This window comes from Carcharodon carcharias, chromosome 4 (genome assembly GCF_017639515.1).
Source record: "Carcharodon carcharias isolate sCarCar2 chromosome 4, sCarCar2.pri, whole genome shotgun sequence".
Lineage (NCBI taxonomy): Eukaryota > Metazoa > Chordata > Chondrichthyes > Lamniformes > Lamnidae > Carcharodon > Carcharodon carcharias.
Window position 1 is genome coordinate 18,803,961 of NC_054470.1, and position 144,179 is coordinate 18,948,139.

At 42.7% G+C, this 144,179-nt stretch overlaps 2 protein-coding genes across 5 annotated transcripts; both read left to right on the forward strand.

The window, feature by feature from the left end:
- Positions 1 to 3,710: 3,710 nt before the first annotated feature.
- On the forward strand, positions 3,711 to 4,034 carry LOC121276716 (histone H2B type 1-P-like). The gene has a single exon (XM_041185264.1). The coding sequence runs from the start codon at positions 3,711 to 3,713 to the stop codon at positions 4,032 to 4,034; it is 324 nt and encodes a 107-aa protein (XP_041041198.1).
- Positions 4,035 to 31,269: 27,235 nt separating this feature from the next.
- LOC121277134 (GRAM domain-containing protein 2B) lies at positions 31,270 to 91,054 on the forward strand. 4 transcript variants are annotated; one of them, XM_041186185.1, is made up of 14 exons: positions 31,276 to 31,682; positions 53,644 to 53,772; positions 68,018 to 68,099; positions 69,272 to 69,341; positions 69,905 to 70,008; positions 70,530 to 70,625; positions 70,769 to 70,840; positions 75,172 to 75,252; positions 80,169 to 80,274; positions 83,047 to 83,166; positions 83,580 to 83,670; positions 84,601 to 84,711; positions 87,334 to 87,427; positions 90,129 to 91,054. In XM_041186185.1, exons 1-14 carry the CDS (start codon positions 31,591 to 31,593, stop codon positions 90,168 to 90,170), a joined length of 1,290 nt encoding a protein of 429 aa, XP_041042119.1. In that variant the 5' UTR covers positions 31,276 to 31,590; the 3' UTR covers positions 90,171 to 91,054. The 4 variants fall into 4 exon arrangements, with proteins under 4 accessions (XP_041042120.1, XP_041042122.1, XP_041042119.1 ...); XM_041186187.1 differs by lacking the exon at positions 31,276 to 31,682 and adding an exon at positions 50,556 to 50,779; XM_041186186.1 differs by lacking the exon at positions 70,769 to 70,840 and having other exon boundaries at positions 31,270 to 31,682.
- The last annotated feature ends 53,125 nt before the right edge of the window (positions 91,055 to 144,179 follow it).

The window sequence follows — 144,179 nt, forward strand, 5'->3', positions numbered from 1 at the left end:
TTAGCAAACTTTGAGCTGTCAGCAGGTTGTCTCACTTCTCCAGGCAAAAAGCCAGCTGATTGTCTCCTTTTCCTGGATGGTGCATTGTTCCAGGTGACTCTGCCAGCTCTGAGAAGTTGCAAGAGGATGAGTTCCCTGTGGAAACTTTCGATCCATGCTAGGGAACTCGAAGAGCAGGCTGAGGGGTCATTGGGAACCATATGGCACATACCCTTCTCCCTCAGGGACAAACCTACCAACCTATCCCTGGGAAAGAAACAACTGATAGAGTACAAGTCCATCAGGAGGCATTGCAATTTCATTTTTCATTATACACACACAATGTGTACAGATATTGTACAAACAGGGTTACACATCCAACAATTTGGGAACCACCGCTCTAATTGTTCTGCTACTGTGAGCCATATGCCATATCTAGATTGCTAAACCACTTCTATTAGAATATGTTTAGGCAACTGGTACTCTAAATTTATCATGCATAGATTTGAGGCAAAAATTCAGAGCACTGGTAATGTGAAGAAGTAAATGCTTCATACGTTTTTGGACATGCAATCTTGACATCATTTAAAGGAATTAAACTGCGATTTTTGTGGTTTTCTTTGGCTTTTAGTCAATGTGGGAACAAATCAATCACTGCTCTAATGCAAAATGCTGGCATAGTATCCCATCAAAAATATTATTTTACACTAATATTTAATGGATTATAAATATATTATGTGCACTTTTGCAAATGTGCCTAATTATCTTTTTATAAGCACAGCACATGATTTTAGAGTGATCAATAAACCATGTCTGGCTCTCCTGAATGCAAATTAAATATACAGGGCAGTATTTAATCATGAGCCGGTTTATACTCCCTGATGTAAATAACCTGGCTTTTGCAAGGATGCTTATGAGCATGCTTAATATTTAATAAGGAGGACTGAGCAGTCAGCAACTTGTCAAAAAATAGGAATATTAAAGACTATGCAAGATTAATCCTCTGGACCAATGAGAGCAGATAATCAACGTCATTAACAATCGCCTGTTTCTGAAGAAAATAAATTTGCTTATGTTTATCTTTCTGAAGAATATTAACTTGACTATGTGCACTCCTCTGTCTTTTGACAATTTCAGATCAATTTTATCAATTACAATTCTGCCAAATAGAATTCTTTGCACAGGTTAGATTTTAACGTATTATTCATGGTATCCCACCAAAATCAACGGATTAACAAAAAATATTGAATTATGAAATGCCCCAATGGGTCATTGGGTAGATGTGTTGCCCAGAATGTTAATGAACCATGTCTACCAGAAGGGCCTAGTTTAAGTTCTGATCCATGCAGAGTTACCCTGGCTGGGATCTTGTTGGTTCTCACCATCTGGTCGGAGCATTACAATACATTGTTCATTCCCTGAGTAAAGGAGGAAAATGGAGCTAGTCTTTCCTTAACATAGGTTCATTCAAAAAAATCCCAGAGAACACAAAGACAAACAAAGGCACAGGCACGGGCTCCCTTTCCCTTCCTCCAACACAAGTGGAAACCAGTTTGTATATATACTTAAGACCAATACCGCCAAAAAAAACATTCCCCAATTAGTAACAGCTGTTCTCACTCACAACTAGAGCATGCAATTCATTGTGACAGAATTGCAATATTAACATGGAGAACCTGCGAGGCACCCTCGTCAATTCCATGAAGTGGCCGAACAGAATCAAGTGCCCTTCAGGCACTTAAGTGGCAGCTTTGGGCCGCCCTGCAATTGAGGTCCCCATGGCTGAGGTCCTGCCTGCCGAGAACGGACGGCCAATCAGAGGCCAGCAGCTGGTAATTGCTTCCAGGGCCAGTGGGAGTGGTGGCTGCTGGCAACACCAGAGGGGATCACAGGGTGGAGGAGGTCACGGGAGGTGTGGAGTGGGGTAAGAGGCAAGGGCAGAGAGGTGACTTTCAGTGGCCATCCCCCTGCTTGATGCCACATCTGTCGATCGGGCACAGAGTGCCTGATAACAAGGTACCCTCCACAAAGGCCGCTGGCAAACTTGATAGGATTTGTTAGGCAGCCTTCAAAGGCCATGGAAAAGCTATGCAACCCCCATTTAATCCCTTAGCCACCCCTGAATTGTGCGATAATGGATGTCAATTAGCTCACTAATAAACATAAAAAGTTTGTGTTTATGGACATGGTTAAAGATGGATCAGATTTGGCCATTAATAAAAATAGAACATGTTGAAAATACTCAGTGAGTTTGGCAGCATCTGTGGAGAAAGAAACAGAGTCAATGTTTCAGGTCAATCACTTTTCATCAGAACTGGAAAAGATTAGAAAAAGTAACAGGTTTTAAGCCTATTTATGTATTTACATAAAACTTGTCACATCTCTAACTTTATCCAGTTCTGATGAAAGGTCTCCGACCTGAGACATTAATCCTGTTTTTCTCTCTCCACAGATACTGCCAGGACTGCTGAGTATTTCCAGCATTTTCTGTTCTTCTGGCAAATTTCCAGCATTTGCAGTATTTTATTTTTTTATCAGGTTTGGCCAGGACACCTGCTTCAGATGAACAAGCTGCTGAAATTCTCTGCTTGTAGTCACATGTTGAGAAAAGCCACTTGGGTAATTTACCGGAAGATTATTGACATACATAAAACTCTAACCTATCTAGGGTCACTAGGGGTGAAAATCTTCAGACCCAACATCTCAGCGCAAGGACCAAAGTCAAGGAGTGATTTGCTGATTCAAATAAAAACATCAGGCATCTGCACGATTATGGGTGCATTTTAGGCTGGAATTGAGACAGGAGGCACAATGTCAAGTTCCACAATGAGCTCTACCTCACCTCAAACAGTCTTGACCCCTCCATTGCCTCTGATTTGTCATTCTGCTCATCCGACCTGCAGTTCTGGATGAACAGAAAATTTCTCCAACTAAATACCAGAAAAACTGAAGCCATTGTCTTCTATCCCTACTTTAAAAAAAACTAGCTACCGACTTCACTCCCCCTACCTTGGAACAGTCTGAGGCAGACCAAGACTATTTGCAACATTGGTGTACTTTTGTCCCCAGATGAATCTCTGACCACATATCTGCTCCAAAGTCGCCTATTTCCACTTCCTGTCTCCACATCTGCCTTAGCTCTTCTGCTGCTGAAATGCCCATCTACGCCTTTGTTGCCTCTCGATTCCAATGATCTCTTAGGTTCTACCTTCTACAAACTTGAGCTCATCTAAAACACTGCTGCCACTGGTGCCTAACTTGCCTAAAGGCTCATTCATCCATCGCCCCTGGGTTCGCTGACCTACACTGGCTGCCCTTCTAGCAACACCTCAGTTTTAAAAATTCTCATGTTTTCTAATCCCTCCATGATCTCACTCCTCTTTACCTCTAATCCCCAAAGCTACAACTCTCTGAGATCTCTACACTTTGCTAATTTTGGTATCGTACACATCCCCAATTGTAATCGCTCCAACATAGGTGGCCATGCCTTCTGCTGCCAAGGTCGTAAGCTCTGGAATTTCCTCCCAAAACCTCTCCTGCCTTTACCTTTCTCCTCTTTACCTCGTTCTTCTCATTTAAAACAGTCCTTAAAATCTACCTCCATAGCCAAGCTTTTGATTACCTGTCTTATTTGCTAATTGTATAGTAAGTGTATTTAATTGACTTCAAGTGGTGGACATTAACTGGGATTCACTTGTGCCCCTGACTTGAGTTGGTCCAAGTCAAGTGGAATGCCTGAGGCGGTGGCTGCAGTGAAGTGTGGTGCGGTCCGTGAGGTGTCGAAGCAGTCGCTGACTAAAGTCACCAAGAAGCCGCCCAAGAAGCGAAGGAAATCTCGCAAGCAGAACTATTCCACTTACGTGTACAGGGTGCTGACCCAGGTCCATCCTTCCACCAAGATCTCGTCCAAGGCCATGAGTGTTATGAACTCCTTTGTTGTTGACGTTTTCGAGTGCATCGCCTCCAAGACCTCACACCTCATTCACTACAAAAAGCACCTCACCATCTCAGCCAGAGAGATCCAGAGCACAGTCCGCCTCATTCTGCCAGAGTAACTGGACAAATACACCATCTCCGAAGGCACCAAAGCAGTCACCAAATACACCAACTCCATTTGGGTCGATCATTCGAAAGATTATAAATAGGAACAGATCTTTTGTTAATTTATTAATTTGTACCCCTTTGTTATTGGTTTTATTTAAAAAGAACGCATAAATAGGAACAGACTGAATTTGCAGTTGTTGGGTTAGGAAGTGCATATTGGTAATTGAAAGCTTTTTAAAAGTGTGTGAAGTTTAGTTTCAGTTCTATCCTTCACAGCCTGACTTTCGGCATGATGTCCCTTTATGTGGTTCTGTGTCAAGTTATGCTTGATATTGCTCCTGTGAAGTGCCTTGAAACATTTTACTACATTAAAGATGCAAAGATAATCAAAAAGGTCAATCCTGTTGTAATGCTGCGCAGTCCTTCTGCCAACCCTAAAGGAAACAAAAGGCAAGACTGCTTTGTGGCCAAAACATATTGCACAAAATCTTTGAGATTCCAGGCAGGTGCCACTTCCACTAGCTGGCACTTTTCACCCAGCATACCAACCTGCCAGAAGATCCCAGGTCAAGGTCAAGGAATCTAATGGCTTGGCAGTCACCTGAAACATAACCCCCTCCGATACGGTTGGCCTTGCCCTTTCTTACCTTTGAACTCTCTTCCTGCACCACAGCTTAGCGAGGTATCTGCGCAGCTCCAATTCTGGCCTCTAGCAGGCTTCTAATTTGAAACCCTCCACCACTGGTGGCCGAGCTTTCAATTGCTGAGGTCCAAAGCTATGGAATTTTCCCCACCCCCCCCACCCACCACACTTCCTTCTTCTTTTAAGACCCTCCTTAAAATCCACCTCTTTGACAAAGCTTTTGGTCATTTGATCTAATATCTCTTTATGTGGCTCAGTGTCATATTTTGTTTTTTAATGCTCCTGTGAAGCACCTTGGAACATCTGATTATGTTAAATGTGCTATATAAATATAAGTCATTATTGTTGCCCTGTTTGGAATAGACAGAGGTTCAACCCCAATCAAGGCCCCAAGGAAAGTGGCAGTAAATGTCAGAGCTTGGTGTCTCCAACTCCAGGGCTATTTCCAAGGCTGGAAGTCAAGGTGAGCCTCACGGACAAAGTGAGCTCAGAGAGGGCATGAGGGGAAGTAGAAACAAAGTTAGCGAAAGATACAAGATCAGGGATAGAGCACAGAGGGAAGGAGCACAGACAACTAACCAGACGATCTAAATCTTAGTGACAAAGATGTTCACGACTGACTTACTCTGTTGTTGGAAGTGAGGATGGGGGGAGGCATTGAAGGAGACGGTTGGTAGTGGAAAAATGAAATCGTATTATTTTTGTTCTCCAATATAATCCTAGAATAGGGGTGATGAGAGTGAGGCCTGATGGAGGTAGATGTAGTCCAGCCAGATCCAGTGATAGATGGTTAAATCACCAGGTTGAGTAAATCAACATTTGATGCATCATAGCCAATGGAAGGATAAAGCTTTGGCAGTTGGCAGTGCGATTGTAAGTGAGTTAGAGGAATGTTTCTTGAGGGACAGATGAGGAAGAAAGAAATGTTGGAGGCAGGAAGTGAGCAGGAAATAAGGTGCCATGACTGAGTGTCAGGAAGGGGAAAAGACAGCCGAAAAGAATCTGAGAGGGAGTCGAGGGAAGCAAGGGAAGACAAAAGTAATGGGCCTCGGGTGAATGGGTTCAGAGAAATGTACATGTAAATGAAGGCCACAAATTCAGATTAAAAGAGAATTGTTGAACTGTATATCTATTGATTTTTAAATTTTGTTTGCTCAAAGAATGTTTTATTACTAGTACATAACCCAGATACAGACCAAGTCTTCCTTTATAAAGACACCGTAATTTCTGAGGTAGCCTACCGTAGCTCTGGTGGAAAATTAATGGAAAGCTTGGCGAATTGGTAAAAATAGAAATTTTACCATACAGAGTTTAATGTCATTCTTAGCTTTGACAAAGTGTTGTTCCTGTATAATACTAGCCAGGATTTGTAAGTTTTGATAATGAAATGTCCATTGAAACATAGAGCTTCTGCTTTGTGCTAACATCCACATCCTCATCTGCCACAGTGAAAGACTGATTTTCGAGATCTGAGTTTCCTTCCACAGTGGCAAAAAATCCTGCCCCCTCCTCTATTTTAAATGCTCCACCTTCCCAGGTTCTGCTGGGCAAGGAAAGTTGAAAATTTCCCCCTCTATGCATGCATCATTCACAGGTCAGCCACCCCTTTATTTCTGTTCTGTGATTGGTCTATCTATGATGAATTGCTGTAACTGTTGTGTTCCAAAAGCTTTTTTTTAAAAATGTAACTTAACTTCCACTGCAAAAACACACTCTGTGCTGCTCCTCTTCATGATTCTGTGATCGTTCCCTTTTGCATTCAGGACCCAGGTGCAATACCTTTAATTGTGAGTTTTGGGCAGACGTTTGTGTGAAAGCAGATAGTTTCCCAGATGCCCCCATGCTATATTAGCTATCTGGCAGCAGACCAGAGGTGGGTCAAATTCAGATAGAGAGGATTCTTTGCACGTGTCCCACACAATGCCCCATCCATGAGTCAATACCTGATCATTCAGCAAACGGTCAGAATCTTGATTTGGACAAATTTTTATGATCTCTGCTGGCCTTTGAAGGAAGTCTTTTTTAAGGATTAGTGTAGATACCAGAAACCAATCAGTCAAGGCAGAAAGATTGCAAGTGACAAATAACTTTAGCACTTTCAGCAGGGCAGAAAGCAGAGACAAATCTATATTCCCATGATCATTAAATATCCACAACAAGAAGCCTTTTATCATAGTGTTCTGCATGTTTTAACTACTGTGAAATAAAGCAGCTTATCAACCAAACCAGAGGATATCTCGCTCAAACACCAACAATCTGCATTATAAAGCACCTTTAATGTAGGAGACTATCTAAAACACTTGGTCAAAGCATAATCAGACAAAATAAAAACAAAAAATGCTGGGAAAACTCAGCAGGTCTGGCAGCATCTGTGGAGATAAAAACAGAGATAATGTTTTGAGTCTGTATGACTCTTCTTCAGAGCAGTTTCTCTCTCCACAGATGTTGCCAGACCTGCTGAGTTTTTCCAGCATTTTTTGTTTTTATTTCAGATTTCCAGCATCCGAGGTATTTTGCTTTGATCATAATCAGACAACCACTGACACTGAGTCAAAGGGAAAGAAATGAGAATAGTGCATGACCTTATTTGATGCCATATGACCTGCTCCTGTTCCTAATTCCCTAATGCTTTTCTATTAAGAGGAGTAACTAAAAGCTTCGTCAAGCAAGTAGGTATTTAGGAGGGTCTTAAAGGAGAAGAAGTGGAGAGGAATAGAGGTTTGGGGAAGTAATCAGAGCTCTGGGTTTTGATGCTAAGAGTGTGACCACCAATGGGGCAGGGAAGGAGTGGATATTGCACAAGAGTCAAACGAACAGAGTCTTCTCAGAGGATCTGGAGCAGTTTACAAAAATGGGGAGAGGAGAGGCCATAAAGTGACATGAACCCAAGGATGACAATTTTTAATTTGAGCAATTGGTAGACTGGGAGCCAGCCTGGGTCAGCAGACACAACAGTGATGGGTGAATGAGACTTGGTGCTTGCTAGTGTATGGGCAGCAGGGTTTTGGATGAGGTCAAGTTTCTGTACACATGTTTATGACATGGAGATCCAGACCAGATCACTAGGGAGTTTTATAGTTACACTCCCAAGTCCCACTATTGTACTACCGGATAGATACAGAGCAGTGGGGGTGAACTTCCGTAAGAAGGCAGGCAACCAGACGAACTAAAAGGAGCATCTGGCCCCATTGAATTCAGGTAGCCACATGTGGCAGATCTCAACTTGTAGCAATATAGATTGAAGCTCCCTCCAGTAATACGTGACCCAGTGGCACATATCTAGTTTTTCATAATGGATTATTTCAGTCTCAGTATTGTTGGTTTTATTAAGCAACAGTACAAGCAGCAAGATCACAAGCCTGATAAATTTTTCACAAACACAGAAAAGGAACAACATACAAGCCTTATGCAAAGTACAAGGTACAAAGTTTAGGCCTGCACAGCAAAGACAAATGTGGGGTTAATGAGACCCGGCAATGCAAATCCAGAGCAGGTTAGTCTGCTTTTCATCGGAACTGAAAAAAACAATGAGCATTTTAGTAGGGTTAGAGAAAAACAGAGATAAAAGGGAGCGAGAATAGGAGGAGGAGGTGGAGGAGAGAGTCAATAGCTAGACCAATCGCATAACGGAAGTAAATGGGTTGATGACCTCTGAATGATGCATGCAAAGAGGGGGGATTTTTTAACTTTCCCTGCCCAGCAAAACCCGGGAGGGTGGAGCATTTAAAATAGAGTAGAGAGGCAGGATTTTTGCCACTGAGGCAGGAAGCTGAGGCCAGGAAATCACCCGATTCGGCAGTCCAGTCTCGTTTAAAAGGGCCTCTGCCCACCATATATTTGCTCCAGGGAGGGCCGGGTGGAATGGAGTCGGGCCTGCCATTTCCACAGGCTGTTCTGAGACAGCCACAGAGGCAGGAAAGTGCCGAGGCAGGCTGGTTAGAAGGCCCACCTCATTTAAATGCGAACTCAGCCTCTCGCTGAGGAAGTGGTTTTAGAGCTTTTGAAACTCAGTCAAACATTTTTGTGACCTCAGCTGTAATAACAACCTTTGGGAAATGTCAACAATGAAGTCTATTAAAACTGCAGGAACAGATAGCTAATGGTTTTTTTCTAAGCTACACCAGCTGGCCTGTCAATCGCTGCACGCCAGGAGCAGGTCTTTTTCACTCGAACTAAAAGCTGCAGCCTATTTTTCTTTTCATTTTTAAAGGGCTGCGGATTTAAATAATTTCAGATCATGATATTTAAACAGACCTTTCACCCTTCAAAATTGTTCACACCTCCTCCATAAATTCGTGATTCCCACACTGCAGGTTAATACTCTGGGAACAGCGAAAATGGGGTCTGTTTGAACTCAGCGCTAATTTCAAATGCCCTATTGAGTTTTGGTTTACCGACTGTATGATTCATGCCCCACCCCCTTCCGCATGTCGGCAAAAATAGGATCTGCCGGAAATGAGAACAGGACTTCCACACCTGGGTCCTGGCCACCATTTTTCCTCAAAAATCCAGCCTGAGGACTTTCCCACTGGCTCTCTACCCCAATCTGTCCAAGTGTACTTTTAAACTGGAGGCAGTAAGAACACCAGTCAAAGCCATGGGGAGGGGGAAAACTAAAATATTAACCTGAAGTCTGAGTGGAGCATCAGTGGTGTCTTCCTCACCAGGCCAAACCTGTCAGAAGCTCTGGATCGAGAGCTAGAGGAGGGCCAGAAAGTTAAGTTACTTTAAAATATCTTTAACCTTCCTTGTGGGCCAGGTGGAGCACTCACTGTCAGGCAATGGATTTATTTGGAAGCCAACAGCTCCAAGTGAATGAAGTCCTGCAGTTAAAAATCAGTCATACCTCACTTTGTTCCCAGCTTTTAGGTATACCACCTGCTTCAGGTCCCTGTTAAAATCAACCCATAAAAATGTTTGAGGACAGAATATATTATATTTTATAGGAGGGGATCACATAAACAAGAAATTAGTGGGTGAAATTTAAACAGAAAATGGAAACAAGCCAGGGCTCAGATCCCATAAGCACCAAGAGTTCTAGTGAGAAAATAGGATTTAAACTTTCATGTAAAATGACAAAGGAATAAAGAAAATGGTTTTCTATATTGCAAACGAGTGATATTTTGAAGAGGAATTTGATCTTTTTTGCTTGATGCCCAGCAGTTTACCGTGATACTACTTGAAGCAATTTTAAATCACATCCTAAGGCTTATCTTTGTAATTGTTAAAACCCATGTGGGAAGGAATGTTAATTGAAATGGTGCACAGTAGCTGGTGTATGGATTTTTCTTATTTTTAAAAATAGATTTCCATCACAGGTTTCTAGAGTTACTGGAGGTTGGTCCTGTAATGATAATTAGTTGTAAACATGCACTTAGGGCTAAAAATCAGCTTACCCTGTTTTTTGGGCACTGGGGTTGTGATCATGAACTGCCTGTGCTAGTTCCTGGGGACATGGCCAGCATGTAAATTTGATGCTGGAGTTGCAGCTAGTTCTGGCGTACAAGCCTTCAGCACTACAGCCAAGATGTTGTGGTGTCGGGGGGTGGGCACATGTCCTTTGCTGTATCCAGTACTCCCAGCCCTTCCTTGGTATCAAGTGGAGTGAATCGAATTGGCTGAAGACAGAATCTGAGGACGAGACTGAAATGGATCGTCCACCCTGCACTTCTGGCTGAAGATTGCTGTAAAAGTTTTCACCTTGCTTTTGCACTCAAGTCCAGGGGTCCACGATCATTGAAGAGGGGGATGTTCATGGAACCTCCTCCTCTCATTAAAAATGTCCATCACTATTCACAACTGGATGTGACAGGACTGTAAAGCTTTGATCAGATCAATTTGTTGTGGAATCACTTAACTCTGTCTATAGTTTGTTGCTTCTCATGTTCAGTGTGCATTTAGCCCTGTATTATGGCATTACCAGGTTGCCAGCTCAATTTTAGATATGAAAGCAAAATACTGCAGATACTGGAAATCTGAAATAAAAACATAAAATGCTGGAAAAACTCAGGTCTGGCAGCATCTGTGGAGAGAGAAACAGAATTAACGTTTTGAGTCCGTATGACTCTTTTACCCATCAGCTGCAATGGATAATTCTCACGCTGTATTGTCCTAAACGCACCGCATTAATTATGCATTCCCAGGAAACACGCCATTTCAACTGCGGGCTTGCTCTCATTCGCCCGCCACACCATCAGCTCACCACTTCATCACACCAGGTGCCACATTTAAAATGCAGCTGCGAGCACACCTCTCAGTGCTCCCAGCCCAGGACTGCTGCACTGAAGACAGGATGGCCCTGAAAGGGAAAAAGACTGCAGTCCCCCGGTTTAGTGATGCATCACTCGAGCACCTTTTAGATGCCGCGGAAGCCCGCCATGATGTACTCTACCCTCGCTCTGGCTGTAGGAGGGGCAGTGGCATCTCCGAACCAGCATGGGAGGCAGTGGCAGCGGTGGTCAACATCAATGGCCTGGAAAAGAGGACAACCACCCAGTGCCACTACAGGATGAATGGTTTCATCTGTTCCACCAGGGTAACTCACTCTTCTCATCACTCGCAACTCACAAACCCATCACACATCCACAGGGATCTCACACCTCATGGGACAACACCACTAACTCCCACAAATGCCCCTGACATCTCCATCAGGCTCATATCCTTTGGAGCTCATGTCCTCATCCAGTCCATGGCTCTGCTCACCGCACAGACATTCCATGCAGTGTCATGTGTCCTGCTCACACTCTCTGCATCTGTTTCCATGCAGGAGAAGCCTGCTCACATAAGCAGGGAGAGGTCCCAGACCAGGGGTGAAGTAGCCCACGTTAGGTCACACGCTCACTTTGAGGAGTATGCCATTGCGCTAACCGGTGGGGAGGTGGGCGGTGCCTGTGGTGACAGTGAGGTCAGCAGCGAACACCCTTGTGAGGATCCTACACCACATCATCCTTCTCTCAACGCAACTGTTGAGTTCTCTCTCTCTCCTGCTTTTGACTCTGCTGCCATGCACTAATTATCCCTAATTAAAACAGAAAATTCTGGAAAAGCTCACCAGGTCTGACTGCATCTGTGGAGGGAGAAGCAGAGTTAATCTTTCGAGTCCATATGACTCTTCTTCAGAGCTGATTATCTCTACTTTGGTTCACAGGGAGCTCTGTCATGTGGCCACCACCCTCAGCCAGCCAGTCCCTCAGCTCCATCTACGTCCTCACCTCCAGCCAAGAGGACACCTCCTCCATTGAAGAGCTGGAAATAAACAATCTGGAAGACCCGTCACAGCGCTTACCCACACCCTCCATCAATGTCGAGACGCACCTCAGTGGGACCTAAATATAGAGCAGGCTTGGGATCACAATCTGGTGGTCACTGCACGGACATGTGTCCGCAGCAGCAGAAGGCAGGGTCAGCCGAGCTCCTGGCGCCCAGATAACTGCTGGGGAAGAGGCATCTGGGAGGTCCAAGTCAGATGACGAATCTCTGGATCTGGCCTTCCAACCTATCGTGGAGAGTGAGCAAACGGTGGGGGAACACCACACAGAGTTGTTGGAAGCCCTCTACAGAGCGGCACGCGAGTCGGAGGAGTGCCTCGCCTGCTCTCTGATGAAGCGGTACCCACATGTGCGCGTATGGAAGTCTCCATTGGAAGGATGGCGGACGCCATGGGCACCCTCGTCCAGCAGATTGCAGAGGTGCATGCAGACCTGCACTCCATCGCGGGAGCCATGGGTGAGTTCCTGCATTGGTAACGCGAGAGGGAAACAGAGAACCTCAACATCCCTCGAGGTGCTCCTTCCCTTCAAGGAGTCAGGCCAGAGCCCCTGTGCACCCGAAGCGAGGAGGACCAGCAGCTGGACACCCCTGGGACATCCACTCAGGAATCTCAGAGGCTGGCCTCTCCCTCTGAGTCCCCTTTGCCTGTGAGCCCCTCAACCTCGTCCTCTGTCACCGCAGAGGGAGCAGTTGGCCAATGAGTGATTCTGGAGGAAGTGTGTGTGTGCAAGCGTTCTCTCACGCATATGGATCTTTCCCATATCACACTCACCTCAATGTCCTGAGGATTTTCAATGCTGCCTGCTGGGGTTCACTTTTAGTTGACCATCTGAGCTGACCTGTATCTCTGCCCACCCACTGATCACACTTCCATGCAGCACCAGATCTCACCCATCATGACTCTCGTTTCACTTTCGATTTAGCATGGCGTTGATTTAGTCCTTCATTCATTCCCATGTCCTTTCCCCTCCTCGAGTCACCCATTTTCTAAACCCCACCACTGTTGACCCCCTCCACACCACCCCCCGGCATCACCATCCACCCCCTCCCCATGACCTACCAGCCACAACCCTTTTCCTTTGGCAATGTCCTGGTGAACGTGTACGTTCCCTTCCTTCTTAAAAATCCTACTCCCATCCACAATAACCTCCCCAACCTCCTCCTTCCCATCCTGAGGGTCCTTGTCTGCCTCCAAGTCCCCACCAACCACCCTCACCGTCCCTTCTACCACTACTGTCAAACCCTCACCCTCCCACCTGACCTCACTCTGCACTCGGTCATTCTCACCAATACCTCATACCACACCCATGCTCAGTTCGGTCCCCAAGAGGCCTTGCCTTGCATGTTCACCTGGACTTCCCCCCATTCTGGACCCCTTCCTCCCTTGGAATCCCTTCCCCACCACGGACTCCCCCCATCTTAGCCCTCTGCCCCACCCCCTCGCTTACCCCTTCCCCCTTCCCAACTCCTATAGACACCCATACTTCTTCCTCCATCCTTACTGCCTCCCCTCTCCACACTCCTTCCTCTCCCCGGACTCACTCCCCTCTCCACATTCCTTCCCCCTCTCCGAGCACATTCCCTTACACCTTCTACCCCCCTTACACCTACCTCCCCAGTTGCCATCTTCTCCCCCGTGATCACCACCCCCCATTTTCATTTCTCCCCAAATACTCACCCCCCTGTCTCTTTTGTTCCATCCCGACTCTTCTGTTCCACCCCCCCCCAAACCTCACACCCGACACCTTCATTCCCTCCTTCCCAACCTCACCCCACCCCGACACCTCTTTCTCTCCCAGTCAATCCCAGGCCTTTCTCTCCCGCCCCCCCACTGGACCTTCTTCTCCACCCCCTTGGCCATCATCTGTTGTGAGCAGACCCTCAATGGTGACTTTCCACCTTCTGTGGGCCGCTTCACAGTAGAGCCATGTCCATGAGAATCCACCCAGCATGCCATGGACGTTCCTCCAGTGTGCCGTTGTGTTGGGCTTCAGCATCTTCAGCTCCTCAGATGTCTGCGATGTGAGCAAGGCCCAGGTGGTAAGTCCCAACTTCTGCATGTCACAGTTGTCAAGATGTGTTCTGCACCGGTGTGCAATCACACCGACTTGGGCATTTGATCCAGCTGAGGGGGGATGATTGAGGCGGGCTGGCCTTTAAATGATATGTGGATGTATTACAATGAGGTTCCTGATGTCCAATGGCGGGAAACGCAGCCCGCCATTAACGGGCTGAGCGGACAATTGCAAACTGGTTTTACAATGTCGTTAAACCAATTTCTGGCTTTCTTGCCATATTGACCTCTCACACTGCCGAGCACGCCCGATGCCAGTGGGCACGGGAAATTCCATCCATTAACTCTGTTTCTCTCTCCACAGATACTGCCAGACCTGCTGAGTTTTTCCATCATTTTCTGTTTTAGGTGTACCTGACATTTTTGTGTTTGCATGCTCCTCACATGCTCTTTCACACTGCTCTGGGGTGGTCTCCCAATTTGATGGTAATGGTAGAGTGAGGGGTATGCTGGGCTGTGAGGTTACAGATTGTGATTAAATAAAATTCCACTGCTAAGAGTGGCTTACAGCACCCCATGGATGCCTGGTTTTGTACTGTTAGGTATTTTCTGAATCTATCTTAATTAGCATGGCTTTAGTCCAAACAATATGAAGGAGGTGTGAATTTTTATGAGTACTGTGCAATGGTCTCTCCTACAAACACTGTCATGGCCAGATGCACCTGCAACAGGGAGGCTAGTGAGAGCATTGTTAAGTAGTTTTTTCCACCATGTTGGTTCATTCGCCACCTGCTGCAAGCCTGGTCTGTCAGCAATGTCCTTCAGGATTTGGCCAAGTCAGTGCTACTGAGCCAATCTTGGTATTGGATATTGAAGCCCCCCCATTCAGAGTACATTCTGCGTCCTTGGTACCCTCAGTGCTTATTCTAAGCTGTGTTCAACATGGAGGAGCACTGATTCATTAGCTGAGTGAGGGTGGTAGGTGGTAATGAATAGGAGTTTTCCTTGCATATGTTTGGCCTAATGCCATAAGGCTTCATGGGGTCCATTGACAATGTTGAGAATTCATAGGCCACTCCCTCTCAACTATATGCAACTGTGCTGCTACTTCTGTGAGTCTGTCCTGCCACTGGGGTAGTGTGTACCCAGGGATGGAGATGGATCAGTCAGGGATATTGGTTGAAAGATTTGAAAGTGAGTATGAAGATGTTGCTTGATTAGTCTGTGTGACAACTCTCTTAATTTTGGCAAAAATCCCCAGATATTAGTGAGGAAATCTTTGAAGGTTTGACTGGGCTGGCTGTCGTGTTCAGCAAGTAGGTAATCCAGTAGTTTCATGCTTACCATTACTGATATTACCTCTTCATTCCAGATTTATTTAATTAACAAAATTTAAATTTTGCAGCTGCTGTGGAGGATTTGAACTCATGCCTCTGGATCATTAGTGCATTAGTAGTCCCGTAAGATAACTATTTTGCTACTGTACTCAAACTTTTGTCCCCTATGTCATGTACAGCTCCTGGATGTTGTGCACAATTCAAAGTACACACTAGAAAAATGGAAAAGCAATGCTGGTAATTTATTTTAAAAATAGAATGCTACAAAAGTGAAACAAAGGTTTGATAGTTTGGGTTGCAAGGTCAGTCATCAGAGATTACTCATGCACAAGATCTTTCATCTGTCCATATACCCTTCAGTTGTGTTGGTTACGTTTAAAGTTAATTTAAGAGTATGGTGGAAAATATAGGGAACAATTCTCATGAAGAGCTTAGGGGCAAATCAGCAACTTAACCTAGGCTCATTGACTGGTTATAGCACATGGATCCAGCTCATTGTTCCAAAAATATGGACACCCCTGCTTCATGGACAGAGGAGTCTTAGCATTGACCATAGCAGCATTCCATTCAATATCTTACCCCGCACCACCCCACATACCACCCTGCTCGCAATCCCTTGCAAACTGGCTGTTTTTCTGACTATGCTCTGATTCCTTGGATGTCATTTATTTACTGTCAATTTTAGATAAATCTCCCCCAAAAAATCCAAAAGGCTTGTTCAGCAAGATCTAAAGCCACGCTGGACATGCTTAATAAGGTTATTTTCACGCAGCTATTTTTTTTCACTTTGTTTTGATTATTGATTTGATCAGTTTTCCAATCACTATATTCAGATTAAATGGATCCATAGTTGCCAAGCATTAACCATATCACTCTTTGTGAACATAGAATCTACACTTTACTATTTCTAGTCTGTTGGATCTGTAAATTGGGCCATGTAGAACCCATTTTCAGGTGCTGCACAGCCTCCTATATTCCAAAAATGGCAGGTAGGAAGCTCGAAGACTGTTTAGGATGAAAAAGATGGCATAACATTAATATCAATGGATTAATAATAGACGCTCAGTCTAATGCTTTGGGGACATGGGTTCAAATCCCACTACAGCAACTGGTCAAATTTAAATTCAATGAATAGATCATTATTAAAAAAAAACTCTGAAATTGAAAGCTAGTCTCAGCAATGGTGACTGTTAAACTATTGTCGTAAAAACCCATCTGGTTCATTAATGGCCTTTAAGTAAGGAAATCTACCATCCTTACCTGGTCTGGCCTAGGTGTGACTCCAGACTTATGGCAATGTGGTTGACTCTTAACTGCCCTCTGAAATGGCCTAAAAGCCACTCAGTTCAAGGGCAATTAAGGATGGACAGCAAATGGTGGTCTTGTCAGCAATACCCACATCCCATGAAAGATTAATAAAATATAGTTAGAAACAGAAGTGCATTGTCCATTATATTAGGCAAGGACAAACAAAATATGTCCTTTACCCATGGCTGAAGAAAACATTAGGCCCTTTCATAGTGCTTGTTTGAGGTTCCTGCCACACAACAATGGTTCTCAAAGTGCGGGCCTTGCACCAGCAGTGGTCCATGTGGGTCCTCCAAGTTGTCTGTGGGCTGGTCTAACTGATGCGCATTGCCACAGCATAGCCTAGCCCAGCCCATGTGAGAGTATAGGCCAGAACCCTCAGCCTCATCACTGACATGACATCACGCAACCAGACCGATCACCACAGGCACAGCATGAGTGTCATTAGCACAAACAACATCAATGTTGTTTTATATGCAAGATTTATGTGACTGTTGATTTTGATTGATTACCAAAGATGTAAGTGTTAGTTTCTCAGAAGAAGATTATTGTGATGATTTTACAACATATTAGAATGTTTCAAATAAACGTATTCCCTTGTAGCGTTAATATTTAGAATATGAAAATGTCTAACTTGTTTCTGGCGTTAATTAATAGTTTACTTATGCCATTTAATTTTTTACAAATGCATGTAAATTTATTACATTTAGTAGTAAAAAAAACATCAAAATATTTATAGTTCCATAAGTGCGTTCATTGTAACCAATAGAATATTGTAACATCATCCAAGGAGGAAAGATTTACTGGGCAGATTGTTGAAGACGCAAAGCACACTTATGGAACCGCCACAAGCAATTCAGGAGGTATTTCCCAGAACCAGAGACAGGATTTGAGCAGTTCAGAAATCCATTCGCAAACATGGGCCACGTCCAAGAGCTCAATGTCAAGTTTTCACCAAAATACATGAATAATCTTGTGGAGCTCGCATCAGACAGATTACTTAAGCTGGTATTCAGCAAGGAAAGTTTGATGGGCATTTAGTTCCACATACTATCCGAACACCCTGGACCTGCCAATGCAGCTCTGATGTACTTGCTTCCATTCCTAACAACAACAACAACTGCAAGATTGGATTTTCAACATCAATGGGGATGTAAACAAAGAAGAAGAGCTGGATGAATGTTGAGCCTGACATGAGACTGAAGCTTTCCAGCTTGGAACCAGACATTATTTCATTGGTATTTCAAAAGCAGAGACTTTTCCCCCTTAATTCTGATGAGTCTTTTTGTAGTAGCAAACAAAAGTGGGTGGGGTAGGACTGGTAGGTCTGTGGTCCATGGGGTATTTTACCCAGTGCCAGATTTAGGCTGAAACTAATTAAGTATAGTCAGAAAAACAGCCAGTTTGCAAGGGGTTGCGAGCAGGGTGGTATGTGGGGTGGTGCGGGGTGGCCATTAGGTGTAAGATTAAAAATCTACATAGTACTCCAAGTGCATTCTCATGAAAGCCATGTATTGTACCAAGACTTCCTTACTCGTGTACCCAATGCTATACCATAAAGGCCAGCATACCATTTGTACTGCAAGTTAATTTCTGTATTTCACGTATAAGGAAATCCTCCAGAACATCAACACTTAATAGTTTCTTGAGAAAGAGACAGTAGTTTTGTGGATAACAGCAGGGGTAACTGAACTAAACCTCTCATTTTTTCTGGCTTTGATGTTTTTCAATGGATTTTCATTAAATTTTGAGATGAATTATTGTTATAGCCACACAAATTTATGAACTCAATATGACTAGTAACTATAGCCATATATTGCATATTTTTGTCATGTTAAAATGAAAAGTCCATATTTAGAGAGTAATTTTCCCACATCATCTTTATTTAACGGTTTAATATGATAAAACTAGATATTGAGTCAGGTTTTTTCTTATTTAGAGGCCCCTAACCCAGGCTCATTCACTGGTTATAGCACATGGATCCAGCTCATTGTTCCACCATGAAGCAGGGGTGTCCATATTTTTGGGTCCACTCAATGCCTGTGCAATAAAGTATCTAGACACTCAAGTCCAACATTACATACTAGCGTACCCTGCACCAGAAAGAAAAAAGTTGAAGCATACCCAGACCATCAGAACCAAAGCAAACTTAATGTTATTGTCACAGTGAAAGCATAATGACATAACCATTACTGGTGTTGATGTCCACACCAGCAGCCCTATAAACCAAACATAAATGAACAGAAAATCACCCATTAGCTGTCCCACTTGTTCTCATGGTGTCTTTAACTTACATTTCCAAGTGCTACATCTTGATGCCTCCCCCTTTGCTGGAGCAAGCTTGCTGACTCTGTCATCTTGTTGGCCTTGATGACCTTGGCGGCCGTCCCCTGGCCAGTGGAGCCTGTGCTGGCCCCGCCTGGGAGGGAGTGGCCAGTGCCATGGCTGGCATCTCCCCAGTCGTCGCAGCCTCATCAGAAGCCACAGTTACTGCCGGAGGGTCGGAGGAACTGCTGCCATCATCCACAGTGCCCTGAGAGGAACCCGCAGAGATGACAGGCAGCTTGTGTGCCAGCATAAGGTCACTCTGGACCTCCCTGCTCACCACAGACGAATGGGCACCTAGCTGGGATACTGGGTGTCCCATCCATCTCCCACTCTGGCATTGATCACCTGAGGTCAGTGCCTGTGTGTTTGCAGGTCCGAGCGCAACCCCAGGACCCCCTCATTCTGTCCCTGGAGTTGCCTCTCCATGAGAGTTGCCACTCTCTCGATGGAGGAGGCAGTGCACTCGGTCATGTGGGTCAACACAGTCCTGATGCTCCACATGGACATTCCACAACGGAGACCCTGGCATGCTGACCCTCATGAATCTCCACCAGATCCTCCTGCACATCTCGCTGGGCATCCAGCATCTTCCGCCTAATGGACGACACCAGAGACTCATCATCTGCCTTCGAATGAGCATCGTCCATCCCCAGCAGTCCTCTGATTGCCGGCGCCTTGGGCACTCTCTGCCTCCGCCTGCACCTCAATCGAGTGCGAAGCGCCCTCACCAATGTAGACCGACCATTCTAGCTGCCGATCTAATGTCCACCTGGTGCTGGGATCTGTGTTGGTGCCTGGTTTGGAGAGTGGGTCTGACGCAGATCCAAATGAAACCCAGTAGTCCTGCAGCATCGGGGGTGGCCCTTGGGGTCCAGGGAACGAGTGTGTGCTGGAGAATCTGAAAGGGAGAACAAGGAAATGTCATTAGTTAAAGTCATCACACAGTCACTGTGCATGCCTGACACTCTGGTGAGACAATGGAGATCCACATCACAGTGCCATTGTTTTTCAATGATCAATGGGGACTGCAGGTTTGAGGCTTCCACCAATGAAGAGACTACACAAGAATGGTTGCACATCTGAAACTTTCACCCCTATGCACTGAGCTCTTACCTTCGTCTGCCACCCCTGCCTCTCCACATCCAATTGCACATACAGCGTGCCAACTCTCCAGCTCAAGGGCGCCCTGCTCCAACCTGGTGATAAGCAGCAGGCTGGGAGGGCCTCCACCTGTCTGTTACCTCTTCATTTGGTTATGGGCTTGTCTTCTCCTGAAAGGACAAGAGGAGCATTGATTAGTCTGCTCTCTACCTGCAGGCCACTGCATCCTGGCCGACCCCAGCTGAGGGACACCTCGCAGGACACAGTTGGCACTCAGACTCTAGTACCCCCGAGGTCCACAGGGGGTTGGCCAAATCTTAACACTTCTGCACACTGATCCATGCCAACATGGTACTCACCCTTCCTGGGCACAGCAGGTCACTGAACCCAGCACTGCACCCATGTACGCCACACCACATCATGACTGCCAACCAGCACTGCCACCTCCTCCCATGCCCTCTTTGTGAGGTACGGTGGCCTCCTCCTCCCATCTCTGGGAGAAGGGTGTCCCTCCTGGCAGCCACCTCCTCTAGGAGGGCAGCGAGAAAGAGAGAGACAGAGATAAAGAGAGACAGAGAGAGAGACACACACCCGCAGACTGACAGGGAGAGAAAAATAGAGACAGAGGCACAGAGACACACAGAGAGAAACACAGACAGAGAGAGAAAAGAGAGAGAGAGAGAGACAGAGACAGAGACAGAGAGAGAGAGAGACAGACAGAGAGAGAGAGAAAGAGAGAGACAGAGAGAGAGGAAAAGAGAGAGAGAGAGAGACAGACACAGAGAGAGAGAGAGACAGACAGAGCCTGTAACTTCAGGGGTGACTAGTTGATCTTCTTGTGCTGTCACTCACAGACACTAGTGTACTAGCACTGCTCTGTAGCTAGCTTTTTAACCCATTGATTCCTGTGTACTCTTGAAAGGGAAAAAAGCATGTCTTGTGCCCAGAGTCTGTTTTCTATGATCTCCGACCATTTTATACATTCTGAGATATGAATCAACAGGAGATGGATTTTAGATGCCTGCTGGGACATGGTAATCAGTCTTTTATTTCTGCAACCACAGGAGATTAAAGTTCAGTCTTTTGGATCTTTCCTATCTTCCTTTTTAAGTGTCTCTGCTTGAAGAATTCCATGACACTGTTTCAGATACAACATTCCATGTTCTCTCAGGACAGGTCTGTCAGTTCAATCCACATCGGAATTTTCCAGAAAGTGGTGTCTTTACATTATCAGCCATCTTTTGCTCCATGTCTTTGCTTATCTTTCTTTAAAACCACACAAGTCTTTCTTAAAAAGTTCAATATGCCTATAAGTAATTTGTGGTGCTCATCGACTTTTATGACAAGTGGAATGGCATAAGTTCATTCCTCCAGGAAGTCTTGCTTTGCTTCATTCTGGTCTCAGGGTCAAATGTAACGCTGGATTCAGGCTGCCTTCACACTACTACTGCATTGTTAAGCAAAGCCTCCCCAAAAAACAAATAGATCGAACAGTCCGCAATCAGAAAGCAGTCATAAACTACAATGATAAGCTTAGAGATTTTTCCTATGGTTTAAAAATGAAAATAGTTTGGTTGCATGGTTAACAGTTTGTAAATAGCTTTGACTGGGATCTTTAAATTAGTCTGTTAATTAAAGTAAATTAATGTCATGAGATTAGGATTGCATCTTCAACAAAGGCTGGAGTTTTCCGGCCCTGTTGGCATTGGACATTATGGCAGGTGGCGGGGGAGGGGCAATTTGGCGAGAAGGCCAAAATCGGTTTAACGCCGGCATGAAAGCACAATGGGATCATCCAATTATGTCCGCCGTGGCAAAATGCCAATCCTGCTAGAGGCCGGCATGAACCCACCTTGCAGCCCACTAATGGGGTGCAAAGTAAGGCCCGACCAGAGCGTCTCTGCTCTGGTGGAGAGCGTGGGTAAGCATTATGACATAATGTCTTCCAGGCTGCTTATTTCCAGCTCTTCAATGGAGCTGGTATCCTCTTCGTTGCAAGTGAGGACCTGGATGGAGCTGAGGGACTGGCTGGCTGAGCTCCTTGTGAACCAAAGTAGAGATAAATAGTGTATGGCAGCAGAGTCAAAAGCAGGAGAGAGAGCACTCTCAGTTGTATTGAGAGGGGTGATGTGGGTGTCCACCGCTGACCCCATTGTCACAGCAGGCACAGTCCACGTCCTCAGCAGTGCAATGGCATGCTCCTCAACATGAGTGAGGGGCCTAATGTGGGCCACTTCACTCCTAGTCTGGGATCTCTCCCTGCTGTTGTGAGTCAGCTTCTCCTGCATGAAAACAGATGGAGAGAGTGTGAGTAGGAAGCATGACACTGCATGGAATGTCTGTGGGGAGTGGAGCCATGGAAAAGATGAGGACATGAGCTCCAGAGGGTATGAGCTTGATGGAGATGTGAGGGTGTGTGTGAGAGGTCGTGGTGTTGTCTATCGAGGTGTGAGGTCCCTGTGGATGTGATCGGTTTGAGAGTGTGTGAGTTGAGGGTGATGAGCTGGTTGACTTACCCTGGTGGAACGGATGACAGCATTCATCCTCTTCCTGCACTAGATGGCTAACCTCCTCTGTGCTCCAGGAGGGCTGACGGCCACTGCCACCATCTCCAGATTGAATTGGCGACCCTGATGGACCTCCTGTGACCAGACCACAGGTAAAGGACATGGTGGCCGCCTTCCACTGCATCCAGCAAGTGCCCCAAAGAGGCATCACTAAATTTGGGGACTGCCGTCTTCTTTGATTTTGGTGCCATCTTTCATCTGGAGCAGTCCTGGTCTGTAGACATGAGTAGGCATGCATTCTGGTGTGTTTTAAGTACAGAACCCTGAGTGAGGAAGTGCTGTGGTCACGGCAGAGCGGGCAATTCACAGCCCGCCAGCGATACGGCGTGTTTCCCATGAGTGCATTATTAATGGAGGCAGGATGTGCCGGGAATGTGACAATGTAGTGCAAAAACCTGCCATTGCGGCCGGTGGGTAAAAAGGACATTTTTCCCCCCGCCACCACACTGTGCAAATCGGGGATGATTCCACCCAAATTCTCAGGCACAGCCACATGAACATACGGGTGTTTCAAGTATAACTTCATCTCCATAGTACCTAATATCTAACTAGCGATAGCATTACAGCCCTCGGTTATAACCCTCTTGGTGATCCGAACTAGATATTTAGCATCTTTTACACGCACATCTTCACTGGAATGAAAGAGCATATCAAACAAAAGCTTGGGCCTGGATTTTCACGGAGTCGTGGAGACTTCACAGACCATCCAAAATGCTGGGCAAGACCCAAATCCGGAAGTCCTGTCCTCATTCCCAACAGGTCCCATTTTCACTGGTAGGGGAAATGGGTGGGACTTGACCTACACATGGGGGAAACCTAAACTCAGCAGGACGAGTTCAAACAGGCCCCATTTTCACTGTAGCAAGAGTCTTAACACTGCAGTGTGGGAGTAATGAATTTTTAGAGCAGATATAAACATTCTTGAAGGGTGAAGAAGGTCTGTAGAACTGTCAAGTGGTGAAGTTATTTAAAACCATTGCCAATTATCACATGAACCCATTTGGTTCACAAATGTCCTTTAGGGAAGGAAATCTGCCATCCTTACCTGGTCTGGCCTACATGTGACTCCAGACCCACAGCAATGTGGTTGACTCTTAAAATCCCTCCGAAATGACCTTGCAAGTCTCTCAGTTCAAGGGCAATTAGGGATAAGCAATAAATGCTGGCCTAGCCAACGATGCGCACATCCATGAACATATACAAAAAAAAAATTAAATCCCCCAAAATTCATCCCCTATAAAAATCAATTTAAAAAATGCACCTCTGCAGTGAGATCTAAAGCAAGGAGAAAGGACAGGAGTGGAGGGGGTTGCAAGGGAAAGGTTAGAGACGAGACTGTGGATATCTACACTTACTCCATGCAGAATAACTTGCTAACTGAAAAAACACAATTTTGCATCGTGAATTTCAGAGACACATGCTGCAAAAAAATAATTTGGTCTACTGAGGGCACAAATTTCAGGGCCTCCAAAGCCAAAACCAAGAGCACGAAGGGTCAAATATATATTGCTCCTCAGCCCACTCCCTATTTCGACAGAAATAAGCTTTTGTTTCATTTTATCATGTTGAGGATAACATTTGCAATTTTTCTGCTCGCAGTGTTGATACTCCCCAACAGGGATCAGAGATAGTGTGAAGCAGAAATAAATGTTAAAATCTAACATTGGTGGGAAAATAAAACCAGGTTAGCGGAGAACAGGTAATCCTGCTGACAGCTCAGGAGTATACTCCATCCTTACCCCAACCTTTGGCAACCTTGCTGAATAAGAATAAATCTTCTTTACTTTAAGATGTTTTCTTTTTTAAAAGCTATTTCAAAATAAACACAAAGTTCAATTTTTGCTGCCAAAGAACATTAACATTTTATAACATAATCGTTGTGATATAATGCTGTCACAAAACATTACATTTAGATATGCAGTACATAACAGGTTTGTCGAATAAGCACAGCTTTAATCCCAATACTATTAATAAATTAGTAGGGTCCTCAGCTCAACCATCTTCAGCTGCTTCGTCAATGACCTTCCTTCCATCGTAAGGTCAGAAGTGGGGAGGTCAGAAGTGGGGATGTTCGCTGATGATTGCACAATGTTCAGCAACATGTGCGACTCTTCAGGCACTGAAGCAGTCCTTGTCAAATGCAGCAAGACCTGGACAAAATCCAGGCTTGGGCTGACAAGTGGCATTTGCACCAGACAAGTGATAGGCAATGATCATCTCCAACAAGAGAGAATCTAACTGTTGCCCATTGACATCCCATGGCATTACCGTCACTGAATCCCACACTAACAACATCCCAGGGGTTGTCATTGACCAGAAACTGAACTGGACTAGCCATATAAATACTATAGCTACAAGAGCAGGTCAGAGGCTAGGAATCCTGTGGCAAGTAACTCACCTCCTGACTCCCCAAAGCCAGTCCACCATCTACAAGGTACAAGCCAGGAGTCTGATAGAATACTCTCCACTTGCCTGGATGAGTGCAGCTCCAACAACATTCAAGATGCTTGACACTGTCCAGGACAAAGCAACCCACTTGACATCCACAAACATTCACTCCCTCCACCACCGACACACAGTAGCGGCAGTGTGTACCAACTACACGATGAAATGCAGGAACTCCCCAAGGTCCTTCGACAGCACCTTCCAAACCCATAACCACTACCATCTAAAAGCACAAGGGCAACAGACATGTGAGAACACCACCACCTGGAAGTTCCCCTCCAAGTCACTCACCATCCTGAGTTGAAAAATTACTGCTGTTCCTTCACTCTCATTGGGTCAAAATCCTGGAACTCCCTCCCTAACAACACTGTGGGTGTACCTACACCACATCGACTGCAGTGGCTCAAGAAAGCCACTCACCACCACCTTCTCCTGGGCAAATAGGGTTGGGCAATAAATGCTGGCCAAGCCAGGGATGCCGACATCCCAAGAATGAATTTTTTAATATTCTATAGCTTTATACTGAGTGCTATAAACTGACGGTAGAAGTTTTTTTGACTTCATACTAGATATTTCCTTCTATTCCACGTAATATCATGAATTGCAGCCAATGTAAACTTCAAAATATTCACTTTGCCATATATAGCAGCACAAAATGGATTGTAGCAAAATGTGACAGAAGTAGGAATTTATCCTCCAGTTTTAAACAGTTTGGGATAATTCAGTAATTCAAATGGAATCAGCAAGATTTGGCTTTGGAAAATGTTTGCAAAGTTTTCTTCATTTTGTAGAAAACATAGCATGTCAAGGACCAATCCGTATAGTTGCTTGCAATATATTAACCTTCATCATTGTGTTACGACTGGTCCTTGGGCTTGGTCCCCTCCAATTCTGTTATGTTCCTGGATGAGTAGGAATGAGTTGACTCTCCTTCTTTATTGAACCCCCTCATTTGGTCACAAGGTTAAATCAAATAGGATCCTTTCCCTCGTGGATACCTTTTCCCAGATCCAATATATTTTTTATGTTTTAGAAGGAGCCAATTTGACCAGACTTGAGTCAAAGAGCGAGCGAGTATTCACTAGTTACTAAACCCCCCCCCACCCCCGAAAGGAAATGATAAAAATGCAACACATGTACACACAGATCAGAAATGAGAAGTTGAGTCCAAAAATAGAAGTTTAAAAAAATGCAAATCTATCAGTCTTTGGCTTGTCTATGAGGATTAGATGGCAAAAAGTTGTGGCTGTTAAGTTAGGTAATTCCAGTAGAGCTGGCTTTGGCAGTTGAGCAGTTAGTTTGAAGAAACTTGGTTCTACAAGTTATCTGAAGGAGTTGTTCTGTTTCCTTTTTGACTGTGGCTTTGCTGACTTGCCTCCAGCAAAAGCGGGAGCGAGCGCGCGAGAGAGCGTGGACAGAGAGACTTTTTCCTGCAAGGTGCAGGGATGCCTGATTGCTGTTCTTTTGCTGTAATGTTCACAGCACACACTAGCACACCAGAACTAGGACACACAGATCAGGTTTACAACTGGCTTTTTAACCCCTTTCCTTGTGCACTCCTGGAAGGGAAAAAAACAAACATATCTTTCACCCAGAATCTGTTTCCTTTCAACTCAGGTCATGTCCACTTTCTGAGACATAACTCAGCAGGAGATGGCTTCATGAGATGTGGTGATCAGCCTCCATTAATTTCCTGTGGTTGCAGAGACAGAGTTCCATCTTTTACACTACATCTCTTCCTTTCAAGTGTCTCTGTCTGAAGTGGGCCTTGACATTTTTTTAAGATGTGACATCCCAGGGCTTCTTGGGACTAGTCAGTCAAGTGTAATCCAAAAAGGAATTTTCCAGAAAGTGGTCACTTTACAGTCTTAGCCAGCTTTTGCTTGTATCTCCTTCTTAAAAAAACATGTCTTCCTTAAAAAGTTCAATATGCCTGTAAGTAATTTGGGCTGTGATCTGCTAACATGACAATTGTTCAATTGCTTTACATTGAATTGGTGCCCCAAAAGTCCTGTCAATTAAATTCATCAGACCGTAACCTCAACTTGAGGAAGGAAAAAAAGGCTTCAAATATTTCCTGCATTCCTCCACAAATGCCAGTGTTTGCAGCTTTTTCTATTTTTATTATGTTAATCAGTGATGTTAGTTATTTTTATGGAGGCATAATCTAGTCACCATTTTAAATGGAATGCATTCTCATAACCAAGACAACTTTTTGCTTTGATGCTTAATGTACCATCCGCAAAAAAAAATTGGTCGAACTTCAAAAGGGACTATCGCCTTATAATCCAATACATATGAAGCACTAATTACAGGGACGCTTTGTTCAAGCTAATTTGAACAAAAACAAATTAAGTTAAGGTAACAAAATCAAGTCATGGCATTGACTGGCTGTGGAAGACATCCAATTAACTGGCACACGCATATTAGTGCTCTGAAAAATCCAGGAACAAACTGCACAATAAGTTGGTTAAAAATTAAACTTTTCCACAAATATCATCTTAATTCACTCATACCAGTTACTCCCTTAAGCAGTTTAAGCATCTTATTGTTAGAGTTGTATCATATCTTTTTTTCATCCATTCATTCATGGGGTGTGATCGTCACTGGCTAGGCCAGCATTTATTGTCCGTCCCTAATTGCCCTTGAGAAGGTGGCAGTGAGCTGCCTTCTTGAACCACTGAAATCCATCTGATGTAGGTACACCCACAGTGCTGATAGGGAAGGAGTTCCAGGATTTTGACCCAGCGACAGTGAAGGAACGGCGATATGTTTCCAAGTCAGGATGGTGAGTGACTTGGTGGGGAACTTCCAGGCGGTGGTGGACTTCAGGCTTTGGGAAGCCAGGAGGTGGAGTTACTCACTGCATAAATCCTAGGCTCTGGCCTGCTCTCATAGCCTGAGTGTTTACATGGCTAGTCCAGTTCAGTTTCTGGTTAATGGTATTCTCCAGGATGTTGATAGTGGGGGATTCCTATCTGCTGTATACAATAGCATAACAGAGGGGTGTAACATTAGTATCCCCTTGTGATCCAAACTTGATATTCATGTTTTTCACATAAATGCTTCTTTGAACGTAGACTTGTGTGAACCCCAAAATGGCCCAAAAGGCAACTGTCAGCCTCACTATCAGCATCTGTTGAGAATCTGATTAATTTGTTGGCCCCTCTGAAAAGGGCACCCATATGTTGTAGCCTGGAGAAAGCCACATGTGTCCCTCGTGGAGCCCTGAAATGAGCCACTGATGTAGAGGCTGAACCCCTGGCATGGGGTTCCCTCCAAATTTATGGGGCTACAGGTCTTGTAGGATCATGCACAGGTCAGTAACCATCTCCTGGAAAAGCCTTAGCTGTCTTTGACATTGCCTTGACATCTGGAGGTAGTTGATATGAATTCTGAACATGCATTGAAGCACCAATGCTCTTTGGCACTGAAGACAGCCCCGGTTTGGCTCTTCCTAACCTCCTTCCCCATCGTTAGTGCCAGGAGATGGCCTTGTAGCCTATGTTGTTGCTCGACTAATGCTCAAATCTGGCAAATTCTCTCTTCCGCTGCCCAAGGTTGCAAAAAGATATGTTGCAAATGCACAAACTGAACTGTGTGAAGAATGCAAGCAAAGATAAGAGCATCTCTGCTGACATGGCTTTCATTCTTAGAGCAGCTGCAGTTGACTAATGACAATGCATGACCCTCCCATGGGTCCCACTTAGAACTCCTCCTATCCCACAGTGACCTTCTCTCACAACAAGCTGATCTCCTGCGAGGTTAAAGTTTCCTAACAACACCCGAGCTCCAGCTAGGTAGCAGCTTCTCGGCAAACATGTCAATGGACACTAGCACTGTAACCCTACAGCTGGAGCCCATCCACCTCCACCCTCCCTCGGTCACCCTTAAGCTTCCTCCCATCTCCCTCAACCCTCCCAACATCACCCTGTTCCTTCCCTCAAACTTCCTGGAGCATCCAACCATCACCCTTGACCCAGAGCCATTGACCCTCAACCTTCCATTTCTTGCCCCTATCCTCACCCTCAACCTTCCTATCGTCATCCTGAGGCCTCTCTCTATCATCCTTCACTTGCCTTTGCTTTCCCCTCGATACTCCCTCAGGGGCCATTGACCTGTTCTGCTTCAAACTCTTCTCTGGCTGTTGATGTATGGAGCAGTTGCCTCCCTTGGACAGACAGGGCAAGACCACTGCAACAAAGGACCCTGCCCTATATGCTGGAGTCTGGATCGCTCCAGACACCACCTCCCCATCGACCCCAAATGTGCTGTGCTGCTACTTGAGAACCTGAACACCAGCCCCACCCTCTTACCAGCATAACCGCTACATCATTGGAGGACTCAAGCACCACACTCTCTACCACCCCCATTGTCCTGCTACTGGGGCCATCCACCTTCTTCTGGTTCTACCCCTCTGCTGTTGAGTTAGACAAAGACAAAACCTCAGCTCAGACCCAAAGATTGAACAACCTAGTGCACACCATCTTTATGCTATTAGGAAACAGAAGGTGCAAGTTTCCCATGAATCATTGACTTAATCTTGAAGATAGAACTTAATTTGGTGTGTTTCCCAATTAATGAATATTCATGATATGCAAATGATTTTAAATAGGTGCCCACCACCAGGAAGTATGTTGACCATTTGCCATTGATATGCTGCCCACTTTATCTCAAACTCAAGCAGGCAGACATTGGGAAATTTCAGCTCTCACCTATTTAAACCATCCCCCTCCACCCCACCCGTCACTTTTCCTGCTCTTACAGGCTCTGTTAAATACCATCCAATGCATCTTTACATGTACTAATTAAGATCATTCTGCACTTTCCCACATCAACAGATGGTCTATCTTGACAAACAAAATAATTTATGATTGCTGTGTCGCCTTCCAATCCTTTTGAAGTCTTTTCTGCCCTTAAATTCCCTCGGAGCACTTCATTTCAAAAACATAACTACCAGTGTCGGTTTTATCTCTTGCTGTTGACAGCCATAAAAGGGTCTGCCAGATCACATGTCTAGCACCCACAACCCTTCAAACACAATGTGAAATTTAAAAAAAATATATATGAAAATAAAAACAAAAAACTGGGGATGCTGGAAATCCAAAACAAAAACAGAAGGGTCATGAGGACTCGAAACTTCAACTTTGTTCTTCTCCGCCGATGCTGCCAGACCTGCTGAGTTTTTCCAGGTATTTCTGTTTTTGTTTTGGATTTTTTTTTACTGATTATAGAGAGAAGCTAACAATATGATTATTCACAGTCCATGGGGAAATAACACCTTAGCCACCTAACAATCTCAAGAATCTCTTTTTCAAAAAAAAACTTAGATCAATGCTGGCAAAGCCTCTAGTGGACCAGAGTCCACTTGTCAACTAATCAGCACGCTCTTCTCACACAGTATATGTTGTTTCCCGTGACGTTGGTATTTTCTAGCGAATTGTCCTGATGGGTGCAAGACGAAAAGCTTTGACAAAAAAAAAGTCTCTCCTTTCAGCAATGCTTAAATTTCAGTATATGTTATGGTGAGGAAATCATCCCCTACTGTTTTGTAGGTACTTTTCCAAATTGTCAGGGAAAAGCCAAAGGCAGGAAAATAAAGTCGCATTTACCTTTAACTGCTTGTGCACAAACTAATTGTTTCCACATTCGGGACATAGAATCCATTGCGGTACAGGACAAACTTCATAACACTGAATCCTCAGGCGGCATTAAAGAACTTCTTCAAGTTGCATTAGAAGGCATTAGGTTGTAACTTGACCCCTTCAGTCCTCGACTTTATTGCACTAGGCTTTATTAAAACTAGGCTGCAGAAACTAAAATTGTTTACAGCTACTCGAAATAGAAACCCTCGAATAACACCAGCGAGGCTCTCCAACCGAAAAGCGCGGGGGTGTCAAAAACTCCCCTACACTCTCATCGAACCTCAATAAAGAGCGGAGATCGCCGCTCAGTTTGACTTGGTGTTTGATTGCTCCTCCAGTAATTCCCCCCCACCCCACCCACCAGTGTTACCTGATATTGTGCAATCAACTGATTCATTTCTCAAAATGTATGGGCACCTGGTGAAGTAATGTCCGGTCTAAATAATTCACAGTATGTGTTACATCATTGATAGCTGCAAGAAACTCGAGAGATGCTTGTTTACAAATCCTGCGCGTCTGCAGAACTAACAGGGAGTTTGTTTTATAATTGGATGAAGTAGTAGACTGGGGGGCGGAACGTATTTAATACTGCACAATTGGAGGTGTTCCCTCTGGACGGTGGGCGGATTGTTTAGGAAAGTCTAAAAGTTCCACCCATACTTTGAAAAAGTTTGTAGCAATTGCCCATTCGGGTAGGTTCCTTCTCGTTAGGTTGCTAGCTGTTTATTTCGGCTTTGGTCAGGAAAGGCTGTCCCCAGTTATATAGCTGGGGCCCAGTCGTTTCAGTTAAGCCTGCTCACGTCTGCCTGGAACAAATAACGTCCCTTCCCCCTTCTTACCGAAGTCTAAAAGGAGCTTTGTACACTGTCAAAGACCGCTTGTGAGAAGTAAATACCAAGAAAGCGTCCCAATGACTGAGCAAAGCCAGAATTGTGCTCCTGGGGAAGAACTGAAGTCTACGAGATTTCCAAGTAAAAAAGACTCTAAAAACGTTTCATTTAAGTAAGTACAAGCTCTTCCCTGTCAAGCGTTAAATTGCACTTACTGAAGGCTGTATTGTTTCTAGAGAAGGTTTGATTTTTGAAATTTGATAATCTGCTTTGGTGTGCTATTTGTGTTTGTGTACAAACCCGCTGATATTGTCAACTTTGGTTTCAAGTTTATTTTTGACTTAATAGGCCTTGGATATTTTTTAAATGAAAAGGGATTTATGTTTACAGATAATATGTGTCTTATAAAACGCCACATTGTTTCACATTTTTCCCTAAGAAATGCTACTTTTGAATAAGGGGTTGGTTGGTTGATTGATTGCAAGTTGCTTGCACCCATTGCTCAATGCATTTCAGTGTGATCACTTTATAAATATACACAATACCAATTTCCAAGTTGAACTGCCCCCAGTATGGCTTCCAGGAAAGGGAGGGATTTAGAAACTATATATTTTAAATTTTATATAAAAACCAAATGAAGGAAATTATAAACAGATGACCATTGTTGAAATTTTATTTAGGTTAAGTTCCACAGGTTTGTTTACCTAGTTTATTTAACTGCATTATAAAACTGCTATAATCTTTATTTGGTGAAAACGGTCTAAACAAGTAATATTGTTAGATGCAAGTATTTCTTGATAAACTTCAGTGTTTTTAGAAGACCAAGCATTTGCTTTTCAGAAAAAGGAAGAAACTTGGTCTTCAATCCAACAATACAGAAGGTGGGATTTTTTATGTCCCTTGAAAATTTACATCGGTACCATAATTACAACATTAAAGGTGAAGTTATACTGTCACCTTTTAAGAGTGTTATTTTCAGGACAATGGAAAATAGTTCCACAATCGACTGCTGATCTGACTGATTACCATTGAGGCCTCCCCTGGGGAGGCTATAGTGCAGCACTTGAGTTTGATACCCCATGGAGTATAAGTACATGTAAGATCTGTACGGCAGCTTTTCTAACCCTGTGAAATCCTGAAGCACTTTACAATCATTGTAACGAAGGAAACAGAGCTGCCCCCAATTTGTACACAGCAATGTGATAACCAGAAAATGTATTTTATCATTGAATAGGGCAGCAGAAAAGGTTCAGCCCGAAGAGCTTGTGGCAGTTCCTTTCTGTTAGTCTCACTCCCCTTTTTAGTTGTTGATTGAGGGATAAATATTGGCCAGAATAAATAGGGAGAATTTTCCTTGCTCCTCTTCAAAATAGTACCTTGAGATCTTTTACATCACCTGAGAGGGCAGGCAAGGCCTTGGTTTAAAATCTATTGAAAGACGCTGCAGCACATGACTGACGAATTCTGTACTATTAGCCTATATTTCTGTGCTTGAGTCTCTGGAGTGGAACCTGAACCTACAAACTTCTGACCCTGAAGTTCCAGTACTCCCAAATTTAGGAGTACCCTCAGGCAAGGTTTGCTAGAGAGATGCAATGTCCACACTTGGATTATGCTACATATACTGCAGCCTGCTCTTCAGATAAACATATTCACGTCCTCTTCTAGCTACTCGTCTCTACAGAATTCCTTGACTGTGGCTCAATGCTTCTTCACATCACTGCTGCCCATTCCATTGTTTTGATGCAGCACCTTGAATCGGCTTGCCCTGGTTCTGTTCACTCCTACAACCTGTGCCAGTACTAGGCTTGCATTTCTGCTAGCCATGTACCCTCAGGGCTTTCAGCCCTGTTTTCTCACTCAGCCTAGCACTCTATCACAATGCTGAAGGCATGATGCCTGCTTCCTCCTTCAGTGCTCCTACGTTCAAGTCAATTATGACCTAAGATAAAAGCAAAACACTGCAGATGCTGGAAATCTGAAACAAAAATACCTGGAAAAACTCAGCAGGTCTGACAGCATCTGTGGAGAGGAATACAATTGACGTTTTGAGTCCTTATGACTCTTCATCAGAACTAAGGAAATGGAGAAATGAGGTGAAATGTAAGCTGGTAGAGGGGGGGTGGGACAGGTAGAGCTGGATAGGGGGCCAGTGACAGGTGGAAAAGGACAAAGTCCCCATTAGCACATTCCTTAGATAATAATATCACCACCATCAACACTCCTTTGTCCTTTTGTCTATGACATCTCTTCTTTGCATCCACCTATCACTGGCCCCATATCCAGCTGTACCTATCCCACCCCCTGCCCCCCACCAGATTATATTTCACCTAATTTCTCCATTTCCTTAGTTCTGATGAAGAGTCATAAGGACTGGAAACGTCAACTGTGCTCCTCTCCGCAGATGCTGTCAGACCTGCTGAGATTTTCCAGGTATTTTTGTTTTTGTTTGTCATGACCTAGTTGCTCCATTGCTCCCTCACAGCCTCTTTCCAGGTTGCTCCTACATCCAACACTCACTTAATCCTTCCAGACTCTGCTCCACCCTCTTTCTCACATACTGAGTGATTACTGTGGTTCCTTTCACTATAATGCTCATTCTCACCCCGCTTCCATTCCCAACCAGCCCACAGTACATCATTATTATAGATTTCCTGTGTTGCAGCTCCTTTCCAATGACTTATTGCTAACCTGATATATGCTGCCTTTGATCTTTTTGAGCCTCTGGAAGAAAAGCAGTGTAAATATTTTTATATATATTTTGAGTGCACACTGGCACTGCCAGTTATATAAATGTATGTATTTGATTAACTCACACTATCTCAGAATATCCCAAAGCACTTTACGGGCAATGAAATATCTTTTGAAGTGTTGTCGTCTAGGAGATGTGGGGTTTTGGGTGTTTTTTATGAAGTACTCTGTTCATTTGACTTCTGTTTCCTTTTTACAATTTATGAATTGTTTTGAGAAAGTGAACACATTTGCCTGAGCTCTCAGTATCTAAAATGGGAGTACAGCAGGGACAGAGAGCTGTGATTTCAGAACTATATTTGCAAAAAAAAAGGACTAACCGTGATGTAGACCAACTGCTCACTAGTTACAAATCTCAAGTTACAAGTTTCTGGTGCCGCTGTAAAAATGTAGTCAAAGAATATTGTGGGTTTGATCAAAATACATATCGATATGAGACAGGCGAAGTAGTTGAGAACTGATGGGCTGTAATCCCAGAACAGCTTGAGACCAGTATACATAATCATTTAATGCAAACAAAATCAATTGCATCATAATCCAAATAGTGCACTCACTTCTGTTAAATACACACTGTGCAACATTTTTCATTAATGTATTATTTGATTTTCTTCTTTCCCCAGCCCAGTAATAGAACACTGAAATCTTTACATTACTTGCTGTATAAATTATATACTTGGGATTGTATTTTCCAAATGTTGAAACAAAAAAGTACTTGTGTGCAGTTTTACATACACTTGCTCTAACAAATCTCATGACATCTTCTAAATTAGGATCATAAGTTTGAGGGTTTTTTTTTTTGTTAAACTAGAGCATGTTTAACTTGATATTCCTGTTTGGTGATGGGGCCTTTGCATAATAGGGCATGCAAGAATAACAACAACTACTTGGATTGGTGTGACCTACCCATATGGATTTTGTACCGTCGATTTGATTTGCTATGGATTCAGCTGGCCTGTTGGCTCTCTTCAATCTGAAAAATTAGTGATACAAATTCCTTAAAGTTGAAAGGCAGGCCGTGTGCTAGCTGCAGTCACTTATGCAGTGCAGAAGAGAAAATGTGAGACCAACTCTTGCATATGTAGTATGGAACCTCTTGTGTATGGTGGCAGGATGCAGAGAAGCTTCAACCGTGATTTCCATATAGACATTTGTTCTTGTTGCAAAATGCAAAATAAAATGTATCCAAAATTTCTAATGTGAAACTGCATACTTTAATGAGCTTTTTTTTAACCTCCCTACATGCTGTTGGCATAGCAAAACAATCATTTGAAAAATACACCATTTTATGTTTAAAAAAAGTTTAATACACTGCAGTTCTAATAAGTTCTATAATAGATTTGAATACAAATCCTTTGGTAGATAAGCCTTTTTGGTATAGGACTGAAAAAAACAGGAATGAGTGAAAGTTGCTGGTTGTAGTGTTAAATGGTGGGGTTGATGGTGTGGGGAGGGGGGTTCATTGAAATGGCATCTGAGTCACAGACAGCAGCTCAGTTAACTTCCAGTGTATTTGTGTTGACACTTCCTATTAACATCTAGGAGCATTGCTTAGAAAATATGATTCTCGAAATTGAGTAAAGCTGCTGTGCCTCCAGTCTTCAGCAGCACCCTGCTGTATCTCTAAACTTGGGAAGTAATTCTTCAGTCAGGAACAGTAACTAGTGCTAGGATCCTGGGTATGGAACCAGAGCAAAGGGACAGCCTTTGATATCATAGGGATTGGGGCTAGACCATTTGAAATGGAAAGGAGGGAGGAAAAGGAACATTGAAAGTTGGACCATTTGGTGGGGAAGGTTGGCAGAGTAGGTAATATGCATGGATTCGAAGATTCACTTTTGGGACGGAGAGACTGTACTGTTAAAAATAATGTCACTTCGTCTTTTGAATTGTATGGTTAGGTTGGAGCAATGTTTGATCTAATTTGTCCATGATATTCTCAAATCATGGAAATATTAAAGGTTCAGCACCATACGCCTGAAAGCTTTCGATTCTGGATTTTATTAGTTAAAAACCAGGTCGGTGCCTACATATAATTAGGTAGGACAACAAATCTTAACTTTCAGTTCAGAAGTGCCACGTAGTTCAATAAATGAATCTCACCAGGTTTGTATTCTAGTATTTGGTTTGGACAGTGTATCCTTTTAATAGCAAATGTGCAATTCAGGATTATGTAAATAAGTCAAAATCTGAAGTATATTTGAAATTGTAAATTATTGGATAGTTCTGGATCAAATAGATTAATAAAACCAATGCATAGGTCTGTCCATTTACCCAAAATGTTTTTTCATGTGTCAATCAACTGTTTATTCATCCTATTACATTTTTCCCTTCTCAATGCCTGAAGAGTCATACAAACTTTGTTTACTATGTTCATCTTATCTTACTGTCAACTCTTCAGAAAACTTCATTACATTAGTCAAAGATGATTTACCTTTCACAATTGTGATTGTCTTCAACAAATGTTAAAAATAAAAATCCTTTAATTCAGACATCTTTGTGACAATTCCACTTCTTGGTTAGAGATGGCGGCTCAATTGGCATCTCTGAACTTGCATTCTAAGCACAGAAAAATTTAGGAATATTTGTTCTTTGCACGACCAATTTGTACAGCTGTTGGTCTCGAGCCAGAGTGAAATAGTGAAAACCAATATGAAGTAGAGGCTCGTTTAAACTCAAAAATAGATATTGACCCTTCAGTGCCAGAGCCGTTCACTGTCTTTTGTATTTGGATGAGATAAAAGTTTCTGTCAACTGGCTGCTGGTTGTTAATATGGTGGAAGTAGTTCAGAGGCTTATGGGTTCAAGTAACAGGTCAAACAATGGACATGTATTCTTTCCAAAAAAAGGCTGACATCTGATGGCTTTGGAATAAGAAGGCAGACAGTTCAGTGCATTTAAGAGTCCAACTGGGAGATTGATTTACTGTTTCTAAAATTTTTGGTCAGACATCAACAAATATTCCTAAATTTTTCTTCTGTGCTTCGAATGCATGTTCAGCAGTGTCATACTATAAACAATTGAACTGCCATCTCTAACCGTGGACCTGAATTTTCACACATGTCAGAATTAAAGGATTTTAATTTTTGGCATTTGTTGAAGACATCACAACTGTGTAAGTAACTCACCCCCCTTGACTCCCCAAAGCCTGTCCACCATCGACAAGGCACAAGTCAGGACTGTGATGGAATACTCCCTACTTGCAGCTCCCACAACATTCAAGCTTGACACCATCCAGGGCAAAGCAACCTGCTTGATTGCCACCACATCCACAAACATTCACTCCCTCCACTACCGATGTACAGTAGCAGCAGTGTACACCATCTACAAGATGCACTGCAGGAATTCACCAAGGCTCCTACGAAAGCACCTTCCAAACCCACGACCACTACCATCTAGAAGGACAAGGGTAGCAGATAGATGGGAACACCACCACCTGGAAGTTCCCCTTCAAGCCATTCACCACCCTGACTTGGAAACATATTGCAATTCCTTCACTGTCACTGGGTTAAAATCCTGGAACTCCCTCCCTAACAGCACTGTGGGTGTAGCTACACCACATGGACTGCAGCGGTTCAGGAAGGCAGCTCACCACCACCTTCTTCTCAAGGGCAACCAGGGATGGGCAATAAATGCCGGTCCAACCAGCGAAGCCCACATCCTGAGAATGAAGGAAATGGTAAATCACCTTTGACTAATTAATGAAGTTTTCTGAAGAGTTGACTGGTAAGATAAGGTGAATATAGTAAACAAAGTTTTTTGTATGACTCCTCTGACATTGGTAAAAGTAGTAGAATGATGCATGGAAAATACTTTGGGTAAATGGATGTTATCTGTGGTGAAGGTTTGGAAGTGACGTACTCCAGGTGTCAGTGCTGAGTCCACATTAATTCTCCATATACCTGAAAAGGGTTAAGAATTCAGGAAGACATACAGCTGGCAGATCTAATATAATGTGGAGAAGTGTGAGGTAATACATTTGGGAGAAAAAAAAAAGAGTATACCCGCAATATAAAGATGCTAACAGTTCTAGATGAAAGGCATCTACATGTTAGAACCATAGAAAAGTTACAGCACACAGGCCATTCAGCCCATTGTGCCTGCACTTTCTGCAAAAACTAGCTACCCATTCTAACCCCACCTTCCAGCACCCGGTCTGTAGCCTTGCAGGTTACAGCAAATCAGGTGTACATCCAAGTACCTTTTTAAATGAGTTGAGGGTTCCTGCCTCAAACACCAATCCGGGCAGTGAACTCCAGACACCTTACTGGGTGAAACAGGTTTCTACAAGTCACCTTAAATGTGGGCCTCCTGGTAATTGACTTCTCTAGTAGGGGAAACAAGTCTTTTTCCTGTCCATTCTATCTAGGTCCTTCATAGTTTTGTACACCTCAATCAAGTCACCTCTGTTCTAAGGAAAACAACCCTAGCCTACCCAATCTTTCCTTTATAGCTGCAATTTTCCAGCCTTGGCAACATTTTTGTAAATTCTCTATACTCTCCCCAGAGCAATTATGTCCTTGCTGTAATGTGGTGACCAGAATACAAAACTCCAGCTGTGACCTAACCAGCGTTTTATGCAGTTTTAGCATTACATCCCTGCTTTTGTATTCCATATCTCATGCAATAAAGGAAAGCATTCCAAGCGTCGTCTTTCCCACCTTTTATTTACCTGTCCTGCCACCTTCAGGGACCTGTGGACATGCACTCCAAGGTGTCGCACTTCCTCTACCCTTCCCAATATCCTTCTGTTTATTGAGTATTCCCTTGCTTTGTTTGGCCCCCTCCCCCCCACGCCCCCCAAAATGCATACATCACACTTCTCTGGATTGAATTCCATTTGCCACTTTTCTGCCCTCTCAACCAAACCATTTATATTCTGCAGTCCACAGCTATCCCCTTCACTATCAACTACACAGCTGTTTTGGGGAAATTTGTAGAGGAGACAAAATCAATCTGGCCTCCTACATTTAAGTCCAAATCATTAATATGTACCACAAATGGATTGGGATGCAACACTCAGCCCACTGGAAACAGCTTTTCATTTGCTAAAACATCTGTCTATCATTACCCTTTGTTTCCTGACACTCAGCCAATTTTGGATCCAATTCATCACATTTCCCCTGTCTCCCATGGGCTTTTATTTTTCTGACCAGTCTGTCATGTGGGACCTTGTCAAATGCCTTACTAAAATCCATGTAGACTACATCCATTGCGCTATCCTCATCAATCCTCCTCCATTGCTAATTCTAAAAATTCAATTAAGTTAGTAAGACACTACTTTCCCATAACAAATCCAAGCTGAATATCCCTGATTAATCCATGCCTTTCTAAATGATGTTTTATCCTGGCTCTCAGAATTTATTCTAATAATTTGTCCATCACCAAAGTCAGACTGACTGGCCTATAATTATTTGGCCTATCCCTTGCACTTTTTTAAGATAATGGTACAGCATTTGCAGGCCTCTAATCCTCTGGTATCTTAGCTATACCTAGTGAGGATTGGAAAATGATCCACTGCTTCCTCCCTGGTTTCCTTTTAACAGCCTGGTATACAATTCATCTGGCCTTGGTGATTTATCCACTTTCAAGGATGTCAGTCTCTCCAGTACTTCCCCTCTCGTTATGCTTGTACCTAATATTTCACACTCCTGCTCATTAACTAGAATGTCTGCATCATCCCTCTCCTTTGCGAAGACAGAGACAAATTATTCATCAAGAACCTTGCCCACATCTCCTGCATCAATGCATAAATTACCTTGTACATCCCTGATAGGGGCCCTACCCTTTCCTTAGTTATCCTGTAGCTCTTAATGTACTGATAAAACATCTTTGGGTTTTCCTTGATTTTACCTGACAATATTTTTTCATATTCTCTCTTTGCTTTCCTGATTTCATTTGTTACTTCACCCCCATGTTTTCTATACTCCTCTTGGCTTTCTAACATTTTTTTAGTGATTGTCATATACATAATTCAGCAAAAGGAAGTACAAGTAGTCAATCCCTCAAAGGACAACAGCAAATTGTTGAGCGTCCTTCAGCAGCGCCTCCCTAAACTCTCTGCCTCCATCACCTAGAAAGACAAGGGAATCTAGTGCATGTAAACAGTCTCCCAAGCCACACACCATCCTAACTTGGACATGTGTTACTTTTGCTTCACTGTGTCTGGGTTCAAAATAAGTCTCTACCTAACAGAATTGTTAGAGTTCCTTCACCACATAGACTGGAACAGTCCAAATAAATGGTCCACCAACATCTTGAAACCGACTGGCAATAAATGATAGCTCTTCCAATGACCACATTATCACATCATCATCATCATCAGACAATTAATAGCTGTGGTTTTATAATTTGAAGGCATAGATAAAGAACTAATAAATTTGTATAAAATATTGGTTAGCTCATAGTTTCAGTACTATGTACAGGTTTAAGTATCCTATTACTAAAAAGCTATTTAAAGCCACGGTGAACATGCAGCATATATTTAACAGGCCAATGGCAGGAATAGTAAACTGTAGCTATGAGAAAGAGAGAACTACAACTCTTCTCTTAGAGAAGAGAAGGCTTAGAGAAGATTTGAAGTTTTTCAATTTCTGAAGGATTTTTGATAAGGGAAAAACTATTTCCTAGGGCTGGGAATCCATGACGAGGAGTCATTAATTTAAAATTATCGCTGACAAATAGCCGGATCATGAGACACATTTTTATGCAGCGTGTTTTTGGAACTCAAACAATTTACTACAAGGATTGGCTGAGATCGTTACGTTTTATTTTAAAAGGATGTTGAGTAAATATTTGAAGCAGAGGAAGATATAGGACATTAGGGAGAAAGTGAGGTAGTGAAGTTAGTTTTTTGTAAAAAGGGTAATACAGTAGGCTGGCTCCCTGCTGTAAATTTCATTCACGGGAAAATCAGTATTAATGTTGAGTTCACCTTGTGATAAACTAGAAGATAAAGTTAAAGATGGGTAGCCAGCCTCTCTGTTTCCGATTAATGGCTAGGCTTCATAACTTAAAAATAAACGTTGATCGTAGAAAAACGTTCAGCCTTTTCTAATCCAGTGAGGGATCCTATATATGGTTAGTTCCATATATCATCATAACTTAATATCTGAGTAGAGCTCACTACTATTAATAATGTAATGACTGTTCCCTCCTGCCTATCTTCTGCCAGCTCTCCTTCCTAAAGGACAATAACTCTTGCCAGAGTTCAGCTCAGTGGGTGTCTGTCAGTGCATATTACTTGGCAAGGTTTTTGACTTCGGAGGATAACATAGCTGAGCTTCAACCTGCCCTTGTCTGATGTCTACATCAAGGAAGGAAACCTGGCTGTGTTTTGCAGGCTACCCCTTCCCTAGGGTGGGATGATTGTGCCTTAACTGGTTCCTGGCTCCAGTTTTGAATATTGGCACAGGCTGGGATTGTACCTGCATCTTTCTACACTGCATTTCCCCACTATGATATTAAAATAACTTTTGAAAAAAATAATGCAGTCAATAAAAATTACTGTCGGCTGTACATGCATTTTTTTTTTCCTCCTTGTTAGGTTTCAATATGGCCACTCACACTGTCTTTTCTTACAAATGTTTTGCAATAATACGGCCAAAGTCCAAATGAAGCAAATCAATGTTTACATGGACATGGAGTTTGGAAATAAATATTGGGCTTTTAAAAGTCGAGTCCTAAAGTCACATTCACCCAACCCACAAATGATAAAAGCAGTCACAAGAACAGATCAGGAGAAAGTACTTAACCTGCCAGAAATCAGACTGAGGCGCTGCTATTATGTTAGATGTGTACCCTGCCAAAAACATGACCTGACCTAACAAGAATTTCATACACAACTGTTTTCAAAAGAAAAACTGCCTAAAATATAAATAAGCTGAATCTCGAACACTGAAATGCCTAGTTTCAAGCAATAATTTTATCCCTTCAGTTAAGAGGGAAATCTGGATCAAGATATTTCGCCAAATCCCAAGCCCCACTTGATTATAACCCTAGAGCAGCAATTATTCATTGCATTTGTGATAGCCTTTTAGTCACTGGTTCCCAATACTGTTAACTAACATGTAAGCCTATGTCTCATAGAATTGTAGCTTTATGGCACTCTGAACTTTTAACCTTGCCGTACTACAGGAAGCCAGTTTGGGGCTGGAACTCTCTGAAAGCAACGGGGGCTAGATGGACACAGCTATATTGGTTATGCTGTGTGACTAGAGGAAACTGAGGCTGCACTTATTAACCATGGGATGTCCAAAAGCACTTTACAACAAATTAAGTACTTTAGAATCAATGTTGTGATGTAGGAAATGTGGCAGCAAAATTGCACACAGCAAGCTCCCACAAACAGGAATGTGGTAATGACCAAATAATCTGTTTTTTAATGTTGATTTGAAGGATAAATATTGACCAGGGCACCAGGGGGAACTCGCCTTTGCACTTCAAAATTGGGCCATGGGATTTTTTATGTCCAACCCCTGAGAGGGCAGATGGAGGCCCATGTTGATGAGGCTCAAGGATATGGATCAATTTCCCCTCTCAACTCCTTAAATGCTGGAACTGCCCAACTGTGATCACCTTTCCTGAAACTTTGTGTTCGGCCCCCTCCAAACAGGTTTCCACTGCTGTTCCTCAGTACTGAAACTGCACTATATGGGGTGTCATTTGTGACTTTGAAGTGATTATGACAAAGGTAAACTATTCAGCCTCATCCTTTTTAACCTGATCTGATAGTGGGCCACACCATCCTCCTCCAAAGCCCCTCTACCTTTTGTCCAGCTGGGTAGGACTGCACTTGCCTGTCATCTTCAGCTATGGCTAGATAGATAACTGAGAATAACTTGCAATGGTTGTCTTTTCTTGCACCATTATCTCTGGTGCCCATCCCCCACCAAAAGACCTATCCTTGGCCTGCTATTTTTTCACTGACATGCTGCTCCTCAGTGACACCATATGGAAACACTGCGTCAGTTTCTGTTTGACAGCCAGCTGTAACTCGCTACCACTTCTCTTGGCCCCCTCTCCCAGATCGCTAAATTTTCTAATGCTTGTCTGACATCCAACATTGGATGCATGGAAATTCCTTCTAACTGAATATTGGGAAACCGGAAGCCATTGCCCTGAATTTTGCGGTCAGTGGCAAAACGACATTTGCTGTTGACCTCCAAAGAAAGCTGTCCCCAATATCTAGTAGTGTCTATGACATGGACTTCCCCTTTCCTGAGTGCAGCTTAAATCTGGTGCCAAGTCAGTGGCAGTGATGTAAGCAATCGATCACATTGAAACATTCACACATCAAACCAAAAAGTTAAAAGTGCTTAAAAGCCTTCAGTTTTTATTTAAATTTGCAGATAGTGAAATAATTGATTCTGATTATATTAAGAAAGCCGCTAAATTAAAGAAACTTAATGTGGAATTTTATGATTATGAAGAAATTTGACATTTCACAAATTAGCTTCTCATTGCAAATGAGGTTGCTTAGCTACAATTAAGAAATTAGTTTGCAGTCGGATGAGTTACTTGAGTTTTTAAACGACGTGCAACTTTTTCAAAGGTTTTTACAGAGAGGGTGACAGGTACAAGGTGCAACTATTGGTCACTTCAATTGATTTCCCATTGTATTCTCAACAGTGAACCCTCTGGAGAAGCGAAGAATCACGACATCTGAATTTGTTATTCTAGAAGATGCTGAGAGTTTTAATGGAGTAATGACAGTGAATGCTGACAGTTTTGGTGCCATCACTATCATAAAATCTTGGCCATTGGCTTTGGCCCCTGCCACAAATTCCTTTCCCTAGCCATCAAATCCATCCTGTTCCTCAGTAACTGTCTTAAGTTGAATCAGATCATTGACATATTTCGCCCTAAGGTGAGCTCCTGGCCACACCTATTTTCACCTCCATAACATCACCTAAATCTGCCACTGCCTCTGATCTTCCACCTATTCATCCCTTTGTTATCTCTGGATTTGACTATTCCAATGCTCTCCAGGCTGCCGTCCAATCTTTCACCCTTTGTAAATTTGCCATCTAATACTCTGCTGGCCACATCCTAACTTATACCAAATCCTGCTCATCCATCACATCTTTCTCAGTGACCTACATTGGCACCTGGTTAAGTTATGCCTCAATTTTAAAATTCTTAACTTTATTTTGAAATCCCTTCCAAGGCCTCGCCCCTCCTTATCTCTGCAGTCTCTCCAGCCCTACAACCCCCTGAGATATCTGCACTCATCCAGTTCTGGCCTCTTCGCATCTCTTGATGTTAATCACTCCACCATTAGTGGCTGTGCCTTCAGCTGTTGAGGCCCTAAGCTCTGAAACTCTCTCTAATTCCCTTTTGTCCCTTACTCCTTAAGACACTCCTTTTAAAATCTATCTCTGACCAAGTTCATCTGCCCTAATAACACGTTATGTGGCTTAGCCTCGATTTTGTTTGGTAATGTTCCTGAGAAGTGTCTTGGGACATTTCATTTATTGTATAGAAATTCAAAGTTTAAACAAAATTATCGGGGTGAAGTATCAGATATTAATCTAAAGTGAAGAAAACAGTGGGGATTGAGTATCAGTGGACTCTAATGTCCCTGGTCGAGTTCCTTTCTAGAACTTTAGCATATTCAGTGTTTTCCTTTTGCCTTAAAGTTGCTGAGGGAGAAAACTGCATTCAACTAAATCCAGCATGATGGCATTACAAATTACAAGGGTGCCACTAGGTGTGATCTGTTAAAACGGAATTTAAGTAAATATGTTACAAGCTAATCCATTACCTGCACCACAAGGTTATCTTTGTATTTCCTTATTAAAAATATATTTTTAAAAATACTTTTTATCTTTAATTTATGAAGTAGCCTTCTTTAATATTGCTTTTTACAATGCACTAGTATTCTTTTGTGTATCAACTGGGGAGGCGATGATGTAGTGGTATTGTCGCTGGGCTACTAATCCAGAGACCTAGGATAATGCTCTGGGGATTTGGGTTCAAATCCTGCCATGGCAGATGGTGGAATTTGAATTCAATAAAAAGCTGGAATTAAAAGTCTAATGATGACCATGGAACCATTGTCAATTGTTGTAAAAATCCATCTGGTTCACTAATGTCCTTTAGGGAAGGAAATCTGTCGTTGCCTGTCCTAGGTGTGACATCGCGCCCATAGCAATGTGGTTGATTCTTAAAAACCTATATTTGATAAGGAAATACAAAGATAACCTTTCAAAATGGCCTAGTACTCAGTTGTAACAAAAAGGAATAAAACCACTAGGCATTGATCTAGGCAGCAGAATTGACAGTGGCAAACTGTCGACCCTTACTAACATCTGGGCTACTGCCGAAATTGGGAGAGCTGTTTCACAGACTAGTCGAGCAACAGCCTGACAGTCATTCTCACGGAGTCATACCTTACAGAAAACGTACCACCATCACCTTCCCTGGGTATGTCCTGTCCCACAGGCAGAAGTGGCGGCACAGTGATATACAATCAGGCGGGAGTTGCCCTCAGAGTCCTCCACATCAACTCCGGGCCACATGAAGTCTCGTGACATCAGGTGAAATATGGAAACCTCCTACTGATTACCACATACTGCCCACCTTCAGCTGATGATCAGTGCTCCCCCATGCTGAGCACCACTTGTAAGAAGCACTGAGGATGGCAAAGGCTCAGAATGTACTCTGGGTGAGGGAATTCAATGTCCATCACCAAGAGTGGCTCGGTAGCACTACTACTGACCGAACTGGCTGAGCCCTAAATGACATAGCTGCTAGTCTGGGTCAGTGGTAAGTGATTAGGGAACCAACAAGAGGGCAAAACATACTTGACCTCATCCTCACCAACCTGCCAGCCACAGATGCATCTGTCCATGACAGTATCGGTAGGAGTGACCATCGTACAGTCCTTGTAGAGACGAAGTCCCGCCTCCATATTGAGGATACCCTCCATCGTGTTGTGTGGCATTACCACCGTGCTAAATGGGATAGGTTTTGAACAGATCTAGCAACTCCAGACTGGGCACCCATGAAGCGCTGTGGGCCATCAGCAGCAGAAATGTACCTGAACATAATCTGTAGCCTCTTGGCCTGGCATATCCCCCACTCTACCGTTACAATCAAGCCAGGGGATCAACCCTGATTCAATGAAGAGTGCAGGAGGGCATTCCAGGAGCAACCTGGCATACCTAAAAATGAGGTGTCAACCTGGTGAAGCTATAACAGAGGACTACTTGTGTGTCAGACAGCATAATTAGCAAGTGATAGACAGGGCTAAGTGACCCCACAACCAACAGATCTGATCTAAGCTCTGCAGTGCTGCCATATCCAGTCATGAATGGTGGTGGACAATTAAACAATTCACTGGAGAAGGAGGCTCCTCAATGATGGAGTCCAGCACATCTGTGGAAAACCTACAACCTTCAGCCAGAAGTGCCAACTGGATGATCTGTCTCGGTCTCCTCCGGATGCCAGTCTTCAGCCAATTCGATTCACTCCATGTGATATCAAGAAATGGTTGAAGGCTCTGGATACTGCAAAGGCTGTAAGCCCTGACAACATTCCAGCAATAGCTCTGAAGATTTGTGCTCCAGGACTTGCCGTGCCTCTAGTCAAGCTGTTCCAGTACAGCTACAACACTGGCATCTACCCAGCTAAGTGGAAAATTGCCCAGGTGTGCCCTGTACACAAAAAGCAGAACAAATCCATCCTGACCAATTACCACTCCATCAGTCTATTCTCCATCATCAGCAGTAAAGTAATGGAAAGGGTCATCAGCAGTACTATCAAGCGGCACTTGCTTAGCAATAACCTGCTCAGTGATGCCCAGTTTGAATCCGCCAGGGCCACTCAGCTCCTGACATCATTGCAGACTTGGTTCAAAAATGGACAAAAGAGCTGAATTCCCAAGATGAGAGTGACTGCCCTTGACATCAAGGCAGCATTTGACTGAGAGTGGCATCAAGGAGCCCTTGCAAAACTGGTGTCAATAGGAATCGGGCAAAACTCTCCACTGGTTGGAGTCTTCCTATCGCAAAGGAAGATGGTTGTGGTTGTTGGATGTCAGTCATCTCAGCTCCAGGACATCACTGCAAGAGTTCCTCAGGGTAGTGTCCTCGGCCCAACCATCTTCAGTTGCTTCATCAATGATCTTCCTTCCATCATAAGGCCAGAAGTGGGTATGTTCGCTGATGATTGTGCTGTTAACCAATTGCGACAACTCAAATACGGAAGCAGTCCATGTCCAAATGCAGCAAGACCTGGACAACATCCAGGCTTGGGCTGACAAGTGGCAAGTAACATTTGTGCCACAAGTGTCAGGCAATGACCATCTCCAACAAGAGAGAATCCAACCATCACCCCTTGATGTTCAATGAATTACCATCACTGAATCCCCCACTATCAACATCCTGGGGGTTACTATTGACCAGAAACTGAACTGGACTAGCCATATAAATACTGTGGCTACAAGAGCAGGTCAGAGGCTGGGAATCCTGAGTTGTAACTCACCTCGTGACTCCCCAGAGCCTGTCCACCATCTAAAAGGCACAAGTTGGGTGTGATGAAATACTCCCCACTTGCCTAGATGAGTGCAGCTCCCACAACACTCAAGAAGCTTGACACCATCCAGGACAAAGCAGCCTGCTTGATTGGCATCCCATCCACAAATATTTACTCACCCCCTCCACCACCAACGCACAGTAGCAGTAGTGTGTACCATCTGCAAGATGCACTGCAGGAATTCACCAAGGCTCCTTCAACAGCTCCTTCCAAACCCCCCACCGCTACCAGCTAGAAGGACAAGGGCAGCAGATAGCTGGGAACACCACCACCTGGATGTTCCCCTCCAAGTCACCCACCGTCCTGACTTGGAAATATATTGCTATTCCTTCACTATCGCTGGGTCAAAATCCTGGAACTCCCTCCCTAACAGCACTGTGGGTGTACCTATACCACATGGACTGCAGCAGTTCAAGAAAGCAGCTCACCACCACCTTCTCAAGGGCAACTGGGGATGAGTAATGCTGGCCCAGCCAGCAAAGCCCACATCCTGTCGATGAATTAAAAAAAAACACTCCTTATGCACTGAAACTGAGAACTGTTTTTCTAGATGATTGAGTGGGCCTGATAGTGCACTATTATTGAGTCATTTTCTCCCATATTGGAAGAAATGTCGAAAATGGGTCAATTTGTGTCAAATTTAAGTTGGTGAAATGGCCAAATCTGCTGCTTAAAAACCAACCCAAAAAATACTTTGCCAGAAGAAAAATATATGCCCTTGTCAATGGGTTTTGCTGCTGTCTGTAAGGACAAGTTGATCTGTGCTGGCCAAGACTTGTTGAAGAAGTTGTTCAGATGACCCTCAATATTTCATGATGTTCATCAAACCAACCTATTACCATGTATAATGAGAACACTCTCACTATAATCCAAATTTTAAAATGCCAGAGGAAAACTATTTTGCTGGTGGAAAGTTCTTTTTCATGAGATTAAAGTGCAATGTCTCAGTAGCCAGGCAGTATATTACCTTTTTAATTGTCGTTTGTTTGCTGCCTTTCTCCCTCCTTGTAACTTAGTAACCTAATAGAAATGTCTGGCAGCATCGGCGGAGAAGAAAAGAGTTGACGTTTCGAGTCCTCATGACCCTTCGACAGAACTTGAGTTCGAGTCCAAGAAAGAGTTGAAATATATTTCAACTCTTTCTTGGACTCGAACTCAAGTTCTGTCGAAGGGTCATGAGGACTCGAAACGTCAACTCTTTTCTTCTCCGCCGATGCTGCCAGACCTGCTGAGTTTTTCCAGGTAATTCTGTTTTTGTTTTGGATTTCCAGCATCCGCAGTTTTTTTGTTTTTAACCTAATAGAAATGTTGGATCCTGACCTTTTTCAGGTGTTCATGAGTGTTTGCCTCATCAAGAAGAAAATCATAAAAAACTGTTACTTTTTTATATGAAAAGCATGGTATTTTGGAGATAGCAAAAAAACTTTCTTTAGGCAATTTATTTTTCTCTATTTTGTGCCTAAGAAAAAAGACTTGCACTTATATAGGACCTTTCATGACTGCATAGCATCTGAAAGCACTTTTCAGCAAATGGAGTACTCCTGAAATGTAGTCACTGTCATAGGAAACGCGGCAACACGAAGGGTCATGAGGACTCGAAACGTCAACTCTTTTCTTCTCCGCCGATGCTGCCAGACCTGCTGAGTTTTTCCAGGTAATTCTGTTTTTGTTTTGGATTTCCAGCATCCGCAGTTTTTTTGTTTTTAACAATTTGCACCCATCAGGCTTTCTCAAACAGCAAACTGATAATGACTCGATAATCTGTTTTTTATGTTATTGATTGAGGGATAAATATTGGTCAGGCCAGGGGATAGCACTGCTGCTGTTCACCTTTTTGAAGTGCAGTCACTGTTTTACATAAGTAAATGTACACAGCAAGGGTCCCCAAACAGCTGATAAATTACAAAACAAAAGCAGAATTACCTGGAAAAACTCAGCAGGTCTGGCAGCATCGGGGGAGAAGAAAAGAGTTGACGTTTTGAGTCCTCATGACCTTTCAACAGAACTAGGTGATCAATTATCCCATTGCTAATTTTGTGGCATTGGGTGAAGAATACAGTAATGGGTTAGCTTGAGAAATCCTGGGAAGACTTGAGAATTAGTTTTGAATTTGAGCCCTGAATTTAGATGTGTATAAGCAGGAACTGTAAACTAACCCAAAAATAGAAAGAGCTGGAAAAACTCAGCAGGTCTGACAGCATCTGCGGAGAGGGACACAGTTGACATTTCGAGTCCGCTTGACTCTTCATCTGTAAACTGACCGATCGTTTTGCAGAGACGTTTGGTGAAAATCTTCCTGTAAAAACCCACCAACTTGCCCAGTTAAATAGCCTGATGATTTGACAACTGATGCATGTCAGCTTTGTAGAAGATGCTTTAAACATTTCCTTGCCTGGCTGAATTACAAGGGGAGTGAGGGGAAAATGGAACAAAGAATAATAAAGAAATGATGTAGAATGGATCCGATTGTCGTCCTCCTTCCCATCCATGAGGCAGAGTATATAGACTGAACTGTGTAGAGTGGTGAAGGGAATTCTAACTTCGATCAGTTCAATGGTGTGGATTTTGTGCCTCTGCCATTTAAAAATGTTTTATAAACATCTGACATTGCGGTCAGGCTCCCGGCTTCGGAGTGGCCTGGAAACTACAACTAGTTGCTGTTCGCAGGAGTTGTACAATGCCAGCTGGTTTCGCGGCAGCGCTCGGCTGGGAGGGTAATTTTTCTTTTTTTCTCTCACTCTCTCTGGGGGGGCGAAGCGTTTGACCATATTTGAATTCTAGCCGAGTGACTGCATCCATCGGAGCGTAGTACACGGTTCCCGTGACCTTTCCGAGGCCAGGAAATGTCAGATGGTATCAGGTTACAAGCTGGACGTGATGCAACAGTGCCTAGCATGTAGCAGGAAGTAAGACGCATTTTAAACTTCGTACAGACTGCTTCTGAAGTCCCTGGATCGGAGAAACTTCAATGGTCGTGGGCAGGTGGGATATATTTATTTATTTTTGTTGTTGTAACATTTTGGTTACGGTGAGAGTGTCCGGTGGAAGTTTGGTACAAGTCTGGATTGCTGGAGTTTGTAGGCCTGCACGCAGCGAGCTGACTCGGCAGCAACATCTCCAAATATATATCGCTGGGCCCTTCAGAACTGGCGCATTTCGAGTAATACAACCTTATAACCATGTTATAGAGACAGACGATCGATGCCCGTACTTTTTTTTTTAAAAAAACCCAATCTTTGTGCTTTTAAAATAATCCTTTGGTATTACCATGCTTAAAGTGGTGTGCAATGCTTGGTAACTTGGTTCGCTTCATGGAGCCCTCACTATTAGTGCTGTACCGACGCCAAGATCTCCTGTCATCTCTGCCCTTTACTCAAAACGCGCTATCAACACTTTGTTGAACTGTTTCTAGAAGAGTGGGGTTGTAATTTTGGAGAAGTCATGTCAGGTTTCATGTTGGCTCGAGTTCTGACCTGTCAACACCAGTATTAGTATTTTTCCTCTGGACGCTTGATTTTTTTTTTTTTGGAGCAATTTCTGGAAAGCAGAATTGCCATTTGCCAATGCATTTTGCAGTGGGGTGGGTGTAAGAGTGCTACTGGAATGGAAATTCATATATGGGCAATTGATGCGTTGATTATCATGCGCATTTAATTTTTAACGCCCTTTTTATCTTCATTTGTCAGCTGGTTACTATGCTAGTCAGGACATGTGCCTGTGGAAAGAGGAGAAAATGAGCAGGAACAAGAAAGTTGCATGACAGCAGGAGCAACTATAGGAGTATTTCAATTCCCAGTGACTTGATTGTTGTGATGAAACAGATTGAAGCCAACAGTCAAATTTTAACAAGTTGTGATGTCCTTTTCTAAATTGAACCCAGTTGAGTGTTTTTAGATAATGGCAAATACAATTAGGTTAATTTTCTGTGCTGGCATGATTTCCATTTACATAGTACTACAGAAATCAAATTGACCCGTATTCTATTGTTGCAATGCAAAAGGGTCCATTCATCAAATCATTTTTCACAAAACATCGATTGCATTTTAAAAATCATTGTAGTTTACTTTGGATTTATTACAGATCCAGAGGGCCATGGAGTAAAAAATGTTATGTTGTCTGAAATCTTTGTGCTACCACTTTGCTACTTAATGGTAGAAATGTACAACTTTGTATTTATTTAAGTTGTAATCCTGAATGAAGTTGAGGATTTTCTGTTCTCTCTCCTCACTTCGGGTAGTAAGCTTATTGCAGGTAATTTTCCTTTTCAGACATTTTAAAGTCAATGTAGCTTGCTGTAAAAGGTTGCCATATGCAGCCACCTATTCCTGCTAAATGTAAATGTAATTTTTAATCCTTTCTCCCTTTGCCAACACAGTTCTGTTACAAAATATAGGCTGGTGCTCACAAGCATGATTAAAATCAATGCAACTTCAAGAAAAATCAATAGTCAATTTCATTTTGTACTGGTAAGATGCTTAATAGCATGAGTAAAAGGAGTTTTTCTGGAAATGATTGAGTAAAACCACATTATAGCATTACTTGGAGTACATTTAATCTATTGACTACTGGAAATTAGAAAGCAACTTGTGTGTAGATGACCATATCTGGCTAGTCAATTTAAAATTTGGAATATTATATTTTCAGAAATATAAACTCACGAGCTACAAAAAATTATTTCAAAACAAAGTTCTATTACATCAGTTTTCCCTCTTGCAGTTTGCGCCTCCCACCACCACCACCCTCTGGCCACTGAATTGTGATGTGATTTCAGAACAACAGTTGCCTTCAAATACCTCATTGAAGCTTCCAGTTTTGATAGCGCGAGCACTGCTGTTATTTGAGTGCAGAGGACATGACTGTCAAACCTGATATTCACGGAAGTTCACTTCAGGATCACTGGTTAACAATCAGAAAATCTGTCCTCCTTTTAACTCCATGCTCCAGAGTACTGAGGCCAATTTGTATCCAAACCTGCAAATGTGGCCTCAGCACAAGTTATGAATCAGTCACATGATCTCTTGTCACTATGGCTAAGTGGTGTAGTTTACCCACTAGCTGTCAATGTTTTGCCAAAAATATCACCTAGATCAGTGAACTCTTTGCAAACTTTTATTCTCTACTTTTATATCTGAAAACTGCTACAGTTTGAGTATTCTTGATTTTCCAAACTTGATGAGCATTAAGTCAGGTTGGTAGTGAAAGAAGGGGGTGGAACTTTGGATATTCTGAGGCTCCTTTAGGACTCCCAAAACTGTTTGTTCTGCTTATAAATGCATGTGATTACTCTAAAGGTGGGTGAACTGGGCTGTCGATCTGTGCTGAGTAAGCTGACTTCAGCCAAAAAAAGGGTGGGGTGTCACACATGGCCTCACCTCAACACATCTGGGTTATGGAAAGGAAAGTAGGCAGGGATTCTATTCCTGATCATTATCGAGCAGCCACTTCTGGAAAGTGTACCTGTCTGAATGTTAGATGAGGACATTTGGGGTGTAGTTGGTTGTGCAAGACCCCACATATCAAAGCTTTTACCATTGGCTTGAGTCTCAAAATGTAAAAACAACTTTAGCCTGCCTCAAAGATGACAGAGCCAGATTTATTTCATAAATGTCAGCAACTGGCGCCCAGATGCCAGGCTCCTGGATTGAAATTAAAATCAAATTATTTATAAAGCAACTTTATTGTGGCTCATCTTGAACATCGACCATGCACTGTTTAGGAAATTAATGGATGGCACTATAGCAGGATAGTTTTAAACTGTAAACTTTTAGCTTAGTGAAACTTAGTAGAAAATAAATATTCTATATATTAATAACCGATCTATAATCTGACTATGGATTTGTATACAGTTCAGAGCCGGAAAATGCAGGGCTGGAAGAAAAGACAAAGAAAACTGGGAAACTGCTTAATCAACAGTTACAATCTCTGAATCTGGATGCAGAAATCTTTGAAACCAAAAAGAGAAATTATTTAACCAGGTAAGAGATCTGTTTATTGCAATATTCGCTGAAACAACCAAACTTTCAGAATACAGACTTTATTCAATATTTTAATTTTCTGTATTGGTGCTAGCTTAGGGAATGTTAGACCAGTAGAATGACAATTTTCTTTTATGTAAAAAAAACTTGTACCCTATTGAAACTTTAATCCCCCCCCCCTCCACCCCCAGCAAAAAAAAATCTTAATTTTATTGGGGAAGATTCTTACACTGTTATACTGTCAATTAGTAATTGGAACTGAATGTGTACTTTGCATAAGTCTTACTCAAACTGCCACTATAAAGCTTGAAAAGTAGTTAAAACATTTGATTTCTAATATGGTTGTATGCAAATTTCCGTGAATCAACTTGAAGATTGTCAGCTATAAATAGCATCTAGATTTGCCATTGCCTCAACATAACTTTGCTGTTCATTAATACAAGTTATAACATTTAAATGAAGAGCAGGCCATGTGACTGATCTCATTTAAATAAGTCCCAACCCCACAGTGCAAGTGATGAAACCTGCTGAATTATTAAAATGTAAGTGCTGCACATAAAATTTAAAATAAGCAAATTGTAGACCTAATTTTAAAAACACTGACATTTAAGGATTATGGTAATCGTTATGATTTTGCGTGCTTCATTTGGAAACTTTCATGTAAATTTCCAGGTGTAAGCATTATTTTGTAGTTTAACTTTTCCTTTTCTCAAATTAAATTAACAGAAGTGAAACTTGTCATAAGCTGTACCGCTTGACTAAGCCTTGTTAGAAGATGATGCTCTCCTTTTCCGGAGGTTACAGCAGTTGCATTAGTTCCTTTGTTATCATGCACCTTGCTACCTATAGTTTGCTATAGGTTATGTAACTGAAAAACGTTTGAGACCCAGCTAAGTGAAGTGGGCAGCTGTAATATCTACCCATGCAAATTCATCTGTCAGCCTAAATTTTTTTTAAAAAAAAAGGACTGGTATAATGACTTCTTGATTCTCCACATAAACCTGGCTTCAATGATGACTCAGCAAGCCAGAATATCTATTTATGTATGATAAAGTCCAAGATAATTTAAAAGGGCTACAGGCTTACTGAAAAGTAATTTGCTAAATCAAAAGTTTCTCTAATTACTTGCCGGATTTTGCTGCAATTTATATATTTGTTTATTTCAATGAAAGAAGTTTGGTGAACTGTTTTTCAGGAGAACTAACCATTTTAGTGTTGAAGGTAATGGTTATCAAAGCGAAATCAGAACTTATGTAACTTACTCAAGTGTTTTCCTCTTTTTTTCTTCATTGAAGCTTGAATATAAAATCAAGGTCCATGCACCCTCTCTGATTTATTTTTTCCGAGTACTCCTTTTGCCAGGTTAGCCCTGGATGTTCTGGCTGTTGTGATTACCCATTTCACCATGTGCTCATTGGTTCAGTAACAAAGGTGACGTTAACCTTGTTGACTATGAAAGTGATGGAATTGGTTGAGTGCCTATACTCAAAAATCGAGCTCTAGGTCATTTAATCCTTCTCTGAAGCATATGAGAAAATGGGCTTTTCACTAAGCACCTATAAAACTAAGGTGCTCTTCTAACTAGCTCCCACAGCACACCTTTTTGCCCCCATCAATTAAGATCAATGTTGAGATCTTGGAAAACATGGACCATTTTCCATATCTTGGGAGACTCCTCTTTATGAAGGCAGACATAGATGATAATTCATCATCATCCCCAATGTGCCAACTCAGCAGACTAAAGAGAGTATTTAAGGACCAGGATCTTAAACCCGAGACTAAGGTCATGGTTTACCGGGCAGCAGCGATCTCCATGCTCATATATACTTTGAGATACTGCTGTAGGTTGTACAAGTCTCCAAAGTACTGGAGATAACATCAGTGGTGTCTTCACAGATCCTCCAAATCCAGTGGCAAGAAAGGCAGTCAAACAGTAGTGTCCTCTCCCGAACGAACTTTCCCAGCAACAAGGCACTAATCACTCAAAACCGTCTCTGCTGAGTGGGACGTGTTGTTCCTACCTTGACAATAAACTCCTAAAGCAATTGCTCTACTTGGAACTCCGTTGCAGCAGGAGACTCCCAGAAGGACAGTGGAAACATTTCATCAAAGCATCCCTGAAGAGGTTAAACATCCATGCTACTTCATGGGAGTCCCTGGCTTGTGACTGACCAAAATGGAGAAGGCTCACCGGGCAGGCACCAAACACATCAAGAAACTTCATTGGGAATGTGGAGAGGCGAAGTTGAGGGAGTGCGGAAGCCTCCAAACAACCTGTCTGCAGATCAAGCATTAATCTGATTTTATCAGCCATCTCAGAACCCATCAAATCAGAGTGGAAGCAAGTCATCCTCCATTCCAACAGACTGCCTAAGTGGGGAAAGGAATTGGTGGAGCTATTTTTGTTCATATCTTTCTCGGCAGGAGTGAAGAGGACAAACTTTGAAGACCAGCTCTGAAAATTGCTATTAGCTGGAGGAAACATGCCTCTGACAAGTTTTCCATAGATTTTTATACCTCAAGTGCAGTTGTTCAGGAACAGTTGAAGCAAAGTGATTTTTTAAAATCTGAAGCATTTTTTGCCTTCCATTTTAAAACAAGATCTGCATCTCCAAAGCAAGGTCACTTTTTACTTTAGCTTCCTATCCTAGATTAACGTACAATATTAACCATAAAAAAACATCTGTACAATTGTCAAACCAAGAATGTGCTGCCATTACACTCCTCTCAGGACTCAGAATTTGTTTGTGATTGTCCACTGTACAAATCTCTATTTTAACTTTTCCCTTCCCTCCTTTTTCCTCCACCCTAGAAAAGAATGCTGGAAGATTTGTTCATGTGTATTATGCTGAGGGAAGCAAAGGGTTGTCTGCAACTTTACATAAGATTACAAATTCATCAAATAACTGGTTTTGGTAAAGGATCAAGAGTTAGCTTTCAGTTTCTGAGGTGAACTCTGTGATGAAGTACCAGTAAATTACTTTTATAGCCTGTAGTTTTTAGGTAACCTTGTTTTCCGATTTCTTGCCTTATTTACTGTTTTCCTTCTTGAGTCCAGTTTCCTGGCAAGCCATTCCAGTTCTTGATCACCCTGTACACACACAATTCCCGACCTCTGTCTTGGATTCCAGACTGTGAAAGACAAATCTGTGTTGTCACCTTTTTACTCTTACATATATCTTTTTATTTATTCATTGATGGGACGTGTGTGTAACTGGCAAGACCAGTATTTCTATTCCCACCTCGAGTTACCCCGGACACCATCTTGAAAAGCTGGAGTCTGTTTGATGAATGTAATCCTACAGTGCCATTAAATAAGGAATTCTAGAATTTTGATCCAGCAACACATTTCCATGTGGCTTGGTCAGGAACATAGAGCTGATATTCAATGCACCTGCTGCCCATTCACTTGCTGCCTTTGTACTTTTAGATGGTCAAGGTCGCAGTTGAAGTCTTGACAAGCTGCAAAAGTGCATCTTGTATATGCTATACACGGCTGCCACTGTGTGCCATTGGTGGAGGGCGTGGATGTTTAAAGTAAGGGAAGGGGTACCCATCAAGTGGGTTGCTTTGTCCTGGATCAGGTTCAGCTGGTTGAGCATTGTTGGAGCTGCAATCATTCAGGCAAGTTTAGAGTATCCCAATACACTCCTGACTTGTGCCTTATATATGCTGGAAAGGCTTTGGGACTGTGTTTCCCAAACTATTTTCTAGTGTGACCCCATTTTAGCACTTAATATGATCCGAAATGCCAACTAAAAGAAAACATCAATAAAGCAGCATGGTAACATTCAGTATATAATAGAAGCTCACGTATTAAAGATTAAAATATAATACATCATTAAGTATAATACATCATTAAGTATATTTCGTGAAAGTTATTTTTTGCACTCGTCAGTCCATTATTTCATCTGAACCGCTCATAGATGCTGGCAACGAAGTGGCAGAAACTATTGATCACCTTTGCATTCCGCATAACTGATATGTGGCAACATCACACACGAGGTCCCCTAAAGGCCATTTTGACATCATTGACATTCAGGCCTGTCAAACAAACTTTTGATTTTTCTACTGAGGATTTCAAATGGCACAAAATATTATTCATAGTCCCAGAGGCCGGAGGTTTTACTGTAGACCTGCAAAACACACTGCAGCTTGAAAATAAAATGGATTTACGCCTGAATGTGCAGCCAGGCTTTGAGGAAAGTTGAGTGTTTCTGAACAGGCATAGAACGTAATGTGACAGTTACTGGTCATTTGAAGGTTCAGCCGAGCTCTCAATTCCCCAGTGACAGAAGACTCGGTGAAGCCACTCTTATGTGCACACACGTGCGCGCACGCACACACACACACACACACACACACACACACACACACACACACACACACACGCGCGCGCGCGTACCTTTACTAGGTAATGCAGTCACATTGTAACATTACATTCTGTGTCTGTGTTGAATTTTTTTAGAATTTCCTTCTTTGGAACTGATGGCATAAACATCAAAGACTGTTTATATCATTAAACTTGGAATCTGTAAATAAGATGTTTTAATTTATTATAAATAAACCCCCCCACACTCCCATTTCCAAAATGAAAAATTTCATTACTTGACAGAAGATAACTTATTGGGGATGAGGCTCACATCTGCAGCCCCTTTGCTTGAGTTTTTTTTAAATCAGTTAGCACTCTCCTCTATTCCTTGGTTTTGTCCTGCCAATTCCAGGTTCCTTTTCCTTCAACACCTCTGCTTAAAGTGTGTGCTGACAAACATGTCAGAATACTGACTTCCAAAGGTCCAACTATGCAACAAAGGGGATTAAACACGAGTAAATTCTGCAGTCCCAAGCTAACCATCAGATAACAAATAGTTTAATTCATACATACTTCACATTTTAGGTAATTTTACTCTCTTTTTCAGGACAAAGCACCTCCTTGCACAATCATCCAAACTCTAATGAGACATATTGGCACCCCTTAGCACAGCAGCACCCTAATCACATTAAAGATACATACCACTTTATAGAGGCAATTAACTCATTAACTGTGCCCACCCTGGCACCAGCCCCTCTTCCCCGCCTCCAAGACCATGCCATGTGGACATTGTCTGTACACAAATATAGAAATAAACATTCGGAGGTATGCTGCTGTCCAAAATATCTTTAATGGGTCTGTGTTTTGAGAGATTCTAGGTCCAAGTTTTGGTAGGTCAAGGTTTTGAAGGCTGGGCCCAGGTTTCGGGTTGTCAGATATTGTGGATCTAGGACTGGGTCCAGGATTTGAACGCCTGAGCCCCAGTTCCCACCGATCCAGGTCAGTGTCTGGGTTTTGGCTGATTCCAAGTTGTGTGGGTTTGTCTGGATTTGGGCTTTGCTATGTCTGGGCACAGAGATCTGGATTTGAGGAAGTCCAGCATTTGGGGTCTGGGGTTTTGGACGTTCAGGATTTGGTGGTTTTGGAGGTTCAGGGTTCTTGGGGTTCTGTGTTTCGGTGGCTCAGGTCCATGTTCTGGGCACTCCATGCTCACGTTTGGTGGCATCCAGGCCTGGGTTTTCTGTACAGGTTTGGGGGTTTCCAGGTATTGAGCAGTCCAGGCCTGGGCTGTGGGCAGTGTGGGTTCATGATTTTTGTGGGCTCAGAATCTAGATATTGTGGGGTTTGGGTCCAGGTTTTAGCATGGTCTGCATGTGTTTTAGAGATGAGTTTTGATTTGTCCTGAATTTGGAGTATAGGAGATTGATGATTTATGGCCACTTTAAGAGCTCCTTCCTGCTGCTGATAAAATAGGTGTGTGTCCCCCGCCTGCCCCCAGCCCTGGACTATTGCAGTTTTGCAGTACTGGCAGTGGCCACTGCTCCTGTTGGAGCTGCTGGGACTGCTGGTAGCTCTTAAGGATGGGGTATCCTACCTCAGGGCAGAAGCCACTCAAATAGCATTGCAGCTTCCAGGGTCAGCGGAGGTGGGCTCTCTCCACTGCAGGTGGGCAGGGCCACCAACTCTACATTAAATCATAGCCTATTTGTGCATTTTCCTTTACGCCCATCTAATATTAGATGGGTGACTAGTTTGGCTTGGCAGTCCGCAGCAAGCCTCACCTTTTTTCATTGGCCCTTTTTTTTTGCTGAATTTAACTTTCCTGCATTCCCAACTATATTAATCTAGTAGATGCTGCACACAAGCACATTTCTTGTCATCCACACCCTTTCTGAACACCCTGAAATTATAACAGTATGAAGACCCCAAACCTCTACTGCCGAGGAGGAGGAGAGAAGCTGGCACATGGGAACGCCATCTATAGGATCCTCTCTGAGTCACGCATTGTTCAGACTTGGCAGGTATATTGTTCCTTGATGGTAGTTGAGTCAAAATCCTTGTACACCCTACCTGACAGCACGAGAATACCTTCGCATGAACCCACACTGCCCACAGCCCAGGCCTGGACTGCTCAATACCTGGAAACCCCCAAACCTGTATTCAGAGTACAGAAAACCCAGGCCTGGATGCCACCAAACGTGAGCATGGAGTGCCCAGAACATGGACCTGAGCCACCGAAACACAGAACCCCAAGAACCCTGAACCTCTAAAACCACCAAATCCTGAACGTCCAAAACCCTGGACCCCAAATGCTGGACTTCCTCAAATCCAGATCTCTGTGCCCAGGCGTAGCAAAGCCCAAATCCAGACAAACCCACACAACTTGGAATCAGCCAAAACCCAGACACTGACCTGGATCGGTGGGAACTGGGGCTCAGGCGTTCAAATCCTGGACCCAGTCCTAGATCCACAATATCTGACAACCCGAAACCTTGACCCACCAAAACTTGGACCTAGAATCTCTCAAAACACAGACCCATCAAGAGAGCAGCTCATGATCACCTTCAGCCATTAATTGCCTTTGTTCAGAGGGTGATAAATGCTGGCCTTGTGAGCAATGCCCACATCTCATGAATGATTTTTTTAAACGCTCGAAGGTCGTGAAACCTGTCAATGTTGGGCATATCCTGAGTACAAACTGGTCAACTGTGGATCTGCCATTTAGCAGAGATATTGCTTCATGCTGTAAGTGGTGTTCGCAAGCTGTGCCTGACACATTACCGCTCTTCCTTATCTGTTGCTCTTGATGCAGTTGATTTGCATCACGTTAATTTCTTCAATTTTCATTTAATCACCAAACTGCATCTCCTGGAACTAGTAGCAAGAGTAACATAAGCCAATCTTGTACAAGAAAAGATTTGGCTCCAGTGTAGGTGTCGCTGTTTCAGTTTGTTATGCTTTCCCTGAGGTGGGAAGTTTGTGATCTCATGCTGGAAAATTGGTAGGCCTGTTTAAACTGGCTATGCAATGCATCCAATAGGTATGAGATTGTTATAGAATACAGAATCGTGACATGTGTTTTCCTCTATACAAATTGTTTTACTTTGTTATTTTTATAACCGCTTACTGCCATGGACTGGTTATCAAAACTTGCATGAATAAATTAAAAGCAAAATACTGCAGATGCTGGGGATCTGAAATAAATTAAGTGCCAGAAGAACTCAGATGGTCTGGCAACATCTGTGGAGAGAGAAACAGTTAATGTTTTGAGCTGAATGTGACTCCTGTTTGGAATAATGGCTAATGCCTAGTGAATAATTGCTAGTTAGGTGAGATTCTAGAGGATGCCTATGCAAACATACTCCTCCAAGAAGCCAGTGGTTTCAAAAGGTGAATGGTTTCATGGTCATGAATCAGATTTTTAATTCCATATTTTTAAGGTGAAATTTGAATTCAATCTGCCATGGTGCTACTTAAACCCAGGTCCCCTGAGCATTACCCTGGGTCTCTGGAATACTAGCCCAGTAACAAAATCACTACGCCCACCACCCTCCCTCAATTTATTGGGTCTTTGTCTTATTGGCAGGATGTGACGAATGGAGTCCTACAGGGGCCTGTGCTAGGGCCTCAACTTTTTACAATCTTCATCAATGACTTAGATGAGAGGAACGATGGCATGGTAGCTAAATTTGCAGATGACACATAGGTAGCAAAGTATGTTGTGAAGAGGACATGAGGTTGCAGATGGATGTAGATAGGTTGAGTGAGTGGGAAAAAATTGGCAGAATATAATATGGGAAAATATGAAATTGTCCACTTTGGCAGGAAGAAGAAGCAGAATATTACTAAGTGTTCTAGTGCATGTGTAACAAAAAGATTAGTATGCAGGTAATCAGGAAGACTGAATTGAACGTATAAGTAAGGATGTTATGCTTCAGTTATACAGGGCATTGATGAGATCACATCTCGAATACTGTGTGCAGTTTTGGTGGTCTTATTTAAGGAAGGATATAAATGTGTTGGAGGCAATTCAGAGGAGGTTAACTAGATTTGATACCTGGACTGAGCTGGTTGATTTTATGAGGAAAGGTTAGACAGACTGGAGTGAGGGGTAACTCTAATGAAGTAAGAGATCCTGAATGGCCTTGATAAGGTAGACATGGAAAGGATGTTTCTTCTCGTGGGTAAGTCCAGAGCTAGGGGACAGAGATGAGGATAAGTTTTTCTTTTCTCTGAGGGTTGTGCAACTTTGGAACTCTCCTCAGAAGGCAGTGGAAGCAGGGCCATTGAATATTTTTAAGGCAGAGGTAGGTAGATTCTTGTTAGTCAAGGTAATTGAAGGCTATATGGGAATGTGGAATTCGAAACACAAGCAGATCAGCCATGATCTTGTTGAATGGCAGAGCGGGCTTGAGCCCTATTTCTGCTCCTACTTCATATGTTCATATTTATGGTACCAATCTGGCCACTAGGTGAATAATCCCTAAATCTTTTCAAATCACTTGCATACAGACTTGGATACTGTGACACAGATGATCTGGACACAAATCATCAAGTCAGTTCAAAGGGGTGACTGTAATATTATTAACTCTTCCTCTCGCCCACAGTGACATGGAGCTTAAAAGTTTAGCTCCGTTACTTGATAATTTTTCCTGAACTATCCTTTTAGGAAACCAGTGGCCAAGATCATGAGATGCTTATGTATGGGGAAGGCCATTTGTTCCCTCTTAATTCACCCTCCAGAACAACACTGTGTTACACCCACCCAACACTTGCTGCATCTGGTTGTCGTCTAAATGATTCCAGATTTTCTACATGTAAGTCCGTTCCAAGCGTTGGTCACTTTCTACATGAATGACTTATTGGCATTGGCCCTAAAATTACATTTTACTAGATTGAAAATATTCTCTGACCCTATTCCCACAGATTAATGTAAAGTAGTACTCCATATTAACCTCTGTACCATTTGTTGGCTTGTAACTTCTGAGCTCTGGGGTGTCGTAATTGGAGGGAAGGACCCCTCCCCCTACCCCCCACAAAACCACGCACACACATGTACGTAAGAATTACACAGCAATTGCCTGGAAAGTTCAAACTTCCGTTGGGCAATTGTCCTGCAATGGGAGCCATCTGAAAGTATGACATAAATACGGAAGTTATGGGCCATTACATTATATACCCCACAGATACCTCATATCCAGGCCTTTTTTTTAAAAAAAAAAAAATGTCTCTCCATTCAGATCTGACCTTTTTGTAGTAGGAATCAACTATAGCTCTTCTCTGCTTCTACTGGGTCACTCTCTTCCCTATTTTTACATGAGCAGAACAGGAAACCATATTCAGAAACAAAAACAAAAACTGCTGGAAAAACTCAGGTCTGACAGCATCTGTGGAGAGAAAGAGTTAATGTTTCAAGTCCGTATGACCTTTCCTCAAAACTAAAAAGACGTATAAGTGTGGTGAAATGTATACTGTTTAAGGGGGCGGGGTGGGGGGTGGATAGGTGAAGCTGGATGGAAGCCAGCGATAGATGGAGGCAAATTTTTGTTTTTGTTTCAGAAAAAAATTTCACCACATTTTTACTTCTCTTTAGTTCTGAAGAAGAGTCATACGGACTCAACGTTGACTCTGTCTCTGTCTCTCTCTCTCTCGCTCCACAGATGCTGTCAGACCTGCTGAGTTTTTCCAGCAGTTTTTATTTTAGTTTCAGTTTTCCAGCATCCACAGTATTTTGCTTAAACCATATTCAAATGTAGTCTGACCAGGCCACTGTGTATTTTGATCATGATTTCCTCAAACTTTTATTCTACTGTTTTGGCTATTTCATTCAGCATTCTATTAAGTTTACCTGCTGCTCTTTGAGCCTATTAATACTCCTAAAGTGATCTCAAACTTGCTTCCACAGCTCTCCTGTCTCTAACCTATCCCTGACCTTCTGTTTTGTTCCACCTGCCCCTCCCTCTCCCCCTTTTTTTACAACCGCACAAAACCATCACATTTCCACCTCCCTCCAGTTCCGAAGAAGAGTTATTTATAATGGACTCGAAACGTTAACTCAGGCAGCATTTGTGGGAAGAGAAACAGACCTCTGAAATTTTTCAGCATTTTCTGTTTTTATTTGTGGCTTTGTTATGGCTCTGTTATAATGCTTTCTCCCCTGTGTCCATTGATTCCAATGCCAGTGATGTTTCTCTTGCTATTGTATTGAAGAAATGTTTTTCTGTTAGAATTTGTGCAGCCATGCTTTTTTATAAAATATAGATCCTTCTCTGGTAACTTTGTTAACTTGTTCCATGTGCTCTTCTATTCATCTTACTGAGGCCCTTCATCCTTTCTCTGGGCAGGATTTGTAGAAGTAATCTTTCTTTAATCTGTTACATCTATTTCAGATCACAGTTCCTTAGTCTGTTGATCTTGGTTAGTGCTCGTCTTACATATCCAACATTATTCTTCTCTTGTGTTCTATTGAAATGGTGTTAAGCATTTCACTGCAATCCCTTCTGTTGTTTTTTTTTCTCATCTTTTTGATCTTGGCTGTTTTAGGTACCTTGTCCTTGGCCTTGATTTTTAATTGGGTCCGAGTTAACAATTAAACTTGATTGACCCCAGAGGTGTTGTCTTCCATTTCCTGTATGTTGTTTGGATATTTTACAAATGCATTGTCAAGTTCTACACTGCCTCCCATTCATTACATTTAGCAACTCTGACTCCAGGTCACTTATTCGTGCTTTGTGTTGGATTGATTGAAGTCACCTTGAAGTTGTTGAGGACAGTTTCCTAACAAAGATTTGAGTAGTCTGTGGTACACTTCTATTTTTGATTCAAAATTATTCCTTTAATTTGAGATTTCTGTTCTTTTGATAAATTCCCCCTCAGAATCAGTTTAATTTTCTCCCTGGTTGCCTTTGACAAATAAGGCTAAAACAGTGTTTTTTCTGTTCCTTTTTTTTCTCCCTGTCCTCTTTGAGCGGTGTACCTAAATATTATTTGATATTCCCACCACGTCTTAGTCTCTACTGCCAGAGCAGACTCCTATTCTGTCATGTCAGTTGTGATGCAAAGCCAGTGACCCGAAATGTTAACTTCCCATAAATGCCAGACCTGCTTGAATATTTCCAACAATTTCTATTTTCATATGATTTTGCATATAATGCAGATTTGCTTTATTGTGTGCCCCACAATGACAGCTTACTCATGGGTTCCTGCACATGAATGTCTTAGTTTTGTGTCCAGACCCACCACCTGGCTACAAACTTCCCAAAAATCTATGCTACATGAGATCTGGTTATCTCCTTGCAGTTTCCCACCCACCCCCATCTGTCTTATCTGCTTTAAATAATTTTCAATTACTGCATCAATGCTCCTTGCATGTTTTTGGTTTTGTTTGATTTGGGTGCAGCCGTAAGTCTCCTATGCCAGTCTTTTTTTATTATTCTGATTGCTTGTCATTTAAATTTTCTGTCTCCCACTCATTCTTATCCCTGTCCTTGGCCTCCTACACTGGTTTAACAAAGTTTCAGACATAGTAGTATCTCTTCCAATTGGGCACTTTACATCCTTCCAGAGTCTCTTGAGTTCATCAATTTTAGATCATAACAACAAATCCCTTTTTTAAATTCATTTATGGGATGTGGGCTAGGCCAACATTTATTGCCCATCCCTAATTGCCGTTGAAGATGGTGGTGAGTTGCCTTTTGGAACTTCTGCAGCCCATGTGGTATAGGGACACCCACAGTGCTGTTAGGGAGGGACTTCCAGGATTTTGACCCAGTGACAATGAAGGAACTGTGATATATTGCCAAGTCAAGATGGTGAGAGGCTTGGAGGGGGACTTCCAGATGGTGGTGTTCCCATCTATCTGCTGCCCTTGTCCTTCTAGATAACAGTGGTCATGGGTTTGGAAGGTGCTATCTAAGGAAGCTTGGTGAGTTTCTGCAGTGCTTCTTGTGGGTGGTACACACTGTTGCCACTGTCCTTTGGTGGTGGAGGGAGTGATTGGTACCCCCGCCACAAACAATCAAGCAGACTGCTTTGCTCTGGATGGTGTCAAGCTTCAAGTGTTGCTGGAGCTGCACTCATCCAGGAAAGTGGAGAGTATTCCACCACCTTCCTGACTTGTGCCTTGTGGACAGGCTTTGGGGATTCAGGAGGTGAGTTACTCACTGCTGGATTCCTAGCCTCTGGCCTGCTCTTGTAGCCACAGTATTTATGTGGCTAACCCAGTTCAGTTTCTGGTCAATGGTAACCCCAGGATTTTGATAGTGGGGTATTCAGCGATGGTAATGTCATTGAATGTCAAGGGGCGATGGTTAGATTCTCTCTTGTTGGAGATGGTCAGTGCCTGGCACTTGTGTGGAGTGAATGTTACTTGCCACTTGTCAGCCCAAGCCTGGATATTGTCCAGGCCGTGCTGCATTTGGACATGGACTTCTTCAGCATCTAAGGAGTCATGAATGGTGCTGAGCATTGTGTAATCATCATCAGTGAACTTCTGACCTTATGATGGAAGGAAAGTCATTGATGAAGCAGCTGAAGATGGTTGGGCCGAGGACACTACCCTGAGGAACTCCTGTAGTGATGTCCTGGAGCTGAGATGACTGACCTCCAACAACCACAACCATCTTCCTTTGCGCTAAGTATGACTCCAATCAGCGGAGAGTTCTCCCCCCACCCCCCCCCCCCGATTTCCATTAACTCCAGTTTTTCTAGGGCTCCTTGATATCGCACTTGGTCAAATACTACCTTGATGTCAAGAGCAGTCAGCTGCTGGTAATAATTCCTTAAAGAAGACAAAGAAAAGTACAGCACAGGAACAGGCCCTTCAGCCTTCCGAGCCTGCGCCGATCATATTGCCCGTCAACTAAAACATTTTGCACTTCCGGGGTCCGTATCCCTCCATTCCCATCCTATTCATGTATTTGTCAAGCTGCCTCTTAAACACCACTATCGTACCTGCTTCCACCACCACCTCTGGCAGCGAATTCCAGACACTCACTACCCTCTGCATAAAAAAACTTGCCCCGCACATCTCCTCCTATAGTTTTCTTCTCTCACCTTAAATCTATGTCCCCTAGTAATAGACTCTTCCACCCTGGGAAAAAGCTTCTGACCAACCTAGAAGCATCTTTTTTGTTTTTTGTCATTGTCTCATTACCACCACTCTTTTGCTATGAACCATTACCCTTTTTTTGTTACTTAATCTTTCCTGACTTCCATCCTCAGATTTTCCCTTCTCTTTCCCTGCCCCTGTACTTGCTTAAAACTGTTATATCTCTTAACTCTCTTCCCATTTTGATGAAAGGCCATTGACCCAAAACATTAACTTTTTTTTTTCTCTCCACTGATGCTTTTGACCTATGGAGTATTTCCAGCATTTTCTGTCCTTATTTTAGATTTCCAGCATCCACAATATTTTTTCTTTTTATTCTCATAGTACTTCCAATTATTGTCAAGGTAGGATTGTTGCTTTGACAAGTTGTCAACCATTTACTGCATCGTTAATTTTATTAGTGAATTCCCCTCATTTTCTTGGAAGTATGCTAGAGAACTCCAGTGCCATTTTATATCTTTTGCATTTTGAGATGATCCTCATTTATGTGCCTTTTTAAGGCTGATGGTTTTCCCCCACACCACTCAGCGTCCCAGCAATATCCCTTCTAGCTTTTCCTTGCTGTGTATAACTAGTTCTGTTTCAAAGAATTTGGATAATGGAAAAGTATATTTATTCTCAAGAGACACCTCTTTGTTATGACATGAGCTGGAAGAGTTGCATGCTCTCCAGTGAAGATTGCTAACCTGTTGCATCATAGTTTGCATTCATGACTAAGCAAATATACTATAAAATTGGAAGGCAGCTGTATGTTTGTAATCTTACCAAAAGTTTCTGTAGCCTACTAATCAACTTGGATATAATTTGAACTTTTTGTTTTTCAGATCAAAGACTTATGATACAGTATATCCACCCAGTCCTACAGATTATGAAACAAAGCTTGAAAGAAAAAAGTCCACATTCAATGTGAGTATTTTAATGTGCTCTCTTTTTGTCTTGTCTTCCCTTTTGCTCTCCAGATCATGCAACTGGGTGACTATATGGCTAACCTACTTATGACCTCTGCCACTTCTGCTCCTGAGCTTGAATACCAGAAGGTCTATGCAAAAGATCAGACAACAATTTTTACATGAAAACAGCTACTGCTAAGAACTCGTACTGAGGAACTGATATTGCATCTTATCACATCTTATCAACTTCCTGTTTTTTTTGTTTCCAACTGTACCTTCTGGTATTTTCATTATTTGCTAACTTCAGTAAGAGGTCAGTAAACAAATTGACTTGAGTATTAATAGCAAAAACACACTTGCACATGGTATAAATAGTCGCTGAGTTCAAAATTTCCCCAAATTTAGTGTTTACATAGAACATTCTTTTTAAATATATGCATTGAAGCAAACATTTGACCCTGGAATTTTTTTTTTAAAAACTCTTTAAAATTTTGTAAGCAACAGTTCTACGTGGTAACACTTCTGGCCTGAAACATAAAGTCAGCTTAATCGGTGCACATCTGTGACATAAATACCTTGATGTTTAACCTCCGGTTTTAATTAATTGTATAATCAAATGCCCTTTAGGAGTTAGTTTTCAGGTAATTTAAAGGCCATTTTTTTTCCTCAATGGGCCCAAAAATAAAAATGAAACCTGGTAGGGAAACAAAAATGGCAGTTTCTTTTAAAGAAGGTTACCCTGATCTGAATGCTTTCAGCAGCTCTTGTGAACTGAAAATTTTGAGGGGAAAAAAAACCCTGGAATTTGCAGCATACTTTCCAATTGGACATTTCCAATATTCCAGCTCGCATTTGTGGATAGTTTTTGAGAAAGTTGGATGGGGGTGGTGGAATAAAAACAAAAAACACACTGTCTGTGGTATAATGTAAGGCAGGCAGAGATTAAATGCCAAAATGATGCAAGACTAAATGGAGTGGTAATGGTAACTAAATCATTACTGAAAATGGTGAAAGCCAAAGAATGGTTATTAGCCATCCTTTTGATTACAGAATAGAATGAAAACTGTGAAGCATTGGAAATTAGTATAACCAAATAGCTTAACTGATTCTCTTTTACTTTCACGCATTCCTCTTTAATTTCTAGAGGCAGAAAGATATGCAAGTAACTATTTACTTCTTTTTTTTTAGCCTTCGAAGACTAATGCAACCTACCACAAGCTCTTTAAGCATGTTGAAAAGGATGAATTATTAAAACAAAGTAAGTGGTCATCTCACTTGTGTTTTGTGATTGGCCAGCCCCAATGTTATATATGTCTAAGTGACAGTGAGAACACACACGCACACTGCAGGACATCTCCTGATACCTTGTCATAAGTGACTATTGTGAATCTAAATAGTAAGCTTTGGTTGAATAGGCTGCTAATGTGGGATTACAGATGAATGTATTCCTGCCTTTCGTTGCTGGCAGAGCTGCACTTTTTCAGCTGGAGTCATTGGATAAATCAAGAGTGTAAACCTTGGGCTTCCTTTCTTTCTACCTCTCACTCCAAGCCCAGTGGCATGAAACCCATATTGGCGTTCTTGCTACTCCAATTCAGACCAGCTAACTCAACACAAACCAGGAACAGGGCAAAACTCCTGTTTAAGCTCACCAACACAAAGCCTTCTCAATTGGGCATCGGTGCTTTAGAGGTGCTTGCACTTTTTAACAAAAAAAAGTCATAACAAGCTGTATCGCATTTTTGATGACTTAAGAATGAGACAGCAAAAGCAATTGTTTTCTTGTTGAAAATACCAGCACTAATTTTATTTTATTTATAGGTTTTACATGTGCGTTACAAAAAGACATACTGTACCAAGGGAAATTGTTTGTGTCTGAAAACTGGATTTGCTTTAATTCCAAAGTTTTTGGAAGAGATATTAAGGTATGTGTTTTTGCTGTTTGTATAGGGGAAAAAGGAAGTCTTTGCTAAACCTGGTCATCATGGCAATGTTTAATTGGAAATGTCATGTAAACCTTTATTTTGAGTAAGGAACCTGGTGGCCTGTTTCTGCATCAATAAAAGTGAAGCCCAGGTTTCTAAAACTGCTGAAACTGTGGCATTGTCTCATTTTAAGCTTTATGTTCTAGTAAGTAGTTAATAATTTGTTTGGAACAATACATTTAGCTCCTTAACTTTGGGCTTTCTCATAGCCATCTATCTGCCTTGCCAACAATATTGACTTAATCCTGAATTTTAAGCTGCCTTGTTCCCAGTGTGGAATCTTGCTAGATAGGTGCACAGGCAGGTAGGACCTCGCAAAACTTACTTTGTGTTTTACAGCATTGAGATTTTAAAATGTAATTCAGCATAACTTGCTGTAACTTTGAAGTACTAAAACCTGGCATCAAATGAATTAGTTGTAAGATTAGTAACTGTTTTTTGCATTGCTTTTTACACTTTAGATTGCAATACCTGCCTTTTCTGTAACTCAGATTAAGAAACAGAAAACTGCCTTGCTGGTGCCAAATGCTCTATGCATATCAACAGAACTTGAGAAGGTGAGTATCCAACTATGCAACAAATCCAGTCATTTGACGGGAATTGTTTTACAAGCTTTAACATATTTAATTCAGAGCAAGTGTGATCCACTTAAAGTAGCTGAAGTTGAAGTTTAATAATGTTCTTTTCAACTTTGTTGCAGTTTATGTTTGTTTCATTGCTGTCCAGGGATGCAACCTATAAGCTTCTGAAATCTGTTTGTATACATCTGGAGGTGAGTCCAAGTAAATGAAGATTAATGATCAGATTATCTTTGTTTTTAAAGAGGGTATCAGAAAAATATCTCAAGATTTTAGCCGATTCATTTAGATGGTGCCATGGTGCTGTTCAGCCATTAACTTGGCCATTCTTGTGGTAGGTAGAGGAGAAATATTGCTACCTACCCATTAACCACCTTCCTGATTCTATCAGAAATCCTAATATTTGGACAACTTGCAAGTCCTGGACAGGCACATGTGCATTTCCAGCAAGAGTGGAGCAAAGGAATTTTACTGCAGTTTCTTGCCAGTGTTTGGGGGCCCACAAGGCTTACTTAATGGTTCTAAATGTATGAAAACTCTCTCCTCCACCTTCCAATTTTGGATTGATTTGCATTGTGAATCTGGCCTGTAAGTTTGAATTGCCTCTGGGACTTGCATCCAGACTACCTGATTTTCAAGGGCTTGCTGAGGGAAATAGATTGCATGACTTGCACCCCTTATATGCTTTGAATTATATTACACCTGCCAGTTGGAAGATTGGCATATTATAGGCCCATCCTGAAAATGATGGAATTTCCAGCAAGGATGGAAAGGTTCTGCTGAACTCAGCATCCGCCTCCTACTGCTTTCCCTGACTAGCAGAAATTCAGCAACACAAATTTTGAATGATGGCAGAGACTGAAAATTGAAATAGTGAGCAACATGAAGCAGCCAAAGTAGCAATGAAAGCATAGGTATCAGCTCACTGGAGGACGAGGCCACACACACATTTTTCTGCAAAGGACTCGAGCCATTCAATGGGGCAACCTGCAGAAGAACATTGGGAATGAAAACGAGATGCCTGGTACGTTGAGAAGCCTGCCAGAAAGTCTGTGATCAGTGTCAAGGAGCATAGGGCAGCCCAATTTGGCACTGGGCTTTGCACAGAGCTGGGAACACTCCAACATGGAAGTGGTGGTCAACTCCAACAGTGTACTTCTGGGTCCAACCATGATGCTGCAGCTTGCATTGCAATGCAAACAGATTTCACCAAAAGTCTCAGCTGCAGTGGAAGCTCAGACTGAAATCATACAAGGTCAGCTTGGTACCACGCGATCTTAGACTGGTACCATCATGACTGTGGATTAACGTTCAAAGGCCTTAGTGTCTCACAGTCCAGCAATCTAACCTGCAACAGATTACTGGTTTGTTTGTTTGGGAGCCGCAGTGGCTTCCTGGAGAGCGATCCTGCTGTCCTCTCTGGGATGACAGCATTCATCCTCCTACCACTGACGGACATTGGCAGACTATCAGCCAGCTTAGGCTGAGATGGTGCAGTCCACACAGGTCTTCCTGGTCCATCAGAACTGCTCAAGGCCATCCTTCTAGGCCATCTGGAATCTCCTCCACTCAATCATGCTGCAGCCAGTGGGGTGCATAAGTGCACTAAGAGAGTAAAAGGCACACAGAAGACAGGCACTAAGGGAATGCACAAGGGTGATTATATGAATTTGTGTGCAATATTGATTTTCATTTATAAATTTGGAATATTTATTGTGATTTTTATTTTTGCATTTTGACCAGACCATCTTGATGGCCCAAAGAGGGAAAGTAAGATATAGGGCAACATTTTTGGCTCAGCGGGAGCGCACCCAACCCGCTTAAGCATAAAATGACACATGTTAACGTCAGGTGAACATCCCAATGTCAAAGTGCAGTCACATGATATTTCGTTCGGCGGGCCCACGCCAGAGTCAGCAGCACGCCCACCAACAATTAACAGGCCTGTTAACACCCATTAAAAAGATAACTGAACACAATTTTTTGCTGCCTGTCCAACCTTACGGGCGGCGGGCAGACGAAAAGGCCAAGTGGCCTTTGCACTTTTTAGGAAACCTCGTCTACGAGTGGGATGAGGTTTCCTAAAACAAATAACTTCCAAATTTTTATTTTATATTACCATGCCCCTGCTCGTGTGACAGTCACATGAGGGGGCATGTTTCATTACAGCTTCCATTTCTTTAATTTTTTAACTCTCTTAATCTCCTTGAGGCAGCTCTGTGCCTCAGAAATATTCTGAAGCGAGCACTTGCACGCATGTGCGAAGTTTGTGCTTGCCCTCCCCCCCCCCCCCCCCCCCCCCACCTGCCCACGCAGACAGTGCCGAGCGCTGGCGCTCGTGTTTCACACTGGGTGGACCTTAATTGGCTTACCAGCGTGGAATTAGCTTCCAGCCTTGTTCATGGCTTCCTCACCACCCTCACCGAGCCTGCCCAACAAGGGCTAAATTCTGCCCATAATGTCTGTTGGTGAATGGAGTTGCAGTTACTGGTATCACACTGAGTTCTTCACAGACAACTTAGCCAGAAAGGGGTTGTATAGGTTGCCTTATTTCCTGTTGCTCTTCCTTATCCTCCTCCCACTCCTGAGTTGAGCTAGTAGTAAGGGCTATTCCCTCATGATACTCAGGTTGAGCAGCATGCAGCAGACCACAACATATCTTGACATCCATTCTGCTAAGAAGTGTAGGGCAGTTCCATAGCATCCCAGCTGTTGGAAGCATTATTTCAGTATGCTAATGATCTGCCTTACTACATTTTAATATGGCAGTTTGGCTTTCATTATATGCACGTTTGGTTGCACACCATAATCATCAACCATGCAATCAGCGGACAGCCACTGGGGGTCTTCTGCACACTGATATGTCACAATCTGCCTGCTCTGCATACTTCCAGCAGTCATTCACTTTGTGCATTTCAACATCCTCACCAATATGGTGTCTGGTCTGCCTCACCCCAAAAGTATGCATTGGGCCTTGGATGCAATTTTGGCCCCCTTACAGCACCAATACCATCATAACAATGGCTGCTGCTGATCCGAACTTTGTATTGGCAGTCTAAACCAGGAAGTATTAATCATGTAACACCATGCATAGTGTTACAATTTCCATAAGACTAATAACTTTTTTTAAAAAAAAATTTGAATTCCCACTGACCTGGATTGACAAGATTTCAAGTTTTACAACTTTTGCTGTAACAAACAAATTAAAAACAGAATGACTAAACACTATTTAAGGATGCAACTTATACTCTGAACTACAGAAAAGCACCTCCATTTAACTTTTAAAATGACTGTAAATCCCCCCCACAGTTATACTTTATCTCTGAAATGGACTGTGCATTCTCCAGGGACTAGTTCACAGCCATTATCCGCTTCCAGTGGCTTGTTTCCTTCTTCCTTTTCCAGCTGGATAACTTCTAATCCCCAAACTCACTTTTTCATGGTGAGGGTTACTCTGGAGGTTCCTCCTTCTGGCTAAAGATAGGCGAATCTTCCAACCTCGTTTAAATCTTCACTTCAACCCGGCCTCTTCAATGCGAGCGCAAGCTCCCACCTGCGTTTTGTATGGTGAACAATAGAGACTCTTGATCACTCAAATCGTTAAAAATTTGATACACGTGAATGTACCAAAGGGTCAGCTGTGGTAGGACTCTCGCCTCTAAACCACAAGGTCCCAGTTTCCAATCCCACTCCAAGGCTTGAATGCATAAAAACCATGGCTGGCACTCCACTACAGTACTTGGGGAGCACTGCACTGTCGAAGGTGCTGTCTTTTGGATGAGACATTAAACCAAGGCCCCAGCAGCCTGTTCAGGTTAATGTAAAAGATCCCATGGCACTCTTTCAAAGAAGAACAGGAGAGTTATCCCAGATATCCTGTACAATATCTACCCCTCAATCAATATCAGAAAAACAGATTATCTGATCATCATCTCATTGTTAACCGCATTCATCATAATTTTAAAAATGCTGGCACAACATGGATGTTCATCTGTGATACTGGCACAACCACACAACCAAAGCAGAACTTCTTTTGGTGTGCTCAGTAGGTAGCTACAGCATCTTTGTGCCATTTATGTTTTTTAATGCCAAGTCTTTTGCTAATGTACTGACAAGACAAAAGTTTCCAGAGGGCTGCAACTTCCAGATTTCTACTGCATTTATTTGCAGTAGTGCAGAGGCCAGAAGTTGCAGTCCAATTGACTCTATAAACTGTGAACACTGACGGGAATAACAATGAGGCTACCACATACTTCAGGCTATTTTACCGATTTCTAATAAATCACATTTTGTTCTTTGCTAAGATGTTTATATATCGATTTCATTAGATTTGCACCATGAAGGGCATGGGTTCTTGCTATTTTGGCACCTTTTGCAGAGCAAGCAAACATGCATTATTGTGTTCTTATATCTTGCTTAAGGAGAGCAGTTTCACCTGTTCACAACTAATTTTATGATAGTTTTAACAAAATTCTATATAGAATCCAATATTCTAACCATAAGTGTTGTATATCTTTTTTCATAGGATAGATGTGATGATATCACTCCAAACCCATCCTCTCTCGAAAATAGTTTCAGAGCTGAGCGTCCAACATCTTTGCCCCTGGTAAGCGGAAATTAATACCCCTTGAACTGATCTTTTGTTTACATTTTGTAATTGCAGCATCATGACATGAATTTATTATGAAGTTTAACCGTACTGATATAGGGGACTGGTTACTATATTTGAATATCAGTGACAAATGGGAGACTTATTTAATTTTCTAATTCAGTGTATATACTTTATTAAGTTGTTTCAAAAAAACATAAGGGATATGTAGGGTAGCCACCAATTAAGGGAATTTTCCAGGGAAGGCTCATAAAAATCACTTCAAACCGTAAAATTTAAACGTGAAGCTTGCCTGCAGTTCATTGTTACACATTAAGGTTATTTCCATGTGACTTCCTGTGATAACTTTTCAAAATGTTTCAGCATGGATGAAGAATACCCGGAGCATTTTTGAAAAACAAACATGTCTCGCTAGTGATGCAAAGTGTACGCAGGGAAATCTATAACACCTGGAAAGAAATAAACACCAGGTTTATATGGTGCCTTACTGTGTCACTTTTTTTTGGTGGGCAATAGCTGCACACCTTTTATGTAAAAGATCACCATTAGTGAAAGAAAAACTCAACCACAAATAATTTAATTTTTTTGTAATAAGTGAAACTCTCATGCATGTGAATTTTTTCCTGGAACATTCCTTACAAAGAAACCCTTTGATTAGAAACACAAATACAGAGCATTTCTCCCTCTCTCTCTCTCTCTCTTTCACTGTGTTTGGACTGTATCAGGATCAAAGATGTTTTCCTGCAGCCATTTGTTAATTTTTTTTAAAAAAGCTTTTTACAGGTGTCGCCCTCATTGCATCTGTCAAATTTAAGTGCATAAACAAAGTTAACCTAAACAAAGTTGAAATAAACTTTTTTTCCGGATTGTGGTTAGTGGTTACAACTGCCCTCTGAGCAAGAGGGGCAAAATACTCCAGATTCCCAACATCTGAAATAAGAGCAACACTATTCTGGTGAAAGGAAAAAAAACTCCATATGAAGTTATAGAAAAATCTGGAACTGATGTTCATTCATAAGAGACAATTGATGGCTGCTGTTAATATGACAAGTATAACCTGGATAGATAGTAATAAATAAATTGGGATAATTTGTAGATAGAAGTTGAGCAGGAATTTTTCCTGTCCACCGTATCATGTGGTCTACTCCTGACAATTAGTTTTTGTGCTGAAAAAATAATGACTTATAATTTAAGTAAGATGGCAAACAGTTCTTTTTTTATAAAAGCAAATGATCAGAATTTTACTGAAGAACAGGTAGTGTAGTTGCTTGTGTGGTTACTCTAAATTCTCCCCTTGGGTAGCACTTTGCTCAAGGATGTGCAGGACCCCAAATGTCTATGGTCCCCAAATGTCAATGGTAAACTTATTGGCAGTTACCAAGTGAAAGCCAAGCACTTAACAGGAATGGGATGAATAGATGGAAGAGAAGGAACATGGGGTCCACAGTTGCTTTAGTACCCTTTCACTTTGTAAGCATGAAAACTCAGATTTAGTGTGACTGTCAATTGATGCGTGGAAGCCAATACACATGGCACCTTTTCCTAGAGAATAAGAAATAGAGAGAGAACTGCAATGAGTTAACATGACACAAATGGGGAGAACCCTAGACTTGTATAGATCACCAAGTCTGTTGAGGATCACAATGAAAGTGTGCTGAAAATCCCAGATTGTACTGAACTATTATATATGCTACATGCTATGTATGATTTTTTTAAATCATTAGGTACAAAACTAGTTCCTACTGCTGCTATTTTTTATTATAAGCTAGCCTTTAGAAAATAAAACACACACAATCAGCAGTGGATGACAGTTTCATCAACTTGCCTACCCAGGCAATAAATATTTGCCAAAAAGCTGAATGCTAACAGGAAAATTAGTTTACCTTTATGTAGAAACTTATATAATTTTGCTACCCACAGGAGAATGTTCCCTATACTAATTGTCGAAGTTGAGTTATTATATCTTTATGAGGCTGTATTAGAGGCTGTATTAAAGCTGTAGTTAAAATGGAGATTAGTGGTTTTTCAAATTGCAGTAAATGGCATACACTATGAAAGTTTTTAAGGTTTGACCGGATAGGTCTGTTGAATAAATTCTAGCTAACTACGTACATACTGTAGGTTCAAGTCCTTAGCTGGTAACCTTGAATTGATATAACATATGTTTTAATTTTAGTAGATCACAAACAATGTTAAAACCTGGCTGTGTTCTCAATTAACAAGAAAATACTCAGAACATGACTTTGCTAGTCTATAAGGAGGTCAGCAATATTCCACCCCCCTGAGTGTGCCAGTAAACTATTCCAAATGAAGATTGGCTGGAAGTGGATTTCTGCATATCCCTTTCTGCCAGACATTATGTTTATTTTTATAACTATGTAATAGAGCTGGCCTATTCCTAAGCACTTTTTGTGAAAATTATATTTTAAACTACTTCACCCCTACCCCACCACCCTTTCCATAAACCCTACCAATTATTTTTCTTTCAGCTGTGCACAACCAGTAATTCCACTAAGGAGAAACTTAATAGTATAGTGGATCGCGTCTCTACTCTGAGGAGACGGCAAAGCTGTCGGATTAGTTTTACGTTTCTCGAGCAAAAAGCCTGCACAAATGCACTTGGCTGCCTCCAATGCTGCTAACTGCTCTGCCACATTCTCTTTCTTTCTGCCTTCTGTTATGACCACAGCAGATCTTAATTGCTGCACAAACCAAATCTCAGAGCAAAACTTGGCCTTTTACCTTTCACCTTTTGTTCTGTATTCTGAAAATGAGAAGGCGACATACCGATCTCAACAGTAAGAGGTCCAGTAACACTTCTGGGATTTTAAAAATTAAGAGTAGAAGTTTTAGCACGACTAAAAGAAAACTTGAGCACACAAGATTACAGTTGTGCAATTAAGGTTAGTCTTACAAAACATTCCCCAAAAAAGACTCGCTCTACTTGGTCAGATCCACAAGTAATCATCTTCCAGGCAACATTCCTTTTATAGGTGTTTCATTCTGCTGTGAAAATCCAAACTCCAGAATAAAACGGCTTTTAACAACCCATGACTTTTCTGGCTTGACTGGATGGTTGATCCAAACTGCATCTCCTCTCAGACACAGCCCCAGCTGCTACATCTCACTGCTCCAGCTCAACAACCCAACAGTTCCAGCTGCTATAACAACCCTACATACTCTGCAGTAACTCTAAGACCTGTTTTTTTCCCCCTTTCATCTCAGGTTCCATTGTTCTTGCACCTCTTTGAAACAGATATAAGATGTTTCATGTTTCCATCTCACCTTTGCTTTCGGGTCAATAAAATATGATCTCCCCACTTCTATTCACCTATGGAACTCCTGCAAGATTACAAAACTGTTTCTTTTCACCTCTGACTCCCTTTTGATATTCTAACAAACTCTCAATGTATCCAAAAATGCAAATGTTAGATCTAACCTATTCACTTGTACCTCAAACCTAACCCCTCTATCCTTTTCGTGTTTTTAAACCCCCCCCCAGACAGCCTGTCTCCTCCTAATCTCTGCCTATCTTAACTAAATCAGACACACACAACCTTTTCACAGAATACACAATATTCCCCAAAAATGTTTTTAAAAAACCATTTCTTGCACTTGTACACTCACCATATTTATATTTTTCTCTGGGAACTAGTTTGAGCCTAAAGTGGAAAGAAGGGTTATGTTCTTAAAATTATAAATTAATAATCAAGATCCAGTTCCTGGGATGAAGTCCATGGCAGATACAGGGCCAGAAATTGGCACAAAAGGCAATCTCTATAGTCCAAATGATTTCCAGAGCCTGCCTAGCAAATACATCTCTCAATCGCAAACTTTACAGTGCAGAAGGAGGCTATTTGGCCCATCGAGTCTGCACTGGCTCGCTGAAAGAGCAATCTACCTAATCCCACTCCCCTGCCTTATTCCTGTAACTTTGAACATTCTTTCTTTTCAGCTAGCAATCCAATTCCCTTTTGAATACCTCGATCGAACCTGCCTCCACCACCCTTTTCAGGAAGTTTGTTTAAAAACCTTTCCTCGCATCACTTCTACTCCTTTTGACCATTATTTTGAATCTGTGCCCTCGAGTTCTTGATGTACTCTTGAGAATGAACAGTTTCTCCCCAATTACCCTGTCCGTACCCCTCGGGATCTTGAGTACCTCTACCAAGTCTCCTTTTCAACTGCCTTTTCTCCAAGGAAAGCAGACTCAACCTCTCCAATCTATCCTCAGAGCTACAGAATCATTCTTGTGAATCTCAACCCCTGCTCCCTTACATAGTGAGTTGTTGAATATCATGAGATCCTGTGTCATTGGTTATATACATGTTTTGGGTCCGAGTGCCTATTGACAAGTTTGAGTTGGAGGCAGGGCAGTATTTGCAGCAGTACCATAGCAAAGAGTCTATTTTGCAGCAAACACTGGCTATTTTAAAAAAAAGCCTCTAGGAACTCAAGGCAATGGAACTCGAACTTAAACTACAACAACTTCAACCAACAAAAAACAGATTGGTTTCTCCAGCAAATTACAATGAGTGGAGGTTAGTTATATACAAATTGTGTGTAAAATCAGTCCCAGTCACTTACAGCAGTGGGATCTTGAGATGTGATCAACAAGAGGACTTGCCTAACCATCTCCATTTTGACTGGGAATAGTAGTGTCACTATTTGCAGTTGATTTCCAACCAGATATTCTCACCCTAAGTGGGTAGTAAATTATGAGAAGCTAGTCACTAGTTTGAACATGAAAATGATATTGTTAATCTAAGTGTTATTTCCCTGTGTTGCACTTGCTGACTCCTTTTGAGACTACTTAGGACTTTTAATTATATAAGGACTGACTTCTATTGATATGTATGTACAATCAGCAAGCAAACTAATAAAATTAATAAAATGTCCCTTTTTATAAAAAGGAGTTCAATATCGAAGGTTTGTCTGATCTTGCAGTATGTAGAAGGCGGGAATTGGAGCAATCTAGTAGCTCTGGGTCTCAAACTCCAGAGTCTGAAAATTCTCAAGGTTGGTCTGTTTTGTTATTTCATAGGATAAAGGTATAATTTTGATAATTTAGTGGTCAATTCATATTGTTAAATAAATTAGTGGTTAATTTTAACAAGGATAGTCACTCACCTTGAGTCTGCCGAGCTTTCTAGAATTCAGAAGGTGATCTTTTTAAACTGTGTAAGATTTTGTTAAATAACTAAGCAAGGTGGATCTGGTTAGCTAAAATGTATGGTAGAATCTCAAGTTATCCAGGCACACAGTGAACTTGTGTTGGTAAATGGTGAACTTTTAAACATGTATTGAAAAGATGATGAACCACAACACTGTACCTGGTGAACACCTAGAATGATCTTAAAGCACTTGCAGTTTACTTTTTAAAAACTTACAAGGAGCTGGAAATCATTAACATGATTTTATAATAGAAACTAGGAGCAGGAGTAGGCCATTCGGCCCTTCGAGCTTGCTCCACCATTCATTATGATCATGGTTGATCATCCAACTCAATAGCCTGCTCCCACTTTCTCCCCATACCTTTTGATCCCTTTTGCCTCGAGCTATATCTAACTCCTTGAAAACATACAATGTTTTGGCCTCAGCTATTTTCTGTGGTAACGAATTCCACAGCCTCACCACACTCTGGGTGAAGAGATTTCTCCTAATCTCTGTCCTAAATGGTCTACCCCATATCCTTAAGACTGTGACCCCTGGTACTGGACTCCCCCACCATCGGGAACATCGTTCCTGCATCTACCATGTCTAGTCCTGTTAGAATTTTATAGGTTTCTGAGATGAGATCCCAACCACCCCCATTCTTCTGCACTCCAGCGAATGTAATCCTAATTGACTCAAATCTCCTCATATGTCAGTCCTGCCATCCCAGGAGTAAGTCGGGCAAACCTTCGCTGCGCTCCCTCTATAGCAAGTACATCCTTCCTCAGATAAGGAAACCAAAACTGCACACAATACTCCAGGTGTGGTCTCACCAAGGCCCTGTATAATTGCAGCAAGACATTCCTGTTCCTGTACTCAAATCCTCTTGCTATGAAGGCCAACTTACCATTTGCCTTTACCGCCTGCTGCACCTGCATGCTTACTTTCAGCGACTGGTGTACGAGGACACCCAGGTCTCATTGCACATTCCCCTCTCTCAATTTATAGCCATTCAGATAATAATCTGCCTTCCTGTTTTTGCTACCAAAATGGATAACCTCACATTTATCCACATTTATACTGCATCTGCCATGCATTTGCCCACTCTCTCAGCTTGTCCAAATCACCCTGAAGCATCTCTGCATCCTCCTCACAGCTCACCCTCCCACCTAGCTTTGTGTCATCTGCAAATTTGGAGATATTACATTTAATTCCCTGATCTAAACCATTAATATATACTGTGAATAACTGGGGTCCCAGCACCGATCCTTGCGGTACCCCACTGGCCACTGCCTGCCCTTCAGAAAAAGACACATTTATTCCTGCTCTTTATTTCCTGCCTGCCAACCAGTTTTCTATCCATCTCAATACACTACCCCCCAATCCCATGAGCTTTAATTTTACATGCCAATCTCTTATGTGGACTTTGTCGAAAGCCTTCTGAAAGTCTAAATAAATCACATCCACTGGCTCCCCCTCATTAACTCTACTACTTACATCCTCGAAAAATTCCAGTAGATTTGTCAAGCATGATTTCCCTTTCATAAATCCATGCTGACTCTGTCCGATTCTGCCACTGTTTTCTGCGTGCTTAGCTATTAAATCTTTTATAATGGGCTCTAGAATTTTCCCCACTACCAACATCAGGCTGACTGATCTATAGTTCCCTGTTTTCTCTCTGCCTCCCTTTTTTTAAATAGTGGGGTTACATAAGCTACCCTCCAATATGTAGAAACTGTTCCAGAGTCTAGATTCTCGGAAGATGACCACCAATGCATCCACTATTTTTAGGGCCACTTCCTTAAGTACTCTGAGATGTAGACTATTAGGCCCAGGGATTTATCGGCCTTCAATCTCATCAATTTCCCCGGCACCGTTTCCCTACTAATTATTTCAGTTCCTCCCTCTCACTAAACCCTGTGTTCACCAATATTTCTGGTATGTTATTAGTGTCCTCATTTGTGAAGACAGAACCAAAGTATGTATTTAGTTGGTAAGCCATTTCTTTGTTCCCCATTATAAATTCCCTTGTTTCTGACTGTAAGGGGCCTACATTTGTCTTCACCAATTTTTTTCTCTTAATGTACCTATAAAAACTTTTACAGTCAGTTTTTATGTTCTCTGCAAGCTTACTCTTGTATTCTATTTTCCCTTTCTTAATCAATCCCTTGGTCCTCTGCTGAATTCTAAACTGAAATTCTCAGGTCTATTGTTTTTTCTGGCCAATTTGTATGCCTCTTCCTTGCATCAAATACTATCTCTAATTTCCCTTGTAAGCCATGGTTTGGCCACCTTTCCTGTTTTACTTTTGCACCAGTTTCTATATATATCTGTTGCAATTTAGAATTAGTAACTGAGTTGCTCTATACTCATCAGGTACTTGGAGCTGGAAGATGTATAATACTTACTGAGCAAGTGAAGTTGCAAGACGTTGAATAATTTGGCTGGCAAGATTTTGAATGAAAGATCTGAATATGTTAACCTAATGTTTCATTGCAACACTATCAACGCTGTAAAAAATGTCACTCTAAACTGTAGTGTGGAGCTTCTGGATTACAGTGACATTGTACTTGCTTAGAGCACAGGCGTTTCTTTGCAACATGTTCATATACAAATAATTAACTTGGTCATTGACAGAGTTTACCAGTTCAACCCAAACACTTTTGAAAATTGTAAAGAATGATGAAATTCCGGTGCTTGCTGATGTTCACGTAAAAGAAATGCCTGAAGTGAAGAGAAGAAGCTGTCATGACAAGAGTAAGTACTGGTGTCTGGTAGATGTATGCAAATTGTTGGCCAGAAATAACTTAAAAGCACCTGCAATAATTGGAAGTTCCTGAATACAGTTCAGTTTTGTTTTCTTCACCTAATAATTGAGGTTTTTCACGTCAATTAAGAGCAAGGCCTAACAGGAGAATATTTGAGATTTTGCCATTGTTCCTTTCTTGTCCTAATAGCCATCCTGTGGTTCAAAGAAACCACTAGCTGCCTCAACATTGTGAACAGCAGCTGGCTTTTTAGTTACTATAGGTTTGAACGTTGATTACAAGTATTTTTACAGAAGGAAAATGGTCAACTCTTGGTTTTTCTCATTTCTGCTTGCATAGATATGCAATTGGTTTGGTATATCTTTGAGAATAATTATTGTTCTGGTCCTTTTATACTTACAGGACATTCCTTTGTACACTTCTTACACAGAGTAAAATCTAATGGTGTCCAGTATCTTTCTGTAAATAACTTACTGGTGCTCTACCTGATTATGTGAGTATTGTTTTGCATTACTTAATGACTGTAGAATTTTAGAGCTACTCGTTAATAGATAAATTTGATATAGTTTGTATGTTGTCAACAGACCTCTTAAATTTACTAGTTAATTTAGAGCTGGATGTCATATTTGATTAGGATTCTTTGCCTCTGGGACCTGAGTTTGAATCCAACCTGGACTGATATATTTTTGTACTTTGCTGCCTGTAAGGGTCCTGTTGTATCTGGCCATTCTCAATCTAGACCCCAGAAGGCTTCAGGCCACAACACCAAGCTACCCACAAAGTAAAAATCCCACTCTGATAGGCCAGGAAGATGGCTAATACGAGTAGTGCTAAATTCACGCTCGTGCAGTAGCAGATATATTTCTGAAATTGAGGTTAAAGTTCATTGAGGTAGTATAGTAGGAGTTTGGTCTGGGCTATATTCAGACCTTGGAGTACTTGCTCTTAATGGTGAGAATAGGTGTGGGAGGTTATTGGGAAGTATTTATTTTCCCTGGACGTTCTTCCTCATTTTCTTCCCATTTGGGTGAAGTAGGTGTTTACAAAGAATGGCTTTGATGGCTAACTTGACAATTATGTCTTTAAGTTTAAATTGCACTTGGATTTTCTAAATTTTATGGGTGTTTTTATGCCAAAGGAAGGACAATTCTGTCAATAACAGAAGTAACCTTTCAACCAAGAGTGGTGAAGTCAAGTGGTTAGCAGAGTTAATATTATTTAAGAACAAAATCTCAAATCTTTTTAGTTACATAAAATGCATTGGACATCATATATAACTGCTGTTGAGAACTAATTTATGCAAATGTAAAACTACATTTATTAGCTGCTGCACATTGGAAAATGTAGCTGGCTACAATTGTGTGGGAATCTGCCTCGTACCAAGAAACAGAAAATGCTTGCTAAAGAACCATTTGTTTTACAGAGTCATTGTGCTCATTCTGTCATCCTTCTACATGGGCTTAAAAATAATTGCTTTGGAGCAGCGCCTGGCCTCCCTGGGAGCATTGCCAGAATACCATGCACATTACAAAGAGTGAGTATTCACTTTCAGTTGGCTAAGCAGTATATTTGCTCTGCGTTTGTAACTGAGCTATTAAATGGTTAAGCTGCAGTGACTGTAAGCTTGGTTGATAATGACTGATGAACTGTTTTAACCTCTTCACTGCCTAGATTTTAATTGGAAGCCTCACTGTTTAATGTTGGGAATATTGCTCGTGGTTATTTCCAGCACCTTGTTTTCCGAATAGCTGAAAGTGACCTGATCCGAAATGTGTGCGTCAAGAAATCATGTAACAATTGGAGACTCTTTCAGTTGGACTCAATTTTGAAATGGTTTATGCTTAAAAACTTAATGAACACTATGCTGATATTGCAGCTACAGAAAGCATGCTCCCACCAAAACTACTATATCTCAGACTGTTGCAATCAGCTTTCAAAGCTAAAATGTGATGCTGCTTGGTGTTAAATATGGCACCTGGTATTGAGCTAGACAAATCAGGAAGATCTGCCCTGAGTTAGCCAATCTCTGGCAAGGCTACTGTGCAACCATGTAACTGTATTCCTGGGTTATGGAGCAGTGGGGGAAAAGCAGCCAAAGTTCCAGCTTGTGACTACTTGCCAGGGATCAGTGTGTGTGCACACGTACTTATGGTTGGGCTTGAGTAATTTTCCTTTCTCTTCCTTGCAAATGCAGTTGAATGTAGCTTCATATGGAGTGGCCTGTTTGGCAAGGTGCTGGTGTGAGGACTGCTGGTGTGTGGAATCCTACATCAACATGAGTTTCCATCTTGCTTGGGAAGGAAAGCTAAACTGGTGCAGTTGACCTGAATGCTGTAAAACCATTTTAAGCAAATGCCTAGCAAAGGTGATCTGAGCCCATACCAGCAGCACAGATGAAAATTTGCCTATCCCAGCCAAAGCTTACTTGCCCATCATGACCACGTGTACGTTTGTCCAATGCTTTCAAATCTGTAAATAGCCTCACATCTCCCAAAGGCACTCCTTCTCCAGCTATCTGCCCTCCATTCCTGATTCCAGCCTGTAATGCACCCCTAACTTCCCATCCTCCCAGGCGACAGTGGTTTCATTTGCCTAGGGCCCAGTCTCTGAAATTCCCTTTTTTTAAAAAACCCATTTCCAGAACCCAGTGCTCTTTTTAAGACCAGCCTTTAAAACTCATTTCCTTAACTAACCTTTTCTGGTCACTCCCGTTAATTCTTCCTTTTTGGCTTGCCTGTTTTCTTTGCACCTCTGAACCATTGAGATGTTTTCCTGCGTACAAATGTGTAATGGTGGGAGCTACTGATAAGTATAGTATAGGGGATTGTAGGAACAACCTAAAAGGACACAAAGTGGGGGTGTCAGTTAATGTACAAGAACATTGTGGAAAGGTGCCACCTGATGGCCTGAAAGAGAACTAAGAGTCAGTTCTGTTTTCTCCTCCCATGCTTCCTTGCTTTTTCTTTACACTTTCTCCCACCGAGATTCCACACGATTAGCAGACCCTGCTCCCCCACAATTCTGCCAAATCCAAACAGATCCTTCATGACCACCCTCCATTCCACTCTGGCATCCAGGATCTCCATCAGTGTTCATAAACTGTGACGCTACATTTGCAATGCTCCTGGACCATCTTCCTCTGCAATACTCACCCACCCAACACCAACAAGTGTTTCCAAACATGGGAATGCCCTCATGATGCTGCTAGACCCTGTGACTCTATTTCAGTACTGCTGGATCCCAGATTGTCTTAATGCTACAAATTGGAGTCGTTTACCCACCTTGCCTAATCTGCCTGTAGTTAATTTTGAGTATTTGCCTTACCCCACGATCCTCAACACTACCTGGCATAACATACCCGTTTTAACATCTGACCTTTGTGAAGAATACCACGAGTTCTGTCTGAGTTTTCTTAAATCTTTAACTATCTTTGCTATTGCTTAATTCCAGCCCACAAACAGCCAATTGTATGGAAGGACCATGACCATTTTTGTTGAATGTACAGCGTTTATATTTAAAAGACTGATTAGAAAACTTACTGAGTTATGCCAATTTTTTTGTTTATGCGTTAACTTGAAATGGCTATGTATATCTTCATTGACTTATCCTGGGAAAAGGCATCTTCCAATTCTCAATGCTCCGTACGCTAGTAATTGCCAGTTGTTTTCCCATGTTGGACATGACAGGCTCTGAATAGCTAGCTCACATACGATAATAGGTTTGTAGGCTGAAGCAGTAGTGTGTATTAGCTTTTAAATGACTGTTTCATGAAATTGTATTTTTAACTGTTCTGTGCTAAGTTTGATTGATCTAAAGCTCTTGCCACTACTTAAAATACAAGCCCTGCCCTGATTTGTAATACAAGAAAATTATCTCAGCTGGTAGGAAAGCTTTCCCTGAACCTTGTTGATATAAAATTTTGTACAGAGGTTAAATTTCTTCATGAGCAATGATTTCTATTTTGGGAAGCATGTGATTCCATTATGTTGACTGCATTTTGTATCCTTGCTGAACCACAGCCATTGGTTTATTGATGGCTGTAGTGCTGCATGAAAGGAGTGAATTTAAACTCTGCTAGGTGTCCTATTCAACCTTTTGGTCTTCTGTTCTAATTGCTTTATTAATTCAACAGTAAATTTCTTCTGCTTTTGTACAGTTCTTTTGCTCAGCGTGACATGGGACTACAGTTCCACGTTAATACAGATGTGATCTATGATGAATTGTCAGAAAATCTTGCAAAGCTGGAAAAGGTGAGCTAGAATTTATTCAAATACCTATATATTGAAACCATACAGCAGCAAAGTATGCATTGTGACATGCTTTAAACTCTGATGGGTTATATGCAGGCTTAGTGTGCATGAGATGCAGATAGATGGAGGAAATTGGTTAGGTTTCCAACTTCTGGTAAATGGACATTAGACACAATAGAAAATAGAATTAGACTTTACAGCAAATGCACTGCTGACATCAGCTAAATGAAATACTTAATTCTAGATGGCTACTATAAAATGCCTACATGCTGCCAGTGCCAGTATGCCACAAGTCTTTGCCTTTTGGAGAGGAGGACAAGAAGAACTTCCTGTGGAAGTAAGATGAGAAACACACAAACATCAATAAAATGTAAATACAAGTTGTTTGACTAATCATCTAAAAACTAGGTTTTTTTTCCCTTCTGAAGAACCTTTGAGGAGTTGGCTTTGGCTGTTTGCTTAGATTAGATCAACCTTTACATTGAATATCTCTGACCAACAGGGAATATTTATTGAGTGTGAGTTTTACAATTAAGAAATCAGTGTGAGCCAATGCTCATGGAGTGTGTTATCTCTGGAAAATCGTGCTGAGAGAAGACAGCAAGAGAAAACTGGGAAATATAGGCCAGTTAACCTGGCATCAGTTAGAAGGGAAATGCTGGAGTCTATTATGAAGGACATGCTTTAATTTCAGATCATGTGTGGAAGGATCAAGACCATTTTCATGGCATATGCAGAGTTTGAATTTAAAAAGAAAGATTTGGAAACCTACTGATGCATTATGGCAAATTTTTATTTGTAGGTTAACTTGAGATGGCCAAGTTTACATATTTTAGTTGGTTTATCCTGGGAAAAGGCACTTATGATTAGGCAGAGTCAGTAGTAGATTATAAAAAGGAATAATGTTTGAAAAAATCTGTTTTTTGAGATGCAACCAGCAGGTTAGATGGAACTAGTCGTTATAGTATACTTATATTTTCAAAAGGCATTCAATAACAAGCTACACAGTTCCATAGGGTCAGTGCTCATGGGATCGGGGGTAATACATTAGCTTGGATTGAGAATTAGTTAGTGGGCAGAAAGCAGAATAAGAACAACAGGTCATTTTTGATTGGCAGATTAAACTATTGGGATATCACAAGTATCTGTTCTTGGGCCTCAGCTTTTTACAATCTATATCAATGGCATAGATGAAGGGACCAAATTTAATGTATCCAAGATTGCTGATCATACAAAGTTAGGTGGAAAAGTAAGCTGTGCAGAAGAAGCAATGAGGCTGTAAATGGATGGAAACATGTTAAGTAAGTGAGCAAGCATTTGATGGATCAAAAAGCTAACCTGCTGCTACAGCCAGTAAATAGTATGTTAACCTTTTATTGAAGAGGTTGGGTTACAAGAGTAAGGAAGTCTTGCTGCAATTATAGAATGCCTTGGGGAAATCACACCTGGAGCACTGTATACAGCTTTTGTCTCCCTATTTAAGGAAAATGTACTTGCCTTAGAAGGGGTTCAACCAAGGTTCACTAGATTGATTACTGGAATGAGAGGGTTATCATATGAGGTGAGATCGAGTTATCTAGGTCTAAATTTCACTAGAGGAGAATGAGGGACAATTGCATTGAAAGATATAGAGGACTAGAGTAGATGCTATGAGACAATTTTACCTGGCTGAGGAGTCTAAAACCTAGGGGCCGTTGTCTCAGAATAAAGGGTAAGACATTTAGAACCTGAAATGAGAAATTTTGAGTGCTCTACCAGAGATGGCTATAGATGCATAGATCTTGAATATATTTAAGATTGGGATCAACTGATTTTTTGGCTACTAAAGGAATCCAGAGATATGTAGATTTGAGTGGGAAAGTGGAGTAGATATAGAAATCAGTTATGATCATCTTTTAAAAACAGAGCAGGCTCAAGGGGTCAATCGGACTACTTTGCTGTTATCTCTTACGTTGTTCGGGAGTGCTAGAATTCTGAATCTCCTCTTTCTTTCTGGAATGCTTTTCTTGCTTTGCTTCTGGACCAACTTGGAGATCTCTTCTCATGTCATCTCCTTCATGAAACTAATTGGGTTGATGCCAGTGAGAAACATTGTTTAGCAACAGTGTAGCACCTTTAACACAACAGACTTTGGACCTTCGAGAGAGAGTAGACATAGGAATGATAAACTCTTGTGGGGTTTGGTGAAGAGAGTAGGGCCATGTTGACTGAAGACTGCTACAAGATATGGAGCAGGGGAAGACAGATTGTATAGGGTGCCAGAGGCTGCAGATTTAAAGCGGCACAACGCTTGGAACGGTTGAAGAGGTAGAATGGGTTTTGGGTTTGGAGAGGAATTGGTAGAATAGGAAGATTATTTAAAATTAAAAATGCTTTTTTTGTGGGTCCAGTTGTAAACTGCAGATAACATCTGTCGCCCATTACATTGTCAGGGAATCAAAGCATGAGACTATTGGGACTTATGTTAGTGAACATATTGTGCCTCCCTAAATTATTCAAAACTAAAGGAAAAGTTTTATTCATGGTATTAAGTGAAAACTGACTAAATGGATAATTACTTTTGTCTTCTGAGTTCAGTTTATATCCTACTGAGATTTGCTGTTGGTAGAGATCATTGTAAAAAAACAATTACTCACTTCTCAAATGTGCCACCATTTCCCTCTCTACATGCATTTCTCTAATTTTGTGCCTTGACTTTCAGATACAGAAGAATCTGCAAAAGCTTCTAGAAGGAACTGAATGAGGGGCTCTACTTTTGATCGTCAGTACATTGTGTGCTTGCCAAGGTCATACATCTTTGGAATGTGATTTGAACTCTGCAGGACAGAGTCTGGGATTGTTTAAGCTTCAATCTTGCATTTATCAGAATTCTGCGTGGCCTTCTTTCTAAAGAAATATGCAAGTAATCTTCAAGTATCTGCAATAAAGCATTCCATTGATAAGCAAATCCTTTATCTAAAAATTAATTTTTACACTTTTGGAAAATAGTAAGGAGATTTGTAGTGCATCACCTGTGGTATGTATAAGAAATCTACTTTCTAGGAATAGTTTAGTCATTGGTTCTAAAAGCACTCCATAATCTAAAAATTGTTAGAATATTTTGTGTAAAGCATATGTTGAGCATGTGTATTATCCACTTGCCCAATAGTCTAATATGATAAAATTATTTGAGCTTAGTACAGTGTTTTCAAGGGACATGGGATAGGTTTTCATCTTTTGGTGTCTTGGCACGGCTTATAAGCAGAATTGGGAAGAGGTGATCATGGAATGGTGTGCACCAGATTTTCCTGCCATTAAATTAACTGGTAATAAAATTAGACAGACAGTTACAGCCATGCAACTCCAATCCCCCTTCCCACCCTCCCACTAAATTTCCATCTTCAAATTGTGGTCAGGCAATGCTTATCCAGGGGCTAAAGATGAAAATCTACCCCACTGTGTTTGACCAGCAGGGGATTGCAACTATGACTTTAGAAGTACGATAAATATGTTCTTGTACTGAGTGAATTTACAACTATTTGCAATCTGATACTATTTATATGAAATGTAATTGTATTCTTTTAAAACCATTTCTATGAAATGATTTCTCAGTTGAAATTTTGTAAATAAAATTCTAGCACATTAAAAGAATTTATTCTTTTCTAGAGGTAAATTGCATGCTGCAGAAATTGTTTCACGTGGGTCATATTTAAACCATTACTGATTCTGTTTTGACACATATAGATGCTGCACTAAAAAAAAGTGCTGCATATATTAAATCAGATGACTTTTACATATAACCCTTTTGTGGGATATGAAACCATAAACACTTTTTAGGTTCATTTCTTTTAGTGTGACATCTTAATTTGTATATTAATTCCAGCTTTTTCATGATGTAGAAATTAGTATGAGAAGTCAGAATATCAGAATGTTTGAAATCTTCTGTTGGACTTCTGTTGTTTCAAAAAGAAACACCTCCAGCAATTTCTTCAGTGCTCATCATCTACAGATAGACATTCCTGAGTGATTTCCAAGGTATTGGATGTTGTGCAGGTGGGAGGACAAGAAAAGAGGAAAATTAAGAGAGTGTCATAGCAGAGTTGATAAATGAAGTTGGGTTGGGGGGGAATCGCTAAGGTGAAGATTCTGAGGAAAGAGGTGCAAAAGCAGCATAGCTGAAAAATTGTTGACAATAGAGCAGAAATGGAGAGTGAGGAATAGGTTGGACATGCAAATGGAGGAGATCATGGAGGTAAAGACTAAGGAAGGAAATTTGAGAGGTCAAGAGCTGGGATGGATTTCACTGTTTATGGGAACAGTTGAAGGATCTCTCCTAGTTCCATCTCTGCCTCTGTTTCCCAATGCCAACAAAGAACTGATTTAACTGTTCTTTGATCTTGATTGGGATCTTGCATGCAAATTAATTGCTCTGTTGGTGTATATTTATTTGGAAATATTTGACCATGAAGAGCTTTGCAATGTGGTGGGATAATATATTTTTTCTATATCTGCAAACCTGTTCTCCTGGGCAGCAAATTTACTTTCCAGTCATAATTGTTGCTTGAGCCTTGCGAGCAAATGTAACACTCACCAGGCCCAAGCTGTTTTCATCTGGGAAGGCAGCATAATTTTTTTTCAAATATGTTCCAGTCTAGCCACCTTAAAATTAATTGTACCAGGGTTTAAACCATGAAATATTTTTGTCCCTTTTTCTTTATTGATGTATCCAAAAGATACTTGGAAAGGGTGGTTGAGGGGGAAGTCTAGATTTTAAAGGAGTATGGTAAATAAAACAGGCATGGCAGTTTAATCATAGCTTTGCACAGAAATTACTATCTCTCTAAAAGGTGAAATAAAGATTTCCAAGCAATGAGAATTAGTTGTCCTTTTGCTTGAAATCTCTCTAATACGTACTGCCCCCTATCGGAACTCCAGTTAAATCTGACAATTTCTCCCCAAGGTAGATAGCTCCATTGTTCTTGCTCTAACAAGAAATTATAATCCATGTCTAAATTGCATCCATCAAACTCAGCTTTAAATCATTCATTGTCTTTATTGTTTGCTTCTAATTTGTTGCAATGTTGGAACAACTTGGTTATTTAGGTTTGGATTTTTGCTACTGAGGCAGGTAGCTCAAGTCAAAATTTCCCAACTCAGCAGACCTGTATCAGTTTAAAGGGCCTCATTGACCTAATTTTCATTCCCGGAGATAGGGACAGGATGGAGTCAAGCCTACCAACCCCAGAAGCAGATTCTGGGTGGCCACGGGGGAGGGCAAGCGCTGAGGCAGGCTGGTTAGAACCAAGGGCTACCTTGGTTCTCTGATATTCCGTCCCAGTTGTTTTAGATGCTGATAGACCATCTATCCCTCACCCCTCATAGCTCCCTCACGGCCCCTCATAACTCCATGCCACTTCCATAGCCACTCATCCAGTATGCACTATGGACAGAACTCGAGAGCCATGTGGAGAGGGGAAAAAATTTCTAACAATCTAAAACAGTTCTCACTCATTCATGCACAGTTGACGGTGGGGGGAGTACTCCTGTTCAAGACACCAATTCAAAGCTTTTAAATCTCCTCAAATGGTTAATCTCTTATTAAAACAAACAGACCTCTTAAGACCCCACACCAAAGACAGAATCCTTTAATAGCCTCTTTAAACAGTCAATAAAACTATGAACTCTGAACACCCTGGTAAGATAATAAGATAATTGTAGCTTTTGAAACGTAGCTAAGCATTAATAATGGCTCTCGGGGAAAAGTCAGCAAAGAATTATATTGAAACTGTACCAGCAGACTTTTTTTCTAATCTACACTAAATGGCCTGTCACTCCAAAGCAGTCCAGCAGAGGGTTTTTCTTTTAACTCTCTGACCATTTCAGCCTGTTTTTTTCCCCCCTCTTCAAAGACTAAGGTATTTTCAAAAACACTTCAGATCATGATACTTAAACAGACTTTATTTGTCCTACTTCATGCTTTTGTGACTCCCACACTGTGGGTTAAGGCCTTTGTAACAGCTAAAATGATGTTTAATCAGCACCAAGTTCAAATGGCCCTGCTGAGTTTGGGTTTCCCACATTTGTGATTTGTGCCCCGTCCCTTTCTCCCTGCCAGCAAAAAAATACATACGGATATACAAATTAGGAGGAGAAGTAGGCCATTTGGCCCCTCAAGCCTGCTGCACCATTCAATAAGATGATGGCTGATTTGATTGTGGCCTCAACTCCACATTCCTCGCCTACCTTTGACTCCCTTGTTAGTCAAGAATCTATCTACCTCTGTCTTAAAAATATTTAATGACCCTGACTCCACTGCTCTCTGGGGAAGAGTTCCAAAGATTCACAACCCTCAGAGAATTTCTCCTCATCTGTCCTAAATGGGAGATCCTTGATTTTTAAACTCTTTTAACCTAGTTCTAGCCTCTCGTGAGGGGAAAAATCCATTCAGCATCCACCTTGTCAAGTCCCCTCAGAATCTTTTATGCTTCAATAAGATCATCTCCATCTTCTAAACTCCAATGGATACAGGCCCAGCTTGTTTGACCTTTCATTGTAAGATAACCCCTTCATCCAGGAATCATTTGACTGAACCTTCTCTGAACTGCTAATGCAATTATATCCTTTAAGAAGGCCAAAACTGCATACAGTACTCCAGATGTGATCTCACCAATGTGCTGTACAACTGTAGCAAAGCCTCCCTACATTTGTACTCTTTCCTTTGCAATAAATGCCAACATTCCATTTGCCTTCCTAATCACTTGCTGTACCTGCATATCAACTTTGATTCAAGACCACGACACCTAGATCTCCCTGCCGTACAGTTCTCCAGTCTCACTCTGTTCAGGTAATATACTTCCTGCCAACGTGGACAACCTCACATTTTCCACATTATATACTCTACCTGTCAAATTTTTGGCCCTCACTTAACCTATCTAAATCCCTCTGTAGATTTTTTGTCTTCTTGACAACTTATCTACCTAACTATCTCTATGACATCAGCAAATTTAGCTACCGTAACTTCAGCCCTTTCATCGAAGTCACCAGTATAAATTGTATATTGTTGAGGGCCCAGCACTGATCCCTGTGCCATTCCACTAGTTACAGCCAGCCTGGAGATTATCCATTTATCCCTACTCTTTACTTACTGTTTGTTAACCGATCCCCTGTCTACAAATGGGAAGTCCGATTTCAATATTGGCTGGAGTGAATGATTGAAATCACTTGTTGAAGTTTTTGTTTTTTAAAATTACAACTTCTGTTTGTGTACTGACTAGAGTAACCTTGACAGCATCTCATTAGTGAGCAGTTCATGCTTGTTATTGACTCCCTTTCTGCCAGGCAGCAGTGCAGTTCACTATTAGGATTACATTTGTATTCAGGAGCAGGTGTTTAATTGAAGGATGCGTGATTAGGAAATAGTGCACTTTAATTACTATTAACAGAAATCCAACAATGAGAAAATGGAAGGACAGAATCGGCTGTTGGCATACGTTTCTGTGGAAGAAGCATTTGGCTGTACTACAAGTCATCAGACACCTGTTTAAATACCATCTGTTAAAATAACTCCTTTTCACGGCATACTTGTTGACAAAAAGATGATTATTGAATGTCAGTTTCAAAATATAATCTTTTTTTTTAAAGTTTGGTGTCGTTCCTGCTCATTTTTAAATGCTTGTCAAGGCTGCTTGTTGGAATTAACAATCAAATTTACAGTGCCTGTTTAGAATAATCCTATTTTGCATTAACTTACTTCAGGCCCCTTTTTGACAGGTCGCATGTGGGTAAAATTAATTTGGCACTTGGTCCAAGTTGTAGATTCTAATTCATAGAAACATAGAAATTTACTGTACAGGAAAACCATTTAGCCCATAATGGTGCCAACCAAAGGTTATGTCAAGTGCATATCCCAAATATTTTTCAGTACAACAAGAGTTTGTACCTCTGCCATCCTTTGCGACAATGAGCTCCACACCCCCATCACCCTCGTGTTGAAAAGATTTCTCCTCAACTTCTGCTGTAATCATTGTATGAATTACTTGATCCCTGATTATTGACTACTTTGCCAAGGGAAATAAACCTAGCCTAAGCAGTCCATTTAGGCCCTCATGCACCTCAACTAAATCTGCTCTCGGCTTCCTTTCATTCCATTGAAAACCACTCAGCCTATTCAGTCTTTCCCTGTAGCTGAAAGTTTTCCAGACCTGACATCTTTTTAAATCTGTTCGTACCCTCTAGTGTAAGCACATGCTTTGTATAATATGGTGACCAGGACAGTACATTGTGCCCTAACTAGTGTTTTATGCAGATCTAACAGAGCCTCCCTGCTCATGTATTCTATGCCTTGGCTAATAAAGAAAAGTATCCCATATGTCACCTTGGCTGTTTTATCTGCCTATCCTATTACCTTCAGGGATCTGTTCCACTATGTTTCTTAGTATCCTACCATTTATTGTATATTCCTTTGCCTTGATCACCCGCCCTAAAAACATTACCTTAGACTTCTCTGGATTGAATTCCATGTGCCACTTATCTGCCTATCTAACCACTACAGCTTACTTCCTCACTATCAACTACACAACCAATTTTTGTATCGTCTGCAAACTTCTTAATCATGCCCCTTTACACATATGCCAAAATCATTGATACATATGAAAATCAAGGAACCTAGTAGTGAGCCCTACAGAGCCCCATGGGAAACTACTTTTCTGTCTCAAAAATGCTCATTGAGCGTTACCCTCTGCTTCCTGCCACTGAGCCAATTTTGGATCCAACCTTCCACTTTTCCCTCACTGCCCACATTTCTAACCAGCCTGCATTCTGGGACCTTATCAAAATCCTTGCTAAAATGCATGTAGACAGCTTCAAATGTGCTACCACTATTCAACCTCCTTGTGACCTGCTCAAACAATTCAATCAGGTTAGTCAAACATTACCGTCCCTTGGTAAGTCTATTATGACTGTCCTTGATAAATCCGTGCCATTCTAAATGGCAATACTGTCCCTCCATCTTTCCCAATAATTTGCCCACCATGGAGGTTAGGTTGACTGGCCTGTAATTACTGTCAATCCCTTTCTCACCAATATACAATGTTAGCAGTCCTCTATAACACCACACCTGTAGCCAGAGAGGGTTGGAAAATATTTTTTCCAAAAATATACTTTATTCATAAAACAATTGTGAAGTTACATTCCATAACAGTTCAACTTGGACATAATGTGGACTGCAGCTCAAGTTCTCCTCAAAGCATGTGGTACTCTTTGAGATGTCTCAATACAGCTGCAATTGCATATGATACTTACAATTTACATTCCATGACAAAGATAACACACAAGGGGTTTTACAGTTCCCAGCCCCTCTATGTTAAAGCAGGTGGATCGTAGATAGTGTCTTTTTCCTCATTCAGCCTTTGCAGCAGCTGCCCTGAAAAATGATGGTCAAAGCTTCTACCTTCTCCTTCCTTGTTTCTTTTAACAGCTTGGCTGTATTTCATCCAGGTCTGACAATTCAATCCACCTAATATTTCTTCTCACTGTTTATCCTCTCCCAACATTGCGCACTCCTCCTCAACTATAATTTCTGCCTCGTCCCCCCCATCTTTTGTGGATTTCTTCTAAGAAGACACCTAGTCTTTTATAAGTGATTTCCACTTTAGTGAAAGAACAGACTAATACAAAATTCGCTTAAGTGTGAATCTAGACTAAGATTGGGTGTCCTCCATTTTCAAGGCTTAAGCAGCTGCATTGTGTAAAAGGCTTGGCTGTATAACTGTATTTACTAAAAATGTCAAATCTTAACATTTTGAACAAATACGGAATCCAAGATTTTGTGTAGATACTTTATTCATTGGACTCTTACACGGCAGTACAAACATCATTCCTGAAGATTTGTGTTCTATACGCTAGTATTCAGTTCTCATTATTGTTTTTAAGGTAATGGATGCCACTGAGAATTCCTGGCTCCTTAGAGCTTACCCTTTGTAGCATTTCATTTTTATGGTAAGTTCTAATGATTGTGACACTTCTGAAGTTTTCGTGTAGATGCTGTTTTCAGTTTCATGAAATTCAATGCAGATTGAAGTCGCCAGCAAATATATAAAAGATGCCAGATTGATTGGCTTTGATTCTTGTAACAAAAATTTGTGTGCTGTTGCCAGAACAAATCCTATGAAAGATGCATAAGAAAGCACAGTTTTGTAATTTTTCAAACAGAACAGTTGAAGCTGGCAAGTTTTTTTGGGGGTAAGTTTCCCTCCGTATCCTTTGAGCTGTGGTTGGAATAACTTGGTTTTATAAAAAAAACTATATGGATTGGGTAACTTCATTTTTTTGTGTGCATGTGATTTTCTGTGTGAAGAATGAGATCTACTTTGTGCTTATTTTATGAACAAATAGACATCAACAGACCAAGTAGATGGGACACATGGAGTGAAAATCAATGTAGTATTTATGAGATGGGTCTCGATATCAAGTGCAGAATTTGTAAAAAAGTATGCATACTTTTCTGAGTATATAATCAGCAGCTTCTTAGTTGGCCAGTGGCCACTAACCCTAATAGCATAAAAAGCCTGTAATCTTATTAATGGTAGCTGCAGGATATTGAAGTCCAATTTAAGGTAGTTAACTTAGTTAACATGAGTGGAGATCTTTAATATGTGGATCATATATTTGACAATATGACCAAATCCAAGACTTGCATACTGTAGTACTTAAGATTAGTTTGATTACTTTCTGATTATTGAGCTGTAACCATGCTGCATATTAACAGAAAAACTTTTATTGACACAAGAATTCTGTTTACTTATTGTAACACTTAACAATTTTGAAATTGAAGATTTTGGAAAATCTTACATTTTTGACCATTGCTTTGACTGTTGCTTTTGAAAAATACAAGCTGGTAACACAGTGTAAGCATGATCTTAAATGACACAGGCACACTGGCTCAAGCTACAGTGAAAATTTCACACCTTGCTAATAGACGGAGAAACATCGATGATGAGCTTGAATCTCCTGGTCAATGATCATCCCTCAATCAACATTGCAAAAAAAAATTGCCTCGTTATTATAACATCTGTTTGTGTGAAAGCTTGCAGTGTGCAAATTGGCTGCATGCTTTCTATTTTACACTTGGCGCATGGGAATGGTGGGGACAGTCAGGAAGCCACCCGCCGCCCGCGATCGGCAGCGTTCTGCGATTTTACATGGGCAGGCCAATGGAGGCCTGCCCAGTGTGATACGCAGCCTGGAATGTGCACGAAGGATGTCTGCCGGGTCCAGTGGTGACCTGGCAGCTGATTCAAATGCAGTCTCGGCAGCCCCTGGAAGGCCGCCACCGAAGGACGTGGAAGTGATGCAAATGGAAACCATAGCGGGAGGGCAGGCCGGCGGGGCAGTTTTTGAACGAGAGCCTTGCAGCCTCCCTGGCAGCGAGAAGAGAAACCCTTGTCCCCAGGGTCGGGAGGAGGAGGCACCCGCGCCTCACCACAAAGGCCTGGGAGGCAATGGCATCCAGGGTCAGCGGCCAGAACGTGGTGAGGCGCACATGGGTCCAGTGCTGGAACCACTTCAATGATCTGCTGTGATCAGGAAGGGTGAGTACCATGTTGGCAGAGGTCACTCTGCAGAACAGTTAAGAGCTGCCCATCTCTTCCCCCACCCGTTGACCTCCGAGGTGTTAGAACGTGAGTGCCAAATGTCAATGAGGCAAGAGCTGGGCATAATATCGTGTAGTCTATCAGTGCACATTGGTGAGGCACATATCTTTCGCTAGAGGTGAAGGCAGAGGCAGAGTGTGCTCAGGGTGTCGGCAGTTACAGGAATGCTGGGGACCAGGACAATTCTCAGTCGATGGCTGATGTGCCTCTGGAGTCATCCCTGAGGCAACAAATGCTGGAGGTCCAGCAGGGTATGCGGGAGGATCTGGCAGAGATACACGAGAGAATGCACGCCATGGTCTCAGTTTTGGAGGAGTCCCTATGGAGCATCAGCACTGCAATGACCCTCATGGCCAAGTGCAATGCCTTCTCCACGGAGAGAGTAGTGACTCTCATGGAGAGGCTCCTCCAGGGCTGTGCCTACCCACACAGTCGGGGCTGATCCTCTGACAGATGGAGGTCACCCTCTCCCTTGAGAGGCGGAGCCTCCTTCAGCACTGCACCTCTGCCATATTGAGGTAGCTGCATCGCCGCCTGTAAACCCTGGCAGCAGGATAGTGTTGTCTTCCGCAGCCCCTGCAGGTCGTTCCCCTGGAAGCTGAATAGAGACACCTGACCTCCTTTCCCTTCTGGCCCCCTTTCTCGTCAAAGGAGGTGCCTCCAGCGGGAACCCACTCCCCATTACCAGGGTAAGGGAAGGCTGCCTGATACTTGGAAGGCCCCACGTGGGCCTGAAACCTCCGGGGGCCTGGAAAACAGCAGTTGAGCCCTGAACTGAAGCCTCTAAAATATTTGAATGCAGCTCTGAAGCGAAATGAAGCTGTCCTGTTCACAGAAGGAACCAGCAGTAAGTATATCCTGCACTCCTCACTAATCACTTTGACAAGGCCACTGACCCCTCTTATCCTACCCATGGATGAGGTTTTTAAAATTGAGCTACCGGTTTTGCCTGTGCGATGTACTAAAAATTGCACGGGCTATGTAAAGTCAGAGACAATTGGTGTCTCAGGGGCCTTAACTGGCCACTTAATTAAAGGCTGGCGGGCACACCTCTGTTTCCATTGCGCATCCACCTAGAGAAATATCGGGAGAGTGCACATTGACGTTGGCACGCTCGGCCGACGCCTTATTTAATGCTCTAGCGGGCCGGGCGCACACCTGCCTGCCAAGCTAAAAATTCTGCCCCATGTTACAACAATGGCTACGTTTCAAAGGTACTTCATTGGCTGTAAAGCACTTTGGGGTGTCCTGAGCTGGTGAAAGGCCCAAGTCCTTTTTCCTTTAATAAAACTTTCAGCAGATCACTGGGTGAAAAGGTGAGCAACTTATATTCTTGATAAGGGCTGGGATTCCCTATGGTGGGACTTACCATAGCAGTTGCAGCAGGCCAGCAAAAACTCCATGACTTTTGGCAGGACTGGAAGATCCTGACAGCGGGTGGAGCTGGAAAATCCCAGCCAAAGACTTTGCTTCAACTACAATGCCATTTAATTTGAAGCAAAGTGTACAATAAAAATTCTGCACTTATTTTAAAATTCAACTAATTTATTTTTTTGCATAACCTTTTTAGTAAGAGTTTACGTAAAAACATACTTTCTTGGGAATGTGATGCCGAACGGGATGTATTGTATTGAGATGGATAGAAAACGGGTTGGCAGACAGGAAACAAAGAGTAGCAGTAAATGGGTCTTTTTCTGAATGGCAGGCAGTGGCTAGTGGGTTACAGCAGGAATCAGTGCTGGGACCCCAGCTATTCACAATATATACTAATGATTTGGATGAGGGAACTAAATGTAATATCTCCAAATTTGCAGATGACACAAAGCTGGGTGGGAGGGTAAGCTGTGAGGGGGATGCAGAGATGCTTCAGGGTGATTTGGACAAGCTGAGTGAGTGGTCAAATGCATGCCAGATGCAGTATAATGTGGATAAATGTGAGGTTATCCATTTTGGTAGCAAAAACAGGAAGGCAGATTATTATCTGAATGGCTATAAATTGAGCGGGGGGAATGTGCAACGAGACCTAGATGTCCTCGTACACCAGTCGCTGAAGGTAAGCATGCAGGTGCAGCAGGTGGTAAAGAAGGCAAGTGGTATGTTGGCCTTAATAGCGAGAGGATTCGAGTACAGAAGCAGGGATGCCTTGCTGCAATTATACAGGGCCTTGGTGAGACCACACTTGGAATATTGCCTGCAGTTTTGGTTTCCTTATGAGGAAGGATGTTCTTGTTACAGAGGGAGTGAAGCAAAGGTTTACCAGACTGATTCCTAGCATGGTGGGACTGACATATGACGAGAGATTGAGTCAGTTAGGATTATATTCGCTGGAGTTCAAAAGAATGAGGGGGGATCTCATAGAAACCTATAAAATTCTAACAGGACTAGGCAGGGTAGATGCAGGAAGGATGTTCCCGATGGTGGGGGAGTCCAGAACCAGGGGTCACAGTCCGAGGATATGGGGTAGACCATTTAGGAATGAGATAAGGAGAAATTTCTTCACCCAGAGCGTAGTGAGCCTGTGGAATTAGTTACCACAGAAAGTAGTTGAGGCCAAAACATTGTATGTTTTCAAGAAGGAGTTAGATATAGCTGTTGGGGTGAAAGGGATCAAAGGATATTTGGAGAAAGCGGGAGCAGACTATTGAGTTGGATGATCAGCCATGATCATAATGAATGGCGGAGCAGGCTCGAAGGGCCTAATGGCCTACTCCTGTTTTCTATGTGGCTGCATCTTTTATGAACAATCAAAAGATTATCCCAGGAAAAATCCAGAGGAAAATCTTTTATATTACACCTAAGTGGTCTTGAAAAATTCATTCACTGACCTATTTATATAACACTATCTATGACCAGTCACTTGATTAGTATTTCTGACACTAAACTCCATATTCACCACTCCTTCCCCCCCACCCTCTCTTATCCCTCATACTCTGGCTACAGTAAGCTACAATCTGCAAAATGTACAGTGGGAACTTGTCAAGCTTAGCTTGACAGGAGCTCCCAGCCCTCACCCACATGGAGAAAAAGAGCAGCAGTGCAGTTGGCATATCATCAACTCCAAGTTTCCCATGAAGTCACGCATTACCCTTACTGGGACATGTAGAACTGTACTTCATTGGTAAAAGGAGTTGATATCTTAATATTCAATGGCATAACCATCGCTGAATCCCCCACTATCAACATCCCGGAGATTACCATTGACCAGATGCTCAACTGAACTAGCCATATAAATTCTGTGGCTACAAGATAAGGTCAGAGGTTAAGAGCCCAATGGCAAGTAACTTGCTTCCTGACTGCCCAAAACCTGTCTGCCATTTACAAGGTACATGTCAGTGATGGAATATTCTCCACTTTCCTGGATGAGTGCAGCTCCAACGACACTCAAGAAACTTGATACTATCCAGGACAAAGCAGTCTCCTTGATTGGCACCCCATCCACAAACAGTCATCATTTCCCCACCCCCCCCCCCCCCCCAAACAACTCTGACAGCAGTATGTACCATCTACAAGATGCACTGCAGGAACTCACCAAGCCTCCTTAGACGGCACCTTCCGAACCCACAACCGCTCCTATCCAAAAGGACAAGGGCAGCAGATACATGGGAACACCATCACCTGGAAGTTCCCCCTCCAAGCCACTCACCTTCCTGACTTGGAAATATATCGTCGTTCCTTCACTGGCGCTGGGTCAAAATCCTGGAACACTCTCCTTAACAGCACTATATACCTACACCACATAGACTGCAGTGGTTCAAGAAGGCTGCTCAGCGCTGCCTTCTCGAGGACAATTAGGGATGGGCAATAAATGCTGGCCTAGCCAGTGATGCCCACATCCCATGAATGAATTTTAAAAAACGAACCCTATTGTTGAGGACACCATCACCTGAAGAATTTTTTAGCAGGATAAAGGCCACTATCATTATTTTAGAGAAAGTAGGAATAGGCAATAAAACTGTCTTGCCGGTGGTCAACCTCATCCCAAGAACAAATTAGAAAGAAAAATATAAATAGAATTTATTGACTTTCACCAATTTGGACACAATTTCCTGGGCATTGTTGAGACCTGCAGGGCATGATCACAACTGTTAATATATACAAGGCTGCTCCATACGGGAGGAAAAAAATTGATAAGTACTGAGATATTTCATAGGCCAGGTGCAGATCACTGCTTTCTATAGTCAACCTAACAGTTCGCTTTACTACTAACCTCACCACCAGCCTTAATCTTCATTTTTTTGCAAACTTTCTTTGTGACCTTGCCCATCTTTTTGTTGCTGAGTTGCCTCTGAGAACGGGCCAAGTACAGGAGGAGTCTGCTTAAATTCGCCTCCATATTTGCTGATTTGATAAACTGAGAAAAAAAAACTTAGTCTGTGATTTGTTTGGATCATTGACAGTTGTGAAAGATTATTGCACTAAGTTGGTAACTATGTTCTCTCAAGGGATTGTTAATGCTAATTACAAGTTTTGTCACATAAAGCAAGAACTTGCATTTATATAGTGAGTTTTACATCCCAGTTGTGTATGACAATTGGCAGGAAGTTCTTCACACTGAGTTAACACATGGATTAAACTTCTGGGTAGAGCAGTGGAGGTAAAAATGTTTTAAGTACAATTTGATTGTTGTAATGTATGTTTCAGGGTTTCCTTTCTGGATGGATGAAGTGGGATGAGCTGAATGACCTTCCCTATCCATATGATAAGAGCTGGTGAAACTTTATAACCAAGCTGAGTGATATGTAGAGTACATCTACTGGCCTTCGTTATCTCCTCAGTTTAGAAAGCAGTGAAAACTTAATTTCAAATAAAAAGGAAATAACTGAATTACAAAGAAGCAGCAGTGAATGAGACTGTTAAGGTGGCCTCCAAATTACCTGAAGGAAGTATTAGATATTAGATAAAGCTATCCATGTAAAATTCCAAACTATCCCTCGCTGAAATAAGCTGAAGTCCTAACATTACTACCTTCCCTGATGATCATAATCAGATTCTTCAAGCGTGAATTTGCCCTAAAGTAGAAGAGTGAGGGAAGCTATGTTGTACCTAATGGAACATGAGCCTTTTCTAGTACTTCCTCCTGCTGATCTTAATTTGAAAAGCAATATCTGTTTCCCAAGGGATCCGCTGATTATCCTGTCTGGACCAGAAAGGGTGCAGGTTCTGCCTCCAGCCAGTCCTGAGTTTACTGATCTCAATGAGGTTGCATTAGGACCAGCATTTGAAAAGTAAGAATCAACCAGAATACTTCCCTTTGACCTTTGCAGAAAAATGTATGTACAAATAGCATATGTGGGTTGGAGTAGGCACGGCTATAGTTTGTTAATGATCACTACATATAAATATTGGTCACTTAGACAAGGCATTGGAGGGCAATTAGTGCTCATGGAATTGCACCGTAGCAAAGGATTCTTGCTTTCAGGAATGAGAAAGGAAGAAAAATATATTACACATTATCTGGAAAATTAAAACAAGTCAACAGTGAAATTCGTCTTTGGCAACTTCCTTTCTCGTCTAAACCATCAGGAAACGATGCAGACCAACGAATAGTATCCTTTCTGGACCAAAGAAAAATCGAGCGCAGATCACATCAGGCTGCAATCATACATCTCAAAGGGCAGTTATAAAACAATAGAGTGCAAGTTCTAAGTTGGTTATTTCACCCAGAGAATGATATATGATTCCAGAGGGCTTGAAGGGAAAAAAATAAGTAAAGAAAAAGTAATAGACCAAGCACATATGATTAGTTATTAAGCTGTGAGAAACAGAATTTAAGATTAGCAACTATAAAGTTGCTGTTGGATCATTACGCACAAGGAGATGTTACAAATTGTTTTATCGATCAATAGGGTGGATGTTGAATGGGGGAAGCAAATGGAAGAGGATCAGAATGGGCAAAAGTAGGTTTCGAGGGGATTTTAAAATTCATTCACAAAGATGTGGGCTTCACTGGCTGGGCCAGTGTTTGTTGCCCATTACTAGGTGCCCTTGAGAAGGTGGTGGTGAGCCGCTGCCTTGAACCACTGTGGTCCATGTGGTGTAGGTACACCCACAGTGCAGTTAGGAAGGCTGTCAGGATTTTGATCCAGCGACAGTGAAGGAATGGCGATGTATTTCTGAATCAGGATGGTGAGTGACTTGGAGGGGAACTTTCAGGAGGTGACGTTCCCATCTTTCTGCTGCCCTTGTCCTTCTAGACAGTAGTGGTCGTGGGTTTGGAAGGAGCCTTGCTGAATTCTTTTGAAAGCAGGATGGTGCTAGCAGGACAGAGATGCTAAGGGTGGCCAGTGGTTGAGACAAGATGCTCGAAGGAACCGAAAGAGTCTAATACCTGACCACTGCTTTATCCCCTTAGTTGCAAACATTTCAAATCTAAAAGAAGAGACTTCTCATCCACTAAAATGCTATTCAGCTGCATTTTGATACACAGACAGGAACTCCAACTTTAAAGAGTAAAATTTGATGTCTCATAAATTCCAAACCATTTAATAAGGTTTCTATCTCTACAATGTACTATGTTTATGATTATTCAATCTAAAATTGATGGGCTAATTTGCAAAATTTCACCTTTTTGAGTTTTTCATTTTCATTTTAAGAATGAAGTTGGGATAAATGTTTGTGCTCATTACAGAGCAAAATAAATCAGTGCAGCAAAATGGAATATTTTTCTATTTCTGTTCTCAGTATCAAATAAGCATTATGAGCTCAGCAAAAGCACAAACAACTTGGAAAAACTGGAGCTATAGTATCCCTTCACCTTAAATGAAACTCACTAGATAGTGTACTGCCCACTGATGCACTGTAGTGACTTACCTAAGTTACTTCAGCACTTCCTAACCCAGAATCACAGAATTGTTATTGTGCAGAAGGAGGCCTTTCAGCCCATCATTTCTGCACCAGCTCTCTGAGCATTTTAACTTAGTACCAATCTCCTACCTTTTCCCCATAACCCTGCACATTGTTTCTATTTAAATAATCATCCAGTACCTTCTTGAATGTTTTGACTGAACCTACTTCCACCACACTTCCAGGCAGTGCATTCCAAACCCTAACTGCGCTGTGTGAAAATGTTTTTGTCTCAGATCGCATTTGCTTCTTTTGCAAAACACTTTAAAACTGTGCCCTCTAGTTCTCAATCCGTTTACGAGCGGGAATACTTTCTCCCTATCTGCTCTGTTGAGAACTCTCATGATTTTGAAAACTTCTATCAAGCCTCCTCTTAGTCTTCTCCTCTCCAAGGAGAACAGTCCCAAGTTCTCCACTCTTTCCTCAAACAAAGTGTCTCATCCCTGGAACCATTCTTGTAAACTTCTTCTACACTGTCTCCAATGCATTCACATCCTTCCTGTAGTGTGGTGCCCAGAACTGTACACAATACTCCAGCTGAGGACTAACTAGTATCTTATATAAGTTCATCAAAACTTCCCTGCCTTATACTCTATGCCCCTATTAATGAAGCCTAGAGTACTGTATGCTTTAGAAACAGCTCTCTCTGCCTGTACTGCCACCTTTAATGGCTTATGCACATATACACCCAGGTGTCTCTGCTCCTGCACACCCTTTAGAATAGTATTCTTTATTTTATAGTATCTCTCCATGTTCTTTGTACCAAAGTGTATCACCTCTCACTTCTCTGCATTGAACTTCATCTGCCATCTATCTTTTGAAGTTTAACCCATGACCTCTATTACTGCGATCAAGAGCAGCAATATCTTGGGAAGTTATCCTTTGAGTTAAATGCCATCCTGACTTGGGCATATATCATTGTTGCTACATTGAATTCACTACCTTACACCATCACTGCCAGGACAAAAGCATATCTAACAGCAAGTTACAATGGGCAATAAATGCAGTAAAGCAAAATCATCCATATCCTCAAAGTAAATAAAATAAAACGAAATAAATGTTAGATTCCACTTCATCATGAACTAAGAGGGTAGTACAATGAAAAGCAAACCATGCTTAGGTGTAGAATTTTCCATGCCCGGGTATCATGGTGGCCATGAGCAGACAATATGGGGACAGGTCAAAAATCGGTTTCACGAAATTGTGAAAACAGTTTGCAATTGTCCACTCTGCCCGTCAATGGCAGACTGTGTTTCCCCCCGCCGCATGTCAGGAAGCTCCTGGTAATACATCTGCATCTTATAAGCCCAGCTCTGCAGAATCATCCCCCATACAGGATCATCCGAGCATGTAGGTGTGATTACAGGCCCATGTGTTTCACCACAGCATTTATAAGGCGTGCACCTGGCGAGCTGCACTTTGAGGGAAACTCTGAGGTGAATACACAGTAACATTGTGCAGTGCTCATGAGGGTCACCTGTTGGACCTCAAGGTTGAGGCATTCAGGCGAGGGCACAGGCAGGTCACATTTTCCTGGCTGGCTGACAACGCAGTGCCGGGGCAAGGGCTGCACTGTGGTTGATGGTAGTGCACAAGTACGTGCAGTGGGAAGGTTGGCGGAGGGAAGCAGCCATGCATTAGGGAAACCTTGTATAAAGTGACCATTCCTCTGCAGCTGACACAGTTCAGGCGCAGCCACATTGACATGCTTGGAGTTGGGCATCTAGCTTATCTGCCCACTCAAAAAATGCAGAGGCCTGCAGACTACAAACTAATGAGCATTTTAGTGGAACTGCAGAACAGTTGGACGACTGAGCACATTGTACAATCTCGTTGCTAAATCTGGCCATGGAGCAGTCACTGGTGGAGATGCTCACAGCTCCTTGCAATGTCATCATCTTGGTTTGGACCAGTCTCCCCCATGGTTCAAGCTAACAGTGCAGCCTTGCAGTGCGGGTTAGGAGAATGCTTGCCCTGGATTGAGAGTACAATGTGCAGTCCAGTGGGCAAAGCTGCCGGCAATTGGTCAGTTAGAATGGAATGACAATGGGTGGGGTTTCAGGCAGCCATGCAGCGCACTAGACTCTGGCCATCCAAATGGTGGCCAGCACTCTGCGGGATGAATTAAGGGTCTTCAGACTCAACCAAGAGAGGTTCTTAGTACACCAAAGCTAACCCACAAATCTCTCTCTTTCATCCTGCAGGAGGAGTGCATCAGAAGCATGGAACCTGATGACCTAGCTGTATGTCTCATGGCCCACAGAGAGTGGACACAAAGAAAAAGTGATTGACAGAGGCATCTGGCTGCACAGAGGGAGGAGCAGTACCCTCAGGAAGAAGGAGCGGCCGGAGGTCCCGTGCATGCCGCTGAAGAGCCACAGAGAGCTATTCCTAGGTGCCCAGCTAGACCCAGTGACTATAGAGGGCGCTTGTCATCCTGCAGGTCACCGAGCACAAGTGTAGCTGAAGACCACACATATCCAGGGAACTGGTCGGCCTCCTGATGCAGGATTTGGTGTCACAGGGACATGGAGAGCATCCACTGCCAGTGGCCGTCAAAATGACCGCAGCACTCAATTTTTACGCCAGTGGCTCCTTTCAGGGCCACAGGTGACTCCTGTGGAATATTGCAAGCTTTCACGCACAAATGCATCCATGAGATCACGGACGCCATCTTCATGAAGGCGCATGACTTTGGGCATTTCGCCAGGGATCAGGAAAGCCAAGATGCAAGAGCACGGGGATTTTTCCAGATTTCGGGTTTTTCACAGGTGCAGGGTGCTGTCGACTGCAACAGATCTCCATTGCAACAGTTGGTCAACTATGTCAATCGCAAGGGATTCCACTCGCTGAATGTTCAGCTGGTGTGCGACCACCACAAAATGCACCCTACAGGTCTGTGCACGGTTCCCAGGGAGTGCCCATGACTCCTACATTGTCATGTAGGCCTCAGATCCCTGATGTCTTCCAGGGTCCACAGAGGCTGCGGGTTCGGCTCCTCCGGGACAAGGACTACCCGCAGATGATGCGGCTGGTGACACCAGCGCGGTGGCCTCAGATTGTGACAGAGGGAAGGTGCAATACGTCTCAAGCTGCAACTCACACTTTGGTGGAGTGAACTACTGGGATGCTGAAAATGACGCCCTGGTGCCTGGACCAGTCTGGTGGAGCCCTGCAATATAGTCCACGGAGGATGTCATGTATCGTTGTCGTCTGCTGCACCCTTCAGAACCTGATGCTGCAACAGGGTGAGGAGCTGGCTGAGGAGGAGATGGGGGAGCTGCATGTCTCCTCCGATGAGGAGGACATGGATAGGGTTGAGGGTAAGGAGGTCCTCAAAGATGAGGATGACAGTAACAAGGCCATCGCAGTAGCCAGATGAGGCAGGCGCGCTCGGGAGGCCCTCATAGCTGCTAGAATCGTGGAGGATGATGACGACATGCAGTGGGGACATGCCATAGACCCTCACATAGCTTATGTGAATGTCTGACTGATGGCAGCTCACTTGCGCTCTGTGAACAGGGTCATATCAAGGAAGTGCAACAGAAAAAATTTAACTCTTCCTGATTCTATGGCATTCTTTGTAAGCTGAACCTTTCAGGACCACATGGTCACCCGACGCAGATGTTGATGAGTTGGGGGGGCCGGCCGCACCTCAAAGGTGCTGGGAGCTCACAGAGAGAATAGTGGAACTCTGCACCAAAGGCCCAGGACATTATGGCAGCAAAAGTAAGCCCTATCGAGGTGCAGGCATGATTGATGTGACAGTGAAGGTGCACCATCAGTGTGCTGGGAAGGTTGCACAAAGCACAGGGAAGAGGCCCAAAACTGAGACACCTGCCTTTATCTGGTGCAGGGACCAAACTTTCACATCTGAGTGACACGGACACTATTCATCAGAACAAGGAGCCGTAGGCAAGGAGACATTCTTGGGAGTTTATTTACAACAATGAACATTATGTTCTTCAGAGAGCCAGTACTCAGGAATCCGCCCCTCCGTCCTTTTCAGTGGCTGGCGGAGAGGAGGGCTGTGGCTGCCGGGGTGATCAGGATCGGGGATGCTGGGTGGCGGAGGACTGGGCTGGATGCTCCCGCAGGAGTTGGCGCGTCGCGCGTCTGTGAGTGTCCAGCTCACAGCCGATGCCATCCAAGACCTAAGGACGTTCGTGCTTGGACCCGATGTAATTTTAGGTCTCGAGGTGGCCCAGGTGCGCGGTGGTCTTCCGTCTGAGCGTTCCCCTGTTCAGGCGTAATTCCACATTGGCCCCAAGCCCCGAACCCTCCCTCGGGTGCTGGTGCCCCGCAATATGAGCCACCTCGGGGACATGCCCTCGGTGCCATTTGGCACGGCACGGAGGAGCTTTTTGTACGGACTGCTGCTGCACACCTTCCATTTTCTCGCCCTTGTCTGCCGCCCGGACACGCCCTGGCGTGCCTTGTTGCCATCCGGCGGCGGAGGCCCCCGATGGGAGGCCCTCTACGGAGGTGTCCTCCCCCTTTCTATCGGGGACCTGGGTTGGAGGGTGTTGCATGCAGCAGTCCCTTATAATCGTAGAATGTGTAGGTTCGCGGACTCCCGGGACACCTGCCCTTTTTGTGGTCTTGTGGAGTCCATGGACCATGCGAATATAGGGTGTGGTAGGCTGCACTCCCTTTTTAGTTATTTAAAAAATATTTTATTAATGTTTTGTTTGCACTTCAGCCCCACGCTCCTGATCTATGGGCACCCGGTGCGGAAGGGGGTCGGGAAGGAGGAGGACCTCCTCGTGAACCTGCTCCTGGGCCTGGCCAAGTTGGCCATTAACAGGTCCAGGCAGCAGGTGATCGACGGGGGAGTCCCGCCCGATTGTTTGTCCCTCTTCCGCGGCTACGTTCGCAGCCAGGTGTCCCTGGAGAGGGAGCACGCGTTGTCTGCCGGCACTCTCGAGGCCTTCCATGCTCGGTGGGCACCATGGGGACTGGGGTATTTTATTGACCCCTTTAATCACATTTTGGTTTAATGTTTTTAAGTTTCCTTTAAACTTTGTCCTTGGTTTTACAGCTGACCTGATTTAGGGGCTGTGCTTGTTTTATCCCTTATTTTGTTAATTTAGTTTAATTGTTTTAACTCCAAAAAAGTTACATTTTCTTAATCTTCCTAACCCTGCCGCTACGTCTTGGTGCTCCCCCAACATCCACAGCGGAGGTGGAGGCAGCCTGTCTGTGAATACTTTGACGGGCGTCCTCTGGAGGGTTGAGACCTGAAAGGCCCCAGCCTGCCTTCAGGATCCTGCTGTGTGGCAGTGCTGGGATCAAAGTTAGAGGGGATTTGGAGAGCCCAACACTCCCGGATTCCCCTGGGTGGATGGTCCCGCGGTATGCACCTGCTGATCCTCCTCCCTATGGCTGACTTCTTAAGGGGAAGGGGAAGCTGGATTGAGATCATGCTGCCCTGCACCCCTCTTGCATTGACATTGTTGGAGCCAGCTATGGTGCCAGCAATAGAGTTCAACCCACACAGCAGTGCAGAATCTATTGTCCTGGAATAAGGGCTCCATGGAGGCAGCCACCCTACCAGTGTTGACCTCGGTGCATTGCCATGCCGGCATTATCACCTCAGACTGCAAGTGGACAGACTGCTCCATCTTGCCTTGCAACGCGAGGAGTGCAGCGGACATCCCTTCTTGATGTTCCCGAGCTTGCCTTTGCAGTTCCAGCAACTGAGGTATGACCGAGTCCAGAGGCTCATCATCTGACTCAGACTCAACAGATTTCTGGTTTCCAGTCCTCCGAGTGCCAGAAACCTGGGAAGTCCCTGCCATTGCCTGCTGTGGATCAGACAGTGCAATGTGCTCACCAGGTTGTGTCCCTAAGGCTACTGTAAAACTTGGTCCCACCGAGGTGTGTGTCTCTCCGCTGGTGGAGGGTGTGGGTGAGCGCTGTGATGGGACTTCAGTGAGGGTTTCAGCAGATTCCTCTTCTGAGGCATCTTCAGGGTTTGAGTCAAGGACCTGTGCCATGGACTCCCTCGGCTGCTGCCCAGATGTGCCTGCGAAAGCAAAGAGAGATAATGCATGGTAGTGGCCTGAGAAACAGGGCACATTACTCGTAGCCTGGTTGTCTGATGGATGTTGCAGAGCTGGACCCTCACTTGGTTGAGCATCACCAACCTCTTTGTAAGCACAGGAACAGTCCAGATCGTCACCAGCTAGCTATTTTCAAAGTCCGTGAGGACCTTGATTTCAGACATTCCTCCACCAGTCTGTGACCTCTCTCTTTTGTTGTGTGACAGCTTGTCCTTCATGAATAGAGATGGAGAGAGTATAAGCGGGACACCTGCCAGGCCAGACGATAAGTATGCCTGGCATGTGCGGGCAGTGAGTGATGCCATGGATGGGATTAGGACAGTGAAGGTGTGTGTGAGAGGGTGAATGGTGATGTCCCTTGAACTGGCAGTGAGTGAGATCCCTGTGGATATATGATGGGTTTGTGAGTGTGTGAGTTGAGAGTGATGAGAAGAGTGACTTACCCTGGTGGAACGGAGGAGATCATTCATCCTCCTGCAGCACTGGGTGGCTGTCCTCTTTTGAAGGACGTTGGCACTGATCGCCGCTGCCTGCGCCTCCCAAGCCGGACTGGTGATGTTGCAGCCCCTACTGTGGCCAGGGCAGGGTTAGAGGGCATCATGGTGGGCCTTCCCGGCATCCAAAAGGCATTCCAGGGACCCATCACTGAGTCGGGGGGCTGCATGTTTTCTGTGCAGCAGTCCTGGGTTGGAAGCACTGAGAGATGAATGCCCGGCTGAATTTTAAATATGGCATCCAGTGTGAAGAAGCAGCAAGGTGACCACATGACGTTTCCTGGGAATGCATGGTTAATGAGGCGGGATTGGGACAATATGGCCTGAAAAGCCACCTTAACAGCCAGCGGGTAAAACATTCTTTTTCTCGCCTGCTACTGCGCTCAGTGCAAATCTAGGATGATTCCATCCTTAGTTTTATTTTGCACTATTCAGAAGACATTGCAGCAGACTAATACAGAGGAATTGATGTTATGATAAGAAAAATCCAACTCAAGAATATATATGCCAATGCCTCTCTTTCCAGATATTAAACAGATACTAATGCTCAGAATCATATTGGAGTAATTGTCCATTTTGGTCCCTGGCATGCAATTCAAATTTGACCCTAATGGAGATCCTTTGACAGAACGTAGGGATTATACTTTTCCTGTGAGCTGGATCGCTTCCAAAATAGCAAATGGAAGATGTGTGACAGCCCCAGGCCCTGTGCAGGTATTGATTGTAGAGTGGACATGTTCACAGAAGGAAAAATTTATCAGCTCCTGATCCTGCTGCAGAATGGTCAAAGAAGAATACCAACAGATATTTTCAATTCAAAGCCTGTGTGAGTCAAGAATTTGATCAAGTTTTCATGTATGCTGTAAATTAGACTTTGGCCTAAATTAGCAGACAATAAGGAGGTGTGTATGATAGCATCTGGGAAGTGACAAAAAAAATCAATTTGGAACATTGGTCATTTTGTCTTTTATTCTAACTTGGAGGACAAGAAGCCCAGATGAGGAGATGCATGCAAGCCTGGTGTCTATTGTGTTTTTTTTTATTAACACAAATTATTTAATCAAGTGAACTACACAGGAGAACTTTGCTGGCAAACAAAAAATCTGTGATAATAAAGATGCTGACCATGATACTCTTGGCAATTTACCAATTAGTGCCTATTCCCCTGGCACAGAGGTCATGAACAGGAGAGGGAGATCGATAACTTTGGATGTCTGCCCACTTTATATTCCCCAGGCTCAAAAAGATAGAAGGTTTTGTCTTTAATCTATTTTTTATTTCAAATGAAATGAATTTATTAAATATCATGGAACTAGATATTTAGTCAGCAAATTACTCTCGCAAAATAGCTACAGCCAAAAGTTGAGTGTAATTTGCAATCTCCAGTGAACATGATAATCACAGGGAGGCAGAGGTGGCGTAGTGGTAATGTCACTGGACTACTAATCCAAGGCCCAGGCTAATGCTCTGGGGACATGGGTTCAAATCCATGTTGCAAATCCAAAATTGCAGCAGGTGGAATTTACAGGTGAGATGAGAGTGACTGCCCTTGACATCAAAGTAGCATTTAGCATCAAGGTGCCCTAGAAAAACTGGAGTCTATGGGAATCAGGAGGAAAAACTCTCCAATGGTTGGAGTCATACCTAGCACAAAGGAAGGTGAGTTTGGTTGTTGGAAGTCCATCACCTTGGTTCTAGGGCATTACTGCAGAAGTTTCTCAGGGTAGTATTCTAAGCCCAAGTAGTATTCTAAGCCCAACCATCTTCAGCTGTTTCATCAATGACCTTCCTTCCATCATAAGGTCAGAAGTGGGGATGTTCACTGATGATTGCACAATGTTCAGCACCATTCGCGTCTCCCCTGATGCTGAAGCAGTCCATGTCCAAATGTAGCAAGACCTGTACAACATTCAGGATTGGGCTGAGAAGTAGTGAGTAACAACTGTGCCAGGCAATGACCATCTCCAACAAGAGAGAATCTAACCATTTTCCCTTGAGATTCAATGGCATTACTATCACTGAATACCCCACTGTCAACATCCTGGAGTTACCATTGACCTGAAACTGAACTGGACTAATCATATAAATACGGTGGCTACAAGAGCAGGTCAGAGGCTGGGAATTCTGCAGTAAGTAAGTTGCCTCCTGGCTCCCCAAATCCTGTCCACCACAAAGCACAAGTCAGGAGTGTGATGGAAAACTCTACTTGCCTGGATGAGTGCAGCTCCAACAATACTCAAGAAATTTGACACCATCCGAGCTAAAGCAGCCCATTTGCTTGGCACCCCATCAACCTTAAACATTCACACCCTTCACCACTGAGACACAGTGGCAGCAGTATGTACGATCTACAAGATGCACTGCAGCAACTTGCCAAGGCTCCTTCGACAGCTCCTTCCAAACCCATAACTTCTACCACCACCTGGGAGTCCCCTCCAAGTAACTAACCATCCTTACTTGGAAATATATCACCGTTCCTTCAGTGTCGCTGGATCCAAATCCTGGAACTCCCTTCCTAACAGCACTGTGGGTGTACCTACACCACACGGCCTGCAGGGGTTCAAGAAGACGGCTCACCACCACCTTCTCAAGGGCAATTATGAATGGACAATAAATGCTGGCCCAGCCAGCTAAGTCCACACTCCATGAAAGAATTTTTAAAAATCATTTTCGGTATTTAGTATTTTTTAATTTTTAAACCTCTTGAGCTGTAAAAGCCAAGTACATTATTGTTTGGTTTTATGTTGCCTCCCTGGTGCCAGGGTCAAGGATGTCACAGAGCGGATGGAGAACATTCTTTTGGAGGAGGGTGAGCAGCCGGAGGTCGTGGTCCACATTGGAACCAATAACATAGGTAGGAAAAGGGATGAGGTCCTGAAAGATTTTAGGGAATTAGGAAGGAAATTAAAAAGCAGGACCTCAAGAGCAGTAATCTCAGGATTATTCCCAATGCCACATGCCAGTGAGCATAAGAATAGGAAGATTGAGTAGTTCAACATGTGGTTGGAGAAATGGAGTAGGAGGGAGGGCTTTAGATTTCTGAGGCATTGGGATCAGTTCTGGGGCAGATGGGACCTGTACAAGGAGGATGGGTTACACCTTAACTGGACTGGGACTAATGTCCTCGTGGCTGTTGGGGAGGGTTTGAACCAGATTGGCAGGGGGTAGGAACCTGAGGGGAAATTCAGAGTGGAGAGGAGAAAAACTGGCAGTTGGAAGTAGTGAATTATCAATTGAGAACGAGGATATGTCAGAGAGTAGGAGCAAGGTAGATAGAATACTTGGAGAGTTTGATAGAATTAGAGTAGGCAAATGTAAGTAATTAGATGGGATCAGAATAAGGGGGAAAGTAAAAAAGCCAAAATCAGAACTAATGTGCAAATATGTGAATGCACGGAGTGTGGTTGGTATAATTGGTGAATGGGGGGAGGTGATGGCATTGTGGTATTGTCGCTGGACTCATAATCCAGGGACCCAGGGTAATGTTCCGTGCACCTGGGTTTGAATCCCACCAGAGCAGATGGTAGCATTTGAATTCAATTTTGTAAAAATCTGGAATTAAAAGTTGAATGATGACCATGAAACCATTGTCCAATGTTGTAAAAACCCACCTAGTTCACTAATGTCCTTTAGGAAAGGAAGTCTGTTGTCCTTGCCTGATCTGGCCTACATGTGGCTCCAGACCCACAGCAATGTGGCTGACTCTTAACTGTCCTCTGAAATAGCCCAGCAAGCCACTCGGTTGTATCAAACCGCTACAAAGTCACAAATAAGGAACAAAACTGGATGGATCACCTGGCATCAACCTAGGCCCCGGAAACAACAATGGCAAATCAGCTCTATCAACCCTGCAAAGTCCCCCTTACTAACATCTGGTGGCCAGTGCCAAAATTGGGAGAGCTGTCTCACAGACTAGTCAAGCAACAGTCTGACATAGTCATCCTCAAGGAATCATATCTTACAGATAATGTCCCAGACTCCACCATCACCATCCCTGGGTATGTCCTGTCCCACTGGCAGGACAGACCCAGCAGAGGTGGCGGCACAGTGATATACAGTTGGGAGGGAGTTGCCCTGGGAGTCCTCAACATCAGTCCGGACTACATGAAGTCTCACGGCATCAGGTTAAATATGGGCAAGGAAACCTCCTGTTGATTACCACGTACTGCCCTCCCTCAGCTGTTGAACACACTTGGAGGAAGCACTGAGGGTGGCAAGGATGCAGAGTGTACTCTGGATGGGGGACTTCAATGTCCATCACCAAGAGTGGCTCGGTAGCACCACTAATGTGAGAGCTGGCCAAGTCCTAAAGGACATAGCTGCTATACTAGGTCTGTGGCAGGTGGTAAGAGAACCAACAAAAGAGAAAAACATACTTGACTTCCATCCTCACCAACCTGTCTGCCGAAGATGCATCTGTCCACGACTGTGTCAGTAAGAGTGACAACTGCACAGTCGTTGTGGAGATGAAATCCTGACTTCACGTTGAGGATACCCTCCATCGTGTTGCATGGTAGTACCTCCATGCTAAATGGGATAGATTTAGAACAGATCTAGCAACTCAAGATTGGGCATCCACGAGTAGCTGTTGTCCATCAGCAGCAGCAGAATTGTACTCAAACACAATCTGTAACCTCATGGTCTGACATATCCCCCACTCTACCATTACCATCAAACCAGGGGATCAACACTGGTTCAATGATGAGCGCAGGAGGGCATTTCAGGAGCAGCATCAGGCATACCTAAAAATGAGATGTCAACCTGGTGAAGCTATAACACAGGACTACTTCCTTGCCAAACAGCATAAGCAGCAAGTGATAGAGCTAAGCGATCCCACAACCAACAAATCAGATCTAAGCCTTGCAGCCCTGCCACTTCCGGTCAGGAACGGTTGTGAACAATTTAACAACTCATCAGAGGAGGAGGCTGCAGAAATATCCCCATCTTCAATGATGGAGGAGCCCAGCACATCAGTGCAAAACATAAGGCTGAAGCATTTGCTACAACCTTCAGCCAGAAGTGCTGACGGGATGCTCCATCTTGGCTTCCTCCGGAGGTCCCCAGCATTGCAAATGCCAGTCTTCAGCCAATTCAGTTCACTCCATGTGATATCAAGAAACGGCTGAAGGAACTGGATACTGCCAAGGCCCTTACAATATTCCAGCAATAGTACTGAAGACTTGTGCTCTAGAACTTGCTGCACCCCTAGCAAAGCTGTTCCAGTACAGCCACAACACTGGTGTCTACTTGGCTTTGTGGAAAATTGCCCAGGTATGTCCTATCCACAAAAAGCAGGACAAATCCAACCCAGCCAATAACTGCCCCATCAGTCTACTCTCCATCATCAGTAAATTAATAGAAGGGGTCATTAACAGTGCTATCAAGCGGCACCTGCTTAGCGATAACCTGTACAAGTTGGACAGGTTACATCTGAACAGGAACCTTCTTGCGGGGAGGTTTGCTAATGTTGTTGGGGTGGATTTAAACTAAATCAGTCGAGGGATGAGATCCTGAAAAGTAGTTCAGAGGGGAGAGAAGCCGAGATAGCATTGGAAGTTAAAACACTAGTGAGTGAGTCTGGAAGGCAGAGGAAACATAGGCTAGATAAGAAAGAAATTAGTTTAACAAAGCTAAATGGGATATATTTTAATACAAGGAGCCTGTGGAATAAGACGTGAGCTGAGGGCACAGATAGGCACCTGGGTGGATGGTATCATAGCTATGACCAAGACTTGGCTAAAAGGGCAGGATTAGCAGCTCAATATTTCTGATTATAGGGTATTCAGACAGGATAGAGAGGGGGATAGAAGAGGAGGGGGCGCTGCAATATTGATCAAGGAATCAACTAAAGCAGTGAGGACGGATGATATCTTGGAAGGATCATCAAATGAAGCCATATGAGAAGAAGTAAGAAACACAAAAGGGGCAAACATGCTTTTGGGTGTGTACTATAGGCCCCCAAACAGTCAGGGAGAGATGGACGATCAAATACGTAATCAAATTTCAGAAAAGTGTAAGAATAATAGGGCAGTAGTTGTAGGGGATTTTACCTCCCCAAATATTAACTGGGATAGTTTTTTGTGAGCAAGGTAGGAAAGGAGCAAAATTCTTAAGTTGCATCCAGGAGAACATTTTTAGCCAGTATGTAGAAAGCCCAACAAGGGAGGGGGCAGCTCTGGGCCTAATATTCAGAAATGAACCCAGGCCAGTGAAAGGCATATCAGTAGGGGAGCATTTTGGAGATAGTGACCATAACTCAGTTAGATTTAGGATGGTTATGGAAAAGGATAAGGTTGGGCTGGGGATAAAAGTTTTAAACTGAGGAAAGACTAATTTTACTAAGATGAGATATGATTTGGCCCACGTGGACTGGGAGCAGCTACTTGTGTATAAAACTCTGTCAGAGCAGTGGGAGGCATTCAAGGAGGAAATAGTGAAAGTACAGAGCAAATATGTTCCCGTAAAGACAAGGGGGAGACCAGTCCGGAGAACCCTGGATGTCAACGGACATAAAGATTAGGATTAAGAAAGAAAGAGAAGCTTATGGCAGAAACAGAGGACTCAATACGGCAGAATCCTTAGAGAAGTATTAGAAGTGCAAAGGGGAACTTAAAAAGGAAATTAAGAAAGCTAAGAGAGTGCATGAGAAAGCATTGGTGGGTAGAATAAAGGAAAATCCAAAGGGATTTTTAATATATATATATAGAGCAAGAGAATAACTAGGGAAAGAGCAGGGCCAATTAGGGACCATAAAGGTAATTTGTGTGTGGACCAGGAAGTCGTGGGTGCAGTTCTCAATGGATACTTTGCTTTGGTCTTCACAATGGGAAAGGACGACGCGGATATAGACATCAGGGTGGGGGACTGTGAAATATTAGAGGAAATTAACATAGAGAGAGAGAGAGAGGAGGTACTAGCAGGTTTAGTGGCCTTAAAAGTGGATAAATCTGCAGGCCCGGATAAGATGTATCCCAGGTTGTTGAGGGAGGCAAGGGAACAGATATCAGGGGCCCTGGCTGTAATTTTCAAATACCCTGTGGCCACAGGTGAGGTATCAGAGGACTGGAGGACTGCTAACGTTGTCCCATTATTAAAAAAGGGAGGAAGGGATAGACCAGGAAATTACAGGCCAGTCAGTCTAACGTTGGTGGTGGGGAAGTTATTAGAAAGAATTCTGAGGGACAGAATATATCTGCACAAATTAATCAAGTATAGTCAGCGTGGATTTGTTAAGGGAAGGTCGTGTTTGACAAATTTGATCGAATTTTTTGAGGAGTAGACAGGACTGTTGATGAAGGTAATGGATTTAATGTGGACTTCAGCAAGGCTTTTGATAAGGTCCCTCATGGCAGACTGGTCAAGAAAGTAAAAGCCCATGGGATCCAAGGCAAAGTGGCACGTTGGATCCAAAATTGGCTGAGAGGCAGGAAGCAGAAGGCGATGTTAGAGGGATGTTTCTGTGACTGGAAGTCTGTTTCCAGTGGGGCCCTGCAGAGCTCAGTGTTGGGGCCCTTGCTGTTTGTGATGTGCATAAATGATTTGGACTTAAATGTAGGTAGTATGATCAAGAAGTTCACGGATGACACGAATGTTAGTAGAGTGGTAAATAGTGAGGAGGATAGCCGTAAACTGTAGAAGGATATTAATGGACTGGTCAGGTGGGCACAGCAGTGGCAAATGGAATTCAATCTGGAAGGGTATGAAGTAATGCACTCGGAGAGGGCTAACAAGGTAAGGGATTGCACTATGAATGGTAGGACCCTGGAAAGTACTGAAGATCAGAGGGACTTTGGTGTGCATATCCATTGATCCCTGACGGTAGCAGGGCAGATAGATAAGGTGGTTAAAAAGGCATATGGGATAATTGTCTTTATTAGCCAAAGCATAGAATACAAGAGCAGGGAGGTTATGCTGGAACTGTATAAAACGCTGGTTAGGCCACAACTAGAGTACTGCATGCAGTTCTGGTCACCACATTATAGAAAGGATGTGATTGCACTGGAGAGGGTGCAGAGGAGATTTGCCAGGATGCTGCCTGGGCTGGAGGGTCTGAGCTATGAGGAAAGATTGGATAGGCTGGGGTTGTTTTCTTTGGAGCAACAAAGGTTGAGAGGGGACCTGATAGAGGTGTATAAGATTATGAGGGGCATAGATAGGATGGATAGGAAGGCACTTTTTCCATTAGTAGAGGGGTCAATAACCAGGGGGTGTAAATTTAAGGTAAGAGGTAGAAGGCTAAGAGGGGAGTTCAAGAGAAATATTTTTCACCCAGAGGGTGGTGGGACTCTGAAACTCACTACCTGAAAGTGTGGTTGACTCAGAAACTCTCGTAATATTTAAGAAGTAGTTAGATATTCACTTGCATTACCATAGTGTCTAGGCTATGAGCTAAGCACTGGAAAATGAGATTAGTGTAGCCAGATCTTTGTTGGCCGGCATGGACACAATGGGCCAAATGGCCTCCTTCTGTGCTGTAGACATCAATGATTCTAACCTGCTCACTGACGCCCAGTTTGGGTTCTGCCAGGGCCACTTAGCTCCTGACCACATTACAGCCTTGATTAAAACATGGACATAAGAGCTGAACTCCCGAAGTGAGGTGAGAGTGACTGCCCTTGACATTAAGGCCGCATTTGACTGATGTGTCATCAAGGAGCCTTTGCAAAACTGGAATCAATGGGAATCAGGGGGAAAACTCTCCGCTGGTTGGAGTCGTACCCAGCACAAAGAAGATGGCTGTGGTGGTTGCAGGTCAGTCATGTCAGCTCCAGAACATTACTGCAGGAGTTCCTCAGGGTACTGCCCTAGGCCCAACCATCTTCAGCTGCTTCATCAATGACCTTCCTTCCATCATAAGATCAGAAGTGAGGATGTTCGCTGATGATTGCACAATGATCAGCACCATTTGTGACTCCTCGGGTACTGAAGCAGTCCGTGTCCAAATACAGCAAGAGCTGGACAATATCCAGGCCTGGGCTGACAAGTGGCAAGTAACATTCACACCACACAAGGGTCAGGCAATGACCATCTCCAACAAGAGAGAATCCAACCATCGCCGGATGATGTTCAGTGGCATTACCTTCACTGAATCCCCCACTTTCAACATCCTGGGAGTTACCATTGACCAAAAACTGAACTGAACTAGCCATATAAATACTGTGGCTACAAGAGCAGGTCAAAGGCTAGGAATCGTGCAACAGGTAATTCACCTCGTGACTCCCCAAAGCCTGTCCACCATCTGCAAGGCGCAAGTCAAGAGCGTGATGGAATACCACCCACTTGCCTGGATGAGTGCAGCTCCCACAACACTCAAGAAGCTTGGAACCATCCAGGACAAAGCAGCCCGCTTGATTGGCACCATATCCACAAACATTCACTCCCTCCACCACCGACGCACAATAGCAACATTGTGTATCATCTTCAAGATGCAACTGCAGGAATTCACCAAGGCTCCTTCGACAGCACCTTCCAAACCCATGACCACTACGCTGTAGAAGGACAAGGGCAGCAGATAGTCGGGAACACCACCACCTGGAAGTTCCCCTCCAAGCCACTCACCACCCTGACTTGGAAATATATCACCATTCCTTCACTGTCGCTGGGTCAAAATCCTGGAACTCCCTTCCTAACAGCACTGTGGGTGTACCTACACCGCATGGACTGCAGCAGTTCAAGAAGGCAGCTCACCACCACCTTCTCAAGGGCAACTAGGGATGGGCAATAAATGCTGGCCCAGCCAGCAAAGCCCACACACATCCCATGAATGAATTAAAAAAACGGCACAAATATTATTGCTATAATGGAGACTTGACTCAAAGAAGGGCAGGACTGGGCATTAAATGTTCCTGGGTACAAGGTATTTAGGAGAAACGGGAAAGGTAGAAAGGTCGTGGGGGTGGTGTGGGAGTGGTGGCAATGTTGATTAATTTGGAATTACAGTACTGGGGAGAAAAGATGTTCCAGAGGGGTGAAGAACAGAATCTCCCTGACTAGAGATAAGGACTGAAAAGGTGCAATAACTTTGATTTGTGTAGTATATAGACTGCCAACTAATGGATGGGATGTGGAGAAACAAATTTGCAAAGAAATTACAGAGAGGTGCAGGAGTTATAGAGAATCATAATGGGGACTTCAATTCTCCAAATATAGACTGGGATAGTCATAGTACAAAGGGACAAGAGGGGCGAGAGTTCCTGGAATGTGTTCAGGATAATTTTCTGCAGCAGTATGTTTCCAGTCCAACAAGAGGACATGAACTTTTGGATCTGGTTCCAGGGAATGAGTTGGCCCAAGTGGATCAAATATCAGTGGGAGAACCTCTAGGGTACAGTGACCATTGTATCATAAGGTTTAGGTTAATCATGGAAAAGGACAGGGAACAATCCAGAGCAGGGATAATTGAGGGAAAGATGAGAATGCATCTGAGTTGAGTGCGTTGGAACCAAATGTTGGCAAGAAAGATGGTGGCTGAACAATGAGCCACTTTCAAATAAAAAAGTATGCTGGCAATGTCAAGGTATATTCCCTTGAAGGGGAAAGGTAGGACAAATAAATCCAGAGCACTCTGGATGATGAGAGAGATGGAGGTACAGATGAAATGGAAGGAGTGCATGCACGACAGATGTCAGGTAGAAAATATAATGGAGAATCAGGCTGAATATAGAAGGACCAGAGGAGAAGTGAAGAAACTAATAAGAAAAGCCAGGAGAGAGCATGAAAAGAGGCTGGCAGCGAACATAAAAGGAGATCCCATGGTCTTCTATAAGCATGTAAATAATAAAAGGGTGGTAAAAGAAAGGGTAGGGCTGATTAGGGACTGTAGAGGCTGTAGAAATAGCGGAGGTGTCGAATGAATACTTTGCATCGGTCTTTACAAAGGAAGAACACCCTACCCAGCCGAGGTGATAGAGGAGGTAACTGGTACACTAGAAAAACTTATTATTGAGAGGAAGGAAGTGTTGGAAAGGCTCTCTTTACTTAAAATAGGTAAGATACAAGGACCAGATGAGATGCATCCAAGGGTACTGAGGGAAGTGAGTGGAAATTGCAGAGGCACTAGTGATAATCTTCCAGTCTTCTTTCGACACAGGGGAGGTGCCAGAGGACTGGAGAATTACAAATATTACACCCTTGTTCAAAAAGGGGTGCAAGGATAAAGCTGACAGCTACAGGCCAGTCAGTTTGACCTCAGTGGTAGGGAAACTTCTGGAAACTATAGTTCGGGATAAAACCAATAGTCACTTGGACAAGCACAGGATAATTAAGGAAAGCCAACATGAATTCATTAAGGGAAAATCATGTTTAACTAACTTGCCAGAATATTTTGAGGAGGTAATAGAGAAGGTTGGTAAAGAAAACGCTGTTGATGTGGTGTATATGGATTTTCAAAAGGCATCTGATACGGTGCCACATAATAGACTTGTAAGTAAAATTCTAGCTCATGGGATAAAAGGGAAAGTAGGCACTTGGATAATAAATTGGCTGAGTGACAGGAAACAAAGAGTAGTGATTCATGGTTGGTTTTCAGATTGGAAGGAGGTTTGTCGTAAAGTTCCCCAGGAGCCAGTGTTGAGACCCTTGGTCTTCCTGAAATATATTAATGACCCAGACTGTGGTGTGCAGGGCATGATTTCCAAATCTGAAGATGACACCAAGATTGAAAATGTTGTCAACTATGTTGGGGATAGTCTGGAACTTCAAAAGGACATTGACATGTCAGTGGCTTGAGCAGACAAGTGTCAGATGAAGTTCAGTATAGAGAAGTGTGAGGTGATTCATTTTGCCAGGAAAAAATGGTGAGATGCTATAAAATAAAGGGAGAGCCTCTAAAGGAGGTGCAGGAACAGAGGGACCTTAGTGTATACGTACATAGGTCAATAGGCAGGGCATGTAGAGAGAACAGTTAATAAAACATACAGTATCTTAGGCTTTATTAAAAGCGGCATTGAATACAAGAGTAAGGAGGCCATGTTGTACCTTTATAAGACACTAGTTAGGCCTCATCTGGAGTCCTGCATCCAGTTCTGGGTGCCATACTTGAGGAAGGATGTGAAGGCACTGGATGGAGTATAGAGGAGATTCACAAGAATGATCCCAGAGATAAAGAACTGTAGACATGAGGATAGATAGGAGAGGTTGGGACTCTTTTCCTTGGAGAAAAGAAGGCTGACAGGAGACTTGATAGAGCCATTCAAGATCCTGATGGGCGTGGACAGTGTAAATAGTAAGAAACTGTTTCCACTAAAGAGAACATCAAGAACTGGAGGGCACAGATTCAATATAATTGGCAAAAGAAGTAAATGTGATGTGAGGAAATATTTTTTCACCCAGAGGGTGGTTGGAGTCTGGAACAAACTTCCTGAAAGGGTGGTGGAGGCAGGTTCAATCAGGCATTCAAAAGGGAATTGGATTGCTACATGAAAAGAAAGAATGTGCAAGATTATGGGGATAAGGCAGTGGAGTGGGACTAGGTGGAATGCTCTTTCAGAGAGCCAGTGCAGACTCAATGGGCTGAATAGCCTCCTTTTGCACTAAAGATACTGTGATACTTTAATTTTTCCATGCTTATGATCTCATGAAGCTGTGGTATATATGTAAAGTAGGTGCACAACTGGATCTCTAGTGGCATTGCTTACAGTTAGGAGGAAGATACAAAATAAGCTGTTAATAACAAGGAAGTAATAACTTATAAGTTGAAGGCATCTTGCAGCTGATTTGCTATTGAGTGAAGCAAAGGAGAGAATCTTTGTCTCATGCTGGAAATTGGTGGAAAAATGGGCCTCACACCTACAATGCATGTCCAGGTATGGAAGGCCTAAATGAAAATTGGACCTCAGGCCTGATCAACATAATGTTGCCAAGCCGCAGTCAGGGGTTCCAATGCAGCACATTGCTTGGGCACTAGAAAATTGGTCTAACTGCAATGCAGAGTAAACCCTAGAGTTGGGGGAGACAAGCAGAACAGTGGCTGAGCGCTGATGGCATGGCCCAAAACAGTGCTGTGAAATCTTTAAAGGCTGCTGGTTAAGCTGCTGTTAAACCCCCAAAAATTGAACAGAGCATATGCCATGCCCAGTTTTTGCCAAATTTGACTTCAGAATCTGAACTAATGCATTAGACCCCTGATTAGCTCATTTAAGGAGTCTAATTCTTTTTTAACTAGGCACTCAGGCACTCAGAAGTTGCAGCTGATGATTTGTAAGCCAGGAGATTTCTGGAGGAACCAAGCGCAGGAGACTCTGCTCAGAAATTTGCACCCCCAACATATTTTACGTCCAGACATTAAATGCAACAGTAAAATCAACCTCTCCACTGATGATTCTTTTTGTACCAACTCAACATGTCCACCATGCTCGTTCTATCTTATTGGCTTTAAGTTGCTGGAGCTGTTCAGCAAATCATATGGCTCCAAATTATCATGACTGCATACTGCAAAATAATTCTGACTTTCTGATAAATATTCCCAGTTTGCAAACCTTGTGCAGGAGAGTGGAACACAAAAATTTGTCATTCTGAATGTCTGTACACCATTAGATACCATCGGCATTTACTTTGTCCATAACTGTCGAGAACACCAGCAGGAATTCTTCATTGCATTTATTGACCTGACTAAGACATTGGACTCAATAAATCGCGAGGCTCTCTGGATTGTGCTCCAAAGATTTGGATGTCCAAGAAAAATCATCACAATCCTGCAACTGCTTCGTAATGATATGACTGCAACCATCTTGAATGGGAGATCTGAAACAGACACCTTCAAAATGCTGATCGAAGTCAAGTAAGGCTGTATGATAGCCAGCATACTATTTACAATCTAACTGACAGTGGCTATTCACCTCACCAAAGATCAACTGCTCTCTGATGTCAGCTTTAAATTCTGTTTAGCTGGATAACTCTTTAACCTCAGTCATCTCCATGCCAAGGCTAAAATGACCATCATAAGTATACATGATCTACAGTTTGCAGATGAATGCAGAGTTGTTGCCCACTCTGCACTATATTTGCAAGCCACCCTTGATCTCTTCAATTCTCCGTAGAAGAAACTCAGCCTGTCCGTTAATGTTGCCAAAACAAAACTCATATGTCATCCACACCTGATCAGCCAAATAGTCCACCCCCTCGCCCCTTCCCCCATACACGTTGAAGATGAGATTCTGGAATACATTGAGCATTTCCCATACCTTGGCAGCCATTTCTCTCAAAAGGCCACCTTTGATGATGAGATCCAACACTGGATCATCTGCGCCAGCTTGGCCTTCTACAGACTACAGCAGTGAGTGTCTGACAACAAAGATCCCTGAAAGTCAACAAAAGTCCTAGTGTACAGAGCAGTTGTTGTCACCACACTCTTGTATTGCAGTATTGCAGTGAGACCTGGACTGTTTATCAATGACACATAACAAATCTAGAGAAATTCCATCAGCAATGCCTCTACTGCATCCTCCAGATTCAATGGGAAGCCTGTTGTACAAATGTTAGTATCCTTCTACAGGCATTCAGGCAAAGCCCCTGTAAAAATCAACTGTGATGGACAGTACAATATATCCTGATGGCTGAAAATTGTCTTCCCCAACGGGTTCTGTTTTCTCAACTTTCAAAAAGCCAACCTTCCAGAGGAAGACAAAGCCCATCAAAAACACTCTACAGCTCTCCTTGATGCACGGCAGCATTGACATTAATGCTTGCTTCAAGTGGTCAGAACGGTTACAACTTGCCCAGAAAGCTGCATCATGATTTGAGTCCCAACAACTTAATGATGAGGCAGAGTGGCGGCAGAGAGGGAAAGAAAAGGAAGCAAATCCTGCACTCCGGATCCCACTACCTCATGGGATATCCTGCCCCACTCGCCCAAAGATCCATGGGTCAAGAATTGGCCTGTTCAGTCACATGAAGATCATGGCTGAAACTCGCAACCCTGAACAGACATCATCCTCAAAACGATGGACTGCTGACAGTGACCTTCTGCATTTGCTTTGGCTGGGTTTTTCCTCAAAACAGATCTACATGAAAGAAACTCTCATTTCTGAAATGACTCATAGTTGGGTACCGGAGTAAACCAGTCAAATGACAGCCTTCTATCTCATATGACAATGGTTTGCACTGTGGTGGTCAAATCAGTAACCATGGAATAAAGTTATTGAAAGTTGCAGGTAATGCTAGCAACTTCATAGAATGAAAGATATTTCTTAAAAAAAAATCATATTTCTTATTCCATGGCTACAACACAATATCCTACCAAGTCCATTCTTTGATGGCATTCTCGTTGAGTGTTGCTAAGGTCAATTGTGCTTTGCAAAGCAGCACTACTGCAACAATAGAGATGCTTCAACTGTATAACTAGATGTAGTTAAGGGGTTAAGAGAACCAGGAAATAATTTTACCTATGTGCAAAATAATTACATTTGAATTCTTCAATTTAGAGAAAGTGACAGTAATAATAAAACACTGTTATCTCCATTGTTCAGTTCAGCTGGATTCTAGAATTCTGTGACATTTTGAAATGTCATGGAGACAGCATGCAGATCAATTAGAATATTGCAAATGTTGAATGTTGCTTTATATATTTTTAAGAAATACAATCTTTAGATGTGAAATTAAAAACTATTCTTTGCCTGATCTACATTACTACTACCACAACAAGAATAACTTACTTTCTAAAGTTGGCTATTTAAAAGTATTTAGAGCACAGAAACAGGCCATCTGGCTCAACAGGTCCCTGTCAGTGCTCCATACGGATCTCCTCACACTTCTCTTCAGTTAACCCCATTAACATGTCTTTCTATTTCTTTCTCCCTCATGTCTCATATCCAGGTTCCCCTTGAATGTTCTTCCCCTCGCCCCCTCCTTGTGGTACCACATAATTTAGAAAACCATCCTAAAATGATTCACAAAGAAGTTTTTTTTTTAATTTATTCTATCATGGGATGTGGGAGTCGCTGGCAAGGCCAGCATTTCCTGCCCATCCCTACTTGCCCTTGATTTGAGTGGTTTGCTAGGCCATTTAAAAGGGCAGTTAAGATTCAACCACATTGCTGTTGGTCTGGAGTCACATGTAGGCCAGACCAAGATAATGAACCAGATGGGTTTTTACAACAATTAACAACAGCTTCATGGTCACAAAAGGCAAGGCTGAAACATTTACAACCATCTTCAGCTAGAAGTGCTGCGTGGATGATCCATCTTGGCCTCCTCCTGAGGTCCCCAGCAACACAGATGTCAGTCTTCAAACAATTTGATTCACTGCACATGATATCAAGAAATGGCTGAAGGCCTTGGACACTGCAGAGGCTATGGGCCCCGACAACGTTCCGGCAATAGTAGTGAAGACTTCTGCTCCAGAACTAGCTGCACCCCTAGCCAAGATGTTCCAATACAGCTACAACACTGACATCTACGACACAGCATGGAAAATTGCCCAAGTATGTCCAGTTCACAAAAAGCAGGACAAATCCAACCTGGCCAATTACTCCCCCATCAGCCTACTTTCGATCATCAGCAAAGTGATGGAAGGAGTCGTCGACAGTGCTATCAAGTGGCACTTACTCAGCAATAACCTGCTCACTGAAGCTCAGTTTGGGTTCTGTCAGAGCCACTCAGCTCCTGATCTCATTGCAGCCTTGGTCCAAACGTGGACAAAAGGAGCTGAAATCCAGAGGTGAGGTGAGAGTGACTGCCCTTGACATCAGGGCAGCATTTGACCTAACGTGGCATCAAGGAGCCCTGGAAAAACTGAAGTCAATGAGAATCAAGGGGAAAGATCTCCACTGGTTGGAGACATACCTAGCATAAAGGAAGATGGTTGTCGTTGTTGAAGGTCAATTCCAGGACATCACTGCAGGAGTTCCTCAGGGTAGTGTCTGAGGCCCAACCATCTTCAGCTGTTTCATCAATGACCTTCCTTCCATCATAAGATCAGAAGTGGGGATGTTCGCTGATGTTCACCATTCGTGACTCCTCAGATACTGAAGCCGTCCATGTCCTTATGCAGCAAGACTTGGACAATAATCAGATTTGGGCTGACAAGTGATAAGTACCATTCACACTACACAGTGCCAGGCAATGATAATCTCCAACAAGAGAGAATCTAACCATCACCCCTTGACATTCAATGGCATTACCATCTCTCAAAGTCCCATTTTCAACATCCTGGGGGGTTACCATTGACCAGAAACTGAACTGGACGAGCCATATAAATACTGTGGTTACAAGAGCAGATCAGATGCTAGGAATTCTACAGAAAGTAACTCATCTCCTGACTCTCCAAAGTCTGTCCACCATCTACAAGGCACAAGTCAGGAGTGTGATGGAATATTCCCCACTTGCCTGGCTGAGTGCAGCTTCCACAACACTCAAGAAGCTTGACACCGTCCAAGACAAAGCAGCCTGCTTGATTGGCACCCGATCCATCTCAATCAACATTCAGTCCTCCCACCACCAAAGCAGAGTGGCAGAAGTCGGTGTACCATCCACAAGATGCACTGCAGCAACTCACCAATGCTCCTTCGACAGTACCTTCTAAACCCGTGATGTCTACCACCTAGAAGGATGAGGGCAACAGATGCATGGGAACAGCAACACCTGCAAGTTCCCCTCCAAACCACACATCATCCTGACTTGGAACTATATTGCCGTTCCTTCACTGTCGCTGAGTGTGGATGTTCCTACACCACATGGACTGCATCGTTTCAAGAAGGCAGCTTACCATCACCTTCTCAAGTGCAATTAGGTATTGGCAATAAACTCTGGCCCAGCCCACAATGCCCACACCCCATGAACAAAAATATATGAAAAATATTACTTTTAATTCCAGATCTTAATAATTGAATTTAAATTCCACTAATTGCTATGGTACGGTTTAAACCCATGTCCCCAAACCATTAGCCTAGGCTTCTAGATTGCTAGCCTAGTGACATTACCACTATGCCACCATCTCCCCCCAAATCAGGGATCAAAAATTATGAACATCAAACCAAAAGAAATATTAGACAGGGTGGCAAAAGTTTGGTCAAAGCTGTGGATTATAAGCACCTTTAGATGGAGGAATCGTGAGATGGTTTATGGAGGGAATTACAGATTGTGGAACCTAGATGGTTGAAGGTATTATTGGCCTCATGAAGGAATGAGCCACTTTCAGTGGAGTAGTGATTTCAGATGCAGTAGGAAGGTGAGAAGAGGTTAGAGAGATATGATGGGGCTTTGCCTATGAGGGAAGATGTGGGGGACAGGGAGGCAATGTAGATCAGTGAGGACAGAGTGATGCACACATGGGTTTTGACGTAAAATAGAAAATGGGCAGAAGAGTTTTGGCTGAGCTGAACTTTACATGGATAGATGCTGGGAGTTGAGCCAGAAGAGCATTCAAATAGTTGAATCTGGAGATGGCAATTGCATGGCTGATTGTTTTAGCAGCAGATGGACCCAGGGATGGGTGGAAACAGGCAGTGTTACAAAGTGGGACTAGGTGATCTTTGTTATTGTCAGGGCATGAGGTTGAAAGTTCATCTTGGGATTAAATAGAATATCAAGGTTTCAAACAGAGTAGTTCAATCTGAAACACTTGCCAGGATGGCAATTGGTGATCGGAGTAAGGAATTAATGGCACGTACCAAAGGCTTTGGCTTAGGTCTTCCTGGTTTTTGGTTGGAGAAAATTGTGGCTCATTTAAGAGTGAATGTCAGACAACTTGCACAGTCTGGCACACAGGGTCAGTAAAGATTTCAAGAGAAGGAGTGTCGAGATAGGGCTGGGTGTTGTCAGCACACATGTGAAAACTAACCCCATGGGCTGAATTTTCCCCTCACTGGGATGGATTCAGAGACTGGGGAAGACTCAAAGTCGGAACAGGGTCCGGCATTCTAATCTCATTTCCATATTTTTGCAAAGGTGGCCAACATGAAAGGCAGATTTCACACATCTTTGCAGTTGGAAGACAATTAATGTAGTTAGCAGGCCAATTGACTGAATCTTCTGGATAGAAGGCCATGCACAAGGAGAGATGCCAACTGCCAAGGGCCTCATTCATCCAGGCTTCAAAGCCCCCATTTAGGAGGAGGAGCAGCTGAGAGAGAAGGAGGTCCAGGCACTGGCTGTTGGACTTCAAGGCCAACAAGAGGGCCTGCCTCATGGTGGGATAGCAGAGAAGGACACAGAGAAACATGCAAACAGCCAGAAATGCACAGAAGAGGCTACCCTCAGGAGACGGTCTACTGTTCGAGGCTCAACTACTTCCAGATAACTGAGAGGTACTGTCAGTGAAGACTGCACCTCACCAGGGAGGCCTTCACTGATGAACTGAGACTTAAGGCACCCAATGTCTGTGGCACTGAAGATCACAGTGCTCTGGATCTTTCCAGGGATCAACTAGAGATGTGTTGGATCTTGCAACATGCGGCACTTCAGTGCATCAAGAGGTGACTGATACCATGATAAAAATTGCTGGTGAGCCATGTAAAAAATGGCTAGCTGCACTACTGTACTGATCCAGACAATCAGGAAAAGATGACCATTGAGCTCAGGAACAGCACTGGATTCCCCCTGTTACATCCTTCTTCTTCAGCATAAATGTACCAATCATGCACAATAATTGATGAAACAATAATTGAGTTATTTATTTGAAGATAAGACTATTTACAGATAGAGTTAACTGGGCGGCTACAATAAACACACATCTATTCTTAGTTCTGGGCCTTACCGACAGACTGCTAATCATGGGACGCATACATCACATCCCGTTGAGGCATGTAATGGTTGACAATAGTTTAAGATATGCATCCTTAAAGGTACATGCGCATAATATCTTAACACACCCCCAGGCCCAAGGGATCATTTGCAGCCATGTGGCCATCAAGGCTCCTGCAGACCAGCAAGTGACCTTCATTAATAGGAAGAGCTGCCATTTGTTCAATTTGACTAGGGACTTTACAGCCTTCTGGACTTAATATTGAATTCAACAACTTTAGGTCGTGAGCTCCCTCCCCCATCCCCACCCCCTTTCTGTTTCCCCCTTCCTTTTTTTTCCAATAAATTATAAAGATTTTCCTTTTCCCACCTATTTCCATTATAAAAAAAAAACCCCACTAGAGCTATACCTTGAGTGCCCTACCATCCATTCTTAATTAGCACATTCATTTAGATAATATCACCAACTTTAACTTTAACACCTATGTGTTCTATTGTACTATTGTCGTTGACATCTTTTGATGATCTGCTTCTATCACAGCTTGTTTGTCCCTACAACCACACCCCTCCCCCCCACCTCTCTTTCTCTCTATCTCTCCGACCTCCACACACACACCTTAAACCAGCTTATATTTCAGCTCTTTCTTGGACTCGAACTCAAGTTCTGTCGAAGGGTCATGAGGACTCGAAACGTCAACTCTTTTCTTCTCCGCCGATGCTGCCAGACCTGCTGAGTTTTTCCAGGTAATTCTGTTTTTGTTTTGCCATTTGTTCAATGTTCAACTCATCTGCAATCAGAACCTGCAAGTGTATGCATGGATCCCAAGAAGCAGCCACGATACCTGCATACTTCAACAGTCCCAGGTCCCACAGCTTCAAAGGATATCCAGGGAGTCAAGGACTCCCAGTAACCCAAGCATTTATGCAGAGGAGAGATAACACAGAGCAACATGAGCAACTATTAAGCAGTCCTTAGGGTTTCTGAAAATGCAATTCAAATGCTTTGCATGATCTGGTGGAGCCCTTCAGTATGCCTCAGCATGGGTCTCGTATATTGTGGTGGTCTCCTGCACACTGCACAACCTGGCAACATAGAGAGGGAGATGTAGGAGGACATCATTGATCGCGATGCCTCCTCTGACGATGCGGATGTCGGGGAGGCTGCTAACCAGGCCATGCTACTTTAAAGACCCTTGGGATCACAGGCAAGGCACAGCAAGATACATTCAAGGAAGGCTCAGGACACGCTAATACACAGACATTCCTTTTGACCAGTACTACCTTGCTGGAACCATTCCAATAAAGTCTTACCTTTATAGCAGCCTTGCTGGCATTTCCTTCATTTATTGCTCCATCGCTCAGCAGCAAGGTGCACATCGCACTGTGGCACAGCCGAGGAGCTGACTGCACATGGCTTATTCCATTGCTTCCAACACCTTGAGGGAGCAAGGCTGTTGATGGAGTCTCAAAGAGCAGCAAGAAATAAAAGGAGATATCGCAACAATACATGAACTTTTTATTGAACAGCACAGCAAACATGAGCCTTAAAATTCACATACTGCTTTCACCCATGGACCCTAAGTGTAGCTAGGTGGTCTTCTGAAATTGCTTCTGTGTGTTCCTACCTGTTGCTCCCCCAGCGTTCGTAGTTGCAGTGAAGGCAGGCTACTGACTTGCTGCACCATGGCTTGGGAAGACCTTGGTGGCCGTCCTTTGGCTGCCTGGGGCCTGGTGGGCCCTGGCATGCTGAGGAGCTTCTGAAAAGGTGCAGGAGCTTCCTCTGTCATCTCAGCTACTGCAGGTAGAGCAGTTGAGGAGCCAATGTTCACGCGGAGTATCCTGAAAGGAGCTCCCAGGTGCAGGGGCAACCACTCCTCCTCCCTTGCAAGTCACATTTGTACCTCACTGCTGACCTGAGAAGGGCAAGGACCTGGTGAAGATTTCAGGCACCTTGTCCACCTCTCTATTTGCCACTCTGTACTATATTTGCAAGCCACTCTTGATCTCTTCAATTCTCCATAGAAGAAACTCGTCCTGTCTTTGAATGTTGTCAAAACAAAATTTGTATTGAGCTGATGGACAAAGCGATGGTGTGCAGATCGGTACAAATCTCTGGCACCCAGTGCCTGGCCTGTTGATCTGTCTTTCCATTAGAGTCACCAATCTCTCAATGGAAGAGGCCACATGTGCACCCATGGCAGCACTCATGGCCTGGGTGGACTCTGCTGTTGTCAGCATAAGGGTTTGGATAGCCCCTGGAAGATCTACCAGATTTTCTCTTACTTCCTGCTGTGTCTCCAGCAGGTTCTGTATTACCCAAGACACCAGCTGTCCATCATCAGTTTAGATTCACATCGGCCTGGCCTCGCAAAGTCCTCTGAGTGTCAGGACCCTCAGCTGTCACAGTCTCCGTCAGCTGCTGTGATGTGATCACCAGCTTGCGTGCCTGAGTCTTAAGTGCAACTGCATACTCACCAACATGATAGCACGTGCGTTGGTGGAGTGTGTGGGAGAATGATGAGACACTGCACCCTCTGATCATCCCTCCTCCTCCTCAGAGGCTGCCAGCGAAGCTCTCAGTCTCTCCAGCTCTCTGCTCTTTGGCCTGACCATGATATTCATGAGAGAACAGATAGAATGAAGGGTTATGGGCTTTCCATTGCATTATTGCGACTACCTCTACTGTGGAGCACACTGACTCCCTGGTGGAAACATGAGCACTATTCTTCTTGTGTGCCAGATGTACCCCTGTGGACGTGCACTCATTCACTTAACCCACTGCATTAACATTGGTGTAGTGGTAGAGTCACTGGACTAGTAATGCAGAGGGCTAGGCTAATGCTCTGGGGGCATGGGTTCAAATTCCACCACAGTAGCTGGCAGAATTTAAATCCAATGAATAAAATCTGACATTGAAAACTACCCTCAGTGATGATGACTATGAAACTATCATTGATTGTCGTTTAAAAAAAAAAACCCATCTGGTCCACTAGTACCCTTTAGGGAAGGAAATCTGCTGTCTTTACTTGGTCAGGTCTACGTGTCACTCCAGATCCACAGCAATGTGGTTGACTCTTAAATGTCCTCTGAAATGGCTGAGCAAGCCATTCAAACCAAGGGCACTTAGAAATGAGCAACAATTGTGGGCTTTGCCAGCAATGCCAACATCCCATGAAAGACTAAATGTATTTTAAAATCCTCCCGCTCTGCCATCAGCAACGGAGCAGCCGCCTTGCTCTCCTTGCTGCCCAGCCAGTTCCAAGGCCGCCTCCTCCAAGGAGGTCAGGATGCGTAAATATAGCAGCCCTCCACCTGTCTTGGCTGATCCTTTGTGTATGTGCTGTCTTCTCCTGCAAGTACAAAGAAGACCATTGTTAGTTTCCCCACGAAGACAAGCACAACACTAATGCTGGTGATGATGGCAGACCAACAGTCCATATTAGGGGTCACACCCAATTCCACTTGCATGTGGCCACTCTTGGAGGGACCGTGTGGGAGTTCAGCAAAGACAGATGGGTACCTGTCACCAAGATGCAGCCATGCCTCTGGCAGCATATGCTGCTACCTAATGCCATTGCCACCAACTGGGTGGTCACTCCCTCTCCACCAAACTCACCCCCTCACATTGCCACATGCAGCCCAAAGGGAAAAGATGTGTGAAATACTCACCTTGGCAGAACAAATAAGGTCATTGACCCACTTGCAGCACAGGATAAAGGTTCTTTGAGAGACCCCCTGCTGCTGGCCTCCTCTGCAATCTCCATCCAGCCTTGCTGGGCCACTCCTCCTCCTCCTAAATCTGGGGAAGAGGACCTCCTGCCTCGCTGTTGGAGCCTGGAGGAGAGCTTGCAGGGAACCATCGCTGAACCACAGAGTCAGCTGGGGTTTTCCTTCTGCAATTGCTGCAGGTTTACATTCAGTTCCCTGATAACAAGGCAGGCTATAGATCCTGGAGGACAGGCAAGTAGAAAGTAGCTCCTAGAAGGCAGGCAGCAATGATTGCAGGGTTGGCAGCCCTGTAAATATGTCACCAACACTTGCCATGGCATCAGTTGACACTGCCTCCCTTGCTGCCTCTGCCATTCAATTTGATATCACATGCGCCTCCCCAGAGTTATGTGGCTGGCTGCCATATGATCATGTGCAGCTGGCCGCTGAACAACTGAACAGAAGTGTTACAAACTGCCAGTCTCCACATTGGCATCTGTGGCCTAGCCATAAATTTCAGTCCCATGTCTGAGTACGATGTTGCCAAGGGACAGATGTTCAATGCAGAGGGGAAAGGGACCAGGATCAGTCTCTGAGGAATTCGCAAGGTAATGGTACAAGGAGTGATTAAGAAACCATTGCTGGGGATGCTCGGGCTTCAATCAGACAGGTAAGAGGGGAATGAAGCAAAGACATTGCAAGAGGGTGCTTTGGTCAACTGTGTCAAAGGCTGCAGAGTTGAAAGAGGATAAAGAAGGACAATGCACAATGCTCACAGTCAGAGACAAGAAAAGGAGGCTGGAGATGGGACTTTAACATAATTGTTCATTGTTCATTTTTATTGTGTGTACAGATTTTATTTACAAATAACCACATTACATTTAAAGATAGAACATTTTCTCTCCTTTTCAGATTTATTTTTTGTGCCATACATTGTTGTAAAAACAGCAGACTATAAGGTAACCTGTTCCCAGTCTTGCAATTTTTTTTTTTATTATTCATTCATGGGATGTGAACGTCACTGGCTAGGCCAGCATTTATTGCCCATCTTATTTTCCTTTGAGAAGGTGGTGCTAAGCTGCCTTCTTGAACTGCTGTAGTCCATGTGGTGTAGGTACACCCACAGTGCTGTTAGGAAGACAGTTCCAGGATTTTGACCCAGCGACAGTGAAGGAACAGCGATATATTTCTAAGTCAGGAAGGTGAGTGGCTTGGAGGGGAATTTCCAATTAATGGTGTTCCCATGTATCTGCTTCCTTTTTCATTCTAGATGGTAGTGGCCATGGGTTTGGAAGGTTCTGTCTAAGAAATCTTGGTGAGTTCCTGCAATGCATCGTGTAGGTAGTACACACTGCTTTTTGTTAGGGCTCTTTAATGCCCCACTTGGTCAAATGCTGCCTTGATGTCAAGGGCAGTCACTCCTACATCATCTCTAGAGTTCAGCTTTTTTGCCCGTGTTTGAAACAAGGCTGTAATGAGGTCAGGAGCTGAGTGACCCTGGCGGAACCCAAACTGAGCGTGTATGAGCAGGTTATTGCTAAGCAAGTGCCGTTTGGTAGCATTGCCGATGACCCCTTTCATCACTTGGAAATTTCTTGAGTGGCTGAAGACGATCATGTGATAAAGAACCCAGCCTTTGTTTAGTGAACCTCACTGAACAGCATGTCTGAGCGCAAGAATTCACAAAGCAGGGAAAACATTGGCACAAACTACATAACAAAATATTCCAAAGCAGATAACAATTATTGTGTTCAGATTATAGTTGTAAACTATTCAAGGTGCCATTTTTTAAATGTCAACTACTATTGATGACACCTTATTTGTTTATTTATTTTTATATTTAATTTGTTTATTTATTTGTTTTGATATATTCAGTATTGGCTAAGCAATCAAATCGTAATCCCTCTACAGTTTTTGAACATTTTGTCACCACCCAATTGTTTTTTTATTCATTCACAGGATGTGGGCTTCGCTGACTAGGCCAGCATTTATTCTTCACTCCTAATTGCCCTTGCAAAGCTGATGGTGTCGATTCCTTGAACTGCTGTGGCAATGTGGATTATATTTTCTCACGGCTTGATAAAAGTAAGTGGAATGTGGTGGTATTGTCACTGGCCTGGTAATCCAGAGACCCTGGGGATCTGGGAAATCCCACCACAGCAGATGGTGGAATTTGAATTCAATAAATATCTGGAATTAAAAGTTTAATGATGACCATGAAACCATTGTCGATTGTCATAAAAACTCATCTGGTTCACTAATGTCCTTGGGAAGGAAATCTGCTGTCACAACCTGGCCTGGCCTACATGTGATGCCAGACCCACAGAAATGTGGTTGACTCTTAAAAATGCCCTCTGAACAAGGGCAATTAGGGATGGGTGTAAATGCTGTCCTAGCCAGCGGCATCCGCATCCCACGAACGAATAAAAAAAATCAATTTAGAGGGCAGGTAAGAGTCAGCTATGTTACTATGGATTTGGAGTTACATATAGGCCAGATTAGTTAAGGTTGGCTGGTTTCCTTCCTTAAAGGGCATAAATGAACAGTTGGATTTTTACACCAATACAGTAGTTTCATGGTCACCATCACTGAGACTAACCTTTAATTCCAGATTAATTTAACTGAATTTAAATTTCCCAGCTGCCCTATTTGAATATACCTCTCTGGATTACTAGTCCAGTGATATAACCACTATGTAACTATGCCCATAAATCCTTACTTCTCATTCCGGCAACTCCATGTTTTATTAGGTCTATGTTCCAATCCACTATTGTCAAACTGCATGTCCTCTATCCAATCTTGTATGAGTCAAAATACCCTCCAGTGAGAACATTGTAGGTGCTATTTTCAGCACCAACAGTCTGTATATCCTCCTTGTAATTCCACCCCTTTCCCACCCACTGTTTTAGGATAATCTACACTGGACAATTTCAGCGTCCTAGTCAACAGCAAATTGAGCTTCCAACCTCATATGCTCTCCATCACAAGATTGTCTACTTCCACTGCTGTAAGATCCATGCCTCTGTCCATGCCTCAGCCCATCTGCTGCTGAAACCATCACATATGTCTTTGCCGTCTGTCTGTATTGGACCATTCCAATGCTGTCCTTGCAGGTTCCCATACTCAATCTGCTGTAAAATTCAACTCATGCAAAATGTGGCTGCTATATGCTTTCCCACACCCTTCAACCCTCTCCTTGCTGCCCTACATTGGATCCCACACCAAAGCTTCAAATTTAAAATTATAATTCATGTATTTAAATCCTTCTATAAACATGACTCTCTCTACCTCAGCAATGTTTATCAGCCCTACTCCCCACTGCCCACCAACAGCCCCCAGCCCCCACTCATTCCCAGTCTGCACTGTTTTTCTGGCTCTGGCCTTGTGTGCATCCCCTCCCCTTTATCCCATCATTAGGAGGTATACCTTCACCCATTTAGCTATCATACTCTGGAGTTCCATTCCTAAGGTTCTCTACTTTCCTCTGCTCCTTTAAGGCATTCTTTAAAATGTACCACTTTAACAAAGCTCTTGGACCTAAGACACCAATACCTCCCACTCTGTCTCAGCCTGTTTGTCTGTGAAGCATTTTGGGGTCTTTTCTTGTTACATAGGAAGAACTGCATAAAACTGGTTGTGATCATCCGCACATTTCCAATTTGCAGTCTCTAGTCTGTGCAGATTTTGGTATTTTTCCATTACTTGCTATCCTAAAGACCACTGTCATCTATGGTTACCACGCACTTACTCCTGTATCTACCACCTGTAACATCTAGAAAACCTTACCTGATGCGTCCTTTCAGTAGGTTTTCTCAAAGAGAATCTTACGAGCCTATTTATATTTCTGTATTCATTCATTGGTTAGATGCATATCATTTCTATTCTGGTGTTTCATCCTCTATCAATAGATTAGAAATTTTGGAATTTAGAATTCACAAGCCTTCTCAATAACTGTTTGATTCTCGCCCTTTTTTCTATTCATTCATGGGATGTGGGCTTCGCTGGCTGGGCCAGCATTTTATTGTTCATCCCTAGTTGCCCATGAGAAGGTGGTGGTGAGCTGCTTTGCGTTGTAAATTGGAGAATCATAAATTTTTATCTTTCTATGCAGTTAGAAGCATTGATTTACAGCAATTGTTCCATCAGCAACTAGACATTGGTCCTTTTTTTTTCCTTTTAGTAAAATGAAATCATTTTGCTGATCACATGATTTATATTTTTTGTGCTTTTCTATCAACCTTATCTAAATATTTAGAAAAACAGTGAAATGAAAATCTTCTTCACATCCTACCCAACAGTGACATCTTTAGGAAAGGTGAGCCATTAATATTATGAACCACAATGAGAAAAAGTCATAGAATTAAAGTGGAGACGGAATGATGAATTTGGTAAAAGTGGATCCGAGATAGATACCTAACTTTAGCACACTATGGATTAGTTTACTTTTTTTATTTCTGTCCATTATAACATTGATAAAAGTGACCACACACTGCACTCATGAGGAAAAGGGCTGGAAATTTCCTGAGTTGCTACTGTTCCTCTGTCATAACTCAGTTATAACCTCTGAAATGCAGGGGTAACCTTATTTACGTATATAAGCAGTGAAGTTACAACAACAAAGCACAGCACTTCTGAGGAAATTCCCAGTTAAGGTTTCATCTTCACCATGAGGACATCTTCTATCATATGGTGTGGCACTGCTATTGAGCTAAGAGGAACAGGATAAGGGCACCCTTTGTCCAGCAGCACAAATCTGATCAACCATGATGCACTGTGGGCCATCAGTAACAGAAGAAGCAAAATTAACTACCATTCCGTTTGTAACCTCAGGACTAAATACATCACCTGAAAGTTCCCCTCCAAGCCACACACCATCCTGACTTGGAACCAAATCATCATTCCTTCACTGTTGCTGAGCCAAAATCCTGGAACTCCCTCCCTAACAGCACTGTGGGTGTACTTACACCACATGGACTGCAGCGGTTCAAGAAGGCAGCTCACCATCACCTTCTCAAGGGCAATTGGGCATGGATACTCGAAACGTCAACTCTTTTCTTCTCCACCGATGCTGCCAGACCTGCTGAATCTTTCCAGGTAATTCTGTTTTTGTTATGGAAAATAGATGCTAGCCTTGCTAACGATGCTCACATTCTATAAATGAATTTTTAAAATCCCTCACTCCTTAATTAACATCGAGCCTGGAGATTAACTTTGTTCAATGTGGTCTGTAGAAAGATGTGTCCAGCAGCAGCAGCACATGGAATACCATGTTGCTGGAATCACAGACAAGTTATGGAGCCAAGTTTCCTGCTTCACCACAAAAGGTGAGGGGATTGGGGCAGACAAATTCTAGCCTCTTATTATTTGCACTCTAACCTTGCCCCACTTCTTGGGGGTCAAAGGTGCTTAAATTAATGGTTGGGTGTTGATGGGGCATCCAATCAGGTGGAACAGTGAGTGAAATTGCTCCAGCCCATTGCCATGGAGTAAATGGGTTCGCAGAGCAATAAAATCTTTTTATGTTTATTCTTGTATTCAATTAGCTCTAGTATTGCAAAAAACTAGCCTTTTAAATTGCAAATATCCAAAGGCATTTTGCAGTGTTTGACCAGCATTGATATTTCACAAATTAAGGGGAAAAAAAAACCACATAAACATATTTCCCTGTTTTGAATTGACCATTTATTTGAACCACCTCCCAAACCCAGCAGAAATATTAGCTGGCAAGAAAGAGGTGAGCACTTGGCATAACCATAATCCTGCCCCTTCCCATCCACATTAAGGCATTTTCATACCTCAGTGAAAGGAGAAATTGGGATCCATAGTCTGCTAGCCACTCATTCACTAAGCAGTGCCATGCTATGATATCCATAAAAGGACGCGGATAGGGAAAAGCTGTAGGTTTTCAGTTCTTGGGAATATTTTCAGAGCAATTGTTCACATATACTTTGTTTGTCAGAATCAAAGCTTTCGAAATGTTCCCCAGCTCTGCAGTGTGTGGTTAAATGAAAGCTGAAACATCCATACCTCGTATGGTGTGTACTGAAATATAACAATCATTGTCATGTCACAAAGAAGCCAAAACCACTACCAAAGTAGGTGCAACAAAAGCTCAGTACAACCAAACATGGAAGGTCAAGTGAATCTGGCATAGTCAAAATTTGGCACAATAACTATGATTGTACTGCTCTTCCTAAAATACCCCAACTTCTCCAAGGACAAATTGAAACTTTATTTAATTAATTTATTTTGCTGTAACATCAAAAATAAATTATTGGCACAACTTGAAATGTAGAGTGTTCCACAATGTTAATGGCACCAATACCTGTAATTTAACATTCTCACTATTCTGTAGAGCAGACCTCGGGCTAATCAATCTGTTCATCACAGATACTATTAATCTCCAAAGCTGCTAAGAACAAAGTAAAATAAAGGAGACCATGTTTTTCATTGTTGAACCACATAAAAAGACACCAGCAGAAGGACATTGTGATGATTATCAATCATTTGTCGATCTCATGGTTTTGAACTGGGAGATAAAGTGATGTAACAAATATTTTTCCAGTATAGTAAATAGTCATTTGTTATTTTGCAACAGTAAATGTAGTCATCAGTAAAAATGTATGACTGACTGCAAAAAGTCCTTTCTTAAATATACCGTTACATTATTTCCATACCTAATCAACATCTTTTCCAGATTACATACTAATACAAATCAATTTTTTCACCCACAGAAAAACATAAATCCACGTTCTTGTGTCCAGACACAATTTAATACAAACGACAAAAGGGGATCATTTAATTTCTAATTTGTATTTTCTAAACTCCTCTCTGACAACTTTAAACCTTGAATAAATACAATCTGTCTTTCAGACCTGTCTTTCCTCTTTGTTGCTCCTACCTCAAAAATTCTTATTAGTTTCATTTGTTATTAAGTCACAGCAGTCTGGACAGCCAGTGGCCTGTCAAGTCATCAGTTCTTTCACATCTAAATTAAATTGCATACAAAATCCCATTATGCCTGTGAATAAAACCAGCTCTTTGTAAATGTTATCCCAGCAGATAACCTGGCCGTTTTCACTTTAATGAAACCATTAATCAATTCACAGTATGCATACTTGGGCTTTAGATGAAGGCCATTTAACATTGTGTTTAATCCAGTGCAGCAAACCATGCCATCACCGTGGCATGAATAAAAATTTTTGGGTGATATTTGTCATGTTTGAAGGGGCCTGACACTTCATTAGTCACAAGCCGACTGCTTTGCGTTAGTGTGAGTCCAGGGAATAAGTAATCAACAATGCAGCCTGTAACTGTTCCAGTTTGGGAATCATCTGTTTTTTTTTCTATTGAAAGGCATAAATAGAATATGGATAATCATAATCATTCTACAGACTCATTGCTCAAAAAACACCAAACAGCTATTTTTAATGATGTCAAAATTGAATGGTTATTCACAAAATATGTATCTGAGAAAGTAGCTTATTGAATATAATTTTAGTAGGTCGCTATAGTTTTTTTTAATCAAATAATGCTTTTTAAAAACAGCCAATCAGAAATGCTGATGGAGGGAAAAAGCTTCATTTTAAAATTCTCCAGCTCATCAACTTTAACATTAGTAATCCATGCCATCTATTGGCTAACGCCAAGAGACTTTTGCATAAAATATTAGAGGAGTTAACATTTCCATGAACAGCAGTGGAGCCAATATAATAAATAGATAACAGTTTTTGTTATTGGAATCACAGACCAGTGACTGAATAAAGACGAATGGGGCTTTGTGTAAGATAGAATAGAAAAAGACTGGACATAATGATCATTTTGCTTCTACATTATACCTTATTGTAAAATAAAAGGGAAATGAATTCGAGTGAATTATCACTTAACCTTAAACATGATAAAAGCAGGTGGTATTTTTCAGTTTTTAGTCACCTTTGTGCTTTACATTGAATAACTTGTTTGATATAGTCTGAGAGCAAATGTTTCATGTAGAACCTCCATGCACAATTTCCACTTTCTATCGAGCACAAACCAGATAAGGGTGGGACTTAGCAGTTGATGAGTATTTATTGTCTGGCTTATTCATCATGTACTATAGACAGATGTAATGCCAGTAAACAGATGAACAGATAATAAATTTATTAACATTTTTTGTTTCAGGCAGTTAAATGTGTGAATAAACATTTTGTTACATACATAGTAACTTGTATGTATATTTTCAGCAGTTGCTTACTGCTTCCCGACTAATAAATATCACAGATGTCTTTCAAGTTGTATTAAAAAAAATGGACTGCTTGCTGAGGGAATAAAATCTTCCCATCCAAAAATTGAATTA

Bases quoted from the DNA above. Each gene is read 5' to 3' on its own strand.
- LOC121276716 (XM_041185264.1), top strand. From the start codon at position 3,711: ATGCCTGAGGCGGTGGCTGCAGTGAAGTGTGGTGCGGTCCGTGAGGTG.
- LOC121277134 (XM_041186185.1), top strand. From the start codon at position 31,591: ATGACTGAGCAAAGCCAGAATTGTGCTCCTGGGGAAGAACTGAAGTCT. The intron at 69,342-69,904 runs GTAAGTGGTCAT...TTTTATTTATAG, and splicing joins GGATGAATTATTAAAACAAA to GTTTTACATGTGCGTTACAA. The intron at 70,009-70,529 runs GTATGTGTTTTT...TTTACACTTTAG, and splicing joins TTTTTGGAAGAGATATTAAG to ATTGCAATACCTGCCTTTTC.